Here is a 144,179-nt window from a genome sequence, read left to right on the forward strand (position 1 = left end):
ATGGGCTTGGGAGTTAGAGTCATGGGTTCTAATCTCAGCTCTGCCGCTTGCTAGCTGTGTGACTTTGGGCAAGTCACTTAACTTCTCTGTGACTCAGTTCCCTCATCTGTAAAATGAGGATTAAGACTATGAGTCCATATAAAGGGGAGCCCATTTAAAATATTTTTGAAATAGCATTTTTTTACCATGGCTTGAATAAGCAAGAGCTTTCCTCATTTACTTTTTCAGCCACTTTGTGGGACTGTTTATTGTCCTATTTTACAGCAGCAGTAATATGAGTAGTCATAGTATTTATTGAGCATTTATTCTAAGCCCTTTACCCGGTAGATTATGCTCTCCAGAGAGGGCCTTTTTGGTATAGGAAAGTAGTAGTAATAGTAGTAGTATTTATTATTAGTAGTTATTGTAGGAATAGTAGCAGTAGCATTTAATGAGCACCCTTTGGATACAATGCACTGTTCTGTGTCTAGGAAGTACAAAATGAACAAGTGACATATTCCCTGCCTACAAGGGTTTCACAAGCTAATAGGGAAGCCAATCATACAAGCATTTACATACTAATCAAAGTAAATAAATGTACAATTATATGTATACGTGTATATATATACATGCTGATGATAAGTAGACATAAATACCTAGAGGTGATTAGGAGATACTTGAACATGTTTGAAGGCAGAGGGAAGAAATGATCAGGGAATGATAAGTTGAAGATAGTGGTAAGGGAGGGTAGGAGGGTGAAAGCAATTGTTTGAAAGAGTGGAAAAAAGTTAAGATCAACTAGGAGACCTCTTCTTCAGAAACAGCTGGTGCAAATTCACTTATCCAGACAGGGCTCTTGGCTAGTGGCTCAAGGGGGTTTGCAATCTAAAAAAGGGAGGGGGAAAAGCCCCTTTCTTCAACCCTTGTTAAGCCACTCTATTATACTCAATGATGATTTCAAAGTGAGTGAAAGCATAGTAGTGTTTGCTGTTTTCAAGGTTTCAGACATAGAGTATTTTGTTTAATGACCACACTCTGCTCCCTTTCTCCATCTTAGTTGTCTCATAATGCATTCTGCTGAGCACAGGAAGACTGCATGAGAAAATGTGGATGGCTCAGTGTGAGCCTTTTTTTAAATGGTGTTTGTTAAGTGCTTACTATGTGCCAGACATTGTACTAAAACCTGGGTTAGATACTAGCTTATCAGGCTGGGCACAGTCCATATCCCATGTGTGTCATATAATCTTAATCCCCACTTTAGAGATGAAGTAACTGAGGCACAGAGAAGTTAACAGACTTGCCCAAGGGCACACAGCAGGCAAGTGGCAGAATCGGGATTAGAACACAGGTCCTGCTGACTCCCAGGCCCTTGCATTTTCCACTAGGTCTTGCTGCTCCTTTTCACCCCTTTCACAATATCTACTTTAATGCAAGACCTGCTTCAGGTAGTACATACCGTTGAACCACTGGTATCTGAGTAATAGCCACCTGCATGACAGCACTTACAAAATTACAAAATATCTGTAATTTTATTTATTTATATTTATGTCTGCCTACCCCCACTAGACTGTGAGCTCACTGTGGGCAGGGAATATCACTGTGTATTGCTGTATTGTACTTTCCCAAGTGCTTAGTACAGTGCTCTGCACATAGTAAGTGCTTAATAAATACAATTGAATGAATGAATGAATGAATGAATGAGGGCCAGAAAAGGCCTCTCTCTCTCAAAGAGACTCACACTTGTGTTTTCAGCCTCACTGGTGGCAGCATCATCTTCAAACTGAGGGACAATTCTACCTCATATTGTCAAATATTATAAAAATTGAAATCCTGTAATGCAGGCAGTTCTACTTCAAATGTTCTCTGGGTGGGCAATATGAGAATAACCTACAGATACCCAAATAGCTGCTGCATGATGAACTGAAATGGGAAATGATGAGCAGGGAGGACAGGAAAACTGCTTTAAATACTTATGTATTAAATTGAGGAGGCATAAGCATGGACAACTGGAAGACAGCAGCAGGAGCAGAAAGCCTGGCATATATCGACTGGAGATGGGGTGATTCTCTTAGAACAGAAGCATCACAACATAACAAGAAAATGGCACTGTAGGTAACAAATGTAACAGGACAGTAAGGGATGAACTTTAGTGCTCCCGGTGTAGAATAAATAGTCACACAGTCATATTCTCAGTCATATTCCCATACACTGATAAAAATCTACTTGACAGTTGCCTTATAATTGAATCAACAGGTTGGCTATCCACACATGAAGAAGTTCAAGAAGAGGCCAACAAAAGGGAAGGGAAGGAAGGGAAGCTGTATAGCTTAGTGAAAAGAGCATGCACGTGGGAGTCAGAGAACCTGAGTTCTAATCTTGACTCTGCCACTTTTCTGCTGTGTGACCTTGGGCAAGTCACTCAACTTCTCTGTGCCTCAGTTACTTCATCTGTAAAATGGGATTAAGACTGTGAGCCCTATGTGGGACATGGACTGTGTTCAATCTAATGAGCTCATATCTACCCTAGTGCTTATATAGTGCCTGGCACAAAATAAGTGCTTAACAAATACCATAAAACCCCACCAAAACAAAAACCAAAAGTGATCAGTGGCTCAGAAAGAGAAACCTGACAAAAAGGCTGAAAAACTGGCATTCATTTCATCCTAAATAAAGGGCTGAGTAATTTAGTGATTCTCTTAAAATAGATAAAAGGGGAAGATGGCTTACATCCTTATTCTCCCAGAGAGTGAACATAAATTTCAGAGGCAAAAGTTTAGAGTTAAAATAAGGAGGAATTTGGCTGACCAAGGTAGAGAAAAACTCACTGTCCTTTCCAGTTTGATTTCATGTGATGACATTATGTTGATGTTGCATACCCATTCATGTCATGGGAAAATTGTTTGGAACCCTCAAACCAATAATAGTTACCCAGGGACCCCTTATTAACCTTTACACTTTAAGGGTAACCTACCTTTGTTACTCCTGAACATTGAATTTCCCTCCCATATCCTCCTCATTATTAGAAGACTCAGGCTGGGTGCCCATAACTTTTTTAGCTATCCCCTTTTTTAGCAACCTGAGGCCATTGCTTGCCTCATGGGAACACCTGAAGCTGGTCCTGGATGGGCTTCATTACAGGGATAAGAACAAACTACAGATACAATGAAGGTCAATACCTGATTCTCCCATGGACAAACTCACATATCTCTCACCTATTCCCCAATTCTCTGTTATCTGTACCCACTCACCACCTCCGCCATCCACTATTTGGCTCGATAGTCCTTGCTCTTTTTCCCAAATCTTTTTGCCCCTCTGGTTCCTTACTCTCTGTGCCTCATTTTGAGACCTGTCCTAGCCTCCTTATCTTGAGTTATGATCCACTGTGCATTTTCTGCTGTCTGTTTCTTTCTCCTTTTTGTTCTGTCAGTCAACACTATTCTTATCACTTTTGTTTTGTTTTGCTTTTTCCTTTCTTTGTTTCTCTGTTCTCTCTCTCTCGTGCGTTTTTCCCATCCTTGTTCACCTCCTAATTTTTTTTCTTAATAATTGAGGTATTTGTTAAGCACTTTATATGTGGCAAGCACTGTACTAAATTCTGAGGTAGATACAGGATAATCCTCCCAACCTTAGTCCTCTGCCGGGTACCTGGGCCAAGCTCACATGAGCCTGGCTTCGCTCCGGGATCCAGATTCACCGCAGATGAAGCCTGACTGCTTCCCAGTGAACAGCCTGGAACCCTTGCTCTCCCTTTGGGCAGGGCATGTGACTGTCACGTTGTTGGATCGTGTGCTCCCAAGTACATAGTACAGTGCTCTGCACACAGTGAGTGTTCAGTAAATACCCTTGATTGGCAGACTAGTCAGGAGTCTCTGTCATGAGAATGTATCCTCTCCAATGGACTGTCTATATGAGGAGCAGTGTGGCTTAGTGGAAAGAGCCCAGGGTTGGGAGTCAGAGGTCGTGGGTTCTAATTCCGGCTCCGCCACTTGTCAGCTGTGTCACTTTGGGCAAGTCACTTAGCTTATCTGGGCCTCCGTTACCTGTAAAATGGACATGAACACGGTGAGCCCCACGTGGGACAACCTGATCACCTTGTATCTACCCCAGCGCTTAGAACAATGCTTGGCACCTAGTAAGCGCTTAACAAATACCATTATTATTACTATTATCTGGGGGATGACTTTCAGCGACGGCACCTTCACCGACCCTCAGTGAAAATGCCCACTCTCTCGAAGGAAGCAGTGCCCCTCAGACCCTGGTAGAGGGGTCCCCAAGGGGAAGAGGGTGTGGAGGGGAGCTCTTGCCGAACCTTGGTCTCCATGACGACTCCCTCCGCTGGCTCTCCTTGCTCCCTCCTTTCCAGTCAACCCCGGAGCCCTCGTATCCATTTCCAAACCATGCAGGCACCCTGTGTCTGAAAGACAGGATGTCTCCATCCCCTGGCCCCCTCCTCCCTCACCTCCCTTCTCTCCTTCTCTGGCCCAGTCCGCACATTCCGCTCCTCTGCCGCCGCTCACCTCCTCACTGGGTCTTGTTCCTGCCTGTCCTGCCACTGATCCCTGGCCCACGTCCTCCGCTGTCCTGGAATGCCCTGCCTCCTCACCTCTGCCAAACTAACTCTCTTCCCCTCTTCAGAGCCCTACTGAGAGCTCACCTCCTCCAGGAGACCTTCCCAGACTGAGCCCTCCCTTTCCCTCTGCTCCTCCTCCCCTCCCCATCGCCCCAACTCCCTCCCTTTGCTTTTCCCCCTTCCTCTCCCCACAGCATTTGTGTATATTTATATATATTATTTATTACTCTATTAATGATGTATATATATCTATGATGCTTTGTATCTATTTTGATAGGTTTGATGCCTGTCTACTGGTTTTGTTTTGCTGTCTGTCTCCCCCTTTTAGACTGTGAGCCCGTCGTTGGGCAGGGATTGTCTCTATCTATTGCCAAATTGTACATTCCAAGTGCTTAGTCCAGTGCTCTGCACACAGTAAGTACTCAATAACTACTTGAGTGAATGAATGACTGAATGCCCGCCGCCGGTGGCACCCGTCCTGATTTGATTGGCAGATGGGCAAACGCAGGCTGCCTCTACCACCTCCTTCTTCCTAAATGGAGGGTGTGGGCTTTCCGCCCACCCCGTTTAGATCAGCTTGTAAATTTCCCTGGGCGACTTCTCTTTCTGTAAGCGGATCTGATGACTGGGAGGACGGACGACTTTTTCTCTTCTCTAAGTTAAAGGGCATCGATAGCTGGGCAGCGGTTAGGCAACAAGGTCACGGGCCTGGCAGAAGGGTGCCCACTCCACCAGAATTCCCTGGATGGGTCTGGGAGGGGACGAGGAATGCCACCTCGCCTTGGGGGAAAACCAAGTTCTCCCGAGGGTAGAGCGGAGGAAAGTCAAGAACCAACTTCCTGTTGGCTGAGCGGGGTTGCCGGTTCGCTTCTCTGGGAGCCAGCCAGCGGAGATCTTCTTGCGTGTGGCCCATGGAAAGAACACGGGCTTGGGAGTCAGAGATCACGAGTTCTAATCCCGGCTCTGCCACTTGTCAGCTGTGTGACTTTGGGCAAGTCACTTCACTTCTCTGGGCCTCAGTGACCTCATCTGGAAAACGGGGATGAAGACTGTCAGCCCCACGTGGGACAACCTGATTACCTTGTATCGTCCCAGCGCTTAGAACAGTGCTTGGCACATAATAAGTGCTTAACAAATACCAAAATTATTATTGTTATTATTTATTTCTCTCTACCTGTGCTAGACGAGGGGTTAAAAGGAAGCTCCAGGGAGTTCAGCTGGTCATTCTCTTAATTCAGAGCCATGGTTAGCAGTGTGGCCTAGTGGAAGGAGCACAAGCCCTGAGAGTAGAACCCTGGGAGGATCTGGGTTCTAATTCCGCCCCACCGTTAGTCTGGTGGGTGACCATGGGCAAGATACCTGGACTCGTCTGTGCCCCGGGATTCGCACCCTTTCTTCACCCCTCCTTCAGCCCCACAGTGTTACGTACGCAGCCACAATTTAGTCAAGTTAACATCCGAATCTCCATCTCTAGATTCATCTTGGGCGGGAATGTGGATGCCAACTCTCCCAAGAGCGTACTGTACTCTCCCAAGAGCGTAGCACAGTGCTCTGCACACAGAAGGTGCTCAGTCTATGCTATCAATTGGTGGACTAAGTGAAAAGTCTTTATGTAATCATTGTGTTAAGTGCTTACTATATGCCAAGTACTGTGACTTAGTGGAAGGAGCCCAGGCTTGGGAGTGAGAGGTCATGGGTTCTAATGCCGGCTCCGCCACTTGTCAGCTGGGTGACTTTGGGCAAGGTACGGCACTTCTCTGTGCCTGAGTTACCACATCTGTAAAATGGGGATTAAGGCTGTGAGCCCCACGTGGGACAACCTGCCTACTTTGTATCTACCCCAGCGCTTAGAACAGTACTTGGTACATAGTAAGCGCTTAACAAATGCCATCATAATCGATTGTATTTATTGAGCGCTTACTATGTGCAGAGCACTATACTAAGCACTTGGAATGTACAATTCGTCGACAGATAGATACAATCCCTGCCCAACAATGGGCTCACAGTCTAAACAGGGGAATCAGACAACAAAACAAAACAAGTTGTCTGGCGTCAATATCTTCAAGATAAATAGTATCATAGATATATATATATATATCTACATCATTAACAAAATAAATATAGTAATAAATAATATATACAAATATGCACAAGTGCTATGGGGAAGGGAAGGGGGAAGAGCAGAGGGAGGGAGTAAGGGGAATGGGGAGAGGAGGAGGAGCAGAGGGAAAGGGAGGGCTCAGTCTGGGAAGGGAGGGCTCAGTCTCATCTCTCCCACCTCCCAACTCTTTCTTATGTGATTCCTCCTGCCTGGAACTTCCTGCCCTCTTCAAATCAGCCAGAACACAGATCTTTGCACCTTCAAAGCCCTTCTCAAATCCCACTTCCTTCATTATTAATTATGAATCTTCTTCCAGGAGGCCTTGACTGATTAATTTTTTTTCTCCCTGGGTTGTAACTTCTCAAAAATCATCTCATCATTTGTGGATCACTTCCAGACTTAGGCACATATAGCCAGTCACCTGTAGCACTTTCATAAGTATTGAGCTACATATTCCGTGTGGTGAACCCACAGCAAGATGATTTACTAGTACTGTGATCTCACGAACAACAATAGAGAAGAAGAAGAAATTTGGGAAAGAACTGGGCTGTTCTACTCCAGGACAAGTCGTTGCTGGTCTGTGGGGACAGAGCATGGAGAGAGATGTGGCCTTCTGTCCTTACTCTATCCAGTAATGGGCCTTGACCAATGAACAATTGCCCTGTAGAGCTGCTGCCGTGATGCCTAAGGCAGGTAAAAGGTGGTCCCTTCGAATTGCAAGCAGGGAAGCAGTGTTCAGGGGGAAGCAGCATGTGGAGGGGCCAACAGTGTCAGCGGTCCATGTTGCCAGGAACTTCTCCCAACCTTCCGCCGCGATATTGGCAGAACGGGCTCCCTTGACCAACAGACTGGTCCCAAGACCAAACCTTTGGTGGAGTGGGTATGTGCATGTGTTACTCCCTTGCATGTGGATAAATTTCTAAGTAAAGCTTTCCACAGTAACTTCAGTGGTTTAGTTTGACTCCGTTTGACTTTTTACTTGTCACAGAGCCTAACCCATTCCAGCAAAGTCCTGGTTGGTATATGATCCTCCACTAGTTAAGCACTCATCCTCATATCCATCGTTTTATTTTCTTCTTCAGATGATTTGGAATTTATTCTTGTGTGTCTCCCCTGATAGACTGTAACCTCCTTGATGGCATGGATTGGGTCTTACTTTACTTTTCCAAGCTCTTGGTAGAGCAGCAGAGAAGATTGGCAACAGTAGCCATAAAAACAATTGATCGATTAAATAATTTCTGGGTTAGATGTATTTAGTTTTTCCTCAAAAATGATTCTGGAATTATTAATAATAATAATGATAATAAAATAATGGTAAAAATCATTATAACAGTGTTATATAGTAAGTGCTTACTATGTGCCAAGCACTTTCCTGAGTGTTGGGGTAGATACAAGATCATCATGTTCCACATGGGTCTCACAGTCTAAGTAGGAGGGAGAACAGGTATTGAATCCCCACTTGGCAGATGAGGTAACTGAGGCACAGAGAAGTTAAGTTGACTTGCCCAAGGTCACACAGCATGTAAGTAGTGGAGCCAGGGTTAGAATCCAGGTCCTCTGACTCACAGTTCTATGCTTTTTCCAGTAAACCATGCTGCTTTTCATAGGTCCAAGACAGAGCCTGAGGATGGGTCAGATTTGTCAATAGGGTTGGCCCTGAAGATAAGCTTTTCAATCAATCAATAGTATTTATTAGGCACTTCCTGTGTTCAGAACACTACTAAAAGACCTCTCTTAACTTACCTGTTCCAAGTCTAACTGTTTGCTCTCCTCCTGTTGATTCTTCACCCCCTTTAGGCTTTAAGGTTGTTTTGGGCAGGGAATGTGTCTACCAACTCCATTGTATTGTACTCTCCCAAGTGCTTAGTACAGTGCTCTGCTCACAATAAGTGCTCAATAAGTACCTTTGATTTATTGTTTGATATGCTGACTACCGTGTTAGCCTCTGCACTGACCACTCTGCCTCCTGTCTCTTCTCATTCCACTTACTTCACTCTGCTGCCCAGATCATTTTTCTTAAAAACAGTTAGGCCACATCTCTCCATTCCAGTGGTTGCTCATCCACTTCTGCATCAAACAAAAACTCCTTACCATCAGCTTTAAAACCTCAAGTAGTTTACCCCCTCCTACCTTACCTCACTGATTCCCTACTATATCCTAGCACACTCACTTCACTCCTCTAGTGCCAATCTACTCACTGTACCTCAAACTTATCTATCTCGCTGCCAAGCCTTTGCCTATATCCTTCATCTGATCTGGAACTTTCTCCTTCATATGTAACAGATCAACACTTTCCCCACCTTCAGAGCCTTCTTAAAATCACATCTCCTCCAAGAGGTCTTCCTTAACTAAGCCCTCATTCTCCCCCTTCTGTGTCATCTATGCATTTGGATCTGTAAGCTTTAAGCTCTTGAAATTCACCACACTCTCAGCTCCACAACACAAGTATACAGCTGTAATTTATTTTATTATTTGCCTTCCCCTCTAGACTGTGAGCTCTTAATGGGTAGATGATGTGTCTACCAACTCTGTTGAAGTGCACTTTCCTAAGTGCTTAATACAGTGCTCTGCACAGAGTAAGTGCTCAATAAATACCATTGCTTAAATTTGATTGATCTATTGAGTACCTACTCTGTGCTTTTGCATTTTTCATTTTTCTCATTAAAAGATGTTCCTTGGGGTCCTGTCTGGTTTGTTCACATGCACATAAAAAAAGCCTTGGGCTTAGGAATTAGAACCTTAATTAGGGTTTCCTGATATTTTTGATAAAAACTTAGTTTAGAGTTTTTATGTTCTGGTCTCTCTCATCCCAGTGGAAACCTGACAGAAATATTTAAGGTCATAGATAAAGAGAAGGCTGTGTCTATATCACTAATACTATTGCTTCATAGTTCTACAGGGCAAAAATCTGGTCCATTATTACTGATAAAATCTGCATAGCCCATTTTATTTTATACTCCATTAATTAATTATTCATTTATTTAATGCAGTCTTTAATTTGGGACTTATTCTTTCCTGTGAAGGTGGAATCATTTAGTGGAGCATTAAAAAAATTAACAGAATGAAAGGGGTTATAATTGTGCTTTAATCTTAAATTAATATCCCTCCTGTTTGCAAGTTACCCGGACAATTATCCAGAACTGTACCAGAAGCAGGAAATTATGTATTGGCCTATATATGCCATTCCCTCCCGGAGAGCAAACAATTTATCACAGCCGTTTAATCTCTTCTGTGGAGAATGGAAGATAAAACATTTCAACGCTATTTCAGTGTTTGGAGAAGATTAAAGAACTGGCAAATGGTTTTGTTTGTTTGTTTCATAGTGTCCCTCAGAGGCATCAGAACTGGGTCAGAGTTTAGGTTGGGTTTGAATATGCAGTCAGAAGTGCTGATGTTTATGCAGAGACTGTGGGAACTTTTCCCAGTACACGAGTCTGAAAACGTGTCTGGAACAACTCCTAGCCATCTTGTTCCTGGTAATTCTTTCTTCCAGTACTGCCCCATTCCCACATCTGGTCCAAGCTAGAATTTGGCTGGGAAGCTTGTAATGTGAATGGGTCACACTTTTTAAAAGTTTTTCAGATCATTAAATACCCACAGAGCTTTGACACATCCTGCTGAGGGGAGGGGTGCCTTGTGATCCACTTCACTGAGCTGCCACCTCAGAGTCAGGAGATCTGGGGATCTTGAACTCAGTGCTCAAATCCAAGGCCAAATGACTTGAGGCATCCCCAGCTTCCTCAGTTGTAAAATGGGATAATTCCAACATGAATTTACTTCACCAAATGTGAGAATGAGGGCCAAGAGTGAAAGCAGCATTAGGTGTCACATAGACATCAGCAGAGCAGGGGACAAGCTTAGTAGGTTTGTATGTGTATGTGAGCATGTGAGTGTGTGTTGTGTGATGTTCCTGAGACCTACAGGTAAACTTCATCAATCAATCAGTGCTATTTATTAAGTGCTCACTTTGTGTAGAGCACTGCATTAAATACTTGGGAGAGTGCAACATAGTTGATAGACAACATCTCTGATCTCAAGGAACTTGCAGGCAAGTGAGGGAGACAGGTAAGGGAACCATTTGAATTTAAGAATATGTACAAAAGTGCTATGGGGCTGAGGAGGGGGGGTATGTCTAAATGCTTAGGAGGTGGAACTAAGTGCATGGATAAGACAGTAGGAAGGGAAAATAGGGTGGGGGGATGAGAGTGTAGTTAGGGAAGGCTTCCTGGAAAGAGATGATTCAGTAGGGCTCTGAATATGGGAAGAGTGAAGGCCTGTTGGATATTCAGGGGGAGGGAGTACCAGGCTGAAGGGAGGATGTGAGCATGGGATCCACGGTGGGTGAGGTGAGAGTGGCAGTGCATAGATTGATTAAAGAGAAGCAAAGTGTGTGGGCTGGGTTGCAGTGGAAGAGGAGCAGTGTGGTACGGGCTATCGTTATATCCCAGCTAGACTGCTGTGTCAGCCTTCTCTCTGACCTCCCTTCCTCCTCTCTCGCCCCACTCCAGTCTATTCTTCACTCCGCTGCCCGGCTCATCTTCCTGCAGAAACGATCTGGGCATGTCACTCCCCTTCTTAAACAACTCCAGTGGTTGCCTATCAACCTCTGCTCCAAACAAAAACTCACTCTAGGCTTCAAGGGTCTCCATCACCTTGCCCCTTCCTACCTCTCCTCCCTTCTCTCTTTCTACCGCCCACCCCGCATGCTCCGCTCCTCCGCCGCCCACCTCCTCACCGTCCCTCAGTCTCGTCTATCCCGCCGTCGACCCCTGGGCCACGTCCTCCCGCGGTCCTGGAATGCCCTTTCTCCTCAGCTCCGCCAAACTAATTCTCTTCCCCTCTTCAAAACCCTACTTAAAACTCACCTCCTCCAAGAGGCCTTCCCAGACTGAGCTCCTCTTCTCCCTCTACTCCCTCTACCATCCCCCCTTCACCTCCCCGCAGCTTAACCCTCTTTTCCCCCCATTTCCCTCTGCTCCTCCCCCTCTCCCTTCCCATCCCCTCAGCACTGTACTCGTCCACTCAACTGTATATATTTTCATTACCCTATTTATTTTGTTAATGAAATGTACATCGGCTTGATTCTATTTAGTTGCCATTGTTTTTACAGGATGTTCTTCCCCTCGACTCTATTTATTGCCATTGTTCTTGTCTGTCCGTCTCCCCTGATTAGACTGTAAGCCCGTCAAACGGCAGGGACTGTCTCTATCTGTTGCCGACTTGTTCATTCCAAGCGCTCTGCACATAGTAAGCGTTCAATAAATACTAATGAATGAATGAATGAAAGTAAGTTGGAGAGAGGTGATTGAGTACCTTGATTGCACTGGTGAGGAGTTTCTGCTTCATGCAGAAATGGATGGTGCAAGGGTCATCTAACTAGTTGGCATGCCAGAGTCTTGCTCATTATCAGAATTAATCAACGTCAGTGGTATTGTCTTCAAATATGAGGGACACTATGTATGCACATCACAGAAATGGGATGATGAGAAATGCTTGTTGAGGAGAGGCATCTACCCTCTGTTCCCTCCCTCATTCACAGGCAAATGGGCAGTTGGCTCCTTTACTCCTTCATCCACCTGTTAGTCCAGAGGAGATTGGGGAAAGGCCTGAAGGGAACCTTCTTTCCATTCCCATTAGGGTGGCTGGTGTGAGTGGGAGTGATGTCACATAATAATGTTGGAATTTGTAAAGTGCTTACTATGTGCAGAGCACTGTTCTAAACACTGGGGTTGATACTGGGTAATCGGGTTATCCCACGTGAGGCTGTGACATGGTATAGTAGCCAGTGGCCCTTGCTTCAAAACTGTAGGAATGGACGTATTTATGAAAGCTGAGCAAGTCTGTTTCCATGTTGTGCATTTAATGCACTTTCATAATCAATCAATGATATTTATTGAGCACTTTCTATGTGCAGAGTACTGTACTCAATGCTTGGGAAAGGCAATATAATTGAGTTAGTGAGAAGAATTGAGTTGAGAAGCAGCGTGGCTTAGTGGAAAGAGCACTGATGTGGGAATTAGAGTTCTTGGGTTCTAATCCCAGCCCTGTCACTTACCAGCTGTGTGACTTTGGGCAAGTCACTTAACTTCTCTGTGCCTGTTACCTCATCTGTAAAAGGGGATTAAGACTGTGAGCCCCACATGGGACAACCTGATTACCTTGTATCTACCCCAGCACTTAGAATAGAGCTTGGCACATAGTAAGCACTTAACAAATACCATAAGAATAAGGGAAAGAATCCAGGCTGTTTGCTAACTTGGCATTTGCAGATAGTAGGATCAAGTGCCACTCAACATGGATCTCATTTGCACTTTCCTGATTTCATTAGCTGAATGAACTCAGTTCCCTGCTGGTTTAAGGCTGGGGAAAAATGCACTGAACTGGCTAATCCCTTCCCCTGATTTCTCCTGGGCTCTTCATTTTGCTTCGTATGAGGCATTCTTCCTCATGATGGTGATTAGTTCTATCCCCCCTGCTGTTCTCCATTGCTTTTTCCCTTGTTTAGCAATAAAATAAAAAAACAAAAACATTTTTTTCAATGTTAAACTGGTCTTATTTTTCTCAAAATGTGGGCAGAGATGAGATCCTTTAATAAGAGGCAGTGTGAGTTGCCAGGTTAATAATAAAAGGACTAGTTACCAACAACCGCTCTGCTGCTCATTTGCTAAATCATCTTGAGCTCTTCCCTTGCTCTCAGGTTGCCTCAGCCTGAGGTTCCTCTCACTCAACTTCAAGGCTCTCAACAAAGTGACCCCATCTATTTTTGCCTCTTACCAGCTCACTTGCTTTGCTCCCCTCAAGCAAACCTTCTAACTGCATCCTGCTCTCACCTTTCCACATTTCCTCCCTTTTGCCCTCACTGTTCCTGCAGACTGGTACTCTCCTCCCTACCCAAATTCCAGTGACCAGGGTGCTCCCCACATTCAGTGCCCTTTTTAAAATCACTTCTCTTCCAATGTGTTCTCCCATTCATTCCCAAAACCCCAAAGCCATACAGATCCATCAACTATCTCCAACACTTATTTACTTATGTATACCCTTCATGAGCTCTGTTTGTAAATATTTTTATTTCTGCCTGCCCGACTAGAGATAAGCTCCATATGGGCAGGGACGAGTCATTTCAAAGTTTTAAATTTCTCAAGAACTTAGAACTGTAATAACTACTGTGGTATTTATTAACGATTTACTATGTACTAAACACTGTACTAGGAGCTGGGTAGATACAAGATAATCAATATTATCATTTTGTACTCTTGCAAGCATTCAGTACTGTGCTCTGCTTCCTGTTGCCAGTCCCTTTTCCCCCTTTTTATTTTTAGCTTGTGAGCTCCCAGAGAGACAGGGACAATGTCTAATTCCCACTTCTGGATTCTTCCCCAGCCCTTAGTATATTCATTCATTCATTCATTCATTCATTCATTCATTCATTCATTCATTCGTATTTACTGAGAACTTACTTTGTGCAGAGTCCTGTACTAAGTGATTGGAATGTACAATTCAGGAACAGATAGAGGCAATCCCTGCCCAACAACAGGCTCACAGTTTAAAAGGGGGAGACAGACAACAAAACAAAGCAAGTATAGTGTTCTGCACACAGTAAGTGCATAACAAATATAACTACTGCAACTACTACTACTACTACTACTACTATTACAACTACTACTCCTTTAAGCAGGGCATTGCAAACCATTGAGGGGAAAGGTCTGAAATCGGAAATTTGGAAGTCATCCACATGGAGGTGGTAGCTGAAATTATGTGAGTCAGTGAGCTCCCCAGGAAGAATGTAGAAGGAGAAGAGTAAAGAACCCAGAAGGAGCCTGGTGGAACACCCATGTTTGCAGAATGAGAAAAGGGTAAAGAGTCAGAAAAGGAAACAGAGACCAGATTGTTAGAGAAGTCAGAAGAGAACCAGGAGAGTAAACTGAGTTCCTCATCTTCCCTCCCAAGCCCAGTCCTCTCCCAGACTTCCCTATCACTGTGGATGGTACGACCATCCTTCCCGTCTCTCAGGCCCGCAACCTCGGTGTCATCTTCGACTCGTCTCTCTTGTTCACCCTACACATCCGATCCGTTACCAAGACCTGACGGTCTCATCTTTATAACATCTCCAAGATCCACCCTTTCCTCTCCACCCAAATGGCTATCTTACTGCTACAGGCTCTCGTAATATCCTGGCTAGACTACTGTGTCAGCCTGCTCTCTGATCTCCCTTCCTTCTGCCTCTCCCCGCTCCAGTCTATTCTTCACTCCGCTGCCCGGCTCATCTTCCTGCAGAAACGTTCTGGGCATGTCACTCCCCTTCTTAAAAACCTCCAGTGGTTGCCTATCAACCTCCGCTCAAAACAAAAACGTCTCACTCTAGGCTTCAAGGGTCTCCATCACCTTGCCCCTTCCTACCTCTCCTCCCTTCTCTCTTTCTACTGCACACCCCGCACACTCCGCTCCTCTGCCGCCCACCTCCTCACCGTCCCTCGGTCTCGCCTATCCCGCCATCGACCCCTGGACCACGTCCTCCCGCGGTCCTGGAATGCCCTCCCTCCTCACCTCCGACAGTCTAATTCTCTTCCACTCTTCAAATCCCTGCTTAAAGCTCACCTCCTCCAAGAGGCCTTCCCAAACTGAGTTCCCCCCTTTTCCCTCTGCTCCCTGTACCCTCCCTTCACCTCTCCGCAGCTAAGCCTTCTTCTCCCCCCTTTCCCTCTGCTCCTCCCTCTTTCCTGTCCCATCGCCTCAGCACTGTACTCATCTGCTCAACTGTATATATCTTCATCACCCTATTTATCTTGTTTATTGAGATGTACATCACCCTGATTCTATTTATTTACCACTGTTTTAATGAGATGTTATTCCCCTTGACTCTATTTATTGCCATTGTTCTTGTTTGCCTGTCTCCCCCGATTAGACTGTAAGCCCGTCAAAGGGCAGGGACTGTCTCTATCTGTTGCCGATTTGTACATTCCAAGTGCTTAATACAGTGCTCTGCACATAGTAAGTGCTCAATAAATACTATTGAATGAATGAAGAGCATTCCCAGACATGCTAACTCATTAGAGATGTTGCTTTTTAAGACAGGGATGGAGAAGGAGATGATCGAACTGAACCAGATGATTAGAGAACAGTATTTAATATGTGAATAGTAGCTAGATGACATATAGATTGGAGATTTATGGGGGCAGAATGAACTAAGGGGCATTATGAAACTAAATGAAACCCTTATTAATACCATGGACATCTGTTATATTGCCAGCCCAACCCCTTCTGAAAGTTCCACAGCATATTTGTTTTGAGGGATCAAAAGAAACTCCTGAGTTAATATTGGCATGGGATGGAGACTATGTTTCTGTAGGTTGCAACTGTCCAGGAACAGCTGTACAGCAGGTTTGTGGCATTCCCATGAACAGGGGAGAGCCAATGCTATTATTATTATTATTAATAATGATAAAAATAATTGTGGTAATACTAATTGTGGTATTTGTTAAGCACTTAGTGTGTGCCAGGCACTGTACTAAGTGCTGGGGTGTATTCAGGCAAATCAGGTTGGACACAGTCCTGTCCCACATGTAGCTCACGGTCTCATTCCCCATTTTATTACTTGGGTGGATGGGTGGGTGACAGTGGGGAGGGTTCTTAGACAAGCCTTTTTCACACGCGAGTGCCATTTCTCCAAAGAAGCTCAAAAGTCTTTTCAGAAGTTTCTTTGTTAATTTCTGTTTGGAAAACAGTTGGCAGATGTTATCACCCATTTTCTGCTAATGGGGAAACTCAGACGTGAGAAAATTTGGAGAAGTTTGCCTTACCTCAGCGGGCTCTGATTGGTGATCCAAGTCCCATTAGGGGTACTTCAGTGTGTATTAAGTGGTTGAGGATAGGAACCATGTCTTTTGTTTCTGGTATAGGCTCCCTAGTATTTAGTACAATGATCTGAGCACAGTAGTTGGTTGATAAATAATAATAATAATAATGTTGGCATTTGTTAAGCGCTTACTATGTGCAGAGCACTGTTCTAAGCACTGGCATACATACAGGGTAATCAGGTTGTCCCACATGAGGGGCACAGTCAATCCCCATTTTACAGATGAGGTAACTGAGGCACAGAGAAGTTAAGTGACTTGCCCACAGTCACACAGCTGACAAGTGGCAGAGTTGGGATTCGAACCCATGACTTCTGACTCCCAAGCCTGTGCTCTTTCCACTGAGCCAACGCTGCTTCTCACTGATGGGTGGCCATTATGGCAGGGATAGCATTGGCAGAGTTCCCTGATGAAGTGAGAACTCCCCAGAGCCCAGCAAGAAGTGGAGAAGCAGTAGGAGCAGGAGTAGGAGCAGGTGTTGCTTCTACCACTCTGGTTTTCCAGAGCCAGTGCCTTTGTTGGAAGCACAGCAAGAAGTATGCCTGCCATACGAAATAGGCATGGAGGAGGGACAAGCCTTGAGCTGTTGTGGGCGGCAGCAGCAAGGAACAGATTCTCTTCTCTCCTGGTCTGACAGCCACTGCTCTGTTCCCATGGGTCCAGTCAGTCGTCCTCTGTGAAGGTGAGTGGAAGCGTGGGTAAGTGGACTAAGGTGGGAAAGACTGAGCTTGAGGGAAGTGAGCATCTGAACCAAGGGGCTTCAGGTATAACCTCTGAGGTATGAGACCACAGGTAAACACTTTCTGAAGTAGGTTGAAAACCCTTGGACTAGACCACAGAGTGGGGAGTGAGATTGGGAAGAGAGTCAGGTACCTAATCTAACCATCATGTTGTTGTCTCCTTTCCCCAGGCTGCTATAGCACTCACTTCTCTTGAATTTTGACTGTTTTCCAAGGAACATTTACAGCAGGGTGGGAGATAAGAATATTAGCTTAAGTCCCTACCCCTGGGCCCAGGAGCCATATTCTCCTCCCACATCCCTACCTTCCATTTCCTTAGTTTTAAAAGATAAAGTAAGAAGCCCTGGGTTCAAAACCCGAGTTAATTAATATTTGTGGCATTTGTTAAGAGTTTACTATGTTCCAGGCACTGTTCTAAGCACTGGGGTAGATACGAGCTAATTGGGTTGAACACAATCCCTGTTCTGAATAGGGCTCAGTGCCTTAATCCCCATTTTACAGATGAGGGAAGTGAGGCATCAAGAAGTGAAGTGATTTGCCCAAAGTCACACAGCAGACAAGTGGTGGAGCCAGGGTCCTTCTGACTACCAGGCCCATCCTCTATTCACTAGTCCAAGTGTGGATGGTGGGTGAATGGGACTTCAGAAACTTTGGGATCCTGATGATTTGGGAGATGGTGGGAGGGTTGTAATGGGAGAGGTTTGTATTTCAGCACTGAATGGTCTTGATGGAGAGCAGTTGTTTGGAGTCTAAAATATTTAATGTTGAACTGTCAGTTGCTTCTTTGTTCATCTTCTAGGCACCTGCTCAATGGGAGCCAATTGTGGAATGAGCTAGAAGACTAACAGGTGCGCAATAAGTGATCATGATGACGCTGATCAGTCTTCAAATTGAGGGAAGGGGAGTCTGGGGTTGACTCCCACGTAGAAACCCCAGGAGACCCCAAAGGTTTTTTTTTTTCCCCTCAATACCTTGAGGTGATCTGTCTGGTCAGTAGTACCTGCTTACCTGTGGCTGCATCTTTACAGAAGACAAACATTTGTAGAAAACATTCTGCCATTTTGAATGATTCCTGGAAACTGGGGGGTTAAGCAACCAGGGTGAGAAGAAGAAAAGACAGCCTGTGCTGGCTGAAGGATTGTGAAAACTTTCGTTGTGTGTTCTCTGGGGAAAGACCAAGGAAATAGTTGGTGGGAAATCCTAGTTTTGTAATATGTTGATACTGTAATCAAATGAACTGGTCTGAATAACTTCACAGGGAATATTAAGGACAAAGAGCCCTTTTGTAATCCGAAATAGGCTTCTTTTGTCATAAGGTTTGGCATAATCCTTTATTATTCTGTGTTGTTGGAGTATTAGTGAGAAATGGTTTTTGGAAGGATTTCACAAGTTTTCCCAGCTAACCATATGCTGGGGCACCATGTTGAGAATGCTGAGTGTCCAAGAGGGTTTCCCTTAGCAAAGAACAATGCCCACCCCCACAAGAATCCCACTTGATACACAGGCATTCCTTTAGAGGGTTGCAACATTTAGTCCCAGCAATGTTATTTGTTCCTGTTCCAGGCAATAATCTTTTAATGTGAGGAATGTAAATTGGCCTAGCATCACCTGAAAGTGGGGCAGCCCCTCTATCTGTCAGCTTTGGTACCTGAATATGTCCTTGCTTCTGGGTGAAAACATCAATCCCTGACTCTTACTTATGCTGCAGTTATCACGTGAGAAACTTGGCCCTTTAACCAGTCCCTTCAATCAAACAATTAATCAGTGGTATTTATTGAGTACTTACTGTATGTAAAACACCGTACATGGCAGAGCACAGTAGACATGATCCCTGCCCTCAAAGAGTTAGTGGTCTAGTGTCTTGCTTGGAAGGGCTGGGGCCATCTGATTGTCTCTTGACCTCCCTGAGGGATCTGGGCCTTGGCAGCGGTGCTATCCTGAGGAGTTCAACAACAGTGCAGATGGCAAGGCACGAGAAGCAGCTTGGCCTAGTGGATAGAGCATGGGCCTGAGAGTCAGAAGGACCTGGATTCTAGTCTCAGTTCCATGACTTGTCTGCTGTGTGATCTTGCGCAAATCACTTCACTTTTCTGTGTCTCATTACTTCACCTGTAAAATGGGGATTAAGACTGTAAGTCTCATGTGGGATATGAATTGCGTTCAACTTCATTAGCTTGCATTGACCCCAGTGCTTAGTACAGTACCTGGCACATGGTAAATGCTTAACAAATACCATGAAAAGGATTAGCCATGATTGTTTCAACTGTCTGAATCCCTATCTAGTAAGTACAGCATTGCTAGAGAAGTTAACCTAATGGCAGTTTCTACATAGTAATAGTAATAGTACTCCTTCCCCCTTCACTGTTGCCCTTGCACTTGGATTTGTAAACATTATTATTATTAATAATAATAATTATGGTATTTGTTAAGCACTTACTGTGTGCTGAGCACTGTTCTAAGCACTGGGGTGGATACAAGGTAATTAGGTTGTCCCACTTGGGGCTCACAGTCTTAATCCACATTTTACAGATGAGGGAACTGAGGCCCAGAGAAGTGAAGTGACTTGCCCCAAAGTCACAACAGCTGACAAGTGGTGGAGGTGGGTTTCGAACCCATTACCTCTGTCTCCAGCTCATGCTCTTTCCACTAAGCCACACTGTTTCTCATGAAGCACTCCACCCTCAGGCTCCACAGCACTTATGTTCATACCCACAATTTATTTATTTTAGGTTTGTTTCCCCCTCTAAGACTGTAAACTCCTTGTGGGCAGGGAATGTGTCTACCAATTTTGTTGTACTGAATTTTGCACACAGTAAGCACACCTTTAAAAGATTGATTGATTAATAGTATTTATTAAGTATCTTACTTTGTTCAGAACATTGCACTAAGCCCTGGGGAAAAGTTCACAGATTAAAATTGGACAAAATCCCTGGCCTCCAAGGGGCTCACTCTGAGAATAAGTATGGGGACAAGGGATAGGCAGTAGATACACAAGGAATGTTGAAACAATAAAACCCCAAGAACAATATATAAGCCTTAGGGGCACAGGAAGATGTTTTTGTTGTTGAAGCCTCCATTTGTTACCCATTACTGCATGAAGCCAATGAAACAGGTTGTGCCCCATAACCCGACCCAGGAAGGCCCTGCCTGATTTAAGTTCTGGTTGTTGAGTGCTGATGTTCCCCCAGCCCTGCCCAGTTTCCCTTTTACACAGTTGCCATGCTAAAAAATAATATGGATCAAGACTTGTCCTTTTATGAGAGCACTGACTTTGCACCGTGCAGACTTGACCACTTTCTGAATGGTAATTATTCTTATTTGCAGGTTCATAATGATCCTGGCCACTTTATTTTTCTTTTTAATAGGACTGTGACCTAGGTCAGCAATGTGACAGAGCTACAAAAATAAAACAAAATGGGCTACTATTCATTTTTGTTGAGACTGGATTTTGGACAATATTTTGGTTTTGAGAAGATTTTCAGAGAAGCGATGGGTAAAGAGGGAATTGAATTGAACCAGATGGTTTCAGAATTTTCTATGCCATTAGCTAGCAAGATGAGGTATAGATCTGAGAGTTACTGGGGATAGGGAAAACAGAGGTAATTTGTTATATCAAACACAAGTCCTATTATCATTGTATGCACATGTATGTATGTTCAAAGAAAAAAAAGAACAACCTAATCCCTTTTGAAAGGATCAGAAAAAAATAATTTGTAAATATTGACATGGGTTACAGGGTCTCTTGCACTGGGTTGCAATTGTTCATCAAACAGCTTTGTGGAGGTTCCATGGACAGTGAGAAAAGTTATCTTTTCTCCAAGATATTAGTGCTACCACCTTATTATTCATATGAAGCTCAGCAAACCACAATTCTAGGGGGAACATATTTTATAAATGTACTTGTAGTATTTCGTAAGTACACTATATACTTTCAACATGGTTTACTGCATTGAAGACTGATGAATATCAGCTAATACAGAAGTGTTCAGAGTTTTTATCCTGAATCTGTCTCTAAAGGAATGATGACTTGGCCAAGCCTCTTTCTCCCTGCCCCTGGAGGTTTCCCGGCAGGGGAAGGTCTGTATATTTTGAGCCCCTGGCTGGAGTGCAATTCACATCATTGCCCTTCTTGGAAACTGGGTTAAAAATAAAAAGGGCTGTGGTTAAAATGCATTTTTTTTACAAAAGTAAAAGACCAAAAACCCCATCAACCTGTAAAAAAAATAGAGAGAATCAGCATTATCTAGTGGATAGAACATGAGCCTGGGAGTCAGAAGGATCTGGGTTCTAATCCCAGCTCCCCCACCTGTCTGCTGTGTGACTTTGGACAAGTCATTTAACTTCTCTGTGCTTCAGTTACCTCATCTGTAAAATGTGGGTTTAAGACTGTAAGGCCCATATGGGACATGGACTGTATCCAACCTTATTTGTTCATATCTACCCCAGAACTTAGTACAGTGCCTGGCACACAATAAGCACTTAACATATACCCTAAACAAAAAACAAATTGGCAAACATATGTATTCTATAGTGCTCAACTAACCATTCCAGGCACTTCCGAACTCTTGGGCTGCTATGTTACTTATACCTAGTGAGGTACAGTACCTCCTTGAGAAAATACCTACCTTCACCCCAGCTAAGTAGGCAGGATAAATCTTCCTTGTAAACTCTTTGAGGGCTGGGACTGTGTCTCCAACTTTACTGCAGTTTACTCTTCCAAGTGTTAAGTTCAGTGCTCTGCACAAGGTAAATACTTAATAAATTATATTGATTACTTTCAACCTTTAGGTTTTCTTTCCTATTATTGTATCTTGCTTACTTCCTAGCTCAGAACTCTTCTACTGCTTAGTAATTTTAAAAACTGTATGAGTGCCATTCCTAAACTTCCTTCTCTTGATCATCATTCATAGTAATTATTGGGCACCTCCTATATGCAAAGCACTGTACTAAGCATTTAGGAGAATACAAGTTTTTCAGAGCTAGCTGGCAGACACATTTTCTGCCCACAGCGAGCTCATGGCCTCGAGGCAAACATACAAATCCACATCATAAACCCTGTTCTTTCCACTGAACTCAACTCTTGTTGCATTCCTGTCCCTCTGCTGATCATGCCCCATCAACCCTCAACCTTCCTTTGCCTATGTGCATCATGAGGTGTAGAGCATTGTTGGGGGGAAATCCCGACACTAGGCTGACATTGTCCAACTCAAATCATCCTTGCCTGCATTATCTCTGCCCTCTCCTCTGCCTGGCAGCAATTGTCTCCATTCTTATTGAATCCCATGCTCATTGTCCACACCACCTATTTCATTCTTTTTGCTGCATCATCAAATGCCCAGCCCCCAGTATACCCATCTCTTGCCCTAAATTACCTTGCCAACTACTTTCATTGATAAAAAAATTGAAAACCAGCAGGTGTGGGTTCCTAAAACCTCCCCTGTACCTCTCCACTCCCTCCCTCCTCCTGCCCACTCCTTGACTATATTATCCTTCCCAACAGTATCTCAAGGGAGTTCTCCTATTGTCTTTCATAATCTACCCCCTTCACCTGCACATCTGATTCCTTCACCTTGCACCTTATTAAAATCCTCACCTGATTCCTTCCTTCCTGATTTCCATTTTCAATTGATCACTTTCCAGTGGTTCCTTCACCACCGCTTTCAAACATGTCCATATAACTCCAACCAAAAAATAAACCAAACCAAAACTCCTCTGACACTAAGGCACCCTTTAGTTATTACCCATCTCTTTATTACCATTCCCCTCCAAACTGCTATAGCTAGTTCTTTGCATCCACTGCCCCCACTTCCTCTCCTCCAATTCCCTTGACACTCTGTATTCTAGCTTTCACTTCACTCCTGACATTTCCCTCTCTAAGGTTACCAATATCCTACTTCTTGTCAAATACAATAATTTCTAAACATCTTCTACCTCTCATCAGCCTTCAACATTGTGAACCATCTTCTCCTGGGAACATGATCTAACCTTGGCTTCACTGACACAGTTTTCTCCGGGTTCACCTCTGATCTTGCTGACCTTTCCATCCCAGACTCTTTTTGCTGGCTCTTTCTCTACCACCCACCCACTAAATGTGGGAGTCCTTAAAGGCTCAGTTCTGGGTCCTCTTCTATTCACCATCTACACCCATTCCCTTGGAGAACTCATTCACTCCCATGACTTCAACTACCATCTCTCTGAAAATGATTCTCAAATCTCCATCTCCATCCTTGATCTCTCTCATTCTCTGCGGTTTCCTACTTCCTCCCTCCACCAGGACATTTCTATTAATCAATCAATCAATGGCATTTATAGACCCCTTACTGCGTGCAGAGCACTGCACTAAATACTTGGGAGAGTATAATATAATAGAGATGATAGGCACATTTCATGTCCACAAGGAACTTAGTTTAGAGGTCTGTACTGTCTTTACTTGGATTCCGGCTAGCATCTGAAACTTAACGTATCCAAAATAGATCTCCACATCTTCCTTCTCAAACCCTGTTCTCCCTGAAACTTCCCCATCACTGTAAACACCATGACAGTTCTCTCTGCCTCACATGCCTGCAACCTTGACATTACCCTCATCATCTCTCTCATTCAACTTCCATATTCAATGTCACAAAATCCGGTGGATTCTACTTTCACAACCACTCCAGAATCTCCCTTTCCCTCTCCCTCCAAGTTGTTACCCTGCTGGTCCAAGCATTTATCACTTCCCACCCTGACTACTACATCAGCCTCCTTACTGTCCTCTTTGACTTCTGCCTCTTGCACATGCCTCTCCAGTGCATACTTCACTCTGCTGCTCAGATCATTGTTCTAAAAAGCCATTCAGTCTCCTCTGTTGTTTCTCCTCTCCTCAAACCACCCCCAATTGATGTCCATTTACCTCCACATCAAGCAGAAACTCTTCACCATAGACTTTAAAGCATTCACCCAGTTCTCCTCCTCCTCCCTTACCTTGCTGATCTCCTACTACAACCCAACTGACACACTTCACTCTTAATGTTAACCCATTCACTGTACCTTGCCTCTTTTGGCTCACCATCGAGCCCTTGCCCAGATTATCCTTCTGGACTGGACTCATCCTTCCACAATATCAAACAGACCACCTCTCTCCTGTTCCTCAAAGCTTTTCCTGATTGGGCTCTCATTTCTCCTACTGTTCCTCCTTTTTCCACCACCTATAAACTTAGGGTCTGTGCCCCTTAAGCTAGTGATAGTCATTCCAACTTCAGCCCCACAGCACTTATGTTCATGTCCTTATACTCTCCCATTATCTGATTACTAATCTATTTTACTGTCTGCCTACCCGTCTAGATTGTGAGCTCATTGTCGACAAGACTATAAATTCTTTAACTTCTACTGTAATATTCTCTCCCAAGTACCTTGTAGAGTTCTTAGCACACAGGAAGTGCTCAATTAATACCTATGATTTCACTGATTGACTTATTGATCGTGGCAGTATAGAATATGTTATATATATATATATATTTAGAGGATGTGGATTTTTAGGGTTTTAGCTGATTTAATTTGGCTTCTAATCTCCAAATATTTATTTTAAATACAGTTATACTGTGTTACTCTTAAACAATTTAAGAATCATGGACAATTCAAGTGACATCATATTTTTGTGATGAATCATCAATATCTCCACCATGGACACCATATATTTGATGATATGATAGCTTTGAGGCTTGATCATTTAAAAAATGTCTTATATATATATATATGTATAGTTTTCTGGATGATTTGTTTTTACTCCACTCTTCTAGAGCTTGGAGTTTGTTTTGGTAGCTGGCTTATTACTTGAGTGTGTATCACCATTCTCACTCCAAATAGAGGCCAACTGTGAAAACTAAGGTTTGGATAGTACTAGATTTTGGACAAATGATAGGATCCATAGCTGATTATGGTTAAGGTTGCACTACTCTTGTTGCATATGCTGAAAGGTAGTTTTGATGTCTAAGCACTTGTTTAGCAATTGGGGTCATTTGTCATTATAGGTGATTTATAACAATGGAAGATAAAACATTGTGCCAAATTTTTTAAAAATCAACTTTTACCTGAACTTTGAAAAAATAAAAGTATCCCCTGAATTAAATATTTTTTTAAACCCTTGAAAAATAATTTCACAACTTAAATCCATCTTTCAGCACTCTGTGTTGCAGTCTGGTAGAGTGATTTTCAATTCATCACCCATAAATTTGATTTTCAGTAAAAACATAGGTTGTATTAGTGCTATGCCAAGAGAAGGTAGTAAAAATAGAGTTTGAAATAAGGCAGATGTCTAATCAAGCTGTAGTCTGGGTAGAGAGAATGAGGTGGTCAGTGATCAGAGGGAAATCAGAGATGGTGAGTTTGCCACAGACTCAGAAATCCAGACACACTCTTTGGTCAGTGATATTTACTGCACTGTTCCATTATGAAAAGTGGTTTTTCTCCCCGTTTTAGAGTGTAAACTCTTTGTGATCAGGGAACATGTCATTTCTTTATTCAGTACTTCCCAAGCTCCAAATAGGAGTTTAGTAAATGTTACTACTACTACTATTACTACCTCTACTATAATGATGGTATTTGTTAAGTGCTTTCTAGGTGCCTAGCACTGTTCTAAGCACCAGGGTAGATACAAGGTAATCAAGTTACGTGGGACTCACAGTCTTAATCCCCATTTTTACAGATGAGGTAACTGAGGCACAGAGAAGTTAAGTGGCTTGCCCAAGGTCACACAGCAGACAAGTGGTGGAGTAGGGATTATAACCCTATTAGTACTATTACTACTATCACCACCATTATTACAATCCCTATAACTGGTATCATGAAGAGTTCAAAGGAGGAAGTAGGTACTGTTGCCTCTAAAATATTCATATCCTATACAAACTCAGCCTGAAAGAGTAACCAACAAAAGTAAAAATGTCTAAAAGACACTCTAAAGGGCAAGACTCAGGAACAACTACCTGTAAATGCTTGAGGATAAAATGGTCAGGGTGACTGAACCGGTTGGGATGTGGGGTGAAGAATGTGAACAAAGGGCTTTAGGACAAGGATCAGTGGTTACCCTTCCCCGCCTTAGTGTCTGGATCAATCTTATCCATTTGTACTCTTCGATGCATTTTCTCCAGGAAATATCAAGCCGGAAACTAGATATTGTACTTTCAGGAAGCTTTGTTGCAATGTATCTTTAAGTAAATATTTGGCAGGAAATAGCTGGGCTTTATGGCCAGAGCACAATGTCTTTAAGTCTTAGCTCAGCCCCCTTGGATTTGTAAACCCCTCTACGAGAATTGCCAATCAATTTTACAATCTTGGTCAATTTCTTCTTTCCACATAGATTAGGAATTGGGAAATTCCCACTGAACAGTATAAAAAAGACTGTCTAGGCCTATGCAGAGTCACAGTCACTTCAACTAAGAGAGATGATGAAGGTCTCAATTCTTCTAATAGTGCTACTGCTGCTGCACAGCTCTAGTTTAATGGTGACAAGTGCAGCAAGTACCCCAGCTGCACATCAATTGACTACAAGTGCCTACACTTCAAATGAACTGCTCTCAACTACGCTGCCTCCAACAGCACTGACTTCTTCAGCACCGACTTCAAACCTGCCCCATCCTCAGGTAAGACTGCATGGTACATATCAGAATTCTGAACTCTTCTTCTTCCCTTCTGCTCTTGAAGCCCTTCAGTATTCCTTGAATTGTCCTGAATTGTTTTAATCCCCTAATGACTTAGCCATATGCTTTATTAATAAAATTGAAATCATCAGATGTGAGCTCCCTAAAATCTCCCCTGCTCTTAACCCTCCCTTCTCCTTCCCCTTCTTTGAATCTCCCATTTTTCACAGCAGTATCTCAAGAGATCTCCTGTTTTCTCTCAAAATCTGTGCCCCGCTACCTGTGCTTCCAACCCCATCTCTTTATGTCTTATCAAAAGACTTGCCTCCCCTTCTTCCCTCCCTTTCTGCTTTCTTTTCACTGTTCACTGGCCAGTGACATCTTCACCACAAGTTTCAAACATGGTCATATATCCCCAATCCTAAAAAAACTCTTCCTTGACTTCACAGCTCCCTCCAGTTATCATCCCATCTCCCTCCTTCCATTCCTCTCCAACCTCCTAAAGTGAGTTGTCTACACCCACTTTCTCCACTCCCTCTCCTCCAATTCTCTACCATACCCCTTTTGATATGGCTTCCACCCATATTTACTCCAGAGAAACTGCCCTCACTTAGGTCACCAATGATCTCCTTCTTGCCAAATCCATTGAGCTCTATTCCATCTTAATCCTCCTCGACCTCCTAGCTTCCTTGGACACTGTGGACAACTCCCTTCTCCTGCAAACATTATCTAGCCATGGCTTCACTGATACTGTCCTATCCTGGTTCTCCTCCAACCTCTTGGGGAACTCATTTTCAGTCTGTTTTGCTGGTTCTTCCTCTTCTTCACACCCCTTAACTGTGGGAGTTCCTAAAGGCTCAGTCCTGAAATCCCTTCTATTCTTCATCTATACCCACTCATTATGATAACTCAGATATCCCCATGGCTCCAAGTACTATCTCTGTGTGGCTGATTCCCAAATCTGCATCTCTAGTCCTGATCTTTTTCCTACTTTGCAGTCTTGTATTCTCTCCTGTCTTCAGTAGATCTCAACTTGGATGTCCCACTGACACCTCAAATTTAACATATCCGAAACAGAAATTCTCTTCTTCCTACCCAAAGCCTGTCCTCACCCTGACTTTCCTATCACTGTAGACAGTACCACCATCCTCTCTGTTTTATTAACTCATAACCATTGTAGTTTCCTTCTTTTTTATAGTATTTGTTAAGCACTTACTATGTGCCAGGCACTGTACTAAGGATTGGGGTTGAGACCAGCTAATCAGGTTGGACACAGTCCAAGTCCCACATGGGGCTCACAGTCAATCCCCATTTTACAGATGAGGTAACTGAGACACAGAGAAGTGAAGTGACTTATCCAAGATCACACAGCAGACAAGTGGCGGAGCCAGAATTAGAACCCAGGTCCTTCTGACTTCTAGGCCCGTGCTCCGTCTATCCACTAGACCGTGATTCATCTCTCTGATTCATCCCACATATTCAATCTGTCACTAAATCCTGTCAGTTTAACCTTCACAACATCACTAAAATCCACACTTTCCTCTCCATCCAAACAGCTACCACACTAATCCAAGCATTTATCCTATTCCACTTTGATTACTTCATCAGTTTCCTTGCTGACCTCCCTGACTCCTGTCTCTCTGCACTCCAGTCCATACTTCACTTTGCTGCCTGGATCAAATAAATGGGGAAAATTAAGCTGACTAAGGGGAAGAAATTTAACCGGATTCATCTCTCCTGTCCTAGGAAAAGTAGATGGCCTCGTGGAAAAAGTGTGGGCCTGACAGAGGACCTGGGTTGTATTCCTCTCTCTGTCACTTACTTACTGGGTGACCTTGAGTGACTTAACTCTTAAATTAAGAGTTAACTTAACTTACACTTAACTTCTTTTTACCTCAGTTCTCTATTCTGTAAAATGGAGATTCAACACTTCTTTCCTCCTACTTAGTCTGTGAACCCCATAAGGGACAGGGACAGTATCTAACCTAGTTATCTTGTATCTACCCCAGCACTTACTGCAGTGCTTGGTACATGGTAAGTGTTTAACAAATACTACAGTTATCATTATAATTGTTACTGTTGTGAGCCATGAGATCAATGAATTGAGAAGGAACCTTCTGTATGAGGTGAGAGGGGTTATCTGCAAGGCATGAAGTAATAATAATGATGGTACTTGTTAAGCACTTACTATGTGCCAGACACTGTACTAAGCACTGGGGTGGATACAAGCAAATTGAGTTGGACACAGTCCCTGTCCCATGTGAAGCTCATAGTTTCAACCCCATTAAATTATTATTATACAGATGAGGTAACTGAGGCTCAGAGAAATGAAGTGACTTGCCCAAGGTCACACAGCAGACAAATGGAGGAGCCGGGATTTTCAACCATGACCTTCTGACTCCCAGGCCTGGGCTCTATCCACTACTCCATGCTGCTTCTCATAATAATTGTGATATTTGTTTAGTGCTTACTGTGTGCCAGGCACTGTACTAAGCACCGGGATTGATAAGATCAGTATGAGGGGAATCTGGAGGAAACATAAAGGAAAGGGGTATGTAATTCAGACCATAAACCAGGCTCTGGGTTCAGGATTCACCAATTGCAACTGTGTGTTTAAAACTTTAAGGTTTTCAACAAGAAACACATATCACCATTGCCACTATATATACTGATAGATTTTGAAACTGCTTTGAAACCATTTCAAAAGGATTTCTTCTACTATTAAAAAAAAGTGCATCAGACTGTTAATTTGCATGTCCCCCTAGAGTAAATTAAAAAAAAGCTTAGTTCAACAGGCAAGAAAATTGGGTTTATAATGGAAGTGACATCCGCTCCTTAATAAAAGTGGCCTGAGTGTCCAAGAATTTGTATATTCAGGAGTGATAAACCATTTTATAAGTCTGGCTCTGTCTGAGGCTTTGAAGATAAAACTGTCTCATAAGTAAACCAGGAAAATAATATAAAATTGGTTATCTCAATTATATTATCTCCCCCAACTATACTATCTCCCCCAATCAGCATTCTGAATTATTTTACCCCTGATGCATGTTTTTATTTGCTGAAAGAATTGTCTTTTGAAGGACCCAAATATTTCCTGACTGACTTGTAAGAAGATTATTTTCTTTCCTGATGAATGATTCATGTTAATTTTCATTTAAAGAAAAATAATTATATTAATTCTATCCAAAAATATTTTCTAATTCATAGTGAGAATTCATAATTAGGAAGCAGCATGGCGTAGTGAATAGAGCATGGGCCTGGGAGTCAGAAGGTCATGGATTCTAATCCCAGCTCCGCCACTTGTCTGCTGTGTGACCTTGGTCAAGTCACTTCATTTCTCTGGGCCTCAGTTACCTCATCTGTAAAATAGGAATTAGGACTGTGAGCCCCACGTCGGACAACCTGACTACCTTGTATCTACCCCAGTGCTTAGAACTGTGCTTGGCATATAGTCAGTGCTTTAACAAATAACATAATTATTAGTTATGATACTTCCCTCATGAAGACCTTCTGTCTTCAATTAGTCAATGAATCAACCAATAGTATTTATTGATTGCTTATTCTGTGATTAGCACTATACTAAGCACTTGAGTATGAAATAGAATTGGAAGACATGATTCCCATCTTCAAGAGCTTACAGCCTAACAGAGGAGGCAGACACTAAAATAAATTAGGGGAAAGCAAGTGTTTAAAGATATGTACACACATTTTGCCAGCACAAGGGAAAGTAAGTACTCAAGTGCTTAGGTGATACTGAGTGGCCAGAAGAGGGGAAATAGGGCAGAGAACTGAGAGATTAGCCAAGGAAAGCCTCCTGAAGAATTTGCACTTTCATAAAAATTTCCGTGATGGGTAATCTGCCAGATGTGAAGAGTGAGGGACTTCCAGTGAGGAAAGAGTATGTGAGCAAGAATTTGGCCCCAGAGGGAACAGCAATGAGGCACGGTGAATAAATTGGCTTGAGGATAAAAGTATGTGAGTTAGGGTGAAATGAGAGAAAAGCACGGATAAGTAGAGGAGAGGAGGGGGAGAGATGATTGGGGGCCTTGAAGCTAATGATCAGAAATTTCTATCTGATGGAGAAAGGAATAGACAACCACCAGAGACTTTGATGTTTCACCTGTATTACAAATGCAAATAGTATCCTTTAACAGTATTACTCTCTGTGGTCACCAGCAGCATAGAAAGATATAAGATCTTTCAAAATATCTGGATGTGTCCTAATTGTTGTATCCACCTAGGTTCTGGATTTTACCCAATTTAAATTCTAACCCTCAAATCATTTTGTAAATTAGAATTCTTAAAATGTATTATATTTTCATTTGTAACTTCATTGCCGAAAATGAATTATGCCAGTTTAGGAAACAGTAATGAAAGTAACATTATTTTTTTAGAGCTTGGTATGTACCAAGCACTGTAATAGGTACAGGTTGAGATACAAAATAATCAAGTCAGACAGAGTCCCACATGAGGCTCCAGGTCTAAGTAGGAGGGAGAAGAGGTATTGAATCCCCATTTTACAGATAAGGGAACTGAGGCACAGATAAGTGACTTGCCCAAGGTCACACAGGCAAGTGGCTGAGTCACAATTAAAGCCCCTAGTCCAGTGTTCTTTCCATTTTTTTCAATGATATCTGTAAAGTGCTTACTCTGCCCCAGGCACTGTACTAAGCCCTGGGGTAGAAATGTGAGAATCAGGTTGAACACAGTCCCTGTCCCACATGGGGATCACAGTCTAAGGGGGAAAGAGAACAAGTATTGAATTCCCATTTTACAGATGAGGAAATTGAGACACAGAGAATCAGTCCATCAGTGGCATTTACTGAGTGCTTACTGTTGCAGAGCTCTGTACTAAGTAACTGGGAGAGCACAATACAAAAGAGTTGGTAGACACGTTTCCTGTCCACATGGAGTTTACAGTCTAGAGGGGGAGACAGACATTAAAATAAATTACAGATATGTATATAACTGCTGTGGGATTGAGGGAGGGGTAAATAATGATAATAATAATATTGGTATTTGTTAAATGCTTACTATGTGCAGAGCACTGTTCTAAGCGCTGGGGTAGATACAAGGTAATCAGGCTGTCCCAGGTGAGGCTCACATTTAATCCCCATTTTACAGATGAGGTAACTGAGGCACAGAGAAGTTAAGTGACTTGCCCACAGTCACACAGCTGACAAGTGGCAGTGCCGGGATTTGAACCCATGACCTCTAACTCCCAAGACCGGGCTCTTTCCACTGAGCCAAATAAAAGGTACTAATCCAAGTGCAAAGGTGGCTCAGAAGGGAGAGGGAGTAGAGGAAATGAGGGCTTAGTCGGGGACAGCCCCTTGAAGGAGATGTGATTTTAATAAGGCTTTGAAGATGATGAGAGCACTAGCATTACTAATATTTAGCATCCCAATATTTCTGCATCACCTAAGCACTTGTGTAACACCTGTGTCCATATCTTTAAACTCTATTGTTTTTCTCTACTTGTAATTTATTTAAACGTCTGTCTCCTCTGCTAGATTATAAGGTCCTCGAGGTCTAAATAAAAATTTAGAGGTCTTAAGGTCCTACTCACTCTAAATAAAAATAAAAATAATGGTATTTGTTAAGAGCTTACAATGTGCCTAGCACTGTTCTAAGCCCTGGGGTAGATATAAGATAATCATGTTGTTCCACGTGGGGTTTACAGTCTTAATCCCCATTTTACAGATGAGGTAACTGAAGCACAAAGAAATTAAGTGACTTGCCCAAGGTCACACAGCAGACAAGTGGTGGAGCCGGGAGAACGTACTCCCAAGCCTGTGCTGTTTCCACTAGGCCATGCTGCTTTGTCCCACTCACTCATTTTGTCCCATTTCATTCAATGATTCATTCATTGATTCATTCATTGATTCATTCATTCATTGATCGATTCATTCATTCATTCATTCATTCTTATTTACTGAATGCTTACTGTGTGCAGGCCACTGAACTAAGCACTTGGAATGTACAATTCGGCAAGAGATAGAGACAATCCCTGCCCAACAACGGGCTCACAGTCTAAAAGGGGAAGACAGACAACAAAACGAAACAAGCAATCAGGCATCAATACCATCAAAATAAATATAATCATAGATATATACACATCATTAATAAAATTAAGTAATAAATAATATATACAAATATGCACAAGTGCTGTGGGGAGGGGAAGGGGGAAGAGCAGAGGGTGGGAGAAGGGGGGATGGGGAGGGGAGTAGGGGCAGAGGGAAAGGGAGGGCTCAGACTGGGAAGGCCTCCTGGAGGAATTGAGTTCTCAGTAGGGCTCTGAAGAGGGGAAGAGAGTTAGTTTGGCAGATGTGAGGAGGGAAGGCATTCCAGGTCAGAGATAGGAACTGGGCCAGGGGTTGACGGCGGGACAGGAGAGAATGAGGCATAGTGTGGAGGTTAGCGGCAGAGGAGTGGAGTGTGTGGGCTGGGCTGTAGGAGAGAAGGGAGGTGAAGTAGGAGGGGGCCTCTCAATACTTAATACAGTCCTCTGTTCAGAGTAAATGCTCAACAAGTACTATTAACTGATTGATAGTTTTCAGTTCTGTATCAATCAATCAATTGTATTTACTGAGCATTCACTGTGTGCAGAGCACTGTACTAAGCACTTAGGAGAGTACAACATAAAAGAGTTGATAGACATGTTCCCTTTATTCTTGATGAAAAGCTTTATCAGTAGGTAGGGTTTCCCTGGGGCAGCCTGGTGTTGAGGAGTCCAATTTTTTACAGGACACTCTGATTTTCAGCTGGACTGCCCCCTGTCTGGGTGCTTTTATCCCATTAAATTTTTTTCTTTGCTTTGAGCCTTGGTGACTTCTGTTGCCAAATTCTGCTGCTCAGATACTGGGCCAGACTTCACACTGGCCTGGGAGGAAAGCACAAGGGCTCTGGAGCAAGTGAGGAGCTCAAGGGGTCCCCTGGAGAAGTATTCTGGGATCATGTGAAATTTACAAATTTCCAGAAAATGGGGCCTGCACTGTCATCAAGTTATGCTGTGTGGCCAGTGTCACACATAACATCACAAACATTTCCTTGTCCAGTATATGGGAGGGCTGTCAGTGGCCATCCTACTTGGTTTATAAGCTCCATTTTCTGTAAGTGCTATCAAGTCCATCACACTGAACCAGTTTTACAAAGCAATCCGTACATCATTCCTTACTTCTGTTCTTGATAGGCTCTTCAAGAGCCTAGCCAGAAGCCTTCCGATTGTTTGACATCTGCTGAGTTGTTTCCTCATAACTGAAGTGTTCGGTTAATAACTATGCTAGTGAAAACACTCCTTCAGTCTGTTCTCTATTTCCCACGTTTTTGACATATGAGAATTACATCACTTTCTTTTAAAATCGCTGTGGTCCATGTTACTTCTTGAGAAGTCTCTTATTCAGTGATATAATAATGTTGGTATTTGTTAAGCCCTTACTATGTGCAGAGCACTGTTCTAAGCACTGGGTAATCAGGTTGTCCCACGTGAGGCTCACAGTTAATCCCCATTTTACAGATGAGGTAATTGAGACACAGAGAAGTGAAGTGACTTGCCCACAGTCACACAGCTGACAAGTGGCAGAGCTGGGAGTCGAACCCATGACCTCTGACTCCGAAGCCCAGGCTTCCAAGCTTCCAAGTGCTTCCAAGCATTCAGTACAGTGTGCTGCACACAGGAGACACTCTTTAAATATAGTTGATTAAAATGATTATTAACCAGATATCGGTGCATTAAAAACCACAGGACCCTGCCATTTTTTGTGAAGTACACATCAGAAGTACTGGAGTAAAAAAATAAAATTAAAAAAAACCCTCGGTTCTCCTTATTAGGGAGGGCCCTGATGGAAGAGGTTACAGTATCTAGTTGCAGCAGATGTGGGTGTCAAGGAGATTGGCAGAAATTGAATGCACAGAGCATGTAATCTTTGCTGCGGCAAGCAGACCTCCCAAGATTTAAGTGGTGTGGAACAAGTCTCTTCAAACTTTGCAGATCACTGCTGCTTCCTTGCAACACTCACAGAGAGACCTTCAGTGCTGACATCTATTGCGAGGAGCTCTGGGCCAAGGGCCCCATGAAGCAGTCAGATGAAATAATCAAAAATGTATGATGAATGCTCAACTTGGAAATAGAGTTTCTAGGACTGGCTTTTTGTAACAATAATAAAAAAAATTGTTAATTGTAGTGGGATGCCCCCGGGGAAGAAAGATGGGGACAAAAAGAGATCAAGATCTTTCAAATCTGTCATTTTAAAATATGCAGCGTCACTGAAACATGAGCCTGAATATCTTAAAGGAACATCAAATATCTTAAAATGAGTTTTCTGGAAATGGGTGAACTATAAAACTTTTATTTCAAATAAGAAGGAAGAACTTTGAAGTTGGTTTTCCCACTCACGCATTGCACTATTTCTACCAAGTAGCATGTATGGTGGAAACCAGTAGTGCTACATGTTACTTGGATATAAAAGTCTTGGGCCGCTATTTGACCCTCCATCTCTATTTCTTTCTCTCTCTCTCCTTCCTATAGTGTGTTTATAGATTTGTGACTCCTGTCTGTGTAAGCATCTTAAGATCAGGGATTGGGCCTAGTGCAGTGCTTGCTACCAAATAGGCATTCAGTGCATGTTGTTTAACCTGATGACAATTAATTGTGATGGGAAAGACAGTGGGCTATTGGACCCCCTGGGTGACCTTAGTATTCAGTTTTCTCCAGTCTAGTCAGGTGTTTTTCCTGAGAAGGTGATCCACCCCTACTATGCTTCCCTTCCCCAGGTAGCTTTCTTTCCCATCATCCTCCTCTCCCATTCCATACAAAATTTTCACTCTTTTTTCATTTCACTCTCAATTTATCATTCATTCACTCATATTTACGGAGTGCTCACTGTTTGCAGAGCACTATACTATGCACTTGGAAGAGTACAGTTCAACAATAAACAGACAAAAACAGAATAAATAGTCCCTGCCCAAAATAAGTTCAATCAATGGTCTTTTATGAGTACTTACTATAGAGAAGCAGTGTGGCTTACTGGAAAGAGCACGGTCTTGGGAGTCAGAGGACATGGGTTCTAATCCCAGCTCTGCCACTTGTCTGCTGTGTGACCTTGGGCAAGTCACTTAACTTCTCTGTGCCTCAGTTACTTCTTATTTAAAATGGGGATTAAAAGTGTGAGCCCCAGGTGGGACAACATGATTATCCTGTATCTACCCCAGCGCTTTGAACAGTGCTTGGCACATAGTAAGCACTTAACAAATGCCATTATTATTATTATTATTCTTATGTGCAGAGCACTATGCTAAGCACTTGGGAGAGTACACTAGAAATAGCAAATACATTCCCTGCCCATAATGAGCTTACAAGTCTCATCACTTATGTACATATCTGTAATTTGTTTGTTTATATTAATGTCTGTCTCCCTCTGGACTGTAAGGTCCTTGTGGGAAGGGAAAATTCTGTTATATTACACTCTCCCAAGCACTAGCACAGTGCTCTGCACACAGGAAACACTCAGTAAATACCATTGATTGATTAAGTCATTGTCATTGATTGATTAATTGAGTCAATGTGACTGCTTCTCAGGGTAAAGAACCAGGCAGTGTCCTTAGTGTAGCTCTGACCTGGGTGAACATGGTAGTCATTATCTCTCTCTTTTAATCCTTTTCATTGCTTGAGTTTCACTTTTCAGCCCTTCATGAAAGATCTTCAGTGACTAGGTTCAGCTGGCAGCTTTTTCCTGGAACAATCTGGTTGTATATGAAAGTAATGGATCCTCCATGTATCACTTAGGTTGTAATGGATCCTCCATGTATCTCTTAGGTTCTTGTGTTCTTCATCTCATACCCTGACCTTATTTTTTTTCAGTTTGTGACCAACTTCACCGGCTCTGTGAATGATCATGGAACTTGCCAATGCTCTGTCTCCCTACCATACACTCCCTTCCCTGTTCAGAAGATGGAAAGCCTGGTATTAACCACTCATGAGCTCTCGGAGGAATTTTATAGAGAACTTACGAAAGTAAGTAGTCCTTTTCTTTTCTTTTTTCAAATAACATCCCAACATTTTTGGAAAATGAAGAAATAAGAAAACCTATAATCGTAGGCTAGTTAGAAGTCATGAATCTCCTTCCCTTCCTGTGAAGGTGAGGATATCAGCAGTATTCACAATATATACTGGTACAGCCCATTTTGACATAATGTGGATTTCATTACATATTTTGGTAGGAACACCATTGTGAAATTAGGGATTGTTCTTCTGATTGGTTATGACATGATGTGCTGTCAAAAGAAATAGTTTTGCACACATGTGGTGTCAGGCAAGAGATGAGCACAACAGCCTGTGTTAGCATGAATGCATGGTTCTTCAGAAACACAACCCCTGTGTTATGGGAGAAATGAATGTATTGGGTAAATGTGAATTATTTTGTTGCCCACTCTCAATTTTGCATTTATAAAAGGAAAAAGATGAGTTTATAAGGAAAATAAAGTCAGTACTCTAGCTTAGAAGCAGTGGCTTCATTAAACTCTGTAGTTAGGCAGAACATGTTTTTGTGGAAAGTCAGGGCAGAGAGTCAGAATTCCTCCCCAAGCTTGCATCCCTTCCCAGTCCCTCTTGTCCACTGTGAGAGCAAGGGGTAAAGAAAGACATTATGGGGTGAAAATTTCCCAGAATTCTGGGATGCCCCTACTATAAGCTCCTATCTACAGAGGATGCTGCAGATGAACCTAGAAAACTGAGCATTTAAAGTGAGCAAGAGAGATTGAAGGTTGACCAGAGATTATAGGCTGACCAGTTTATCTGATATGGTCTCACTTCTGGAACATTTACATATTTCCTTAAATTGGCATAAATGGGCTACATAACTCCAGGACTACCTAAACCCCTGTTTTTTGCCCTTTTCCTTTCTGCCCCTCATTCTTCTTTCCTTTCTCCTCCTGTTTCTTGCTGCCTCTTTTGAACTACTTTGGTACATCAGACCAAGAATACTTGGTTTTAAAAGAACTCCAAGGGAGTGACCTTGCTATTGGGAACCTGAGATATTTCCCTGTGGCAGCAGGCCCTCTCTGCCAATTTGAAGGACTCCTCCCATGTCTGGCTGTCTTCAAGTGACCAGGTTCACTTTAGCAGCAGATCAAAGCAGGGTGACACCCAAAAAAGGTAAGACCAGGAAAATGGATGGGGCCAGAGAGAGGGCTGAAAATAGGGAAAAGGACAACAAAGAAGGATAGAAGGATGATGTGGAAAAGAGGAGATGGAAAATGAAAAAAATGGGATGGGGAAAAGGGATGAGAGGATAAAAGGAGAAAGAGAAAAAGGGAAATAGGGAGGAGAAGGGAAGAGGGAAAAGGAAAGAAAGGGAGAGAGAGGAGAGATAGAGATGAAAGGTAGAGATGAAGAGAGAGGCAATGGAGATGAGGAGAAGTCCTTGTCTGCTTCATCTACTGTTGCCTCATCTGGTGTTCCCTCCTGGTGGCTCTGGTTTTGGTCTCTCCCCAGTGCAGAGGTGAAACCCAGTCCTGCACCTGCAGACCCTGGCTTGTTGGGTGACAAGTGGTATCTTCCCCCATCTCCCTCCCAGCTCCTATCTCCCTCCAATATGGCTGAGATGCAGATGCATCTCAGACCATTTTTTTTTGTTCCTGTGAGCTTTTTAGGACAGAGCTGGGCTCAAAGAACCTAAAATAGGAGGAGAGACAGATCGCCCAAATTTCAGGACTGTCCCATCTAAATTGGGTTGTCAGATCCCCTTCAGCTAGCTGGAGGAGGAAAAGGGAGGGAATACTGAAGAATACAAGGAAAAATATTGCCTAGGAAAAACTTAACAAAGTCCATATTTAGATATCTCCCACCTCCAGTCCTCACCCTCTTAGCAGATTTAAAATTAATGGGAAAAGTCTCCCATAAAGCATTCAGGTAAAAGAGATGATTGAATTTTGTATTCTGATTTAATCCATTTCCTTTTAATTTACAATCATCTAGGGGTTTTATGGCAGAATCAGAGATACATTATCAAACCAAATGCACATTTGGGCCAACTACCTCAATTTCAAATATAGTTATCCTCTCCAATGAAATTATTGTGTGGATGAGGCCCCGCTTTCAACTTGAGTTGGTAGATAAATATTCAGAGTTTAAATGAGGTGTCCAGGAAAATGTCTTCGACTGCTCCAGAGCGAAGCTTCTTAAGAAATAAAATGTCCTTGAATTAATCAGCCCAAAAAGCACAGCACTAAATTATAAATTCCATCTATTAATATTCATAACCTTTTCCCAGCATAATCAAGAGCAGATAAGAAGTTATGCGTAAAAACAGAAAAAAAAGTGGAGGAGAATTGTAGGTAAAGACTTTTTTTGGTTAAAATCACTTTCTTTGAAATAATCGAAGCTAATGACTTACATGTACTCACTTGCTGGAAAAAATCCGAAGGGCCTTTTTAATCTACATACTGCTTGAGGGTAACTGGGTAACTTAATAGATCTGTGAAAATGGGAGTTTTAATATGCTGTCGTTATGTAGGAGCTGGAAGCATCTGCTTGCTTTGTAACTAGCTGGGTCAAAAAGCAGATAGGTAAAGATTTAGATTGGAAGGGCAGCAGTGGGCACTTGAAAAAGTCCTGATTGAGCTACAGCAGAATCTCACTGTTGAGTGACAGGACAAATCAGTCACCTGGGACTGCAGAACAACAAACCTGACACGCATACACACAACCCTACCTCCCCCCTGCCCCGCACCTTGTAGTGTTGATAATTGGTTTCTACATGACTGCTGTTGTAGCAGGCACCCAAAATATACTGACTAAAGCCCTTTGCAAGAATTTATGTGTGTGACTAAAGTACTACTGCTACTACTACTAATAATACTAATATTGTTAGTAGTCTCTGTGAAGTGCTTACTCTGTGGCAAGCACAGTACTAAACCCTGGGGAAGAAACAAATAAACATGACCTAGTGGCAAGAGCATGGGTTTGGAAGTCAGAGGACATGGGTTCTAATTCCAGCTCTGTCACTTTTCTACTGTGTGACCTTTGGCAAGTCACTTAACTTCTCTGGGCCTCAGTTACCTCATCTGTAAAAGGGGGATTAAGACTATGAGCCTCACATGAGACAGGGATTGTACCCAACCTGATTACCTTGCATCTACCCCAGTGCTTGGCACATAGTAAGCATTTAACAAACACCATAATTATTAAATAACCAGTTGGACACAGTATCTGTCCCAGTAGGAGGCTCACAGTATAAGACAGAAAGTAATTATAACTCCGCATGTATATATGTGCATATGCAAATACATATATGTGTATATGTGTATGTATATACATGTGTAAATACATTAAATATGTTGCAAAGGATTTTGGAGCTGGTAGTAGATTTACAGGACTGACATTTTTGGTGCCTGCTGCAGTAGCCAAACCAGGAACATTCCAGTCCTCAACACCATTGTCTTGTGCCATTGAGTCATCTCAGACCCATAGTGACACTATGGACACATCTGTCCCATAACGCCCCATCTCCATCTGCACTTCTGGAAGTGTATCCACAGAGTTTCCTTGGTAAAAATATGGAAGTGGTTTACCATTGCCTCCTTCCGCACAGTAAACTTTAGTCTCCACCCTCAACTCTCTCCCATGCTGCTGCTGCCCAGCTCAGGTGAGTTTTGACTTGCAGCAGATTGCCCTTCACTCACTATTCATTCATTCAATCATATTTATTTAGTGCTTACTGTGTGCAGAGCACTGTACTAAGCACTTGGAAAGTACAATTCTGCAACAGATAGAGAAAATCCCTACCCAACAATGGGCTCGCAGTCTAGAAGAGGGGAGAGAGACAACAAAACAAAACAAATAGGCATCAATAGCATAAAATAGATAAATAAAATTATAGATATATACACATTAATAAAATAAATAGAATAATAAATATGTACAAATATACACAAGTGCTGTGGTGCAGGGAGGGGAGAAGAGCAGAGGGAGGGAGTACGGATGATGGGGAGGGGAGAAGCAGAGGAAAACGGGGGGAAGATCTCCTGGAGGAGGTGAGCTTTCAGAAGGGCTTTAAAGGGGGGAAGAGAGCTAGTTTGGCAGATGTGAGGAGGGAAGGCGTTCCAGGCCAGAGGTAGGACACGAGCCAGGGGTTGACAGGGCACTAGCCACTGCCCAAGACAGGAATAGATGTGCCTCTACTTGACTCTCCCTCCAACAGTTGAGACTGGTAAAGAACTGGAAGCTCTCCAGATGTGACCCTGAAAGGGGCCTCAACACTATGCAACTGCTAATAAAACATGGATAAAGCACCACCTGAAGCTACTCAACAAGGAGCACCCTCTCTGCGGCAAACAGTTGAAGTAGAAAGTCTCTACACTTTCTATAGGCTGCAAAAATGTTTGCTTTTGAGTCTCAAGACATTCAGTCAGGGTGAGGGAATGGTCTTAGTGGCCCTAAATTGTCCATGGTAGCTGGCGGAAGACAAACCTGACTTCACCCACTAATATCTGTCTCTGGTATTTTCTGTGGGTTGGTTTAAACCTGCGAAGATTTCCCCTCTAGAATTACTTGTTGGGGTGCTGGTGAGGGAGATTCTTGGTGGTGACCAATACTGGGACTCAGAGTAAAGGGAGAAAGGTCACAGGTATGTTCATCTCCTTTCCCACTCACTTCCTTGCTCCTTCACTGTCTCAAAAATTCCCTGTATTTTGAGTTAGCTATTTGGCAAAGACCTCAGTGTTTCTTGTGGGAGAAAATAGTAGTCTGCTCAATAGTGGAGCCTGAAGCTGACAGGGACATAGCATTGTCTCCTGCTGAAGAGGGTGCTTAGAGATATCTTGGTCCTCAGATTGCATCTTGTACCTCAAAGTGTGCTATTGTCTGCTGGGGTACCATCATCATCATTATCACCATCATCTGTGTTATTTATTGAGTACTTACTGTGTGCAGACCACTGTACTGAATGCTTGGGAGAGCATAACAGAGTTGGTATACATGCACCCTGCCCACAGTGACTTTACAATCTAGAAGGGGAGATATACCAGATGAGAGAATGTCAAGGACTCAGCACCCTTACCCCCTCATCATCACTACTAGAAAAAATAATCAAAACATGTCCTGCTGAAGATATCCCCAAATTATATGCAAATAGGTAGCCCAAGCTATTGAGAAATGCTAAATAGGTAGCAGCAATGACTAATAACATGCTGGATGCCCGAGTGACCATGTTAGGAATGGATTATTTTTACCCCAGAGGTCTTTCTTAATGGGGTTGCTACCTCTTCAGAACCAAGACAAGTCAAATATGTATGCAGACGTTAATTTTCAGAAGAGGGAGGTGAGATGGAAAGGGTCAAGTAGCCCCCCAGAAAGCACTCTGGTTACAGAAATAGAACAAGGCCAAATTCTAGTATAGAGAAAACCTCAGAGCCTGGCACTGGCACGAGAAGGATGTAGCATAAATAAAACAGAGCCCTGAAGGGGAATGCTGTTGGCATGACTGCTTAACACTAAACTGGCAACTAATGCTCAGGCCCCTGTTGATCTAGAAATATATGAGTGCTGTAATCTTCAGAGATATTATCTATGACTGCTCTCAGTGTGAGAAACAAGGAGTTTTTTTTAACAGTTTAAGTTAGTTGGCCTTAAAGATTTCTTCCACCAAGTTCACTACCCATCCTCAGTACTAGAGTCTATAAGGGTCTACATCTAATATAACATTCAATTATTTATTCTGCTTCCAAAAATTGTAAATAGTTTTATGTCTGTTCCCCCCAATAGAGGGTAAGTCCTTCTTGTATTTCTGTTGGTCTTTCCCAAGAGTTTAGTACAGTGTGTTGCCCACAGGGCAACTCAGCAACTCAGGGCTACTCAGTAAGCACCATTACCCTTGTCAAAGGTATTGCCTTGGTAAGAAAGGCTGCCTTTGAGAGTCTATTCTAGTACCTTTGGTTCAAACAAGCTGGAAATGTTTCCACTTTGGTTTTGTAGGCCCACTGTCATTAAGCTTTTAAAAACAATATCACCCCAGGTGGTATAGGCCAAAATTCCCATATTTTCTAAAGTTTCCAGGGACTCAAAGTTTGATTCCAAAGCAATGTGATTCAAAGTTTTCATCCTTTGGTAAGGACAAGCACAGCACACACAAATGATAAGTGGCATGATTCAGATGCCACCTAAATGGTCTCCAGACACATTCAATTGATCTTTTCCCTTAGCAAATGAGATTTCTGATTTACTTACTTCACAGCAAACAACTTTAAATTACTAGAGGAAAAGTATTCCAGGGGAGATTTGAAAACTAATACTGCATGGCTTCAGGTTGAATGAAATTTGGTCATCTTGCATAGAGATATTTGGTTTTAGATCTTTGTATGAGGTGGCAGCCTCGCAAGCAGGATCAACAAATGTCAACCTACAAATATATCACCAGCTCTGGCTCAGATTCCCAGCATTCTAATGTTTATAGTGACAGTGGGAAGTTCTAAACCAGTCAATCATGCTGAGCTTTCCTAAATAGCAAAATAACATTTATTTATAGTCTCTAACGGGGTGCATATAAGCCACTCTTAAGCAGTTCCTCGGCAGCTTTATGCTGCTCCCAATATGTCCTCTCTCTCTCTCTGGAACTTTCCTTCTGGATGGCATTTGCTATCCTAGAAGTGGTGAGCATCAGGAACCTGAAGGAATATAGAAGCACTACTATGGTCTGCATTTTCCATTTTTATTAAAATTCCTCTTTGCCTATAGCTTAATTTCTTTCAGTCCAGCAGCCTGTGAGTAAGCACCAATTTACACACCTGGATTCAGTATAATGATTTAGGGCAGAATTGTGACTTCAGTGTCATGCATATTGGACTCCCTCTGATGTCAGAGGAATCAAAAACCAAGCTTGGCATTGGATTCATAATAATTGTGTATTTGTGAAAGTACTTATTATGTACCAAACACTGTACCAAGCATTGAGATAGGTACAATTTAATCAGATTGAACACAGTTCATCTGGGGAATGGCTTCTGCACTATGACATTAGTGTTATTTTCACTGAAGTACAATCTAAAAACAAACAAAAAAAAAACAAAAAAAACCCCACAGTTGCTTTTAAATAAGCAGTAGAGTTTGGCTAATTAAATCCTTTAATTAAATCCATGACATTTCTTTAAAAGATCAGTCACAGAAAGAACCATTGAATGACTCTGCTTATAGGAATGTCCTCTTAGGGGTTTCAGTCATTAAATACACTAGGAGAATTTTTGGAAATATTTTAAACTTAAAGATCAGATACCCACCAAATGTGTAATTTGGAGCTCTGATTGTAAGAATCAGCTTTTAGAATAAATGTGGGTGTGTTCAATTATAGATACATTTGCCCATATATATTGTTTGCTGAGTTAGTGCCCTATACTATAATTAGCACCCGAAGGCACAAACTTCAGCCTATGCTCCAAAGAAACAACAGAAGTGAAAATTATCTTTCTCAACTTGAGTGAGAACCTGGCCATGATCAGCAGGAAGAGACCTTTTCAGAAGCTTCTATCCATTTGTTAACCATAGACCAGGGGTCTGCAAAGCCCTCTGACACAGCTGTGAAGTCTGAAGTGGCAATAAACACTATTTCCAAATTAGGCCACTGTAAAGTCAAGTAGCTTTTCTGCTGGATCACACATGCTTTTAGTTCATGCTGGGGTTGAGTGACCAAAAGGTGGAGCTTCTATTCAATTGATGGGCAGATAAAGGACATCAAGATGTGGAAAGACTGAAAAACAAACAGAAGTGGTATGTTGGGGAAGGAAGGTTCCGGATCCAAGGAGAATTTTAGCAAAAGCTCTTTCCTCATATGTCCTAGCCTGCAAAGCTTGACTGGGTTGAACACAGCTTCAGTTCTAGCAGATTGATATCATTTCAAGACTTTGATGTTGGTGATCCTGTTTTGTCTCCCTGATGCCAAGGGTGGTATGTAAGTGACACCAACTCACTGCTCTAGCTGGATATGGTGTTTGTGGTGGACCTGTATCTGAAAACCGTAGAGAAGTTTATACAGTACTGCAGATCTACAGACCTTCAGTGCGGCCTGAACCCTGACACCACACTAACTATACACTATCTTCTGGAAATAGTCTTTTCTCGACTGTAATATGATGTGATAAATTGACTTGAACTTAACTCTTTCAGATAAAAGAATATTCTGTACTCATTGAGAGGTATGAACAAAGGCTCCTAAACCTAACAATCCGAGTGGAGACCATGGAGAAGACCAGCATTTCCTACAATGAACTGGACTTTGAGTTACTCAAGCTGGAAGTCAAGGAGATGCAGAGACTGGTCAACCAGCTGAAAACCACTTTTGTTGGCAGCAGAGTAATTATTGATCAACTGGAAATAGAGGTAGGGCATTAACTGGTCTTGCTTCATTCAGCTCTTGGTTCCTGGAATGAGAAATGCGACTGCCACTTCTTTCCCATTGTGTTTGAAGATTTTATACAACTGCAACAATTGTGGTCACTTTCAATTTACAAAGTGACTGTTTAAAACAGCTTGGGCACCAGACCTTGTTTGCTCTCTTGATTCAACTGTACTCTGCCCAGTACTGTACGGTTTCCAATCCTGTTGCCCTCAACTATGATCTGGGATTGGCCTATAATGGCTTCGCTGTGTATATATGTGTGTTGCAGCCCATGCATGCTTTATTGAGAAGCAGCGTGGCTTGGTGGAAAGAGCACGGGCTTTGGAGTCAGAGGTCATGGGTTTGAATGCCGGCTCAACCACTTATCAGCTGTGTGACTTTGGGCAAGTCACTTAACTTCTCGGTGCCTCAGTTACCTCATCTGTAAAATGGGGATGAAGACTGTGAGCCCCACGTGGGACAACCTGATTCCCCTGTGTCTACCCCAGCGCTTAGAACAGTGCTCAGCACATAGTAAGCGCTTAACAAAAACCAACATTATTATTATTATTATTGTCACACACACACACACACACACACGCACATGCACACTTTATGAAATAAAAACCTGTCCTCAACCACAAATGACCCTAATGAGGGTTATGTTTGAGCTTAGTCTTTGAATTTTGACTTGGGGCTGAAATATTGAATGAACAACAAATTTGACCTAGGGGAATTAGAGGCCTGATAGAGGACCAGGTTTCTAATCCCAGATCCACCACTTTTTTATTATTGTATTTGTTAAGTACTTACTATGTACCAGGCACTGAATGAGTACTGAGATAGATTATAATCAGGTTGGACACAGTTCATATCCCACTTGAGGCTTGCAGCCTTAATCCCCATTTTACAAATTAGGTAACTGAGGCACAAAGAAGTTAAGGGACTTTCCCAAGGCCACACAGCAGGCAAGTGGTGGAGTTCAGATTAGAATCCAGGTCCTACTGACTTCCAAGCCCATGTGCCATTCACTATGCCACGTTCCTTCTCTGCCATGTGACTTGGGGCAAGCCACTTAGCTTCTTTGGACCTCAGAAACCTCATCTGTAAAATGGCAATTAAATCCTCTTCCTTCCAACAGACTGTGAGTACCATGTGGGCCAGGGACCGTGTCCAACCTGATTACCTCATATTTACCCCAGCACTTAGGACAGTGCCTAGCACATAGTAAGTGCTTGCTTAACAAGTATCATAAATAAAAAACCCAAAAAACCAAAAAGCAACCTATCTTGATCAAATGGGGCAGAAATGGCCAGCATTTGTCTTTCCAAGACTGAACAAAGGTAGACACTCAGGTACCTGACTAATTTGAGCTCCCAATCTTTAGGTTGCTTGGAAACATTTACTTGAAATTTGTGCCTCAGAATCCCTGGCTCTGTGCCCATTTTTAATTATGACTCTGCAGATGTCCCTTAGCCCTTGTATGTCTTAGAATGTCTACCCAAACGCCTATCTTACTCCTCAGAAGGATTGTTTTACAGTTTAATTTTCAAAGCTACTGGGTCTTTAGGTGAGCGATGCCACAATGTGCAATGTTCTCATCATTTATCTTAATAAAAAAGTTACTCCTGGAACTAATTTGTGAAGAGTTTCTAAAATTAATGGTAGCATTCATTAGTTACATGTTTACAATATAGACTTAGTATCCAAGAGTTTATTAGAAAAGGATTATTAAAAGTAAGCTCTAATGGGCATTTATGGATGATCTAAAGAATATATGATATGCTATTAAAACTGTTCACTTTTTCTGACATTTCTTTTGGGTGACACACACAGCTGTCTGAGATTTGACAGGTCTTCAAGGTAATCCATAACATTTATTCTTCCAAGTGAAACAGTTTCAAAAACCCCTGGTGTGTTCTCTGGCAGTTTCACTAAATGATAAATTCAGCTCCAGAATGTCTATGAAAGAAATTGCTCCATACCATAAAGTCACTCTGAGTTTTTATTTCCCTAGATCAAGAATATGACTCTCCTGGTGCAGGAGCTGGAGTCTCTAGACAAAAACAATATCCTTACAATTCGTCGGGAAATTGCAGCTCTAAAGAACAGACTGAAGGAATGTGAAGAATCTAATAAACAAAATGACTTAGTTCAAAATTTCCCACCAGGTAAGCATTCTTTTATTTATGTTGGTAATAATGATAGTTATTATTATTATTTTAATTGTGGTATTTGTTAAGCACTTATTGTATGCCAGGCACTGTATTGAGTCCTGGGATAGAAACAAGAAATCAGATGCCACTTGGGGCTCACATTGTTAGTAAGAGGGAGAATGAATCCCCATTTTGCAGATGAGGGAACTGAGACACAGAAAAATTAAGTGATTTGCTCAAGGTCACACAGCAGGTAAGTGATGGAGCTTGGATTAGAATCCAGGTCCTCTGACTCCCAGGCCCATGCTCTTTCCAATACGACACGCTGCTTCTCTATTCATCATTTGGATTAACTTGAAAGAAGTGTAGAAATGGGGGAAAATAACAGATTTCATTTAGTTACAGAAGTCACAAAGGCAAAATTAAATTGACTGGATTTGTTTATATCACTGGGAGCTGACCAAGTGGACTAGAGACCTGGGATAAGTTTGCTTTGCTGATGGCTGATGTGAAAACTGCTGGACTGTTCCCAGGTGCGGAGAGAAGAAGTCCATCCATTTCCAAGCAGACATTTAAGCAGCAGAGCTTCTTGAGTCTCTGCACACTGTGCTGACATAAGCACCTTTCTTGAGAAGATCTCTGTGATGGGGTAGAGCTAAGGGACAGAAGATAGAAAAAAAACTTTTATGGTATTTGTCTTTTGGAGAAAATGTCATTAATTCCCATGGTAGTGGTGGTTTTTGGAGATTGCACAGGAATAGCAGGGGTAGGACAGGGCCCATGACAGCAGCTGTTGCTCCAGGAAGACTGACTGAACTGGAAAGAACATAGACTCAAAGACGTGGCACCAAAAAGTGAAAGGACATGGCAAAGTCCACACTTCAGTGGAAGTTCTGGGAATCAAACCCAGTTCCAAGGACTCAGTTGCCAACAAGGTGTTTCATTCATACTTTCCATTCCTTGCAGTAACAAACCCTGAGTCATTCACACAGCAAGAGTGGAGTATCAAGGACATCTTAATTATCTTAGTTATCTTAAGTGTCAGTACTTAGTCTCCCTTGACCTTAGCTCCTATTGATGAGTTCAGTTTTTCTAATGTGGCATCCAAGTTTCCACAGACCTGGTTTAGACCTGGAACGACTGGGAAGTCAGCACACCCCAGAGAAACGTTCTAGATTTGGCCAATTTGACTCAAATTGGGCATATTTTGGCATAAATCTCAGCTACATGATGTCATCATATCATGCTGGGTGCTGTTTTAACAACTTGATATCGTATGCATCTTGGAGTCCAGATTTTTGGGATGCCAACGCTGGGCTCTCTAGAAGGGAATGATCCCAAGGTAGTCAGAAGAATTGCAAGCATTTCTACACTAAGAAGTATTTGTGATTTGGGCATTTTTGATGTGTCTTCATGTTCTCTGTGCATGTTGATTCAACATGTGCATAATGAAGGAGAAGTCCATATTTGATTTCTGGAAATGGCAAAGGTCGCTCTTTCCTCCAGAGAAACTTTTATCCTAGTATTGACTGTCCTGATAGTTTTTTTAAGCAAATACTATTATTGTTCCAGGGTGACTGAAAAGCCAGAGATGGGACAGAGAAAGGTGTTTCTTGAAAGTAGGAGTGAAATGAAATGAGCAATTTTTTTAAATTTTCTGGTAAGGTACTCCTGGGCTTTGAACACCACCCTAATCCTAGGTTGGTTGTTTAAACAAATTGGATCCAGATTTCCTCAAACAAATTGGACCCAGATTTACTTTCACTTTTCCAACAACCTTGGATGTACTTGAATTCTTGCCAAACCACTTGGTCCTTTTCCAGCTTGAGTTGATATTATATTTATGAGATTTATATTAAACTGACTTTTCATCATGTTTTTAAATCAATTTATCCCTCTCTATTTTTGCTTGGTTTGGTTGATAATGTAGACTTGAGAGAACTTGGAGCACCTCCAGAAAGCAAAAAAATAAAAATAAAAATAAGACTCTGTTGAGAGTTCACAGTTTGTCACTATTGCAGGACTATAAAAATCTATCTTGGATGCCTGGCTATTCCAGGAATGGCCAAAGAAACAGAGTCTGGGTCAAATTGTTTTTACATTAGTGGCTGGTTTCTACTTTGTCTATTTAGAGTTGCAATTCAGTAAGCATATTTTTAAGAAGCAGAGTGTCATTTGTTAATCCTGCAAATTTACAGTGTCCCCATTTTTAATTTATATTACATTTCCTAGAACTTCAAATGTAAAATAATCTGCCTCATTTCATTAAATTTTCACACCAACCAACTAGCCCTTCCTGGTGTGTAATTTAAGATGTATTTAATAATAATAGATCAGGAGCAGACACTGTCAATGCGTGTCAATTTAGAGGCCAATATATCCGATTGCTCTGCACCACGTTCTTAGTTGCTCAATACATTTTCTTGGATATTCATATACTTGAGAACTGGACTCCCTCTAGCCTTTTCCTAGCACTTTATACCAATTTAATTGATTCTCATAACCTCCTTGAATGATCATTTGCTACTTTATTTCCCGCTGGCCCAGAGGTAAGAAACTAGGTTCAGCAATCTGCCTGGTCCAGAAAATGAAGTTGTGGTAGAACCAGGGTTGATATTCTCAGGTGTTTGTTTTCACTTGTCTGCCAAAGTGGCTTTTTTGCAAAAACAGCCTTCCCAGTCAGGGTGGTGTTTCTGAAACGCACCATTAAATGGGGCTTCTGAGGACCTTGACAAGTGGGGAAGTGTTATCTTCATGATGCACAGATAAAGAGAACGTCAATGACTAAGAACAGGCTTGTGTGGAAAGATTTTGCACTCCAATGCATATAGTAGTCCCCTGCTTTTATTGCTCTAAAAAATTAATTTGGGTAAAAAGGCACTTTGGTGTTTTCTGCAGCTTTTTATTCCCCTACTACCTTACTCCAACTCTTCATCTGATCTAGGTAGCATAATAATATTAACAATAATCATGGTATTTGCTAAGAGCTGAACAAGCACATTTTGGGTTGTGTTAGGTAGGTATGACAGTGTGTTCCTGAAAAATAAAAAAAAGGAAGTACACAATTTCTACTTGTGTTGAAGACTACCAGGTGGCTTTTTTGCTACTGTGATACTAAAACAGCCCCTGACTGTGTGGGAGTGTTTGCTCAGGCAGTTGGGATATTTTCCAGGCATCACCATTATCCCCCCTGCATTGATTGAACCTCTTCTGTGTGCCAAGCACTGTCCTAGATTCTTGGAGAATATCCAATAAAAGATAAAAACACATACCCTGCCCTCAAGGAGTTTGCAATGAGATGGGGTAAACTGGAAGAGAAAAATGAAGAACATCAAAATGCCAGCAACAGCATAGTTTAGTGGAAAGGGCACATGCCTAGGAGTCAGAGAACCTGCATTCTAATCCTGGCTGTGCTCTGTGACCCTGGGCAAGTCACTTAACTTCTCTGTACCTCAGTTTCCTCATCTGTAAAATGAGAATTCTCTCCTACTAAGACTGTGAAGACATTCTCTGACTTCATTATCTTGAATCTACCCCAGCACTTAATATGGTGCTTGGTATATAGTAAGTTCTTAACAAATATTCTTATTCTTATTATTGCTATTATTATTGACTCCAGGAAATCCTGTTAGAGGTGTAGGGAAAGGGATTTGGAAAAGGAAATGTAGCTAAGGGACCACCAGGTGAGAGATGGGTGGGGGAGGGAAAAAGATGGCAAGTTGCACAGTGCATTTTCCAACTCATGCACATTACATTAGTTAACATTGCCTTGTACTCTATTTTCCCTATCTGTAATTGACCATAAATTTGTTGTGGGAAGGGATTATGTGTACTAGGTTTCTTATATTATTCTCTCCAAAGTGTTTAGTACAGTGCACTGCACACTGTAAGCACTCACTAAATACCATGTAATGTAAGATGTCAGAATGTGGTTGAACTGATTTTCAGTAGACATTTGGTCCCTTATTGCATGATTTTACTGCTGAGGGGAAAAACACAGTCTTTGACCTGAAACCTCATCATAATGTTTGTTTAAGTCACATGCATTAGAACTCATGAAATGACACAGCAATCTTTTCTTTCTTTCTTTTTTTGGAAATATTCTCTCCAAGGTTCAAATAAGAAGCCAGTGCAGGGTTAGATTAAGAAAACAACTGAGACTCCTTTGAACTGACAGGAAAGATAACTAACTTGTTACTACAGAGTAAAACAAAAATAAAAATCTTCAAAGTGATTTCAAAAGGAAAACCAAGTTTAAATCCTATGGAACCTCAAATAGTTTTGTTATCATTAAACTGAACACCAACTAACTTTATTTTAATAATTCATGCAAGTTTCATAAAAGCAAACAAGCATTCATCTGAGAGATCACTTTTAGGGAAGAAATAATAATTTATACATTTTTTTTGGTGAAGGCCATCTCTTGGCTGAACATACTTTTGTTTTTTATTCATGAACCAGTCCATGAATTATTGAGAGAAACCCAGGATTCTGTAGTTTAATCATATGCAAAATTATTTGAGGTTGGGTTCAGAGAAATTTCAATCCTCTTTACCTGCTGCAATAGCTGGAAGGTTTTGTTACTCAATTGAAAATTTAGAGGCAACATTAATAAATACATATTTAATCCTGAGGCTAAAACAGCAGAAATTTAAAAAATGAAGGGAAGACCCTTGGTAATAGTTCTATCTTAATATAAATGATCAAACACCAGAGCAATGATTTTTAAGCTGTGCTCGGCTCCTTGCAACAAACCCATTAGATTGTAAGCTTCTTCAGGGCACAGTCCCTGCCTTTTACTTTTATTATCTTTTACCAAGAGCCTAGTTCAGTGTTCTGGCAAGATATTTTGGGTGAAGACCTTCATTCATTCATTCAGTCAGTCACATTTATTGAGTGTTTACTATATATAGAGCACTGTACTAAGTGCTTGGGAGAGTACAATATAGCAATGAACAGATACATTCCCAGTCCACAATGATTTTACAGTCTAGAGGACTAGGGTTCACCATTTGGGTTTACACGTATATTATGTTTCCAAATTAACTTTGGTCTCAATCTTTCAGGATATTTCAAGTAAATGGGCTTTTTAGAGACTGTAGATGATTTACTTTTGTGTTATTTACAGATTTAGAATAGGGAGAGCATTTTAAGAAGACACTGTTGTTGAATGAATGAATGAATGAATGAATGAAGTGTTTGGGGCTTTGCTCTTGGCTTCTCTTTTCTTCATGCATCTATCCATCTTTCCATTTCTCTTTTCCTTCCTATCTGCAAATTATTCTGTGTCTATCTTCCCAGTTAGATTGTTAATCAGGAGAGAAGGGATTGTGTTTTATGCCTCCATTTGTACTCTCTGGAAAATTTAGTACTATGATCTGCACACAGTAGGTGCTGAATAAATACTACTGATTGATTTTTGATTGATTGAATCATGATCTCTTCAAGCTGCAATGTACAGTTCATTCATTCATTCAATCGTATTTATTGAGTGCTTATTGTGTGCAGAGCACTGTACTAAGTGCTTGGAAAGTACACTTTGGCATGCAATGTAAAAATAATAATAAATATGGTGGTATTTGTTAAGCACTTACTATGTGCCAAGCACTGTTCTAAGTGCTGGGATAGATACAAGGTTATCAGGTTGTCCCACGTGGGGCTCACAGTCTTAATCCCCATTTTACAGATGAGGTAACTGAGGCACAGAGACATTAAGTGACTTGCCCAAAGTCACACAGCTAAGTGGCGGAGCTGGGATTAGAACCCATGACCTCTATCTCCCAAGCCTATGCTCTTTCCACTAAGCCATGCTGCTTCTCATGTACTTACAGCTAATGTATAGTGTGACTGTTTCCCAAGCTCTGCACACAGTAAGCGCTCAGTAAAGCAGTGTGTCTCAGTGGAAAGAGCCCGGGTTTGGGAGTCAGTCATGGGTTCTAATCCTGACTCCGCCAATCGCCAGCTGTGTGACTTTGGGCCAGTGACTTCTCTGAGTCTGTTTCCTCATCTGTAAAATGGGGATTGAGACTGTGAGCCCCACATGGGACAGGGACTCTGTCTAACCTGATCTGATTGCATAATAATAATAATGTTGGTGTTGTTAAGTACTTATTATGTGCTGAGCATAACACTGTTCTGAGTGCTGGGGGAGATACAGGGTCATCAGATTGTCCCACAAGAGACTCACAGTCTTAATCCCCATTTAACAGACGAGGTCACTGAGGCACTTTGCTCGGCCTCAGTGACCTCATCTGTAAGAAGGGGATGAATAACAATAATAATAATGATGGTATTTGTTAAGCACTGATCCTCCTTGACCTCTCTGCTGCCTTTGACACTGTCGACCATCCCCTCCTCCTCCATACCTTATCTCACCTTGGCTTCACGGACTCTGTCCTCTCCTGGTTCTCCTCTTACCTCTCTGGCCGATCATTCTCGGTCTCCTTCGCTGGAGCCTCCTCCCCCTCCCATCCTTTAACTGTTGGAGTTCCTCAAGGGTCAGTTCTTGGCCCTCTTCTGTTCTCCATTTACACTCACTCCCTCGGTGAACTCATCCGCTCTCACGGCTTTGACTACCATCTCTACGCAGATGACACGCAGATCTACATCTCCGCCCCTGTCCTCTCCCCCTCCCTTCAGGCTCGCATCTCCTCCTGCCTCCGGGACGTCTCCACCTGGATGTCGGCCCGCCACCTAAAACTCAACATGAGCAAGACTGAGCTCCTCATCTTCCCTCCCAAACCCAGTCCGCTCCCAGACTTCTCTATCACCGTGGATGGCACGACCATCCTTCCCGTCCCGCAGGCCCGCAATCTCGGTGTCATCCTTGACTCGTCCCTCTCGTTCACCCCACACATCCTATCCGTTACCAAGACCTGCCGGTTTCACCTCTACAATATCGCCAAGATCCGCCCTTTCCTCTCCACCCAAACGGCTACCTTACTATTACGGGCTCTCGTTATATCCCGGCTAGACTACTGTGTCAGCCTTCTCTCTGACCTCCCTTCCTCCTCTCCCGCCCCGCTCCAGTCTATTCTTCACTCCGCTGCCCGGCTCATCTTCCTGCAGAAACGATCTGGGCATGTCACTCCCCTTCTTAAACAACTCCAGTGGTTGCCTATCGACCTCCGCTCCAAACAAAAACTCCTCACTCTAGGCTTCGAGGCTCTCCATCACCTTGCCCCTTCCTACCTCTCCTCCCTTCTCTCTTTCTACCACCCACCCCGCACGCTCCGCTCCTCTGCCGCCCACCTCCTCACCGTCCCTCGGTCTCGCCTATCCCGCCGTCGACCCCTGGGTCACGTCCTCCCACGGTCCTGGAACGCCCTCCCTCCTCACCTCCGCCAAACTGATTCTCTTTCCCTCTTCAAAACCTTACTTAAAAATCACCTCCTCCAAGAGGCGTTCCCAGACTGAGCTCCTCTTCCCCCTCTACTCCCTCTGCCATCCCCCCTTTACCTCTCCGCAGCTAAAGCCTCATTTTCCCCTTTTCCCTCTGCTCCTCCACCTCTCCCTTCCCATCCCCACAGCACTGTACTCGTCTGCTCAACTGTATATATTTTCGTTACCCTATTTATTTTGTTAATGAATTGTACATCGCCTTGATTCTATTTAGTTGCCATTGTTTTTACGAGATGTTCTTCCTCTTGACGCTGTTTAGTGCCATTGTTCTCGTCTGTCCGTCTCCCCGATTAGACTGTAAGCCCGTCAAACGGCAGGGACTGTCTCTATCTGTTGCCGACTTGTTCATCCCAAGCGCTTAGTACAGTGCTCTGCACATAGTAAGCGCTCAATAAATACTATTGAATGAATGAATGAATGAACTAGGGAAGCACTTTCTCCCTTTCCAATTTGCTTCAAGTGATGAAGATTACAAATGTTTTGCTAATTAGATTTGCTCTACTATGTACAAAGAGAAAGACTGAAATAGGTCTTGGACAGAAAATGGTTAGTAAATGGGCTATGTAGTTATAGGGAAAATAGCTGCATTCTATTTGCTAAAAGTCATGGACTCTAAGAACTGGAAGAGATTCAATTGTGAACAGAACTTTGAAGGCCACATGCTGTAGGAATATGCACATGACTATGGTCCTTCCGAAGTATCTTGGATCTTCCCTACCCGTTTTATGGAAGCTGACCTGAATTTCACCATCTAAGTCTACACCTACATATTATGTCCCTAAATTCACTTCGGTCTCAATCTTTCTGACCATTTCAAGTAAATGGGCTTTTTAGATCATATGAATCATTTGCTTTTGTTGGTCATTTCATGGGGCAGAGCAGAACGATTTTGTAAATAATAATACAGTTAGCTCTCCTATAACACAAGGGTTATGTTTGTCAGGATCCTCCTTTAAGGGAAACTCATGTTATAATAATCACAATTGACTGATGCCACATAGAAGAGCAAAACCATTTCATCCAACATCTCATCCAGTTCTAATCAAACAGACGTGTTGTTGGAAAAGTGTTCCCTAAAGATTTCATGTCATGTTCTACTTTGGGAAAACACATGCTATTAGGAGAACTAACCATTACTCATTTTTGGAAACCTAAGATCTGGTAGGTCCTGGAATGAGTTCTAGCTTTTGACTCAGTAAAATACCAATGGAAATGATGGCAGAATGTGAAGCACTTGGCTTGGAAGGACAAAAACAATGAATTGGAGAATAGTGGGTATGGAGAGCAGATAGATAAGATGGGGTGAATTAGTAGAGAGCCTTGAACTCAATTGTGAGTTTGTGTTAGATGTAGAGGGACACAGGGAGCCAGAGGAGAGTTTGAGGAGTGGAGAGAAATGTGGTTGAGAGTTGCTTCAATAAGATGATCAATACAGCAATTGAGAGAGAAGAGGCTGGAGACAGGAAGAACAACGAGGAGGTCAAAACAATAGTCTAGTTGTGATTATGACCAGGGCTTCTACCAGGGTAGTAGCTGTTTGGGTTGACCAAAAGTGAGGGATCCAGGAGTTGTGTAGGAAGACCTGATAGCATTTGGCAGTAGATCATTTGTGGCAGTTGGAGGACTGGAAGGGAAGAGTGGAGAAATAGTGAATTAAAACAACACTTAAAGCAATCTAGAAAACTTTAACTTTGAAAACAGTCCCTTTATATTATTAATAAGGTTCAATGGATATTGAAAGGCAACAAATGAGCAAATAGATCCCTTTCATCCTTTCTTAGTAAAGCATACAATACTGGCATTTCTCAAAGAGGCTCTGCTGGGCTGAGAAGAGTCAATAATTGTAGAACCACTGTTTGTATGACAGCACCTCCCATTAGAATAATGAGGTGAGGCTTGGCCCTGAGACTTTGGAACTAAGAACCTGCACAGAAATTATAGTGCTAATGGCTTGCTCGATGCTACTGATGATAATGATGATGATAATAATGATGGAATTTAAGTGCTTACTATATGCTATGCACTGTTCTAAGCTCTGGGGTAGTTACGGGGTAATAAAATTGTCCCATGTGGGGCTCACAGTCTTAATACACAATTTTACAGATGAGGTAACTGAGGCACAGAGACATTAAGTGACTTGCCCAAAGTCACACAGCTGACAAATGGTGGAGCTGGGATTAGAACCCATGACCTCCGACTCCCAAGCCCATACTCTTTCCAGTAAGGCATGCTGCTTCTGCTACTGGCACTCTCTTGTCTCATCCTGGACAGTCTTGTTCCACTGGGACCCAGAATACAACGAGGGAATAGGCAGGCAGAGATAAACACAATGTGAAGGACATCGGCAGTCTTCACTCACATAAGCCTGGGAGAACCAGAACTTGATCCCAGGTCTCCAAATCGCGCTGCCCTAGACCATCATTGTTATTAATACCTTTGCTGCTGGGAAACACTTTTGTGGTTTATACTGCTTCTTAGAATCTTATAACACTGGTACATTTTGATAATGCTTTCCTTTTTTTCACCTTACTTACAGGTAGCTGTAATCATAGTGGCGTGGTAAACATCAGCAAACCTTCCATAATTCAGTTGAACTGGAGAGGGTTTTCCTACAAGTATGGTGCCTGGGGCAAAGATTACTCTCCACTTACTCCAGAGAAAACTCTCTATTGGGTTGCCCCTTTGAACACGGATGCGAGGTACTTGGAGTATTACAGGCTTCACAACTCCAAGGATGATTTATTGTTGTTTAAAAATCCCCGAGATAACCGAATCACCTATGGAGAAGGCAGTGGCACAGCAGTGTACAAGAATTCCATGTATATCCACATGTACAGTTCAAGGGATATCGCCAAGGTCAACTTGACCACCAACACTGTGGTTGTTCGGAAGACGCTCCCAAATGCTGCCTATAACAACCGCTTTTCCTATGCTGGTGTCAATTGGGAAGATATAGACCTTGCAGTGGATGAAAGTGGATTGTGGGTGATTTATGCCACTGAAGCCAGTACTGGTAATATCGTGATTAGTAAACTCAATGACACCTCACTTGAGGTGTTGAACACCTGGCAGACTAAGCAGTACAAGCCATCTGTTTCCAATGCCTTCATTGTATGTGGGGTCCTGTATGCTACTCGTGCAGTCAACACCAGACAAGATGAAATTTTTTACACCTATGACACAAACACTGGGCAAGAGGGAAGAATGAGTATACTTATGGATAAAATGTTAGAAAAACTGACCGGTATCAACTACAACCCCCTAGACCACAAACTTTATGTCTACAATGAAGGTTATCTGATGACCTATGACCTTAGCTTTCAGACTACCTTACAGTGACAGTCTTAGGGACAAACCCATGAGAGATGTGAAATTTCTTTTGATAAGATGAATGGACCTCTACCTCTGAAATCTACTCACTTTTATAAGATACACAAGGTGGCCCTAGGGTTTATTGAATGGTAATATTTGGGTCAATTTTGATATTGGCAAAACTTTGGTAGCTCAGATTTAATATTTTTTTTCCACTGGTAAAATGACTGACGAAAGATTTCCATCAAATCATTAAGCTTTAACCCTAAATCCCACACAAAACTAGGTCAAGGAATTTAGCTCCAGAGAGTGCCCAGTCCTGATGCCAGAGTCCCAGTGTTGGTTATAAAATTAAGATGGAAACCTCCTCTCCATTTTCATGAAATAATCTTTTAGTTCCCTCTTTTGGTGTTTGGTCTAGACTTCTCCAGGCAAGTGACAATTTCTATACCTTAATTTCTCCACCTGAAAAATGGGGATGAATTAGCCCCTGCTAAGTTTGGACTGATACAAAGGGCAAACAGGAATGTTTGGTGGGCCTCACTGAGTGTGCTGTAGGATGATTCTTTGTGGTCTAAGGCCCCTTTCTACAGGCCCAAGTTATTATATTTTCCTTTCCTACTCTCTTCCTCAGGCAATGCCTTGATGCCTGGGACAAATAGGTAGATAAATAGCAGCAGATTTTAAGTTCTTAGAGTGTGAGAACATTTATATTTTCAAACCTGGTTCTCCCCTGTAAAATGGGAATGACCATGATAGCCTACCTTCTAGACTTGCCAATATGGCAGCTCTTTAGACAAGCACCCACATTTACAAGCTAATGACTCTTTTGTTTAACCTGGCTTCCTTCCCTGGGTGTACAGATAGTAAAATAAGTTAAATAAAATTAATTTCACTGGATAAGCATTCCTTTTTACTGCTCCTGGGTATTTTTAGCCTTAAAACACTCTATCAGCTCCCTCCCTCCTACTTATTAATCAATCAATCCATCAATTATCCACTCTCTCCTCCCATTTCACTCCAGCAGGCACTCTTTGTTCCTCTCCAAGTAACCTATGCTCAGGGTCCTGTTCTCATCTCTCTTGCCACATACTTATTGCTCTTGCCCACCCCCCCGTTTGAACACTCTCCCCTATCTAATCAGTCAGTTCTCCTGGCTTCCTATCTTCAAAGCCCTTATGAAATCATATCTCCTCTGGGAGGCCTTTCCTAGTTGATTTCTAATCTTCTTACTTGATATTCCCCAAAATGCCACTTAAGCACTTCCACAACACCTAATAATTTAAATACTCATAATCCCTTATGGGACTTATGTACACTTTTTACACACTTTCTTCTTCCTATCTGTAATTTATTTTAGAGTCTGTATCCTCTTCTAGATTGCAATCTCCTTGGAGGCAGAGATCCTGTATTCTTGTATAGTATTCTCCCAAGCACTTTGTATAGTGCTTAGCACACGGTAGGCACTCAACTAATCAATTAATCAATCAATCACACTTATTGAGCTGTTACTTCAGAGCACTGTACTAAGCACTTGAGAGAATACAAAACACCAGAACTGGTAGAAATGTTCTCTGCCCACGAAGAACTTACAGTTTAGATGGGGAGATAAATTTATTCATTGATTAATTTATTGGCAAAAGAGGAAACAGGCATGATAAAGTGATACTGATCCTGATAAATCATTTCTTCTTAGAGTCTATGATTTCTGATTTGAGGATCATCCTAGTACATCATTTTTAACTGTGGCATTTCTGTTCAAGATGTGATTAATGTTCGCAGTCTCTGGATATTTACTTTTTGGCTTTCCACAAATAGCTACCTGGACACTAATAAAAGTTCAGCAATTTTTAAGGACTCCAACTTCATCATGAGTAGGAAGTAGGGAAAAAATGAAGGCATGCATCCAATAAATGACAGAGGCTGTTTCCATGTCCTTTTGTATTTCTATACGTCTTTGTTATCTTGTGTATTTATCTCTGATTATTCTCAGTACTAGCAATTAGTGTAAGTATATTAAGTGCTCTTTTCTTTTGAATATTAAATGGCTCATTATTAAAGAAAGGTTTCTGGAGTTTTATTGATCAACTTCTGTGGAAAAGACCTTAGCCAAGGTACTTCATGCATCTAATTCAGTCTTGTAGATAGATTTAAAGAAATCTATAAACTCACAAAAAATATTGCAGCTCAACTCTTATTGAACACTGTCATTCCCTGTCATAAAGCAGAATTTATAATGTCCCACTGTATGCATAGCATGGTGCTGGGCATAGGTCGTTCTGATGAAACAATGTCCTGGCCCAGGGAGAGTTTTGCAGATTGTGCCCCATTGCAGAGCAGGACATAGGAAGGAGAATGGGTTGACCCCAGAAGCTCCTCATGATCTTTGCACTGCCTCCACCTCTTGCTACCTTCTCAGGGGAGGGCTGCTCAAGGCAAGCCCCTCTCAACTGCCCTAGGCCAGGTGCCCCTTTCACCCCATTCTGGTAATACCAGTAGGATCATGCATCTGATCAGAATGGAGCAGAACAACCTATGGATTGTTAGATCTGGGTTTTGTGTTTTCAGTTTTACTTCCAAATTTTTTTCTGCCTAGAGCTTGATTCTTTCTGTCCTGCCTTAATTTCTTTCCAGCTATGTGCTTGTGAGCTAATTTTCAGAGTTGACCTACTTATTGTAAATGGTAAAATATGTTTATGTGACTTGCTACCCTTTCCCAATTAGGGCTATTAAACCTAAAGTTATTAGATCGTATCTCCAAATAAGAGGGTTATGAAAGAGACGCAAGATACCAAAAGTAGGAAGGGGAAACATGGATTTATTTGAGAGACGTTACAAAGGGAAAGAAGTTATATGTTGTAGACAAAAAGAAAAAGTAGAGTGAAGAAGGTTGAAAGAAAAGACTTCAGATACATAATCTCAACTCAAATTCTCCAGCTCCAGGAAACAATATTTTCAAGATCTAATTATTTAATCCTCAACTCTTGCTCCAAGCTTATGTATTGTCACACAGTAGCAGCACTGAGCCAATATTTAGTTATTCTGTACTTTTTAAAATGGCATCTGTTAAGCACTTACTATGTGACAGGCTCTGTTCTAAGTGCTGAGGTAGATAAAAGCTAATCAAGTTGGACACAGTCCATATCCAACATTCATTCATTCATTCAATTGAATTTATTGAGTGCTTACCCTGTGCAGCACACTGCATTAAGCTCTTGGGAGAGTACAGCAGTAAACAGACACATTCCTTTCCCATAACTAGTTTATAGTCTAGAAGGGTGATCCCACACTGGGATCACCGTCTTAATCCCCATTTTACAGGTGAAGCAACTGAGGTACAGATAAGTTAAGTGACTTGCCTAAGGTCACAGAGCAGAAAAGTGGTGGAACTGGGACTAGAACCCAAGTCCTTCTGACTCCCAGGCCTGTGCTTTGTCCACTAGGCCACACTCCATGTGGGACTGTGTACAACCTGATTGATTTGTATCTACCCTATTTCTTAGAATAGTGCTTGACATATAGTAAATGCTTAACAGATACCATGAAAAAAAGGTGGCAGATCAGAATTAGAACCCAGGTCCTTCTGACTCCCATGCCTGTGCTTTATAATAATAACAATGATGGTATTTGTTAAGTGCCACTAGGTCACATTGCTTCTCCCATTTCCCAACCCGTTGCTCATCATGACCTCTGACTGTAACTCCTTCTTTCCTCAAATAAGCCAGATCACAGGGCTCTGAGTCCCTATCTTCAAAATCTTCAATTTGAGAAAACCACACACAAGCCCTCTCTCTGTGACTACAGATATTTTGGTGGTGGTGGTGATGGTGGTGTTGTTGGGGGGGATGGGTCCAATGGCTGCCTGGGCACTGCTTGCCCCCAGAGCTGGGGTCTGGGAGAGGCCGTTCCAGTGCAACATGAGGGTGGTAGGTAATGGTGGCAGTAGCAGCACCAAGGGCATGTTAAGCTATGGTTGATTCGTTCATTCATTCATTCGTATTTATTGAGCGCTGTGTGCAGAGCACTGTACTAAACACTTGGAAGGTACAATTTGCCAACAGATAGAGACAATTCCTGCCGAACAATGGGCTCACAGTCTAAAAGATGGTGGGAAGTGTAGGTGGGCAGTGTGGTAGTGGCACCACCCACAGTAAGACTTCTTAAATGAGGCCCTCTGGAGCCAGGGACCTAAACCCCATGGGCCTCTAGGATAATCCAATCCCAACTGGGCACATAGGTTCCACCCGTCCGTCTATCAATCAATCAATGAATTATCAATGATTACTGTGTGCATAGCTCTATACTCTGAACATAGTGGGGAACATTTCTACCAACTCTATTATATTGTTCTATTGTGCTCTCCCAAGCACTTAGTACAGTGCTCTTATACACAATAAAAGCTCAGTAAATACGATTGATTAATTTTACTTGGGAGAGTACAGTAGAGTAGGAAAACATGATTCATGTCCACAGAGAGCTCACAGAAAGCAGGGTGGGCAGGGGGATCAACATGAGGGCAGAATTCTTATTAAGGTATATTTTAGACCTGGACAAAGGAGGGTGTGGAGGCCACCATGAGTTTTGTGACTAAGTCATTTATAGGTGAATCTGGGAGTTCCTGGACTGAGTTCAGGGCATCAGTCTTGCCAGCCACTTGCCCCAGGGGTGATCAGGGACTCATGAAGGAGATCTGGCATGTCAGAGAACACCAGGATGACAGCCTGCTAAAACTCTCCCAATCTCCTTACACAAGCTGACCTGGATCTTCCCACATGAGTCATGATTCAAAGTCATCAGTTCAGTTGCCAGGCTCAACATCCAAAGCAGAGGGTCTGCCACTCTGTAATCCACGTTCGTTTCTGGACTTTGTCCAATGTAAATACACTTTGGACTCAAGGAGCATAGCAACCACTAAATCTCCCTCCCGTCGGTTCAAAGTAGAGGCCTGTTCTTGCCTGATATCAAAGCTGTAGCCCTGATAGTTCCCTCAGTGAGAGAGGGTGTCCTGACTCCCTCTCTGTTTTTCTCTGACTCGAATGAGTGAAGGATTTTGAATCAATTACATAATTGCCATGGGATTCAGTTTCCTCATGGCATGAACAAGACCTGTAGGACTATGTGCTAAAAAGTAACTCATAGGCCTACAGGAGGCACCATCTTAGCTCAGGTCCCACTAGATCTACCTTCCTGGTATCTGCTTAGAAATAGGCGTAAGTTGGCCCCAGTATTCAAGGTAAAGAGCATCACTAATTGCCTCAGCAGTTTCCATTTCGTGGGGGATTCTTTCTTTCTCACCTCCCAGGGGCCCCCACAATTAAATAGTTTGGTCCAATTTTATTCCAGAGAGCCCAGTTTTCATTCATTCAATCCTATTTATTGAGTGTTTACTGTGTGCTGAGCTCTGTACAATTTGGCAACAAATAGAGACAATCCCTACCCAACGGGCTACCCTTCCTCGTTCTGGTAGAGTTGTCTTTTAAGTTTGATATTTTATTTTAAACAAGCAACATCTCTCTTCCTGGGCTTCTATGGCCAATCTCTGTGGCTTGGAAGCAGAGCTCATGTTTACAGTGCCTGAGAAGGGGAATGCCATAGCCATGTAGAATAAAAACTTCATGAACTCTGCATTGTGTTTAAAAGAGTATGTCAGTGACAAGTTTATTACTACTAGTGTTTCATCCAGCACTAGTAGGGAGTAGCAGTTGAGCAGTAGAGAGTCCCCTTGTTAGTCAAGGCCAGATCGATTTTGAGTAAACTGAAGCTTCTTTTGTACAGTACAGCATCTAATTTAATCAAAGTACAATTCAGGATAAACACATTAGGATGGGCAGCAACACACCTTGAGTCGGGTTTTCTAACTTGTTCTCAAGGTGATTAAATGCACTCAACCCCACTAAAGGAGTAGTTTCATTTTATTTTCAGCTATTCCTACAGAAACCAAGTCAAGATGTGTCATGAACCAGATTACCTTGATAACCAGAGGCAGGCCTGCAGCTGAAATGGTTTGGAGAGAAGGGAAGGGACAAATTATGCTTCCACAGCCCCCAGACAAAGGAGAGGATCAGGGCCTGCTACCCTGCCACCTCCCAACTCCAAGTCATTGGCAACATACTTAAGTTCTGCAGATTTCTGGCCAAGAACCTTTTTGCCTGCCCTAATGCTAGGAAACACATGTCTGCTGCTTCCAGGTGGGTAAAGGGGCATCCAGGATTCTTTAGTGCTATCCATGGCAGGGATAGAGAAGTTAAGCAAAATGCCCAGAGGCCATGGGGTAGAGCCCAAGCAGTAGTACTTTAGCAGCCAGCCAGCTGTCCCTCAGTGAGCTACCAAGGGCAAAGCAGGAGGTTGAGACTGTGCCCTGGGGCTGGGAGAGAAGTAAGCCGACCCGTGTTCCTGCTGCTTCTGTTCTGTGGACCAACAGACTGTAGCCTCTGGCCTGGCCCAGAGCCTGTGGTGCATCACCCCTCCTTCATGTTACCACCACCCCAGTTTGAAATGACTAGTTCCTTCCTCCCCTCATTGCTTCCCTTCTCTCCCACTGCCTGGACAAACTGCTCAGCCTTCTCAGAATAGTCAGGAGCCTTTAAATCAATCAGTGATATTGTACCCTGACTGGTACTGCTAGAGTTGCTGTGTGCAGAACATGGTGCTGTGCACTTGGGAAAGTATGGTAGAACAGAGTTCCCTGCCCACAGCCAGTTTACAGCCTTTCTTTGGTCCCCAATCAGTCGCCACCTTACAGTGAACACCTACTGAGAGCTGGGGCTGGGCCCTATCGATCAGTTAATCAATGGTATTTACTGAGCACTTATGATGTACAGAGCACTGTACTAAGTGCTTCAGAGAGTACCGCAGCCCTGGATCTCTGCCTCTGTCTGCCTCCTTCGCTCTTATGCTCGAGCTGTTGAGCGCTCCTGGCAAAGGTCCAAGCACCAAGCCAATCTTATCCATCGAAAATTTATCCTTTCCCTTAACTCTGCCCTCTCCTCCGCCAGGCAAAACTACTTGTCTTCCCTCATTGACGCCCATGCCTGTCACTCCTGCCAATTGTTTCGGACTTTTAATTCTCTCCTCAGGCCCCTTGTTCCTCCCCCTCCCCCATCCCTCACCCCCAACGATCTGGCCTCCTTCTTCGTCACAAAAATTAACACAATCAGGTCTGAGCTCCCCAAGTCACCCCTCCCCCTTCTGCTTCCCTCTCACTCCCAACCCTCTCCCTTACCTTTCCATTCTTCCCTGCAGTATCCTCAGAGATCTCCTCCCTCCTCGCAAGTGCAACCCCCTCCACCTGTGCTTCGGACCCCATTCCTGCTCACCTTATAAAAACCATCCCCTTCCCGCCTCCCCTCCTTAACTTCCATCTTTAACCACTCACTCTCCAATGGCTTCCTGCCCTCTGCCTTTAAACATGCTCATGTCTCCCCCATCCTAAGAAAACCCTCTCTCGACCCCACTTCCCCTTCCAGTTATCACCCTATCTCCCTCCTACCCTTCCTTTTCAAACTCCTAGAATGAGTAGTCTACACTGGCTGCCTTGAATTCCTCAACTCCAACTCTCTCCTGGACACCCTCCAATCTGGCTTCTGTCTCCTCCACTCTACCGAGACTGCTCTCTCTAAGGTCACTCATGACCTCCTTCTTGCCAAATCCAATGGCTCTACTCTATCCTAATCCTCCTCGGCCTTTGACACTGTCGACCATCCCCTTCTCCTCCACACTTTATCTCACCTTGGCTTAACGGACTCTGTCCTCTCCTGGTTCTCCTTACCTTTCTGGCCGTTCATTCTCGGTCTCCTTCGCAGGGTCCTCCTCCCCCTCCCATCCTCTAACTGTAGGAGTTCCACAAGCATCCATTCTTGGCCTTCTTCTGTTCTCCATCTATACTCACTCCCTTGGTGAACTCATTCACTCCCACGGCTTCAGCTATCATTTCTGTGCAGATGACATCCAAATCTACATCTCCTCCCCTGTTCTCTCCCCCTCCCTTCTGGCTTTTATCTCCTCCTGCCTCCAGGACATCTCCACCTGGATGTCTGCCCACCACCTAAAACTCAACATGTCCAAAACTGAGCTCCTTATCTTCCCTCCCAAACCCTGTCCTCTTCCTGACTTCTCTGTCACTGTAGACGGTACCACCATCTTTCCCGTCTCTCAAGCTGCAACCTTGGTGTCATCCTTGACTCAGCTCTCTCTTTCACCCCACACATCCAATTCTTCACCAATGCCTGCCGGTCTCACTTTTACAGTATCGCCAAGATCCTCCCTTTCCTCTCCATCCAAACGGCTATCATACTGGTACAAGCTCTCATAATATCTTGGCTGGATTATTGTGTCAGCCTTCTCTCTGATCTCCATTCCTCCTGCCTCTCCCTGCTCCAGGCTATTCTTCATTCCGTTGCCCGGCTCATCTTCCTGCAGAAACAGTCTGCGCATGTCACTCCCCTTCTTAAAAACCTCCAGTGGTTGTCTATCAACCTCCGCATGAAACAAAAACTCCTCACTCTTGGCTGCAAGGCTCTCCATCACCTTGCCCCCTCCTATCTCACCTCCCTTCTGTCACCGCCCCCCATTCACGCCTATCCAGCTGTCGACCCCTGGCCCACGTCCTACCACTGTCCTGGAAAGCCGTCCCTCCTCAACTCCGCCAAACTAACTCTCGTCCCCTCTTCAAAGCCCTACTGAGAGCTCACCTTCTCCAAGAGGTCTTCCTAGACTGAACTTCCCTTATTCTCTCTGCTCCCTCTGCTCCCTCTCTGCTCCCCCTCTGCCCTCTGTTCCCTTCTCTTCCCCCTTCCCCCTTTCACCTCCCTTCAGCTAAGCCCCCTTTCCCTTTGCTCCTCCCCCTTTCCTTCCCCTCCCCTCAGCACTGTGCTCACTTGTATATATTTTTATTACCCTATTTATTTTGTTAATGAGGTGTACATACCCTTGATTCTATTTATCATGATTATGTTGTCTTGTTTTTGTCCATCAGTCTCCCCTGATTAGACTGTGAGTCTGCCATTGGGCAGGGATTGTCTCTATCTGTTGCCCAATTGTACATTCCAAGCGCTTAGTACAGTGCTCTGCACATAGTAAGCACTCAATAAATACTACTGAATGAATGAATACAATACAACAGAGTTGGTAGACATGTTCTCTGCCCACAGTGAGTAGATTGAGAATGTACTCCATGGACCCCCTCAGACTGAGAATGTACTTCATGGCTACTCCAAAGTCTAGATCCCGAGGAACCATCATGGTAAATAGATCTTGTACCAGCAGAAGGACACAGGGTTACATTGAGGAAAAAAGACAGTATCCTATTTCCTGGTGAGAAAAACATGCAGAGTATAGTTTTCCTCTTTCCCAGTAGAAATTTAACATATTCCTGGAGCAACAAATCATTTTTTTTCCTAGTGTGGTTTTAATAAAAATGATTGAGCCTTGTGGTTTGACCCCATATTCCTCTTTCTTTTGAATATTTATCAACCACCTATTGGGTGAATAATTAAACCCTATATCCTGTATCTGGAACACATTTTTATACCTTTTTATGGGGTAAGAGCCTAGGAAAAGAACAAATAGCAATAATAGTCCAGCTAATATGGCTGTTACACATCTGGTAGGTAGTTCTGCAGTGAAGCAGTGAATAGTGTCAGCTTTAAAGTGGCCCTTACTAGGCTTTGTATTTCACGCACCCCATTGAGATAGCCCAGGAAGGTCTCTCAGGTGCCATTGCTCCATACTGTCTGACTTTAGACTCAACCAGGCAGGAAAGAATTGGGTTGCATTGCCATATTCATGGCTTGAAAGGAAGGAAACTTTATTCTTTTCCAAATGAAGTCTGGATCCTAGAATACTCTTAGTATTCCTCAGGGATTCTTATCCCCAATCTGTTCTGTCTTTTGGTGTATGGGTGTACAGGTTTGGATCACTTCCCTGCTTATCATTCAGTTCCAGCATCTGGTGTTGGTTCCCTGTGTGCCATTAAAGCTGGAAACCAGCCGTTTCTGGGGGCTGCAGATCCACGTGTGCCCTTGTTTCACTTATACTCTTTGTAAAGTTTTGAAGATGGGTATTTTTTTTTTTAGTGAGGAAGCATAGCAATAGTGTAGGACTCCAGCCACTTCTCCCACACTTCTTCCATGCTACTGGGATTGGCCTTCATGGATTGTCTGCTCCCCCAGTGGCAGTGTTTCCTGGTCCCAAATAGCATCCAGAGTGAGAGTAGCAACACAAATGGCAAATTCTCCCAATAATAATGATGATAATAATAATGATATCTATTAAGTGTTTACTATGTATCAAGCACTGTAGTAGATAAACAGGACCAACACAGTTTCTGTCCCATATGGGGCTCACAGTCCAAGTAAGAGGGAGAACAGGTATTAAATCCACATTTTACAGTTGAGGAAATTGAAGTATTGGAAAGTTAAGTGACTTGCCTAAGGTCACACCGCAGACAAGTGGCAGAGGTGGGATTAGAAGCAGGGTCCTCTGATGCCAAGGCCAAGGCTCTTTCCACTAGGTCATGAACATACTCTTTATCATACAGGCTTCATGAACACTGTGTTAAGCAAATGCTCTCATTCATTATGCTCACACACATCATATATGGACATGCATATCATCATAGCTCCTATCTTCCCTCCCAAGCCCTGTCCTGTTCCTGACTTCCCTATCACTGTGGATGGTATGAGCATCCTTCCCGTCTCTCAAGCCCGCAATCTTGGTGTCATCCTTGACTTGGCTCTCTCATTAATCCCACACATCCAATCCGTCACCAAGACCTGCTGGTCTCACGTTTATAATATTGCCAAGATCCGCCCTTTCTTCTCCACCCAAACGGCTATCTTACTGGTACAGGCTCTCATACTATCCCGGCTGGATTACTGTGTCAGCCTTCTCTCTGATCTCCCTTCCTCCTGTCTCTCCCCGCTCCAGTCTTTTCTTCATTCCACTGCATCTTCCTGCAGAAACGCTCTGGGCTTGTCACTCCCCTTCTCAAAAACCTCCAGTGGTTGCCTATCAATTTCCGCATGAAATGAAAACTTCTCACCCTAGGCTTCAAGGCTCTCCATCACCTTGCCCCCTCCTACCTCTCCTCTCTTCTCTCTTTCTACTGCCCACCCTGTAGGCTCCGCTCCTCTGCCACCCACCTCCTCACTGTCCCCCATTCTCGCCTATCCCGCCATCGACCCCTGGCCCACATCCTCCTGCTATCCTGGAATGCCCTCCTCCTCACCTCTGCCAAACTAACTCTCTTCCTCTCTTCAAAGCCCTACTGAGAGCTCACCTCTTCCAAGAGGCCTTCGCAGACTGAGCTTCCCTTTTTCCCTCTGCTCCCTCTGCTGCCTCTCTGCCCCTCCCTTCACCTCCCCTCAGCTAAGCCCCCTTTCCCTCACTTTCCTTCTGCTCCTTCCCCTCTCCCTTTCCCTCCCCTCAGCACTGTGCTCGTCCGCTCATTTGTATATAGTTTTATTACCCTATTTTATTAATGAGATGTACATCCCCTTGATTCTATTTATTGCTATTGTTTTTGTATGTCTGTCTCCCCCGATTAGACTGTAAGTCCATCAATGGGCAGGGATTGTCTATCTGCTGCCGAACTGTACATTCCAAGCACTTAATACAGTGCTCTGTACATAGTAAGCGCTCAATAAATACTATTGAATGCATATCCATATATATTGTCCCTCACATGCTCACACACTCACAATCACATTTTCATTCAAGTCTCTTCCTGCCCTGCTTTGGTTCCCACCTGGCTTGGACATTCAATCAATCTATCAGTTGTATTGAGCACTGACTATGTGCAGAGCACTGTACTAAGTGCATGGGAGAGTACAACAGAATAAGCAGACATGTACCCTGCCCATATCAAACTCATTTTGAGCTCTTGTCCAGGAATGGTGGAAGGGCAGAGCAGTTTTGGGATATGAGGGTCAGAATAGCAGGACTGATATGTACACTTGTGCAAGAGAAAATAAGAGGAACTGTTTTCTAATTTAGGAGAATATTCTGAGCAACTTACAAGGTTTGTTCATGATGGGTTGCCCAGTGCCATAAATACCAGGTGACCAAGTCATTGGAAAGGACCCTGCACAGAATCCAATCCAGTCTGGTTCCAGACCCTTGGGCTGAAACCTGAATTAGACAAGACAGACAAGGATTCCATGAAAAATTCCCTCTGAAAGGAGATGGGCAATTCTCTGGTGAGAGATGGCGACAAAGAGGCTGAGCAGTCCTGTCCATACATATCTGTATCAGTGGGAAGAGAGAAGTTAACAGCAAACATGAGATAGAAAAATTGTTTTTTCTCTATTTTTGTTGTGACTGTGTTTAAGACTTAATTTACATGTATTTCAGGAAGTGAGCTGCATATCAATTGTCTCTGAGGGAAAGGCACATAGTAAACTTACAGCTTACTGGGTAAATCTTCTGTAGGAAAATTGTTTCATGCCAAAAGAGACCACTTTTTTCTTTAATTTCATACATTAAGGCCAGCAGCACCCAATAAATGACCCTCAAATCCCTTCAAGTGTCACTTAAAAAATACAAACAGGTATGTGATGTTCACTGTAGCCTGGGGTGGATGGTTGGTTTGAGTTTGGACAGACAAGGGTGGGAATTCCCCAGTTCCTCCACCTGCTCCCAAATCCCCCAACCAAGTGCTCATGACAAACAGTGATTTTGAACAAATATGCTGAATCAAGTCACACTGTGAGCCACAGATGGCTGGCGGCCAAGAAGGCCTCCCCTAGACAATCCAAGCAATACCTACAAGCCAACCAGCCTTGGGATGAGGATTAAAATCATCATCAGAAAAGGCTGTTTCTTAAAGAAGAAAAGTGAACTTGATTGCCAGGGAATAATATTTCCCCTTTTATCTTCATTCTAATGACCAAAAAGCAAATTTTGATTAGTTTTTAATTTACTTGCAAACTTTAATGACTACTTCTGATGCTATTTACTCAATGCAACTTAATTTACTTAATTAGCTAATTGCCAACAATTGAAGTTGTTTCCTTTGCAATATACTTTTTGTTTTCTTCCTTCTCTCTTGAGGAGTCTTCATGTCACTGGGATGGTAAAAATGTATTCTTATTTTTATTTTAGAAGTATCACCAAGTACCTGCCTAACTGGTAAAAAAAAAAACTACCCCATGTTGCCTTTCTTAAAGCTCATGGTGGAATGGAAGTCATATGTTAGCAGGGCGCAAGGCAGAGTCTCAGATCCAATATGTGTGTGGTTTGCATGGCCAAGTGATGGCTGCATTAATGGAATAAATATCCATTTCATAGCTTGGAACCACAGTAATGATGCCATTAACTTCATCCCCACAGCTTTTGCTGACAGAGTGGGTAGTCAGTGCTCACAAGCTTTGCCCTGGAAGTTGGAAAGGACTAACAGAGGAGGCGAGGTGATAAATCATTCAGTTTAGTCAATCAGTTGCATATATTTGGCACTTACTGCATGCAGTCTGTACCAAGCCCTTGGGAGAGTACAGTATAACAGAGATGGTAGATATGTTCCTGCCCACAAGTTTATAGTCTAGAGGAGGGACAGATATTAATATAAACAAATAAATTATGGCTATGTATATAAGTGCTTTGGGGCTGAGGGAGGGGTGAATAAAAGGTGAAAATCCAGGGTGGGGTGGCACACAGTGGAGCGGAAGAAGAGGAAATGAGGGCTTAGTCAGGGAAGCCCTCTTGGAGCAGATATGCTTTCAATAAGGCTTCAAAGGTGGGGAGAGTGACCATCTGTTGGTGATGAAGAGAGAGGGCCTTCCAGACCAGAGACAAGATGGGGGCAAGAGGTCAGTGGTGAGATAGATAATATAGAGGTATATAGAGGTTGGCATTAGAGGAGTGAAGTGTGTGAGCTGGGTTGTAGTAGGAAAGCATTGAGGTAGGAGGGGTCAAGGTGATTGAGTGCTTTAAAGCTGATATTAAGGAGTTTCTGTTTGATGTGAAGCTTTATGGGCAACCACTGGAGGTTCTTGAAGAGTGGGGAAATATAGCCTGAACATTTCTGTAGAAAAATGATCCATCCAGCAATGTGAAATATGGGCTGGAGTGGGGAGGGTTAAGGAGGTAGCTTGGTCAACAAAGGGGCTGATGCTACTGTTAAGGCAGGATAGGATAAGTGCTTGGCTTGGCTTAGTGGAAAGACCACAGGCTTGGGAATCAGAGGACTTGGGTTCTAATCCAGTCTCTGCCACTTATCAGCTGTGTGACTTGGGGCAAGTCAATTAAATCTCTGTGCCTCAGTTCCGTCATCTGGCTCTCGTAATATCTCGGCTAGACTACTGTGTCAGCCTTCTCTCTGATCTCCCTTCCTCCTCTCTCGCCCCGCTCCAGTCTATTCTTCACTCCGCTCTCCAGCTCATTTTCCTGCAGAACCGTTCGGGGCATGTCACTCCCCTTCTTAAAAACCTCCAGTGGTTGCCTATTGACCTCCGCTCAAAACAAAAACTTCTCACTCTAGGCTTCAAGACTCTCCATCACCTTGCCCCTTCCTATCTCTCCTCCCTTCTCTCTTTCTACTGCCCACTCCACATACTCCGCTCCTCTACCGCCCACCTCCTCACTGTCCCTCGGTCTCGTCTATCCCACCGTCGACCCCTGGGCCACATCCTCCCGCGGTCATGGAATGCCCTCCCTCTTCACCTTCGACAATCTAATTCTCTTCCCCTCTTCAAATCCCTACTTAAAGTTCACCTCCTCCAAGAGGCCTTCCCAGACTGAGCTCCCCCCTTTCTCCCTCCGCTCCCTCAACCCCCCCACCTCTCCTCAGCTAAACCCTCTTCTCCTCCCTTTCCCTCTCCTTCTCCCCCTCTCCCGTCCCACCCCCTCAGCACTGTACTCGTCTGCTCAACTGTATATATCTTCATCACCCTATTTATTTTGTTTAATGAGATGTACATCACCCTGATTCTATTTATTTGCCATTGTTTTTATGAGATGTTCTTCCCCCGATTCTGTTTATTGCCACTGTTCTTGTCTGTCTGTCTCCCCCGATTAGACTGTAAGCCCATCGAAGGGCAGGGACTGTCTCTATCTGTTGCTGATTTGTACATTCCAAGCGCTTAGTACAGTGCTCTGCACATAGTAAGCGCTCAATAAATATTATTGAATGAATGAATGAATGAAAATGGGGATTAAGACTGTGAGCCCCACGTGGGACAAACTGATTAGCTTGTATCTACCCCAGCACTTAGAACAGTGCTTGACACATAGTAAGTGCTTAACAAAATACCATCATCATTATTATTATTAACATGGTAGCAATTTGAAGGGAAAAGAAGAGGTAGAGTTTGGTGATGTTGTAAAGGTTGAACTGACAGGTTTTAGTGACAGACTGAATATGTGGGTTGAATGAGATGAGTCGAGGATAACACCAAGATTACATGCTTATGAGACAGGAAGGGTGGTGGTACTCTTTACAGTGATGGAAAAGTCATGGGGAGGACAGGGTTTGGGTGGGAAGATAAAGAGTTCTTTTTCGGACATGCTATAGTTGAGATGTTGGTGAGACATCAAGTAGGGATGTCCTGAAGGCAAGAGGAATTGTTAGACTGCAGAGAAGGAGAAAGATCAGGCCTGGAGATGTAGATTTGGGACTCATTCTCATAAAGTTGTAGTTGAAGCTAAGGGGGCAAATGAGTCATCCAAGGGAGTGGGTATAGATGGAGAAGAGAAGGGGATTTGAGACTTGAGGGACTTCCAAGTTTGGGAATGGGAGGCAAAGGAAGAGGTTGTGAGACTGAGACTGAGAAGCCAGAGAAATAGGAGGAGAACCAGGAGAGGATATTGTCAGTGAAGCCAAGGTGGGATATTTTTCCAGGAGGAAAAGGGGTGGTAGTGGTTAATCTTTTCCCTCCTTTTGGCATTCCTGTAGCTGCATTCCTGTTCTGGTAGTGTGTGTGAGTCTGGGCACAAGCAGGGGTCCTCTTTTCCCACTGGAACTCCATGGGGAGTAGTCATGTGCCACCTTGCCTCTGCCATATTGAGTGGCCTGGAACAATTTGGGATATAGTCAGTCATGCTCTGGATTTATTGCTGTGCTTGTTCCAAGGAATTAACTGTGAGAGTGCTGCCACTTTCAGATGAAGGTCTGCCTGTAGTGGTGACACAGCAGCAGTGACTGAAAAAGGTCTTTCCCATAATGCTACTCATGACATTATAGTGTTACTTTGCATGCAAACACTGCCTTCCATCTCAGAAGCTCCATGACCTAAGTGGAAGGAGCATAGACCCTGGGAGTCAGAGGACCTGGGTTCTAGTCTTATCTATGCCTCAGTTTCCTCTCCTGTGAAATGGGGATTCAATACATATTCTGTTTCCAATTCAACTGTGAGCCACATGTAGCACAGGAACTGTGTATGACCTGGTTATTGTGCATCTACCCCAGTGTTTGTTAGTAAGTACTTAATATTATAATAATTACATAATAATAATAATAATTTCCACTAATCGACAAAATGCCACATTTCAAAACCAGGGCAATTCAAGAATTGGGAGGTACTAAAATCCAAACTATTGATCCTTGAATACAAAAAACACCTCCAAATCATGATTTTGACACTAACCTTAACCCTAACCCTAAGCCTGATCTCAGCCTTCACCTTTCAGTGATGTTTCTCGACAGTTTTCTATAGTCAGTTTTTCACCACAGCCTGCTTTCTGTAGCTCCTAACTGCTGTTTCTCCATATGTTAGATTCCTTTAGTAATAATAATAATAATATTGGTATTTGTTAAGTGCTTACTATGTGCAGAGCACTGGTCTAAGGGTTGGGGTAGATACAGAGTAATCAGGTTGTCCCACGTGAGGCTCACAGTCTTCATCCCCATTTTACAGATGAGATAACTGAGGCACAGAGAAGTTAAGTGACTTGCCTACAGTCACATAGCTGACAAGTGACAGAGCTGTGATTCAAACCCATGACCTCTGACTCCCAAGCCCGTGTTCTTTCCACTGAGCCATGCTGCTTAGTAGTCTATTGCAAGGTTCAAAAAAGCTGCCCTACCAGGAAGTTCTTTCTTATACCTATCCTAAATGCTTCAACTCATCATTCAGACCCATTTCTTCTTGCTTTGTGGTTTTGAGCATCTAGTTATAATACCCCATTTGATACTCCTTACAGTGTTTGAAAGTTATTATAAAATCAGTCCTCAAGCTTTACTTCTCCACAATAAATAATCCCAAATCTTTCGCTCTTTCCTCCTAGGTCCCATTTTTATGATCTATTAATCATCTTTATGGTTCTCCTCTAAATGCCTTCCAAGAGTAGCTGGACCCACAGCTGCCTCTAGATTTATAATCTTGTGCTGGAGAGTCAATGAAGACTTTAGTCCGACGCTTGGGATAACTCAGCCAATGGCCAGTCTTCTGGCCCTTCAATTTGCCCTATTTGTATGAGGAAGAGAACTTGGCAATCCGTAGGAAAATGACTGCTGCAGCAAGTCAGCAAAAGCAACAATCCCATATTCCATCAGTCCTAGGGGAAGGGTAATGTTGATAAAGATGACAGGTCAAGAAGAGGGTCTATTTTCTAGCTGCTTGAGAGGGGATTCTTGTAAACACTTTCAAAATCTCCTTACTTAAAAAGTTAGAATTTAAGTTATCAGTAGTAATCATTAATGCTCTTTAAAGTAATAAAATTGATTTTTTCCTTTCCTAATTTAACTATCACTGAGCAAATATATAGACAGGTTATTACTACTTAGGTCTAATCAGACTTCACACAGAGCCAGAAGTGAGTGAATTTCAATAGCATGAAATTGTTCTTATTAATCAACCCATTCCTATCCCTATTCTGTAATGATTTATAAAGGAATTTTTTTCTGTATGGTATTTGATAAGCACTTAGTATATGTCAAGCACTGTTCTAAGCACTGGGGTAGATACAAGCTAATCAAGATGAACACGGTCCATGTCCCTCATGGGGCTCACAATCTAAGTAGGAAGGAGAACAGATATTCAATACCCATTTTACAGATGAAGAAATTGAAGCTCAGAGAAGTTAAATGACTTACTCAAGGACACACAGCAAGCAAAGTGACAGAGATTGGATTAGAACCCAGGTCCTCTGACTTTCAGGCACTTGCTTTTTTCACTAGCACCATGCTGCTTAAAGCCACTTGGTTCATCTGATCAGGTACTCCTCACCTGTGAGGTTGAGTACATACCTCAACAATGAGGTCCTAAGGATTGAAGAAATTCCTGACATAACCCGATTTTACTAGGCTGCTAGTGAGGATAATAATACATGCATCAGATACTTTTCTGAATGGCAAATTAAAATGAGGCAATCACACACAAGGAGCTTGGGAAACATGGAGAGGAGTTGAGGTCCTCTGGAAGCTTACAATTAAATGGGAAAGAGAAACAAATGTCAACTGATGACTATACAAAAGATACAAGAATTGGGCTGGCTCTATTTGAGAAATGGTAAAAAACATCTTCTAATGTGAAGGCAAAGTCAGAATCAGTAGTAAGCTCACAAATGGGTATACAATGGGGAAAGGACGTATCAATCTTTTCAGCCAACTTCTTTTCCCCTCCCCATCTTTTAACCCTATATAGCAGCTGTACTGATCTCAGGATTCAAAAATTCCAGATACTCATGAATACAAAGAAGAAAAACTTTAACTTGGACAATTGCATGTAATGTATCCTCTAGGATTTGGATAGCTGAATTCTTTTGGTTAAGAGCTATCCCCAGTTCTCAGTTTAGCAACTGATTTCCAAAGGGGAATCTCTCTATTAGCTTAATTGTCAATTAAAATAACAAATACTTAACATGAATAACAACTATTCTCTGTGTTGCCTAGAGGAAAGAGTGTGGAACTGAGAGGACCTGAGTTCTACTCCTGGCTAGGCCAGTTCTGCCACTTAGCTACTCTGTGCCTCAGAACAGATAAAATACCTATTCTCCCTATCTCTTAGCTTGTGACCCTTCTGCGTAGGGATTGTCTCTGTTGCCAAACTGTACTTCCCAAGTGCTTAGTACAGTGCTCTGCACACAGTAAGTGCTCAATAAATACGATTAAATGAAAGAATGATTGTGGGATAGGGACTGTGTCCAATTGGATTATCTTGAATTGGCCCCCCGAGGTGACACATAGTAAGATCGTTGTGGGCAGGGAATTGTCTGTTTATTGTTATATTGCACTCGCCTAAGCACTTAGTACAGGGCTTTGCACACAGTAAGTGCTCAATAAATACGATTGAATGAGTGAATGAAGTGCTTAATAAATACCAACATTATGATGAATATTTGCCTGTAGCACCTCTTCCTTTTTGAAGATGACAGTCCTAACAGTTGACATCTCATCTATGTGTGTAAATTTGTTGGAAAACATGGATGTGTGATTGTCTCTTCATTCCACAGTGGGTGGGGAAATTTGCTAATTTCTTTAAATATTTTCATTTGCCCTTCCTGGACTTGGGGGCCCTCTTTCAGCTCATCCTAGAGTAGCCACTTGGGAATCCTGCCCTCATCCTTTCTTCTCGCACATTCTACTCAGTAAACTGGTGTTGTGATGAGTGGGCCTTACTTTGATGCTGGTGAGCTGGCTGCATTCTAGAACCAACCTCATTGTTGGTGATCCTGTCCTGCCATTTGATGGTTAGTATGGTTCCTAGGTGGCCATGTGAAATTGTACTGGTGGTTAAATATATCTTCAGTGGTGGGTCTTGTAGTCACAGCAATGAAGAACTTTGGATACAAACCCTGTGGCCTCACAGCCCTTCGATTTGGTGAGAATCTTGATGCCTTATTGTTGCCAAAGCTCTCTTCAATTTCCTAAAAATTATGCTGGCTGTAGTTTTGTTTTCTAATTCTTGGTTTGTCCATACCACATTGCTCTCCCTTAGGGAGTAGAATTCAGTAACAGCAATAAGTTGCGGCATTGCCAATTTAAATCTTTGTTGTAGGATTTCCCAGTGTATGCTGTTCTATAACTGCTTTTCCTAAGGTTTACATTCCATATTTGTGTGCTGGCTCTGTAAAATTATTATAATAATCAGCATTCATTTTTATTCATGGGCCTCAAGAGCATAATCAACTGCATATAGCAATTCCTTGAACCCACCACTTGTCTGCTGGGTGACCTTGGGCAAGTCATTTAATTCCTCTGTGTCTCAGTTACCTTTTCTGTAAAATGGAGATTGAGACTGGGAGCCCCACGAGGTACATGGATTGTGTCCAACCTGATTAGCTTGTATCAACCCCAGAGCTTAGTACAGTGCCTGCCACATCGTAAGAGCTTAACAAATGCCAAAAAAAAAAAAGGAAAAAGGAGGAGGGTGAACAGGTATTGAATTCCCATTTTACGACTGAGGAAGCTGAGGCCCAGAGAAGTTAAGTGACTTACTCAAGGTCATTCTGCGAGCAAGTGGCAGAGTTAGGATTAGAACCCAGATCCTTTAACTCCAAGATCTGTGCTCTTTCCACTGGGCCTTGATGCTTCCCCTGGGAGAGTACTTGGGAGAATACAGCAGAAGCAGGACAAATATTCCCTATCCTTGAGAGGCCACAATCTAATTGGGAAGACAGATAAACAGCTTGTTTTACAAATTACATGTGTAGGAGATCATGACAGGAAATACATCAAGTTTATAAGGAGGAAATAGCAGAATAAGTAATTGAATTATGAATGACTATATTATTCTCCCCCTGTAGACTCTAAGCTCCTTGTGGGAAGATATCATGTTTACCCACTCAACTATGTTGCACTTTCCCAAACATGGAGTACAGTGCTCTGCATACAGTAAGCACTTAATAAATAGCATTGATTGACCAGAATAGATAAACTATACATATATGTATATAGATATGTAATATACATGTGCAGAGTGTAGACATAAAATGAAATACAGAACTGTTGAAGGTGGCTATTGCACTGACATTGTAAACTTATCGGGGAAGATGGGATGAGGGTTTGAGGAGTACTTAGAAGACAAGGAGAGTTGCGGTCTCCTGGATTGGTGGAGAGGAGGGTGCTCCAGACTGAATTTAGGACAGCCCGATCCGGGACAGGCAGAAATGAAGATGGAAACATATGTTCAGAAGGCTAATGTTCAACCTTCCTTGCTCTGCACCTCCAGGGCCTGCTGCTGGGAGTGAGGCTAACACCACAGAGGCTTCTGATATTTTGACCCCATACAATTTTCTCAAGTTATCATGCCCTCTTCCCTTGAGGACTAAATTGACACCCTCAACACTACCCTTTCTTCTGAACTCAACACACAAGCTCCCCTGTTCCTTCGTCATTCTCATACCCGCAACCCACAGCCCTGGATCACCTCCACAGTTCGCTTCCTTTGCTCCTGCGCACAAGCTGCAGAGCACTGTTGGCAGAAATCCAGGTATCAGGCTGACCCCATCCACTTACAGTTCATCCTTCTCTCCTTTAACTGCGCTCTCTCCTCTGCCTGGGAACATTATTTCTCCATCCTTATTGACTCCCATGTCCATTGCTCTCATCAGTTTCAAATGTTTAACTTCCTCCTCAAACCACCTGTTCCCTCAGCTCCCCCAATTCTTGTCCTGAGTGACCTGACCTCATACTTCATTGAGAAAAGTAAAACGATCAGGCGTGATCTCCCTAAAATCTCCCCTGCTCCTATCCAGTCCCTCCCTCCTCCTGCCCCTTCTTCAACTCTTCTTCTTTCCCAGTAGTATCACTTGCTTCCTCTAAAAAAAATCTACCCCCTCCTCCTATGCCTTCGACCCCATTCCTCTGCATGTATCAAAGTGATTCCCCCTCCCTTCTTTCTTCCCTGACCACCATCTTCAAAAGTTCACTTTCTAGCAGCTTTTTCCCGACTGCTTTCAAACGTGCTCACATGTCCCCTATCCTAAAAATACCCTCCCTTGACGCCATGTCTTTCTCCAGTTAACACTCCATTTCCCTCCTACCGTTACCCTCCATACTCCTTGAGCAAGTTGTCTACACACTGCTGTCTCAAGTTCCTCTTCCCCCGCTCTCTCCTCGATCCCCTCCAATCTGGCTTCTGCTCCTTTCACACAACACACTGCCCACTCAAAGGCCAACAGTCTCCTTCTTGCCAAATCCAACATTCTCTACTTAGTGTTATTCTTGCTCAACCTCTCAGCTGTTTTCATCACTGCTGACCACTCCCTTCTCCTGAAAACAATATCCAAGCTAGTCTTCACTGACACTGTCCTCTCCTGTTTCTCCTCCTATCATTTATTCAAATGTATTTATTGAGTGCTTACTGTGTGCAGATCATGGTACTAAGTACTTGGAAAGTACAATTTGGCAACAGATAGAGACAATCCCTACCCAATAATGGGCTCACAGTCTAGAAGGGGGAGACAGACAACAAAACCAAACAAGTAGACAGGCATCAATACCATCAAAATAGATAAATAGAAAATGCACATCATTTAAATAAATATCTCTCTGGCTGTTCATTCTTAGTCTCTTTCACAGGCTCCTCCTCTGTTTTCCACCTTTTAACTGTGTGCATCCCTCAAGGCTCAGTTCTGGGTCCTGTTCAATTCTTCATCTACACCCACTAAGATTTTCCAATCGGCAGTGGTCCCCTAGGTCCTTTTGTTAGGGCACTATGGTAAGCCCACAGCAAGCTGCCTTGTTAGTGACTGTAGTTAATAGACTGATGAGCTCTACTTGAGGGCAGGTGATTGCTGGCCCTGGGGGCGGAGCATGGAAGGAGGTATGGCTTTCTCTCCCTGTTCCACCCAGTAGCTGGTCTGGACCAATCACTGACTGCATGTAGAACAATAGCTGCGTTGCCTAAGGCAGATAAAAGGCAGTCACTTTAAATCATGAGAAAGCTCACACAGGCAGGCAAGAAGTATAGTAGAAGCAAGAACATGCAAGAGGGCTGCAGAGGCACAGGGGGAAGCCCCTGAACAGAAGCATGCAGACGAGTAGCAGGAAGGGAGCCCACAGAGGAGGAGAGCAGTAGGAAAGCAGCACTTGAAAGCTGGAGAAGGCAACAGCACTTGAAGCAGAAAGAAGCAGCATTGGCAGAATGGGCTCCTTTGACCAGCAGACTGGTATTGGACCCTTGGTGGAGTGAGTGTGTGTATGTGTCATTTCCTTGTATGTTGGTAAAACTAAGTAAAAAGCTTTCCCCAGTAATCTTGGTGATCAAAGGTGTGGTTTGACTTTACTACATGTCACCGAGGCTTCCCCGTTCAGAAGGTCCTGGTTGGTATGATCTGGGGGCAGTTTGTGACAGGCACCACTCTTTTTTTTAAAAAAAAATTAAAAAGATATTCTTGTTACTGAATTGCCTTATTCTGGGCCACAAAAGTAAATTCTTGATTTGGATCAATCATTTATTGAGTGCTTACTGTGTGCAGAGTACTACATCAAACACTTGGGAAAGAACAGTTTAACAGAGTTGAGAGTTACATTCCTTGCCCACAAGGAGTTCACAGTCTATGGGGGGAGTTCTGGATGTCCTGTTCAAAAACAAATTTTTATGGAAATTCCATGAGGAATGAGAAGGAAAGGCAGAGTAACTAGCCAATCTTTACTGAGTCTTGGGGTTAGTTTAGGATATAGGACAGTGCCCTGAGCATCAGGAGATTTGGGTCTAGTCTAATGCCTGCACCTGACTGAGTGAAGACCACATATGCACTTTTTAATATGCTTCACCCTTGTCTACCTTCTTCCTTGTTACACTCCAGGATCCAGGAGGATTATGCCTGTTTGGGAGGAGAGAGTACAAGTGGTACTGCTCAAATCACTAGCACTATCATCATTTTCTCTCCACAGATTCTTATTCCTGAAGTCTCAAAACTGAGGCTCATTCGTTTCCTGTTGTGAGATTCCTTTACCAGCATGGCTTCTTCTTTTCCCTTGAGAATATCTCTTCCCTGGCCTTTGACAAGGTCTTGATAACAGGATACCCACTTTTATCACAAACATCATAATATAGAAGTAGCTTTTGAGCTTGTCTTGGTGTACCTGTTCATATGAACATGGGCCCCATAGCACAGTACCTGATAAATGCAGTTGGCCTTAGTGTTTTATTTTAATGTTTGTGCACCTACAGCTGGGTTGCCTTTCTGCATTTTCTCCTTCCCCTTGGCCCAAATAATGATGATAATTGTGGTATTTGCTAAGGGCTTAGTATGTGCCAGATAATGCACTAAGTGCTGGGGTAGATAGAAGTTAATCATGTTGGATACAGTCCTTGTCCTGTATAGGGCTCACTGTCTTAATCCCTATTTTACAGATGAGGTAACGGAGGCCCAGGAAAGTTAAGCCACTTGTCTAAGGTCACACAGCAGACAAGTGGTAGAGCTGAGATTAGAACCCAAGTCCTTCTGGCTCCCAGATCCATGCTCTATTCACTAGGCCATACCGCCCTAGCCACAACAAAAACACATCCTCATGGCTTCAGAATAGAAACCTCCCTATGACACATGCACTCTTATTCTTTCCTCATTAGTGGATGGTCCCACAATTCCACCCCTCAGCTTTGGTCCTTTCTATAAACTAAGTTTGCCCTTGGCAAAAGGGGAAACCTGAAGCTAATTTGAGAGAGAGGAATTCAGGTAAAAAAAAAAAAAGGCAAACCTGAATTCAATCAACCTGCTAATTAATCACTGAGAACTCCCTTTATAGTGAGCAAGCCCTCAAGGTGATGGCCAGAGGTTTCAGTCTTTTCCAGTTCTTTCATTTTATGCACCTATGGCTATCATCACATGAGAAGCAGTGTGGCTCAGTGGAAAGAGCATGGGCTTAGGAGTCAGAGGTCATGGGTTCTAATGCTGGCTATGCCATCTGTCAGCTGTGACTTTGGTTGTCACTAAACTTTTTGGTGCCTCAGTTACCTCATCTGTAAATTGGGGATTAAGATTGTGAGCCTCACGTGGGACAACCTGATTACCTTGTATCTACCCCAGCGCTTAGAACAGTGCTTGGCACATGGTAAGCACTTAACAAATACCAACATTATTATTATTATTAGGAGAAGCAGCGTGGCTCAGTGGAAAGAGCACGGGCTTTGGAGTCAGGGCTCATGAGTTCGAATCCCAGCTCTGCCACTTGTTGGCTGTGTGACTGTGGGCAAGTCACTTAACTTCTCTGTGCCTCAGTTCCCTCATCTGTAAAATGGGGATTAAGACTGTGAGCCCCACGTGGGACAACCTGATTCCCTATGTCTACCCCAGCGCTTAGAACAGTGCTCGGCACATAGTAAGTGCTTAACAAATAACATTATTATTATTATTATTATTTGCTGCTTTTTCAGGGGAACTCTTAATGAAGCCATGAACCAGAGACACTTTATATTAAAAAGGGACAATTTACTGAGTGCATTTAATTCTCTGCACTTCCAAGCAACTATTACCAGTGTACTATGTCTCCTCCACTTTTGAGAAGAGGAACGGTGAATGGAAATTTAGAAGGTTTGTGTGATAGACACTTCTGACACTCTCTGCAGGGCTATTCTAGTGCTAGAAAGAAACACTCTTCTGCTTTTTGGGTGAAGGATATACATGTTGAGCTGATGACTTTCTATTTGCCTCCAGGGTGAAAAGAGAGCCATGGTGTATTGCAACATAGCATCAGGAAACAATTCTAGAAATAGGAATCCTATTGAAAAATCAGGCAGATACTCTCAAGAACCTCAGTCCTTATCTTGTGCTGAATTTATCTGTTTTCTTTGGTTGCTGTAACTTTAAATCTTCTCATCAAGCCAGAACTAATCACTACAAGTATATCTTACATCTGTTGGGATTCTTTTAAACTTTTTTTATTGTTGTACTACTTATACCTCAGGCTTACAGGACCTTTTCATCTCTTTCTGCCAAATCTCTTTAAATTTCTAAATAAAACCTCACTACATCTCCATGAGGAAGGAAAGGATCATTATCTTACTAGTGGCTAAAAAGAATCAAGTGACTTGCCCAAGGTCACAAGTTGGTCGATGATTGCTACAAAATGGAACCACAGTGTCCTTCCTTCATACCCATCCAAAAGTTAACCCGTGTGTGTATGCTCACCTGTGTACATTATGTATACTTTAGGCTAGAAGATGTTTCTAATGGTGAGATCTAGTTAATGTATTTGGATGTGGCTGATATATTCAAAGTGACTGACCATCCTTTCTGCATTTTGTACATGAAAGGATTGTTTCTTGGGCTGCATATTTTACCCCAAATACCTGCTGCTCTCTGCATCAGGATCATCCACATATTCAACCCACATATTAAACCCATCACTATCCTGTCGGTTCAATCTACACAGCACTGGTAAAACCCATTCTTTCCTCTCCATCCAAAGAGCTACCATGTTAATCCAATCATTTATCCTATCCCACTTTGATTACTCTATCAGCCTCCTTACTGACCTTCCTGTCTCTTGCCACTCCAGTCTATACTTCACATTGCTGCCTGATCATTTTTCTACAAAAAAGTTCAGACCATGTTTCCTCTCCTCAAATTCCAAACACAGAAGCCCATCCACTTCTATATCAAACAAATTCCTCACAGCGTGGTTCAATGGAAGGAGCACAGGTTTAGGAGTCAGAGGTTATGGGTTCTAATCCCACATCTGCCACTTGTCAGCTGTGTGACTTTGGGCAAGTCACAACTTTTTGAGGCCTCAGTTACCTCATCTGTAAAATGGGGATCAACCTGATTACTCTGTATCTACCCCAGTGCTTAGAACAGTGCTCAGCACATAGTAAGCACTTAAGAAATACCAACATTATTATTATTATTTTAAACACACAATCACGTTGTCCTCTCCTAACCCACTTCGCTACAACCCAGCCCGCACAATTCACTCTTCTAATGCTAACCTTCTCACTGTATCTTGATCTTGTTTATCTCACTGCTGATCTCTCACCCACATCCTGTCTCTGGTCTGGAATGCCCTCCTGCCTCAACTGACAGAAAATTATTTTCCCCACTTCAAAGCCTTATCAAAGGCACATCTCCAAGTGGCCTTCTCTGACTAAGCACTTGTGTCCTCTTCTCCCACTTCCTTCTTCATCATCCTGACTTGCTCCCTTTATTCATCCCTCTCCCAACCCCACAGCACTTATGAACATGCCTATAATTTATATTAACTAATAAATATTGTCTCCCCCTCTAGACTGTAAGCTCACTGTAGGCAGGGAATGTGTGTTTATTGTTACATTGTACTCTCCTAAGTACTTAGTACAGTGCTCTGCAAACAGTAACTGCTCAATAAATAAGACTGAATGAATGAATCTGCAAAGCACAAGTGCTCAATTAAAAAAAAAATATGGTATTTAAGTGCTTACTATGTGCCAAGCACTGTTCTAAGCACTGGGATAGAAGATCATTAGGTTGTCCCACATGGGACAGTTTTAATCCCCATTTTACAGATGAAGTAACTGAGGCACAGAGATGTTGTGGTTTGCCCAAGGTCAAGCAGCAGATAAGTGTAGGAGCTGGGATTAGAACTCATGATAAATATTGATTGACTGACTTCCCAAAGCCTCATCCTATTTCTGATTGCTGCCCACCAGACTGATATCTTTTATTCTGTATCCCAATTGCTTCACTGGTTCTTTAAAACATTTCTTCTCTTACTCATTTATGATTTCCCCATTTCAGCTCACCTTAGAGCAACTGTTTGAGTTCTCTGCTATTATCATTCTCCTCATACATCATACCTGATACAGGTATGATGGAGCAAACATTGTTTGACTGCTGCTGATCTGTCTGTTCCGGGACCATATTGTTTGCAATTCTGTTTTGCCACTAGGTGTGCGATATGGTCTAAATGTGACATTGATGCAACTGCTCTAGAAGTCAAACTGGTTAGCACTGTACTAACTATGATTGAACTTCAAGTGGCCAGACTTAAGTTCCCCTTGTTAGTAGAACAAAGCTAAAATGCTTGAAAGTTCATTCATTCATTCAATAGTATTTATTAAGTGCTTACTATGTGCAGAGCACTGTACTAAGCGCTTGGGATGAACAAGTCGGCAACAGATACAGTCCCTGCCGTCTGATGGGCATACAGTCTAATCGGGGGAGATGGACAGACAAGAACAGTGGCAATAAATAGAGTCAAGGGGAAGAACATCTCGTAAAAACAATGGCAACTAAATAGAATCAAGGCGATGTACATTTCATTAACAAAATAAATAGGGTAATGGAAATATATACAGTTAAGCGGACGAGTACAGTGCTGTGGGGATGGGAAGGGAGAGGTGGAGGAGCAGAGGGAAAAGGGGAAAAAGAGGGTTTAGCTGCGGAGAGGTAAAGGGGGGTGGCAGAGGGAGTAGAGGGAGAAGAGGAGCTCAGTCTGGGAAGGCCTCTTGGAGGAGGTGAATTTTAAGTAGGGTTTTGAAGAGGGGAAGACAATCAGTTTGGCGGAGGTGAGGAGGGAGGGCGTTCCAGGACCGCGGGACGACGTGGCCCAGGGGTCGACGGCGGGATAGGCGAGACCAAGGGACGGTGAGGAGGTGGGCGGCAGAGGAGCTGAACGTGCGGGGTGGGTGGTAGAAAGAGAGAAGGGAGGAGAGGTAGGAAGGGGCAAGGTGATGTAGAGCCTTGAAGCCTAGAGTGAGGAATTTTTGTTTGGAGTGGAGGTTGATAGGCAACCACTGGAGTTGTTTAAGAAGGGGAGTGACATGCCCAGATCGTTTTGAAAGTGTGATCTAGTGGAAAGACCACAGGACTGGGAGTCAGGAGACCTGAGTTTTAATTTGGATTCTGCCACCTGCTTTCTGTGTGACCTTAGGCAAGCCATTTGATTTTGCTGTGCTTCAGTTCCCTCATCTGCAAAATGGGTATTCGGTACTTGTTCTCCCATCCCCTTGAATTGAGAGCCCTGAATGGGGCAGGGACTGTGCACTTTTTTTAATGGTATTTGTTAAGGGTTTAATATGTGCTAGGCACTGTACTAAACTCTGGGGTAGATTCACATTAATCAGGTTGGACACAGTCCCTGTTCCACATAGGGGTCACAGTCTTCATCTCCATTTTACAGATGAGGTAGTTGATGTCCAGAGAAGTGAAGTGACTTGCCCAATGTCACACAGCAGGCAAATGGAAGAAAGTAATTAGAACCCAGGTTCTCCTGATTCCCAGGGTCGTACTCTATCTACCAGGGCACACTACTTCTCTGGCACTTAGTAAGCCTTACCAAATACCATAATAATAATAACTAATTCCCCAAAATGACTGAGGCCTCTTGCTTGCCTCTATCAGGGCTATACTTAAGCCTTTCTAGATGGATGGATGCTTTACCTTATTTTTAAAATTTCTTGAGGAAGGACTTTTAGGCAACATCACCTCTGGGACTGTAGCACATGCCAATGTATTAATAATGTTCCTCAGAACAAGCCATTTAAACAGGCCTTAAGCTACCCCATTGGAAAGGATGAATTAGCCTCAACTCACCCCATTTTTCAAAGAGAGAGAGACCCTATATCAGCACAAAGTGACATTATCCCTCTTCAGGAAACTTTTATATGAGAAGTCTGAATATTTTTCTGAAATATTTAATACTAGCCCAAGAGAACAATGTTTCTGAATCCTAAAAATGGATCATTATCCAAGCATTGACAGCTATGGCAGAAGAATAGATAAAGCTTCTAGGGTCCTTTTCTTAAAAGTATTGAAATTAAACTAATTAGATGGCACAGGGGTTTAGCTAGCACACTGACAAACAGGTGACAGAGATTAGAATGCTTAACTATGTCATAAGTCTCTTATAAGAACCTTAGAGCCTTTTGCAAACAGTCTAATCAATCTTCAGGATGTCCTTCCCCACAACCTCATGGCAAGTAAGATGTTACAAGAAAGAGAGATGTGGAGATGCAGAGCCAGTGATGGATATCCCCAGGACAGGCAGGATGATTTGAGGAGGATAATCACTCTTGTCGGGGTCCTGTCCCTCCACCTGATAGGCCTAAGGCTGGCCAGGTGGGACAGAAAAGTTTGGCTCCCAAGGAGATGATGGCAGCCGCAGCAGCGATTGTTTTGAATGAGGAAGAGTACTTTTCCAGTGGCTGTTATAGCAACCACTGCCATTGTTACCACTGCTATTTCTGCTGCCACTGGACCAATTCTTGCATCTGGGAAAAGGCCTTTTTGGAACAGTTGGATGGGGATATTTCTGCCAGCATGGGGATTCCTGGTCTTAAGGACCAGCTTTGGCTCAGGCTAGAGTCTGGGTGGCCAGATGCCTCCACTGTGCCCTGCTGTGCCCCACTGGCTATCACTGCTACTAACATTGGTATTTGCTGTGGGCTAAGCAATGAAGTAAATTCAATACAATCAGGTCAGACATAGTCCCTGTCCCACCTGGAGCTCATCATCTAAAGGGGAGGGAAACAGGTATTGGGATGGAAAACAGGTATTGGATCCTCATTTTACAGATGAGGAAACTGAGTCACAAATTAGTTAAATGATTTGCCCAAGGTCTCACAACAGGCAAGGTTGAAGTCAGGATTAAAACTCAGATCTACTGATCCCAGGCCTTTGCTCTTTCCACTAGAACATGCTGTTGCTTCTGCTGGTAAATATCACCAGCAGTGGCAGGGATCACTGGGAGGCAGAGATTGGATGAAAGTAGTAATGTATAAGTGCTTTGTTTTCCTCCCTTTACTTACTCTCCTTTTTCCCACTTTTTCTTAATGATGGGTTTGCAGCTTGTCAATCTATGACTCCCCTGACAAATGAAAGGCTTCTAGGAAATTGCTATGCTAATTTTTCCAATTAAATAATTAGTTATGATCTTCCCCTTCCACACCCTCCTCTTATACCTCCAGGCAGGATTTGATTGGTGGTTTGCCCGTTGAGTGTTCTCCACAATTGATTGGTCGGAAAAACTGCCTCATGAATCCTATTACCAAAGGTAAAATTCCCTCTGGTTAGAGAAGCAGCATGGAATAGTGGATAGAGCATGGACCTGAGAGTCAGAAGGTCACGGCTTCTAATCCTGGCTTTGCCACTTTCTTCTGTGGAAACTTGGGCAAGTTACTTAACTTCTCTGTACCTCAGTCACCTCATCTGTACAATGGGGATTGAGATTGTGAGTCCCATGTGGGACAAGGGACGGTGGCCAACCCAATTTGCTTGTATCCAGCCCAGCACCTAGTACAGTGCCTGGCACAGAGTAAGCACTTAAAAACAGCATGGCTCAGTGGAAAGAGCCCGGGTTTGGGAGTCAGAGGTCATGGGTTCTAATACTGGCCCCGCTGCTTGTCAGCTGTGTGACTTTGGGCAAGTCACTTAACTTCTCTGTGTCTCAGTTCCCTCATCTGTAAAATGGGGATGAAAACTGGGAGCCCCTCGTGGGCTTGTCACCTGATCACCTTGTATCTCCCCAGCGCCTAGAACAGTGCTTTGTATATAGTAAGCGCTTAACAAATACCATCATTATTATTACCATAATTGTTATTTTGAATTTAGGAGATAATGTCCACCATAGCCTGTTTATCAAGCCAGCAGACACTCTTTCCTAGGTTTCCTGATTACCAGTCTCATGCTCTTTCCAAAATCAGAAGAAACTACCTGAGGTGGGGAGGGGGACAGAGGAGCAGTTTGGATATGACCTTAGAGGATGTCTGAGCCATGTTATGTTTGCTGCCACTTGTCTTGAACAGGGGACCAGCTCTCTCTCCAGCCCCATGAGCAACAAGAAGAGAGGAGTGGCCCAGAACCTGGGTGGGGCTTCCCTCCATGTGAGGGTCTCTATGATGCTCCTCATGTGAGGAGAATCAAGTGCCCAGGCAAATGTATGGTGCACCTCTCTGAACCCCCAACCACCTGATCCCAGCCTGGCTTTGGAGGGGTCTCACCCTGTCTCCTACCCGCCCCCCCCCATCCTCTTCACTAGCAGTACCGAAACTAAGCCATAGTACACTTGCGAGAGAAGTCTCCCTGACAAGCCACATTGAAAATGCTCAATCTTTGTAGAATTAACCAAACAGGAAGATCTCTATCCATAGTCAAATTGATTGCGTAGTATTCTTTCTCTTTTCCCTTTTCCTCTCTCTCCTCTCTCATTTTTCCTATATTTCCACAGTGTCCCTCCTCTCCTGCTACCCTTTTTGTCCACCCTTTTAGGCCCCATCCCTTCTTGCTTTTAACTCTCTATTCTTGGGTCTCCTTAAGGATATCCAATTAGTATCTTTTTCTGGAGGGGAGGTATGATAGGCTGGAAATATTCAATGGAGAGACCAGCATGGGGTATAGAGTGTGATCACAGCAGTTTTCCTGGTCTATTACAGCACTGTAATGCCAAAGCCTTAGGGAGAAGAGGAGGCTTGTGCAGGCTGTCTTGGGGTAGGGCAAATTATTTTAGAAAGTGATTTTTTTTGTCCAAAGTCCCGCTCGGACTACAGGAAATATGTCTCCTTTGATTACACAGCATCTCCCCCAAGGCTTAGTATAGTACTTGGCACTCAAACTATATTATTATTATAGTAATAATAAAATAATATCAGTTTAGCCATTTCTGGGTTACTAAATCTGAGCTTTCAGAGTTGAAGATGAAAGCTCTCACTAGGTAACCCCAGAGTAAATTTGGAAGTTTATCCTGTTTGGTTAATTGTCCTTTCCACACTGAATATGCTCTGTGCATGCTCAGAAATGAAAATATGCCCACAAGGATTTCATTCTCTTTTTGCATTACCTCTTTCTGTTCCATACCTTTGGTGTTTCAGTACTAAAGAGTCTCCCTCTGATCCCACTTCTGGCTCGATCTGCTCTCTTTTGCCATCCCTTTCAGCCCTTTGCTTCTGGTCTCTCTCTGCTTTCTTCACTCTCTTCTCTTGGTGTCTATGTGTCTCTGGCTCCATGGATGTTTGTGGTGCCATCTGTCTGAAGTGTCTCGGCCTGAACATGGCTCTGACTTTCTCACTGTCCACAACACTTTGCCACTATTTTCCCACTCATCTTTCCAGAAGCCCCATCTCTGGGAATCCCACACTCCGTTAGTCTCTTCTCTCAAATTGACAAGTAGTTACTCCTATCAGAGACTTTATCTTGGCTTATTAAGAGTAAAATTATTTTTCATGGTTTCTTTGGATACTTTCTTCATCATCAATCATATTGAGTGTTTACTGTGTGCAGTGCATTCTACTAAGCACTTGGGAGAATACAGTTCAACAGATTTGGTAGACACAATCCCTGCTCACAGCAAGCTTTCTTCAAGTGGCCTGATGTGGACATTCCAGGGACTGGTGGAACTGGGAATTGATTCCCTCAGGATTAGTGAATATATGAGACAAGGAGAGCTGACATTGACAACAAGGGCATCAGATTTGAACTGAAAGGGTTTTCTCAGCAGTTGTTCTCTAGAAGCAATTCTCAGTTTAAGTAGGTTTAAACCAATCAGCAACACCTCCTGTCCTGCTTGATATGTGACACAGTGCACCTGTGGGTGGGTGCACTAATTGACAAGGATAGTGTTGGTTGAATCCTTGGCAGCACGAATCACTTTTATTGATTTTTCTCATTATTTTATTTATTTTTATTACTTTATTATTTCTTGTTTCTGCTGTCCACTTTGCCCCACTTCTACCCACCATGCCTAGCTGCTCTGTTATGTACAGGTTGGATAGCTTTGGGATGCACGAGGGCCTCAATATGCCAATAATATAATTTCCTGCCTCACAAAAGTTTTATGAGAAAATGTAAACTGTGGTATATTATACTCTAGGGTTCACACAGTAAGTGCTTAATAAATACCACTCATTGGAAACGCAGAGTACTCTATTAGCATGTGCGTGTGTCCTTTCCATAGAAAGAGGATATTTCTTTTGAGATTCTACCTGTTGTAGGCTAAGCAGATCTGTGTGTGGCCCACCCTCTGCTCCACACTTGCCGGCTCCCTTCTTCCCTCCCTGACCATCATCTTCAACTGTTTGCTCTCCAATGGCTTCTTTCCCACTGCTTTCACATGCTCATGTCTCCACTATCCTAAGAAAAAAACTCCCTTGACCACATGCCTCCCTCCAGTTATTGCCCCATCTCTCTCCTACCATTCCTCTCCAAACTCCTTGAGCAAGTTGTCTACACATACTGTCTCAAGTTCCTCTCCTCTAATTCTCTCCTTGACCCCTTCCAATCTGGTTTCCGCTCTTTCCACACCACAAACACCACCCTCTCAAAGGTCAACAATGGTCGTCTTCTTGCCATATCCAAAACCCTTTACTTAATGCTAATCCTCCTCAACCTCTCAGCTGCCTTCATCACTAGCAACTACCCCCTTCTCCTGGAAACATTATTCAACCTCAATGTCAGCTTCAATGACACCATCTTCTCCTGTTTCTCCTCCTATCTCTCTGGCCACTCATTCTCAGTCTTTCCCAAGCTCCTCCCCTGCTTCCTACCCCTTAACTGTGGGAATCCCTCAAGGCTCAGTTCTGGGTCCTCTTCAATTCTCCATCTTCACCTACTCCCTTGGAGAACTCATTTGTCCCATGGCTTCAATTACCACCTCTGTGGGAATGATTCCCAAATCTATATCTCCAGCCCTGATCTCTCTCCCTCTCTGCAGTGTCACATTTCCTCCTGCCTTCAAGACGTCTCTACTTGAATGCACTCCTGTAACCTCAAACTTAACATGTCCAAAACAGAACTCCTTATGTTCCTACCCAAACACTGTCCTCCCCTTGACTTTCCCATCACTGTGACTTGATTTATGGTTCCATAAGAACAAAACCTTGGGATTATCCTTGACTCCTCTTTCATTCAACCCAAATATTCAATCTATCACTAAATTATGTTGGTTCAAGCTTCACAACATCACTAAAATCGGCCCTTTCCTCTCCATCCAAAATGCTACCCCATTAATCAAAGCACTTATCTTATCCTGGCTTGATTGCTTTATCAGCCTCCTTGCTGATTTTCCTGAGTCCTGTCTCTGATTCATTCACTCATTCGATCATATTTGTTGATCACTTACTGTGTGTCAAGCACTGTACTAAGTGTTTGGGAGCATACAATATAACAATAAAAAGATGCATTCCCTGCCCACAAGGAGCTTACAATCTAGAGTGGAGATATACATTATACTTTGCTGCCCAGATCACTTTTACAAAAACCTTCAGTTCATAATTCCCCTCTCTTTAAGAAACTTCAGTGGTTGCCCCTCCACCTTTGCATCATATAGAAAATCCTTGCCATCTGCTATAAAGCACTCAATCACCTTGCCCCCATTATGCTCCTACTACAACCCAGCCCACATACTTCACTCTTCTAATGCCAACCTACTCAATGAACCTCGATCTTGTTTATCTCACTGCTGATCTCTTGCCCACATCCTACCTCTGACCTGGAATGCCCTCCCTCCTATCTGACAATTTCTCTCCGCATCTTCAAAGCCTTATCGAATGCTCATCTCCTCCAAGAGGCCTTCCCTGACTCATTATCTTTTCTCTCACTCCTTTCCATGTCAACCTGACTTTCATCCTTTATTCACTGCCCCCCCCCATAAACCCCACAGCACTTATGAACATATCTGTAATTTATTTATATTAACGTCTGTTTCCTCTTCTAGATTGTTAGCTTACTGTGGGCAGGGAATGTCTCTTATAGTCTTATAGTGTACTCTCTCAAGTGCTTAGTACAGTGTTCTGCACACAGTAAGTGCTCAATAAATACAATTGATTGTATGCATATACAGATTGTCTTTTGCTGTGTTAATGCATGGGTCACTTGGAGGGCTTGTCCTTGTGTTCACATTTACCTCTCCTTATCCTGGACTTCCTTGTCTCCTCTGGCAAAAGTGAGGTGGGAAGAGATTCACAGAGGGGCAAAGTGGATAGTTGTCACATAATGAGTGAGGAAGGGAATACAAGACTGCTATCTACTGTGAAATAGGAGAATGGTACTGTGCTTCTTGTTGAAAATGCTTTTAACCAAATGATCTGCTATAAATGTTTTTTTACTGCCTTAATTTCAAAGCCTTGCTTGAGATATAATCTATGACTCTTTCTGACTGTAACAGGAACCATGTAGCTAAATCTCTAGACGTGGTGGCCATTCTTTAGAGAGAAAAAAATGCATGACTTGACAGTGTGCTGCAGAGAAGTTTGAAGAGACATCGGAATGCCTCAAAATGACCGTATCTGCTCTCTAGGCTTAATGTTATTGTTCAGTTGATTTTCTCACAAGCTAATTGCCGGAGTAGATTTCATTCCTCTAAATGAGGGATTTAAGAGTTTATCTCTGCATGAAACATACCAAAATATCTTCAAGAGATAGCAAAACAGAGGAGATAGAAACATCAAAGCCTATTTAAAACACTGCTATGTAGACTGAAAACAAAATTGTGTCTCTTCTATCACTCCTGTTTGGATGTGGTGCCTGGGAAATTGAATCATTCAATTCCACTGTAAAGTCTGTTTTCACTACTTACTTTGGATAGACCGTGATGGCAGAATTGGAGAACATTCTTTTGAATAGAACACCGTATAGTGTTCAGAGAAGCAGTCGTGCAAATGCAGGTGGTGTCAGACACAGGGAGAATGCTACAATGCAAGATTTCCTAAATGCAGGATTCTGCAAGAATACATCTCTCATGTTACCGAGAACTGGATGTATTGGTTAGTATTTTAAAAACTGTAGGATGCTTGGAAGAGCCAAAAACTAATGCCTATTTTTCATGTAGCTACTTTTTTCACTTTAGGGTATATTTTACCTAAATACTTTATTTCATTTATTTTAACAACATCTGCAAGATGCACAAGGTTATTTGCTCTTATAATTCCTCCATGTTATTAATCAGTGCTGCAAGACTGCTGTGCTGTGCCTGACCTGATTATCTGGTATCTACTCCAAAGCTGCTTATAGTGCTCGGCACATAGTAATTGTTTAACAAATATTATTATTATTGCTAATAATGACAGAGATAAATAATTTACTCTTGAATTTACAGATGTCAGGTTTAGAATTAGGCATGTCAGTTGTATTTATTGAGCACTTACTGTGTGCAGATCACTGTACTAAGCTCTTGGAAGAGTACACTATAACAATAAACAGAGATTCTCTGCCCACATCGAGCTTACAGTCTAGGAGTGGGTAAGACAGACATTAATATAAATTACAGATATGTACATAAGTGCTATGGGGCTGGGAGGGGGGATGATTAAAGGGAACAAGTCAGGGTGATACAGAAGGTAGTTGAAGAAGAAAGGAGGGCTTAGTTAGAAAAGACCTTTTGGAGGAGATGTGCCTTTCATAAGGCTCTGAAGGCAGGGAGAGCATTCATTCATTGAATCATATTTAATGAGTGCTTACTCTATTCAGAGCATTGTACTAAGTGCTTGAAAAGTACAATTCAGCGATAGAGACAATCCCTGCCCACAACAGCTTACAGTCTAGAATGGGGAAGACAGACATCAAAACAAGTGAGCAGGCATCAGTATAAATAGAATTATAGATATGTACATATTTACACAAGTGCGGGGGATGGATGGGCAGAGCAAAGTGAGTGAGTTGGGGAGACTTGGAGGGGGAGCTGAGGAAAAGGGAAGCTTAGTCTGGGAAGGCCTCTTGGAGGAGGTGAGCCTTCAGCAGGGCTCTGAAGGGGGCGAGTGTGATTATTTGGCAGATTTGAAGAGAGAGGGTTTTCCAGGACAGAGGTAGGACGTGGACCAGGGGTCGACAGCAGGACAGGTGAGAATGAGGCACAGTGAGAAGGGTAACACCAAAGGAGTAATTGTCTGGAAGCAGATTATTTAAGTTTGGCTTCTGATTCTGGTATATATCCTGGCCAAGTTCAGGCAAGGTAGCCAATGCCTAGGTTGACTACATTATTTTCATTGAAAACTGGGACCCTGGGCTGTTACCCTCATCTTGAGAGTTTACCTTAAGATCTTATTTATTAAATTCGTCAAATGTTGGCTGTCTTCCATCTGGTTTATAGTAGCGAATATATCCTTCTCCAAGTGTACAAAGGTTCCATTTCAGCACTGTAAACTAAAAGGGGTGGGAAATGGGGGAGGAGGCAGGGTGTGACTCCCATCACAGCCAGGTCAGGAGTGGGCAGTAGAGGGTTTAGGGTAATGGCACACACTGTATTTCCTGAGGCATTCGTTTCTACTCTCCTCCATGGGGGTCCCCTTGGCTCTGGACCTGCTCCTCTCACCATCCCTGCCAGCCCCCAAGGCTCTGGAAACAGAGTCAGGCTCTGGCCAGGACAAACGTAAACAAACTTAACTCAGCTCAAACACCCTCCTGATAATAATGATGGTATTTGTTAAGCACTTACTATATGCCAAGCACTGTTCTAAGCGCTGGGGGTGGGGGGGGAATACAAGGTAATCAGGTTGTCCCACGTGGGGCTCACAGTCTTAATCTCCATTTTACAGATGAGGTAACTGGGCAAGTCATTTAACTTCTCTGTGCCTCAAAGTCACACTGCTGACAAGTGGCAGAGCTGAGATTAGAACCCTTGACCTCTGACTCCCAAGCCTGTGCTCTTTCCACTGAGCCACTCGGCTTCTCTGATTGCACCCAAACTGCCCTCCCCCTGACTCCCACACTATATGGTTTTGTTATGGAAAGGGCATGGGGCAGATAGGAGACCTGGGAACCAGACTGCTTGATGTACTTTTCCCAGAGATTCTGCTTTTGCTATGAAAAGAGCTCCTGGGCTGTCCAAAGTTGTGTCACTGTTGCTTCTAAACTGTTCCCACCTACTCACCAACACAGAGAACCCAGTTTGCCCATCATTCAGAGCCTGCCTTGTGAGAACCAATCAGAAGAGGTGGCTCAAACAACAATTTTTAAACTGGTGGAATCTGAAAAGCAGAGGTTGTCTTGAAGCTACCATTTACTTCGGGAGTGGTGCTGTATCAAGCTGCTAACCTTTCATATTACTGGGAAGAGCAGTGAGTAGTGTGGAGGGGTGGGGGCAGGGCATGGAGGCAAATTTTCCATCTTGAATGCTCTTCTAGAATCCTACCTCCACTGGAAAGCGTTTCCTGATTAAATCCCAATACTCTAAGTCAAATCAACCTTACAACTAATGTGAGCATTTACGTATTTATGCCCTTCAGCACTGCTGGAGTAGATACAAGATTATTAGATTAGAGCTCACAACCAGTCTCATCCCCATTTTGCAGATGGGGAAAGTGGGGCCTAGACAGGCTTGCCCCAGTGACTTACCCCAAATCATACAGAAAACCAGTAGGGAAGCTGGGATTAGAATCTTTGTCTTTCTCCTAGTTCTATGCTCTTTCTGGGCCATGCTATCTCCCCATAATACTGGATTTATTCTGGTTTATGAAAATGAATGACATCTCACTGAGACACTAAGCTCAAGGAGCTTGGGGAAATTATGAAGTGAAAATATATTTCTATAAAAAGAAGCAGCATGGCTCAGTGGAAAGAGCACGGGTTTAGGAGTCAGAGATCATGAGTTCTAATCCCGACTCCACCACTTATCAGCTTTGTGACTTTGGGCAAGTCACTTAACTTCTTGGTGCCTCAGTTACCTCATCTGTAAAAAGGGAAGTAAGACTGTGAGCCTCAAGTGGGATAACATGATTACCCTGTATCTATCCCAGTGCTTAGAACAGTGCCCTGCACATAGTAAGTGCTTAACAAATACCAACTTTTTAAAAAATAATAATTACAGTATTTTAAGTGCTTACTATGTGCCAAGCATTGTTCTAAGCACTAGAGACCAAGAAGCTAAGTGCCTAAGCACCCCGTGTCCCTCCAGTAGCACATCTGTACATATTCTTATGCTGTATTGCTTCATCCTATCTGTCACTTATTTTAGTGTCTGTTTTCCCTTTTAGGTCATAAGCTACTTGAGGGCAGAGATCGTTTGTAAATTCTTTTCACTCCCTCAGGCACTTAGTACAGTGAACTGCAAACCTTAGGTTTTCAGTGAATTCTATTGATCAATCAATTGAAGAAGTCTGCTTTTACGCTTGAACTATATTAAGGGGAAGCAAGTGTTGCCCTAGATGATCAGAATGTAATCTAAGAGAAGAAGTAGGTCCAGAAAGGATGAGGTTTGGGGAGGGGATAAAGAAAGGACGGAGAGGACAACAAGGAAGGAGCACAGGCTAAGAAGGAGATAGGGGCCGAAGTTGAAAAAGAAAGAAGGGAGGTCAAACATAAGTAAATTGATGTAAATAAACAGATAAACATTTGAGTCCTGAGGTGACTGATAGATGACACAACTAGAATGGTGGGAGTGTAATCAGGAATGCCTCCTGGAGCACTGCACATAATAAGCACTCAATAAATATGATTGAATGAATGAATAAGCTTTGTAAGATGTGGGAGGGACATGATTGGGTAAAACACGCCACAACCAAGCACAGGTTGGTGGACTCTAGACCAAGACTGTTTCAGTGGATAACATCCCTTCTCCTTGATTCAGAGTTCTCTTCACTTGGAAGGAGGACATTGTCATGGATTGCTCCAATAACCTGATCTGCTTTGTGGAAACCTATGATTTGAACTTGTGGATGTTAATTTCTTTATGACTTATTATTCTCACTTAAAGAGGGAAAGGAAGGAAAAGAGAGAAGAGGCCTCAGCCCCTAGACTGCATTCAGAGATGTGGATGGTCTGCTTTATTCTTCTGACTTCCCTTGCAGAGTAATGGGTCCTAGAATGGCCTACCCTGTGACATACAAGGTGCCTGGGACTCTTCCTTTTTCTGGGCACTTGAGCAGATTGAAGACTGCTGCTCCCTATGTACCATGGGGAAAGAGTGGAGCATGAGCCCAGGTTGAAGACAATCACTGTCCTAAGTAGAAGCATTTTCATGCCTTCCTTCCTTAGCTGGAGGCTCCAGGGTGGAACTGGAGCCACCTGTCAGTACTCTTGGTGGTATCAGGGAGTTAAAGATAATGTATTTTTATTCACTGCCCCAGCAAAACAAAACAAGTAGTCAGGCAACAATACCATCAAAATAGATAAATGCAATCATAGATATATACATAGATTAATCTGGTCCAGTGAGCAGGACTTGGCTGTTAGGGATAATCACTGGATCACTGGAGTCAGAGGCTAATATGTTCTTAGCTGACCCCAGCACACTCATGGGGTATGTGGATGTCATGTGCCTGATTAAAATTGTGCTACTGTGCACACAGAACCTTTCTCTCTCCCCACCTCATCTCTCTGCTCTTCCCCCTGCTTTTTAATGGAATTTTTTAAGTGGTATCTGGCAGGCATTGTAGTCAACACTGGGGTAGATACAAGCTAATCAGGTTGGACACAATTCATGATCCATATAACAATAATTGTGGAATTTAAGTGCTTACTATGATCAAGCACTGTACTAAGCTCTGGGGTGAATAAAAGCAAAACAGGTTAGACATAATTTCTGTCCCATGTGGGGCTCACAATTTCAATCCCCATTTTACAAATGAGGTTACTGACCCCCAGAGAAGTTCCTACAGCAGACAAATGGTGGAGCTGGGATTAGAACCCAGGTCCTCTGACTCCCAGATCTATGCTTAATTACTAGGCCACATTGTTTCCCATCTTCTAATTCTCCCCCGATTAGACTGTAAGCCCGTCAAAGGGCAGGGACTGTCTCTATCTGTTGCTGATTTGTACATTCCAAGTGCTTAGTACAGTGCTCAGCACATAGTAAGTGCTCAATAAATACTATTGAATGAATGAACTATATGACTGCTACTTTGGGCCATCACCCCCAACACCAGCTGCCACCATTTAAGTCCCTCAGGGCACAGGACTGAGAAAGAGGCATATCTTTTGGGTTGCCAAGAAAACTGAAAAAAGCCTTTGACAGTCGCTTGAGCATTTTGCTGGAGAATATCTAATGTACAGATTTTTTCAATTGCAGTTATAATTTAGAGTAGGCTGCACTGCATACTCACTTGTTAATAACCTTTATGACCTTTAACAAGGGAAAAGTCATTAGATTATTGTTATACCCTGTTTCTTGTAAAAACCTTTCTGTCCCACCACCAAATTTATAGCTGTATTTCAATCTGTCCTATTTACCTTTTACAATATACTTCAGATTTTAGAAACACATTTCTTCCTCTGAACCAAGTGGCAATATGGACTAGTCTTGGAAAACAGATTGCTCACCCTATACGAATAACTTCAAGAAACTGCTCCCTTTTTCTGAAGTTAGAAAAGATCACTCTTGCCCAAGTACTGGATTAGATTGAGTTCTGTGGGAAGCTAGGGCCATTCTCTGATTCAGCCTTGGCGGGCAACCAAGAGCAAAAGTTTTTCACACTTGCTTCTTTGATGAAAAACCATTTTGAGTTTCTATCCACCCTTCCCCCAGAAACTCATGCTGCTTCATGGATTTAATCAGTTCAAGGTTCAGCCAGCATCCTGGGGTAAAGAATTTCTTTCATTTTGGCTCACTGGGAAAGCACAGTCTCTTTCAGCTTCTGAACAGATCTCATCAGTGTCCGTTGAACCTGACTATTTCCAGGGGAATTTTTTTGAACACTTCTTTCATATTTCAGTGTCCGATACACTCTGAAACTTCTGGAGACTCTCAAAGACATTCAGGAAGTCTCTTTTCCTTTTATGTTTAGAATCAGACTAAGATTAGTTGCACTGCTGAGAAAACGTTTTTTAGGCTTTCTAAATCTCGCTACTGCCTGGAAGAATAAAAGGAAGGATTTCTCTATCTCTTTGGTTCTAATAGCATTTCCCTGCTAAAGGGAACTGAGGCACCATGAGAAATGAGGATCTTATTCTAAAAGGACTCATTTGTCCATAACAAACCCAGAGTACAAAAGCAAATTAAAAACAATAACCCTATGCTTAGCGAGACCATTAGGGGCAATTTGACATTTATTGAACAACAGATGGAGATTAAAAACATAAAATTTAAATTGCCTTGCTAAAAGTAAAGGGTAGTTGTATTGAAAACTTCTAACGTTTCAATTAGAATACCTCTTGCTGAGAATTAAATCATATGAAGATAAGGCTTAAAATGTTTCCTGGATGCACTATAATCAATAGTGCATTTAAAGGCTGTATTAAGGAACTTACAAGTTTTTCTTCAACAGTGAACTAACAGATCAGTCAAAACTTCAAGAAATCATATCTTTTCAAAGACAGTTCAGAGGGAAATCATATAACTGATGGTCATCATACATTTATATTAATCTGGTATATTTTAACAAGGGAAACTGTTGCTTTTCTTTTTCCATCTTGTGCCAATCCTAGCCCAGTTTTCAATGTAGGTATCAGATTACACTAATAGGAGTGAAAAAGCAAGAGTCTGATTTATACTGCTAAATTGCCATTTGGATCTCTGAGAAATAGTTATTTCTACAATAAAAATTAGCCCCAAACCTCCGTCCTTCCACACAGAATTGTGTGCCTCTTGTAGTGAAGAACAGTTTTTTTTAACTTCAACAAAAAATAATTGCCTGCCTCAATTTGATGCCTCAAACCTAGTGACATCAAGGTATTTTCTATAATGCAGAAACATGAGATGATTATTTATACTCCCTGTTGTTTCCTCAAGAATGGAGAGGTAGATTGAAGCATGATACCACCGGAAGTAGAGTCCTGAATATTGGGTAATGTGGAATGAACCTTCAGTTAACCTTTATGCTGAACAAATAAGCCAGATATTCATATTTAATTTCTCCCTCCCTGCTTCTTGTTCCCTCCCCCTCCCCACACTGAATTGATTTGCATAGTCTCTGGGTTCCCTTTCATTGTTCATGTTTGTATTTTACTGACTAATCATTTAGCACGAGGAAGGTTATTGAAGTAGTAGTAACAATATTTATTAAGCACTTCTTATGTGTAGAGCACTCTATTCAACACTGGGAAAGGGTAAACACTGGTGTGAACTGCTTAAACTGTACCTGATTGGATTATGATCATTGTAATGCCCCATCTGATGTTCCTTCATTCAGTTGAAGTAGTTGCTTTATGACACGGTTATGAGCCACATCTTCCTACTGGTCCCTGCCAACAGGATCTGAAATTTTATTAGAAGTTTATTTGAAAAAGTGTTCCCACGTAACAGTGAGATCGTAATGGGAAATGGAGAGATAGGGAGAATGACTTAAAATCAAAATCATTATCTTTTCCCACCCCCAAACTCACTGCCCCTGCTGCGGGTGGGGTTTGGAGTCTGCTTGGAGTGCAGACCCACAGAGGGGGATAAAAAGTAGGGGGAGGAGGAGACCTGAGACAGAAGTCAGGTTTACCAAATGTCCTACTGGAGAATGGGCTTGTCTGCAGCTGTTCTAGCTCCTTGGGGTGCAGGATCATGGATGGGTGAAAAAAGAAAGGAGATGGAGGAGCAGCGCAGGATGTTAAGAAGTTGGGTTCCGCACTACCAGGGAATTTGTTTCTGACTTATTTTTAAATAAAAAGAATGTCCTCCGACTCCCCTGGTCAGTCAGTCAGGGAAGCAGCATGGCGTAGTGGATAAATCACGGACCCGGGAATCAGATGGTTGTGCGTTCTAATCCTGACTCCACCACTTGTCTGCTGTGTGACCTTGGACAAGTCACTTCTCTTCTCTGGGCCTCAGTTACCTCATCTGTAAAAATGGGGATTGAGATGGTGAGCCCCAAGTGGGACAGGGACTATGTCCAACTTGATTTGCTTGTATCCATCCCAGTGCTTAGTACAGTGCCTCACACATAGTAAGTGCTTAATACACACCATAATAATTATCATATACATATATTTTGATGCTATTGATGCCTGTCTACTTGTTTTGCTTTATCTGTCTTCCCCTTCTAGATTGTGAGCACACTGGTTAGGGATTGTTTCTTTCTGTTCCTGAATTATACTTTCCAAGTGCTCAGTACAGTGCTCTCTTTGTAGTAAGCACTCAATAAATACAACTGAATGAATGAATATCCACAGACTGGGGAGCCACAGAGCCACAAGGATTTATTTTTTATTTATTTTTAAAAAGAAAGAATACCCTCTGCTGCCTTCCCTGATCAGACAGAGGAGCTCCAATCCTGGGGGATTTATTTTTTTTATTTAGGGCAGCAATACTCGACAGCATAAGACAAGACAAATGGCAGCTCTCCAGCTTCCTTGCCTCCCCTCCTTCAGCCCGGAGAGCAGCAGTGGGGGCAGGAGCAGCAGCTCTCCAAAACCAGCTTTCTGGGAGACCAGGTTTGCCCACACATCCTTCAGTTTTGGAGGAAACCGTGCTTGCACTTGTGATCATCCTTCATTCCTTCCTCTCCAGCTTCATGGAAAGTCCCACCTCTCTCTTCCCAGGCTTCTCCCCCATTCACCAGATTGGGGAAATCTAGTAATCCAAACTGAGACAGCCACACAGACTTTTAAGAATGCCATTTGAAACATCATTTTGAAGGATATCACCTCAATAACATGCCATAGCAAAAAATATGCCATTCCATCCTGGGAAAGAATGCACAAGTGAGAATTAGATACAGTTCTTGACCCTCAAAGAGCTCACAATCTATGAATATGGGTGGGAGATAGGGGATTCGAGACAGACGCATTAGGAGCGATGAAACTAAAATCAGTAAGTCAATAGCATTTATTTAGTACTTACTATGCACAGAGCACTACACTAAGCTCATGGGAGAATGCAATATAACAGATTTGGTGCACCCGTTCTTCTAGCTTCCAGTTTAGAGAGAGCTTGTAGTCTAAAAAAGCAAGAAAGACAGGGACACATGCACAATGTGTCTCGTTATATCCCGGCTAGACTACTGTGTCAGCCTTCTCTCTGACCTCCCTTCCTCCTCTCCCGCCCCGCTCCAGTCTATTCTTCACTCCGCTGCCCGGCTCATCTTCCTGCAGAAACGATCTGGGCATGTCACTCCCCTTCTTAAACAACTCCAGTGGTTGCCTATCGACCTCCGCTCCAAACAAAAACTCCTCACTCTAGGCTTCAAGGCTCTCCATCACCTTGCCCCTTCCTACCTCTCCTCCCTTCTCTCTTTCTACCACCCACCCCGCACGCTCTGCTCCTCTGCCGCCCACCTCCTCACCGTCCCTCGGTCTCGCCTATCCCGCCGTCGACCCCTGGGTCACGTCCTCCCGCGGTCCTGGAACGCCCTCCCTCCTCACCTCCGCCAAACTGATTCTCTTTCCCTCTTCAAAACCCTACTTAAAACTCACCTCCTCCAAGAGGCCTTCCCAGACTGAGCTCCTCTTCTCCCTCTACTCCCTCTACCACCCCCCCCTTCACCTCTCCGCAGCTAAACCCTCTTTTTCCCCTTTTCCCTCTGCTCCTCCACCTCTCCCTTCCCATCCCCACAGCACTGTACTCGTCCGCTCAACTGTATATATTTTCATTACCCTATTTATTTTGTTAATGAATTGTACATCGCCTTGATTCTATTTAGTTGCCATTGTTTTTACGACATGTTCTTCCCCTTGACTCTATTGCCATTGTTCTTGTCTGTCCATCTCCCCCGATTAGACTGTAAGCCCGTCAAACGGCAGGGACTGTCTCTATCTGTTGCCGACTTGTTCATCCCAAGCGCTTAGTACAGTGCTCTGCACATAGTAAGCGCTCAATAAATACTATTGAATGAATGAATGTACAAAAAACAAAAATAAAAAAAATCAAGTGGCCTGGGGGTTTAGAGTCTGAAGCACAGATGGTATAAGCGCTTAGTACAGAGCTCTGCACACAGTAAGTGCTTAATAAATATGATTGAATGAATGAATACAGCAGTTGCCCCTGAGTCTTCCTGAGATTTTGTGGAGGCCCCATGCTGTAGGTGTTCTTCCCTTTTCTGCTGTGGTGGTGGAAGGCAGGACAGGATGGCAACTCCTCGATGGCATGCACGAGAGCAGGGCCCAGCTCCTGGTGAGGCAGTCTGGTTGCTTGGTGAGGGGGCCACCGAGAGCATAATGCAGCAGCAATGATCCTCTAGCTCAGAGGGCACAGGGCACATCGGGAGTAGGGGCCCTTGGCAGTGAAAGGGGAGTCCAAAGTTACTGTTTGCTTCGCTGGGTTGTGGTGGAAAGGAACCAGGAGCACTTAGCAGCAGCTTTTGGTTTAGGGATAGCCACTGGCTAAAGGAGGGAGACAGCAAAGCAGTACAGTAGATTCATGTGGTCTGGTCTCTGGTCTGCCACTGACTAACTCTAGGACCTTGGGTCTCAGTTTACCTATTTGTTCCACCATGTTTTCTGTGAAACATAGATTAAAATAGCATTATTATTCAATGTGCCTAATGCTACTGGAGAAGGAGGAAGAGGGACAAGTGGAGTACATTGTTGTCAAAATAAGTCACTTGGATAAGGTAAATTATATAAGTATTTCTAAGTATAGTTTAGTGGCAGAATTATTCCCAGTTAGGATCCTAGAGGCTTGGAGGAACTAATTTATTTCATATGAGTCAGTTCTTCACCCCCCTCCAAGTAAAATTGATTTATCTTAGACACTATAAGATGAAAAATTCCATTAAAATTAGGACATGAAAAAAAACCTAGGGATAAGATACAAGATAATAGGGATAGTTAAAATTTATAGTTTGAATGCTTTTAACAAGTCTATATGATTTTATTGTTTTCTTATCCAGATTTCAGGAAGAAAAGCAGAAAACTCAGATTTTTCTCTTCAGAAATTCTTATGGGAATATTTTTCACAGATATTGCAATACTTAGTATTTTATAAAGAATATCTTCTACAAAGAGTAGAATGAACAGCTAGACAAATTTAACATTTCAAATGAACATCTTTAGTTTTTTTTACAGAGTGATTTTGTCAGTTAATTTCTGGTTCAAATATATATTCAGTCTCCTTCGCTGGCTCCTCCTCCCCCTCCCAACCCCTAACTGTAAGGGTTCCTCAAGGGTCAGTTCTTGATCCCCATTTATTCTCCATCTACACTCATTCCCTTGGTGAACTCATTTGCTTCCATGGCTTCAACTATCATCTCTATCTGGATGATACTCAAATCTACAACTCTTCCCCTGTTCACTCTCCCTCCCTCCAGGCTCGCAACTCTTCCTGCCTTCAGGACATCTCTACTTGGGTGTCCTTGTGCTACCTCAAACTCAACATGTCCAAGACAGAGCTCCTTATCTTCCCAAATGCTGTCCTCTCCCTGACTTTCCCATCACTTTAGACTACACCACCATCTTTCCATCTCACAAGCCTGCAACCTTGGCATCATTCTTGATTCCTCTCTCTTTCACCCCACATATCCAATCTGTCACCAAAGCCTGCTAGTTTCACCTTCACAACACCTCCAAGATCTGCCCTTTCGTCTCCATCCAAACCACTAACATGTTAGGAGAATCACTCATCCTATCCTGACTGGATTACTGCATTAGCATCCATTCTGACTTCCCAACATCCTGTATCTCCCACTTCAGTCTATACTTCACTCTACTGCCCAGATTATCTTTCTACAGAAATGTTCTGGGCACATCACCCCCACCGCCCCCCCCAAAACTCCTCACTATTGGCTTCAAAGCTCTCCATCACCTTGCACCCTCCTACCTTACTTCCCTTCTCTCCTTATACATCCCAGCTCTCACTCCTCTCCTCTAGTACTAACCTTCTCACTGGGCCTCGTTCTTACTTGTCCCACCATTGACCCCTGGCCCACGTCCTACCTCTGGTCTAGGACACCCTCTCTCCTCAAACCTGCCAATCACACTTCCCCTTTTCTAAGCCCTACTGAAGGCTCACCTCCTCCAAGAGGCCTTCCCAGACTAAGCCCTCCTTTTCCTCAGCCCCCCCCCCCCCCGCATCACCCCAACTTGCCTTTTGCTCTACCCCAACTCACCACCGCACAACACTTGTGTATATATGTACATGCCTGTAATTCTATTTATTTCTTGTTTTGATGTGTATATATCTATAATTCTATTTATATTGATGCTATTGATGCCTATTCACTTGCTTTGATGTTTGTCTACCTCCTTCTAGACTGTAAGCCCAAGTGGGCAGGGATAGTCTCTCTTTATTGCTGAATTATACTTTCCAAGCACTTATTACAGAGTCCTGAACACAATTTAAGTCTCAATAAATATAATTGAATGAATGAATGAATATTTTGGTTGAGAAGAACAAATCTGGGGATTAATTGAAAGGAATTCCTTGTACATGACATTCCTAAAAATATATGTGAATGAAAAAGTCCTTGAATGAGATTGACATATAATTAGCAGATTAATTAAAGATGTTTGCTAATTATCTGTCAATAGGCTTGAATTATGCATCAATCAGTATACTAGGTAAGCATCTAGTTTCATGCTTTGCAGAAGTACCCAGGAAAATAATTTAGTAGTGGATATAGTTCATCAGAAGTTGGACTTTCCCATTCTTTAATATTTAGAAAAATGCATTTTAACTAATGCATGAATTATTTTTCCTTTATGTCTGTTGTGAAAATGAATAGTTCTTGGATTCTTGACTATTCCTTCATAGCTTTTTTTTTCACCTTTCAATCTCTGATAAAATGGAATTAGAACTATATCAAACAAAATCATCCATCTGAATTCTGAGGCATAGTTCTTGAATTATTTTGATAGTTATTTAGTATTCTATTCTCCTTCTCATGTCATGCAGAACATTCATATAAATACTCTAATTTTATTAAACGTTCTTTCTTTTCCTGTTTGTGAGCCAACCCATAATCCTCATTTTTAAAAAATTCCTCCCCAAACTGCAGTACTTGGAGAAAGAGACAAAGCCTGTCTAGAACTGTTGAAGTTCTCAGGGTTGGACCCAGGGGCAGGAGGGGAAGGAAGGGAATGTGGGGCGGGGGTCTCAGGAATAAGGACAGTGAAGAGAGAGGGAACTGATCCTCTTGCCACCCAGATCAGCTCAAGGAGTCTCCAGAGAAGAAATATATTGATTAGGAAAAGCCTCTTCTAGGTTCTGTTGGACACAGTGGGGACCTCTACATTCATTTAGTTATTCCCAAACATTTCTATCTCTTTTCCAAAGCATGCTGGGTAGAACAACAAAGGGAATGGAAAAACACTTTGAGTCAAATAATGCTGCAGGATTGGGCACACTTTCCTCAGAGACACACAAGCCTGCTGACCTCTTAAACATGGTCATACTTGCTGGAGGTAATTTTCAGTGGATACAGTGCTTTAGGGGGATGAGATTATTGTTCTAGACAACTCTCTCAAAAAGCTTCATATCCAGAAAGAAAAACAACTGAATAAGCACAGTAAACAACCTTTAAATAGATATAAAAATTATGGCATTTATTAACTGCTCACTATGTACTAAATGTTGGAATAGAAATGAGATTACAAATGCTTGCAACAGTGCCTATTACACATCAGGATCACAATCTCCTTCATCTCCATTTTACAAATTAGGAAACTGAGGCCCCAAAATACAAAGCAGACCAGTGGCAGAACAGGGACTAGAACCCAGGTCTCCTGACTTCCAGACTCATGCTGTTTCCAAAAGTTAAATATTAAATTTGGCCTTTTCATGGGTGGCATGTAATCAAAATCTTTGAGCAGTATTTGCATATATGCAAGTACTTTTGATGGTTTTTGCACCATTAAAATGGGCAGATTGTATTTTCCTTTTTAAGAATAAGAAGCAAATTGTCTTCTAAGATAAGTAAGACAAATTTAAAGCCAAAACAATTTCTAAGATGGAAACAATTGAAAATTAAGGTTATCAGTGAAAATGCTGATGTGACAGTGCCCTAGCAGAGTAAGAATCATAACTGAATCAGGTGCAGATGTGGCAGTTAGCAGAGCAGATAGGAAAGAAGAAATATGGCATGTGACATTAAAGTGATAAAATCTTCAGCAGACTTTGGTTTTAAAAATTAAGGGAAGAATCTAGTAAAAGATTTTTCCTTAAGTATCAAAAGAGCCTTCAAAGCTCTAAAGTTTGTTCCAAACCTCCAATATAGGTTTCAACTTTTCTTTTTCTTGATGGTAAGATTACTGAACTAAAACAGTGGCAAGAAATGTCAGAAAAATGGTTATTTTGAGTACTGTTAGGTGCTTTTGCAGGAGAAAGATCAGAGATTTTTCCAGTTCTTGGCATTGGAATTTAAATAAAATACTAAGACAAAGTAATTATAAGATAAAATCCTAATATGGAGAATATCTCACTTCAGAAACTTTATGGCTTGAAAATTTTAAGATATAATTTTATTTTAATGAGTCTCTTGTTTTAGCAGAATCACAAATCTGGCTACAATTCAATGCTAAACTAAGCTCAGCAAATATAATGGCAACATCGAGCTATGATTTGTCACAAAATTCTGTTATCTAGATGGCACATTGGCCAAAGATCCAACAAAAGATGAGCAAAAAGCAATGTGGACTAATGGAAAGGGCATGGACCTGGGGGTCACCATTTGCCTACTGTGTGAGCTTAGGCAAGTTAGTTAACTTCTCTGTGCCTCAGATTACTTAACTGTAAATGGAGACTCAGTTCTAGCTCGCTCTCAGACTGTGAGCCCCGTTTGGGACAGAGACTGTGTCTGATCTGCTTATGTTGTATCTACTCCTGCACTTTGTATAAAGCTTAATGCATAGTAAGTACTCAACAAAAACCACTGTTATTATTATTACTGTTACTATTAAGGTAGAAAATCAAATCAAACACATCCTTTGGCAGACATTTGAATAGTGTGGCAACAGCTTGATATCAGTCTCTAGCCCAAACTAAAGGTCTACAGAGCAGAAGTGCCGTCATGCCTTCTCTACAACTATGAAACCTGTACCCCACACAGAAGTGAAATTCTTTTTTTAAATTTTGCTAGTTAGGCACTTACTATGTGCCAGGCACTGTACTAAGTGCTGAGGTAGATATAAGATATTCAGTTTGGACACAGTCCTTGTCCCATATGGAGCTCACCGTCCCAGTAGGCGGGAGAAAAGGTACTGAATCCACATTTTACATGTTGGGTAACTGAAGCACAGAGAAGTGACTTATCCTAGGTCACAGAGCAGAAAATGGTAGAGCCAGGATTAGAAGGCATGTCTCCTGACTCCTAGGCTCGGTCTCTTTCCATTAGACCTCATTAGTTCCCACAGCTCCTTGTTCAACTCCTTGAGCTGTTCCATCAGTGTCACTTTTCGTTGTACTTGATATAAGTAGAAGATCACAAAAAACCCTCTACCTGGAATTTATTTTAGTGTTTGTCTTCCTCTTCGGATTCTAAGCTCCATGAGGGCAGGCACTGTGACTACCAGCTCCCTTGAACTCTCCTGAGTGCTTTAGTATAGTGCTCTGCATGGAATAAGTGCTCAATAGATCCTGTTAATTGATTGAAAATTAATTGAAGCTCTGCTCGCTATTACACAACTGTGCTGGATGCCAAATGCAAGGAGAACGAACAACGGCAGGATGCCCAAGCAGCTTCTACATGATGTGCTGAAATTAGGAGAACAAAAACAAGTAGGTCAGAGGAAACAATTTAAGGATACAATAGTAGTGACAATAATGGTATTTATTAAGCACCTGCTGTGTGCAGATCACTATAAAAAATTTACAGATATGAGAATTAGACTAGGCTCCTGGACCCCCAGGGGCCACAAAGTCTAAGACTAGGGTGAGAAGGTTTGGAACTAGACACAAAAGGAAAAAAAAGAAAGAATAAAAACACAAAAATTATAAAAGAGAAAGACAATGTTAAATACAATAGAATAGAAGCTCAGGCAATGCTGCATCCCAACTGAAAACTGGGAGTCAGGTGCTGTGGATAGACCAGCATAGTGGAGAATAATCAAGAATGGAGCAGCTCTATTTGAGCAGAAGTTTGGTAATAAGAATGGGACTAGAAGGTAGGAGTGAAAACAGAGCTAGGTGCTACAGTTGTGACAGCACAGCAAGGGGCAGTCTTTGGTTGTATCCTTTGAGATTGGGGCTGATGGTTTGTGCTGGACCTTTTAGTTACACCCATTCATTCACCACTGGGCCATCTTTGAGTGTGAAGAACAGCGCTCTCTCTCTCTCTCTCTCTCTCTCTCTCACTCACTCACACAAACACACACACACCCATTTGTTTAGCTATCCTTTGGGCTCTAAAGGTGGTACTAAGGATGGAATTTGTATCAGTATGTGAGCCAGGCAGGGGATAACCTGGAAAGCCAGTTGTGCAGATACTATATTGGCTAAATGAAAATCTTGGGTTAGTGGCTTTACAGATAATCACTGTATTTTTTTTAAAAAATCTAACTGTAAAAATTACTCACTAGTTTATAAAGTGTTGGAAATGGCTCTTTAAAAGAAGTTGTAGAAATTAGAATTAATGCAGTAGACTTTTTTGGGTACAAAATATAACATAAGAGATTTAATTTTCAAACACATTGATGCATGCCACAGAAATGGCTTGGAGGAAATTCTTCTATTTTATTATTTTATTATGCCTTTCATGAGAGGCTATGTAGGGGTTGTTTATTAATATTAGTACTGGTTGCTGGGAGCAATACTGTATTTTAAGAGGATTTAGATAGGTGTGACCTTGAGATACTGCTTCTCAATCAGAGAAGGAAACTAAGGAATTCCTTGAATATTTATAGAATAACACATTCTCAAAGGTGCCATGATCAGATACTTTTATGCAATATCCAACTATAATTCACCAGCTTTGGATTAATTGAGAACTTCTCTCCTTACTGTGATCTACTAAATCCAATTTTAATATATATAATCAGTGGATAATAAGACATGGATGGAAAGTTTTAGGACATAAACTATCCTGAAAGGGCTATAAAACTATACATATTTGGCAATATTGACTGTACATAGCCTTAAGAAAAATGTGCCCCACTTTGGAAAGGTGATAGAACTTTTGAAAGACTATAATTCTGTCAAGGAAGCCTTCTCCTGTGGATACAATTCTCTTTAGGAGACTAAAGACTTTATAGTTTTTATTGTTGAGCCTACACATCTATTGCAGGATGAAAGACATGAGGCTAAACTCAGTCACCCAGAGGCACTGGACTTTTGAAATAATGCTGTTAATCCATAAGAAATGTCCCTGAAAATAAATAAGCAAACAGCGGAGCCAATGGTATTTCATGCCCCGAGGGCACTTCATTCATATTTTAATCTAATACCTTGATTTACTAAGAGATGATTCTTTAAATAATAGATTCAATTCAGTAAAAGAAGTAATATATTATGTGGATTTTATCCTTGATAGGCATATCTCTTTATTTCTCTCCCAGATAAAAAAAATAAAGTACTTCTCTCTTAAGGGATGGGTAGCTTTAAATTTAACTTACATCAGTGTAGAGGTAGGTTATTACAAGACTCCCACTATTCAGGATTTCTATGTTTAAAGCTCCATGGCTTGGTTTTTTTTTTATTACAGATAAAAGGAAAGTGTTGATGAAAGCCTCCCCCACCTTCTTTTTCCTTTTCAGTTTCTTAGTGTGGCACATTTATGATTTAGCTTTTAACGAACATAGGGCAGAGTTTCCTTTTCTGAAGAGAGAATTCAAAATAATAGCATCCTTACAGAAAATGGCACCTCAAATTATGAACTGAAAATCTTAAAAATGATCTGCCTGGACTTTTGTATTGCAACTCTTGTGCTGTATAAGTGAGTGAAACTCCTGTAGGAGGGAGAAAATAATGATTAGTTTTAACTATAGCTGGTTGCTGCTAACACTCCATCACTGGAGATGCTGAAAATAAGGTCCTTGTTTTCTTAATATATGAGGAGTGGAACAACATCTAGGATAAGGAATTCATAGCATTGCAGATAGAGGATTGATCCTTGTTCTGCTGATGGATATAGCTCATTTTCTCTAAGTTCGCAATTTCAAATTGTTTGCTGGGCCCAGACCTTTCAGGGCAATTTTACAAAAAGGACAGAAATGTTGTTTCTTCCTGGGAGTTTGACAGAGATTACTGGAGATGTTGGAAGAAATGTGTTCTTTTGACCTCCTCCATACTTTACAGTTTTGAAAATAACAAAAACAAAAAAAGCTTAGCACTATGATTCACTATTAATGTGATTGCTTACGCTTAAAATATGATTATTGGTTCTTTTTAAATGATCAAAGATGCTAGCTATGTTTCTGCCAACCCACATGCCCCCATTAGCTCCTACTGAAGCATTTTTCCTCAAATGCACCAGAAAATGATGCAGTTCCAAACCACTGCAGAGCTTTGCAGTGTCCAAGAAGTGAGGTGTGACCTCCCTCCCGCCCCGCACCCCTCCCCCCCCAAAAAAACTGTGGCTCTGTGGTTGGCTGATCTCCCGCTTGTATTCTGCTAATCCCTTTTAGGAGCTCTGCATCAGGGCAGTAAATAATAATAATAATAATAATGATGGTATTCGTTAAGTGCTTACTATGTGTCAAGCACTGTTCTAACCACTGGGGTAGATACAAGGTAATCAGGTTGTCACTTGTGGGGCTCGCAACCTTGTGGGGCTCGCATTCTTAATCCCCATTTTATAGATGAGGTAACTGAGGCACAGAGAGGTTAAGTGACTTGCCCAAAGTCACTCAGATGATAACCGGCAGAGCTGGGACTAGAACCCACAACCTCTGACTCCCAAGCCCATGCTCTTTCCACTAAGGCACACTGTTTCTCTGTCAGCCACGGTGAGTACGTTGGCCTTAGGGTTCCATGGAGAAACAAGGATCCTTATCTCCTGCACATGAACAAGGAACTGGGCAGGTTTTCTTCATGGCAGAGTCAAAATCGGGCAAAGAATCAGTAGACTGGAACCGCCTTGGGATTTTCACATAAATTTCAGGCAGGAAGACTCTGAGACCTTCTTAGAAATGTACTTTCCTCTCTTGGACCCTATTACAATGATATTGGGACCCACTGGGATGATTGGTGGGAGGAAGTTCCTGAATTTGGAGGGGGCTGGATGACAAGAAGATTTCTACAGAAAGGAAAGCTAATGAAGTCTTTGGCAGCTCAAATCTCAAGAAACTGGAATATACCTTGGGGAATAACCCTATGGTTTAAATAATGATGAAGTTACCCATTGGAATCAATAGATGAGCCTTGATCCTCAATTTCAAGATGGAGAATGTCTTCGGAGGAATTAATTGAAGTGATAATGGTTTGCAATCCCTAACCCCAACTCACACTTTCTTGTCCCTGTCAGTCACATTCTTACTGGGGCACCGAAGACAAGGAGCAAGAAGGCAGATAGGAGCACAGTACATTGTGAGGTGGGTGAGGTTCATAGAGAGATTTTTTTTCATATACAGGACTCATTTAAGACAGAAATGACAGTAGCACAATGTCAAAGCAATGCTGTAGCACCATGATCTGACAGTTAATAGCTCTGGTAGCTGCTACCAGTCTGCACCATCCATTTTTTTAATGGTATTTGGTAAACACTATGTGCCAGGCACTATTCTAAGCGCTGGGGTAGATAATCATCATCCTTATCAATGGTATTTATTGAGCACTTACTATGAGCAGAGAGCTCTGAAGAAAGCATTTGGGAGAGTTAAAATACAACAGAGTTGGGAAGATATAACTATTCAGGTTGCACATGGTCCATGTCCCACATGGGACTCCCAGTCCCAATTCTCATTTTACAGCTGAAGTAACTGAGGCACAGAGAAATAAAGTGATTTGCCCAAGGTTCCACAGCAGATAAGTGGTGAAGCTGGTATTAGAACCCAGCTCCTCTGACTCTCAGGCCCATTCTCTGTCCACTAGGTCACCCTGTTTCTCATGTTGCTCCTGTGTTGTTTTTCAGGATTGTTGTTCAGCCTGTCCACCTTGCCGAATGTCTTGCAAGATTCTTTGTTCAGAACATTTTATCACTGGTGACATACTTCCAGCGGCATAACTAAGACTAAAACACAGAACTTCCAATTCCCAGAGCAGTATTCTGTATGAGGGAGACCAACAGAAGGGCTACACAGAAAGGAAAACTGAGTAACAGAATGGTTATCTGACTAGCCCAAAGTCTGTCGAAAGTCAGTGGCAGAGGTGGAATTGGATCCCGGGTTTTCCTGGCTAAGACCTGGGCTCTTTCTAATAGGAAACGCTGCCTCTATTGTATCCCACTGCCTAGTGTAGTCAGACAGAGAAGAACAAATTAGGACCAGTGAACAGACTACAGTCTGCAACCTGATTCCAGTGGCTTCTTTCTGAAGAGTGATTTTAAAGGTGGAACTTCTGAAATGGCAATTAGTAATCAATTTGTAGTATTTATTAAGCTTTTACAGTGTGTATAGCGCTGTACTAACTGCTAAGGAGAGTAAAACCAACAGAGTAGGTGGACATATTTCCTGCCCACAAAGTTTATCCATTCATCTCACCCCACCCTGATCTCCTTGGATTGTAGACAGCAGTCTGCTGTTCACAATTGTTTCTTTATCCTGGCTTCAAAACATGAAATGTGGAAGAGAAATCTGTGGAACAAAGAAGATTATTGGATCCTTTTTTTTAAATGGTGTTTTTTAGCCACTTTGTTCCAAACACTGTACTAAGCATTGTAGATACAAGCTAATCAGGTTGGACAGAGTCCTTGTCTCACACGGGGCTCATAGTATTAATCTCCATTTTACAGATGAAGTAACTGGGACACAGAGAAGTGACTTGCCCATGGCCACATGGCAGATAAGTGATGGAGGCTTTTGGGCTGTCCCAGTCTCGTCTCCCTTGTGTTACTGCCAGTCTTATCTATTCCATTCCTAACAGCAGCATTCTGTTCTATTTTAAAAGATTTCTATAGAGGGAGATGCTGGGTCTTCCCTAGGTAACACTTTTCAGGGTTTAATATCCCTGTGGAGAAATTCCTCCTTAAACTCCACCTGCTGCAATGCTAGTCCATATGTCCTCATTCTTCATTGTGAAGATAGAACTAGTTGGCATCCTCTCTTAACAGAGGCTTTCAAGAACAGGAACATAGTTATTAAAATATCTTCCCCTGGATGAACAATCCCAGGTCCTTTAACTTTTTAATTAATTTATTCATTGTCAGTCATTTTTATTGAGCACTTACTGTGTGCAAAGCACTGTACTAAGCACTTAGAAAGTACACTTCAGTAACAGAGACAATCACTACTCTACAACTGGCTCACAGTCTAGAAGGGGGAGACGGTCAACAAAACAAAACAAGTAGACAGGCATCAATACCATCCAAATAGATAAATAGAATTATAGATATATACACATCATTAATAACATAAATAGAAAAATATGTACAAATATACACAAGTGCTGTGGGGTGGGGAAGGGGGTAGAGCAGAGGGAGGGAATAGGGGTGATGGGGAGGTGAGGAGGAGAAGAGGAAAAGGGGAGCTCAGTCTGGGAAGGCCTTCTGGAGGTGAGCTCTCAGTAGGGCTTTAAGGGGGAAAGAGAGCTAGTTTGGCATATATGAGGAGGGAGGGCATTCCAGGCCAGTGGTAGGATGTGGGCCAGGGGCCAATGGCAGGACAGACAAGAGAGAGGCTCAGTGAGGAGGTTAGTGGCAGAGGAGTGGAGTGTGCGGGCTGGGTTGTAAAAGGAGAGAAGGGAGGTGAGGTAGGAGGGTGCAAGGTGATGGAGAGCTTTGAAGCCAACAGTGAGGAGTATTTACTTCATGAGGAGGTGGATAGGCAACCATTAGAGATTTTTGAGGAGGGGGATGAATGCTCAGAGCGTTTCTGCAGGAGGATAATCTGGGCAGCAGAGTGAAGAATAGACTGAAGTGGAGAGAAACAGGAGGATGGGAAATTAGAGAGGAGGCTGATGCAATAATCCAGTCAGGAAATGATGAGAGATTGTACCAACAAGGTAGCGGTTTGGATGGAGGAAAGGGCAGATCTTAGCGATGCCGTGAAGGTGAGGTGGGCAGGTGTTGGTGATAGGCAGTGATGAGGATAATAATAATAATAATGATAATTATGTGCCAAGCACTGTTCTAAGCACTGTGGTAGAACCAAGGTAGTGAGGTTGCCCCACATAGGGCTCACAGTCTTAATCCCCATTTTACAGATGAGGTAACTGAGGCACAGAGAAGTTAAGTGACTTGCGCATGGTCACACAGCTGACAATCGGCAGAGCCGGAATTAGAACCCATGACCTCTGACTCCCAAGCCCGGGCTCTTTCCACTAAGCCACTGGGAAGGAGGGTTAGGAAAAGCCTTGGGGTATCATTCTGCCACTTTGGTCTGATTATGTCCTCTCTTCCATCGTATGTATCATCGATAATATTGTTAATCCATAGGCCCTTGACCAATTCCCATAGGTTAATAATAATGTTGGTATTTGTTAAGCGCTTACTATGTGCCGAGCACTGTTCTAAGCGCTGGGGTAGACATAGGGGAATCAGGTTGTCCCACATGGGGCTCACAGTCTTAATCCCCATTTTACAGATGAGGGAACTGAGGCACAGAGAAGTTAAGTGACTTGCCCACAGTCACACAGCCGACAAGTGGCAGAGCTGGGATTCGAACTCACGAGCTCTGACTCCAAAGCCCGTGCTCTTTCCACTGAGCCACGCTGCTTCTCCCCTGGAAACTCTATACTAGCTAGGGTCCTATGCAGTAAAGGATCCTACCCAACATAAGCTAATCTCAGGGGACCATGAGTATGTGAGGAAAGGGGAAATAGGTGTTTGTGGCAGGTTCACGCCTCTAATGCCAACATACTCATGTATCTTGAGCTTATCTATCTCGCTGCTGACCTCTTGTCCTCTTCCTGCCTCTGGGATGGAACACCCTTTCTCTTCAGATTTGGCAGACAATCACTCTCCCTGCCTTCAAAACCTTACTGAAGGTACGTCTCCTCTAAGAGGCCTTCCCCGTCTCATTCATTTCCTCTTCTCCCACTTCCTTCTGTGTCACCCTTATATTTGGATTTGCACCCTTTATTCATCCCTCCCTTAGCCCACAGCATTTATGTATATATCCATTATTTATACTAATGCCTGTCTCACCTCCCTAGACTTTAAGCTTTCTGTGGGCAGGGAATAGGTATACCAATTCTGTTATATTCCCCCAAGTGCTTAGAATAGTGCTCTGTACATTGTAAATGCTCAATAAATATGACTGATTGATTTATTGGACGAAGACGTGGTGCTAGAATTACAGAGCTGAAAACTAGAATGAGTTTGCAATCAATTTTATACACTGGTATAAAAAAGATCTTATTCATATCCAGTATGTCTCCAGTGCTCAACATCAATCAACTGTAATTATTGAGCATTTACTGTTTTCAGAGCACTGTACAAAGTTCTTGGGAGAGTACAGTACAAACAGATTTGGTAGGAACATTCCCTACCCACTAGGAGTGCAGTGTAGAGAAGACAGACATTAAATAAATTATGGATATGTACCAAAGTGTTGTGAGACTGAAGGTGGTGTGAATATCAAGTACTTAAAGGTTATAAATCCAAGTGCAAGGGTGATACAGAAGGGAGGAGTAACAGGGGAAATGGCTTAGTCAGGGATGGCCTTTCAAAGGAAATGTGAGTTTAATAAGGCTTTAAAGGTAGGGAGAATGATGGTCTGTCAGATATAATGGTAGAAGGAGTTCCAGGCCAGAGGCAGGATTTGAGCAAAGGGTCAGCAATGAGATAGACGAGATTGAGCTACAGTGAGAAGGTTGGCGTTAGAGGAGTGAAGGGAGATTCTGGATTGCAGTTGTCTCCTGGCTCTGCCACTTGTTTCCCAGCTACATCTCTTGTCTGCTGTGTGACCTTGGGCAAGTCACTTAACTTCTCTGTGCCTCAGTTACTTCATTTGTAAAATGGGATTGAGACCGTGAGCCCCATGTGGGACAACCTGATTACCTTGTATTTACCCCAGTGCTTAGAACAGTGTTTGGTACATAGTAAGTGCTTAACAAATATCATTATTATTATTATTGTTATAGGAGGGTGAAAGGTTCATTCATTCATTCAATAGTATTTATTGAGCGCTTACTATGTGCAGAGCACTGTACTAAGCACTTGGAATGTACAAATTGGTAACAGAGACAGTCCCTGCCCTTTGATGGGCTTACAGTCCAATGAGGGGAGACAGACAAGAACAATAGCAATAAATAGAATCAAGGAGATGAACATCTCATTAAAACAATAGCAAATAAATAGAATCAAGGTGATGTACATCTCATTAACAAAATAAATAGGGTAATGAAAATATATACAGTTGAGTGGACGAGTACAGTGCTGAAGGGATGGGACGGGAGAGGGGGAGGAGCAGAGGGAAAGGGGGGAAAAGAGGGTTTAGCTGCGGAGAGGTGAAGCGGCGGGGTAGAGGGAGCAGAAGGAAAAGAGGAGCTCAGTCTGGGAAGGCCTCTTGGAGGAGGTGAGCTTTAAGTAGGGTTTTGAAGAGGGAAAGAGAATTCGTTTGGCGGAGGTGAGGAGGGAGGGCATTCCAGGACCGCTGGAGGATGTGGCCCAAGGGTCGACGGCAGGATAGGTGGGAACGGGGGACGGTGAGGAAGTGGGCGGCAGAGGAGCGGAGCTTGTGTGGTGGGCAGTAGAAAGAGAGAAGGGAGGAGAGGTAGGAGAGGGCAAGGTGGTGGAGAGCCTTTAAGCTAGAGTGAGAAGTTTCTGTTTTGTGCGGAGGTTGATGGGCAACCACTGGAGGTTTTTAAGAAGGGGAGTGACATGCACAGAGCATTTCTGCAGGAAGATGAGCAGAGCAGTGGAGTGAAGAATAGACTGGAGTGGGGAGAGAGAGGAGGAAGAGAGAACAGAGAGCAGGCTGACACAGTAATCTAGCCGGGATATTATGAGAGCCTGTAACAGTAAGATGGCCATTAACGTGGAGAGGAAAGGGCGGATCTTGGCGATATTATACAGGTGAGACCGGCAGGTTTTGGTGACGGATTGGATGTGTGGAGTGAACGAGAGAGCCGAGTCAAAGATGACACCGAGGTTGCAGGCCTGAGAGACGGGAAGGATGGTCGTAGCATCCACAGTGAAAGGGAAGTCAGGGAGAGGACAGGGGTTGGGAGGGAAGATGAGGAGCTCAGTTTTGGTCATGTTGAGTTTTAGGTGGTGGGCAGACATCCAGGTAGAGACGTCTTGGAGGCAGGAGGAGATACGAGCCTGAAGGGATGGGAAGAGGACAGGGGCAGAGATCTGTGTGTTATCTGCACTGAGATGATAGTTGAAGCCGTGAGAGTGAATGCGTTCACCGAGGGAGTGAGTGTAAATGGAGAACAGAAGAGGGCCAAGAACTGACCCTTGGGGAACCCCAACAGTTAGAGGATGGGAGGGGGAAGAGGAGCCTGCAAAGGAGACCGAGAATGACAGGCCAGAGAGATAAGAGGGGAAATAGGAGAGGACGGAGTCCGTGAAGCCAAGGTGAGATAAGGTGTGGAGGAGAAGGGGATGGTCGACAGTGTCAAAGGCAGCTGAGAGGTCAAGGAGGATTAGAATAGAGTAGGAGCCATTGGATTTGGCAAGAAGGAGGTCATGGGTGACCTTAGAGACAGCAGTCTCGGTAGAGTGGAGGGGACGGAAGCCAGATTGGAGGGGGTCCAGGAAAGAATGGGAGTTAAGGAATTCTAAGCAGCGCATGTAGATGACTCGTTCTAGGATCTTGGAAAGGAAGGATAGTAGGGAGATAGGGCAATAACTGGAAGGGGAAGTGGGGTCGAGAGAGGGTTTTTTTAGGATGGGGGAGACATGGGCATGTTGGAAGGCAGAGGGGAAAAAGCCATTGGAAAGTGAGTGGTTAAAGATAGAAGTTAAGGAGGGGAGGAGGGCAGGGGCGATGGTTTTTATAAGGTGAGTGGGAATGGGGTCCGAGGCACAGGTGGAGGGGGTGGCACTTGCAAGGAGGGAGGAGATCTCCTCTGAGGATACTGCAGGGAAGGATGGGAAAGTAGGGGAGAGAGTTGGGGAGGGGAAGGCAGGAGGGGAGGGATAACTTTGGAGAGTTCAGACCTAATTGTGTTAATTTTTGTGATGAGGTAGGTGGCCAGATCATTGAGGGTGAGGGATGGGGGAGGGGGAGGAACAGGGGGCCTAAGGAGAGAGTTAAAGGTCCGGAACAATTGGCGGGGGTGACGGGCGTGGGTGTCAATGAGGGAGGAGAAGAAGTTTTGCCTGGTGGAGGAGAGGGCAGAGTTAAGGCAGGAAAGGATAAATTTACAATGGATAAGGTCGGCTTGGTGCTTGGACCTTCGCCAGCAGCGCTCGGCAGCTCGAGCATAGGAGTGTAGGAGGTGGACAGAGGCAGTGACCCAGAGCTGTGGGTTAGTGGAGTGAGAGTGGTGGAGGGAAAGGGGGGCAAGAGAGTTGAGATGAGTAGAGAGGGTGGAGTTGAGCGCGGTGACCTCATCATCAAGAGTGGGAAGAGACGATGGGGGGGAAAGGTGGGGAGAGATGCTTTTGGAGAGATGGATGGGATCAAGAGAGTGGAGGTCTCTGTGGGGGAGTAGCAAAGATTTGCAGGGGGAGGGAATGTGAGAGATGAAGCAGGTGAGAAGGTTATGGTCTGAGAGAGGGATTTCAGAGTGGGTGAGGGAGGATATAGTGCAGTGGTAGGAGATGATGAGATAGAGGGTGTGACCGAGTCGGTGAGTGGGCAAGGTATGGTGGAGCAGGAGGTCGGCAGAGTCGAGGAGCGATAGCAGGCGGGTGGCAGAGGAGTCACCGGGTACATCCATGTGGATGTTGGAGTCTCCGAGGATCACAGTAGGCAGAGAGAAGGAGAGAAGAAAGGTGAGAAAGGGGTCTAGGTGGTTGAAGAAGTCGGAGGTGGGATCAGGAGGGCGGTAGATGACAGCTACAAATATCTGGAGGGGGTGGTAGAGGCGAATGATATGGGCTTCAAAGGAGAGGAAGGAGAGGGAAGGGGGAGGAGGGATAGTGTGGAAGCGGCAACGGGGTGAGAGGAGGAAACCGACTCCTCCTCCCTTACCGGTGAGTCTTGGGGAGTGGGCGAAGGAGAGGCCACCGCCGGAGAGAGCAGTGGCGGAGACCGTGTAATCAGGAATGAGCCAGGTTTCCGTAAGGGCGAGGAGGAGGAGAGAGCGGGAAAGGAAAAGGTCATGGATGAAAGGTAGTTTACCTGTGATGGAGCGGGGGTTCCAGAGGCCACACTTGAAAGTAGCTGTGGGTGCCGGAGGGAAGGGGGGAGAGCAGGGGGAGGGGAGGGTTTGGATGGGAAGGAGGTGGCGGGGCCCTGGACGGGGAGAGGGGGAAGAGAGGTGGCGGTGGGACAGGAGGACTGGGATGGGGCATGGGTGGGAAAGAGGGAAGGGGGGAGGGTGGGAGGAGGGGGTTTGGTGGGGAGGAGAGTGGGGGGGAAGAGGGGTGGCGCTGGTAAAGTGGGGTTCAGGGGCGGGGGAGAGGACGGGGGAGGAGGCAGAGGAGAGAGCAGAAAAGAACTGGGCGAGAGAGGGGAAGGGGAAGAAGAGGATTGGGAGGGGCAGGTGGGAAGGAGGGGTGGAAGGACATGATGAGGCCGGAGAGGTGGGTGGCAGCACTGACAACAATTAACAATAACGTAAAATCGGTAATATAGTAGCATGATACAATATGATACAATAAAATAGTATTAATAAGCAGGTGATGACCAGGGTCGGGCATCGACTTGACTAAGGGTCGACCTGATCAAAATCAAAGTCAAAAGGCTAGCGGCAAGGAGAGTCCTGGGGCTCATGTCATAAAGTCTGTGAGGCTGCTGTGGAACCCCTGAGGATGTCCGGGGTGGGCTGACGACATAGGCGGTGGCTAAGGTAAGGTAACACAGTGAGAACAAGAACATCGTCGCCTGGGGTCGGGGAGATCAATCACCTCATGGGGGAAGAGGGGGTGAGGGCTTCCCAAAATGGCCACTTTGGGCTTAGCTGGGGAAGGGCGGTTGGGGAGCGCAATATTCCCGGACCCGAGAAGGGTGACACACTGTCCCCAGGGCCGAGCAGGGGAGCGCAATATCCTCGGGCCCGAGCAGGGGAGCGCTATGTCCCCAGGCCCGAGCAGGAGATAACAGTGTCCCCAGGGTCAAGCAGGGGAGCACAATATCCCCGGGGACCGAGCAGGGGAGCACAATGTCCCCGGGCCCGAGCAGGGGACCACGATTTCCCCAGGGACGAGCAGGGGAGCACAATGTCCCCTGGGTCGAGCAGGGGAATGCAGTGTCCCCGGGCCCGAGCAGGGGAGCACGATGTCTGCAGGGCTGAGCAGGGGAGCACGATGTCCCCAGGGCCGAGCAGGGGAGCACAGTGTCCCTGGGCCCCAGTAGGGGAGCACAATGTCCCCGGGCCCGAGCAGGGGAGCACGATGTCACTGGGGGCCGAAAAGGGGAGCACAGTGTCCCCGGGCCCAAGCAGGGGAGCGCAGTGTCCCCAGGGCCGAACAGGTGAACACGATGTCCCCGAGGACCAAGAAGGGGAGCAGGATGTCCCCGGCCCGGGCAGGGGAGCACAATGTCCCCAGGGCCGAGCAGGGGAGCACAGTGTCCCCGGACCCCAGTAGGGGAGCACAATGTCCCCGGTCCCGAGCAGGGGAGCACAATGTCCCAGGGCCCGAGCAGGGGAGTACAATGTCCCCAGGGCCGAGCAGGAGAGCACAATGTCCCCAGGGCCGAGCAGCGGAGCACAATGTCCCCGGGGCCCAAGCAGGGGCACACAATGTCCCCAAGCCCGAGCAGGGGAGCACAATGTCCCCGGACCCGAGCAGGGGAGCACAATGTCCCCAGGGCCGAGGAGGGGAGCTCAGTGTCTCCAGGGCTGAGGAGGGGATCACAGTGTCCCCGGGCCCGAGCAGGGGAGCACAGTGTCCCCGGGCCCGAGCAGGGGAGCACAATGTCCCCAGGGCCGAGCAGGGGAGCACAATGTCCCCGGGCCTGAGCAGGGGAGCACAATGTCCCTGGGCCCGAGCAGGGGAACACATTGTCCCCTGGCCCGAGCAGGAGAGTGCAATGTCCCTGGACCCGAGAAGGGGAGCACAGTGTCCCTAGGGCTGAACAGGGGAGCGCAATATCCCCACGGCTGAGCAAGGGAGGACAATGTCCCCAGGGCCGAGCAGGGGAGCACAATGTCCCCGGGCCCGAGCAAGGGAGCACAATGTCCCCAGGGCCGAGCAGGGGAGCACAATGTCCCCAGGGCCGAGCAGGGGAGCACAATGTTCCCAGTGCTGAGCACGGGAGCACAATATCCCCAGGGCCGAGCAGGGGAGCACAATGGGAGCTGATGGCTGGGGGTATGCGGGGGCGGGGGGATGGGTCAGGGTTCGTTAATGTAGGAATCCTTGAGCGGGGGTGCAGAGGTCCGGGTTGCCGGGGTTCGGATGGGCATGGGGCCGGGCGGTCCATGGCGCAGCTCCCCGGGAGAGGCAGTGGCTGTGCGGATGAGTCGGCGAGCGGCAGGCAATGGTCTTGCCGGGAATAGGGGCCGGACGGTCCAAGGGTCCGCTGCAAGGGAGCTCCGGAGTCCATGTGGTGGCCAATTCAGTGGGGAATCAGGGGACTGGCGGTCCAGAGCTCATCTCCAAGGGAGCAGAGATTCCGAGCCCATGTGGCAATGGATCCAGGGACCAGACACTTTAATACCAATGGTAAAGAGTTTCTGCTTTATGCAGAGGAGGATAGGTAACCACCAGAGATTCTTTAGGAGAGATAAAACATGGACCAAATTTTTTATAGAAAAATGATTCAGGCAGCAGAGTGGAAAATTAATTGGTATAGTGAGACACAGGAAGCAGGGAGATCAGCAAGGACTCTGATGCTTCATCACCAAAATGAGGATCCTCTACAGTCATGAGGTTCCAGCATTCACTGTACCTTTTCACATGTCTCAGGATAGAAAGAAGGAGTGTGGCCTAATGGAAAGAGCCCAGGCCTGGGAGTCAGTGGACCTGAACTCATCATCTAGACCAAGCTTGTTGTGGGTTGGTAATGTGTCTACCAACTCTGTTGTATTATACTCTCCCAAGTGCTTAATACAGTGCTCTGCAAACAGTAAGTGCTCAATAAATACTATTAACTGATTGATTGATTCTAAACCCAGCTCTGCCACTTGGCTGCTATGTGACCTTGGGTAAGTCACTTAAGCTTCTCTGGGCTTCAGTTTCCTCTTCTATAAAATGGGAATTCATTACCTCTTCTCCTTCCCACTTAGATTGAAAGCCTGATGTAGGGCAGGGACCATACCTGGCTTGATAATCTTGCATCTAACCCAGTGTTTAGTATAGTGCTTAGTACAAAGTAAGCACTTCACAACGCCACATTATTATTACAAGGATCAACCTGTGCTAGCAACATCGGTGTATGATCTATCATTTAGAGCTCATTGGGTTCCTTATCAGAGGGACAAAAGCCACTTCTTTTAAAATTCAGATGGACTCTTTGTTGAATTTGACTCTTAAGTTGTCTTGCCCCATCCTTCCTATCAATCAGTCAATTATATTTATTGAGTGTTCACTGTAATACTAATGATAGTATTTGTTAAGCGCTTACTATATGGAAAGCACTGTTCTAAGTGCTGGGGGGATACAAGGTGATCAGGTTGTCACACGAGGGGCTCACAGTAATAATAATAATAATAATGTTGGTATTTGTTAAGCGCTTACTATGTGCAGAGCACTGTTCTAAGCCCTGGGGTAGACACAGGGGAATCAGGTTGTCCCACGTGGGGCTCACAGTCAATCCCCATTTTACAGATGAGGTAACTGAGGCACAGAGAAGTTAAGTGACTTGCCCACAGTCACACAGCTGACAAGTGGCAGAGCCGGGATTCGAACTCATGACCTCTGACTCCAAAGCCCGTGCTCTTTCCACTGAGCCACGCTGCTTCTCCACTTCTTCTTCTTCACAGTCTTAATCCCCATTTTACAGATGAGGTAACTGAGGCACAGAGACATGAAGTGACTTGCCCAAAGTCATACAGCTGACAAATAGCACAGTCAGGATTAGAACCTGTTACCTCCGACTCCCAAGCCTGGGCTCTTTACACTGAGTCATGCTGTATGCAGAATACTGCTGTAAGTGCTTGGGAGGGTAGAGTATAACAGAGCTGATAGACATGTTTCCTTCCCACAACAAGCTTACAGTCAAAAGGGGGAGGTAGCCAGCAGGTAACATTTCCCTAGCCCAGAAGGTAACATTTTTTATAGGTTTCCTGGACCCTCCCCTTAGGCCAGGATTTTGGAGAGAAGTCATCATATTCTTTTTCCTTTGGAGGTTACATTCACATCAGAGCCTGAATTATTGCTGGGAGAGTATGGGGGAGGTGAAATTGGAAAGGACATGGGCAAGTTTGAGGTACAGATATCTGGGGACCTCATGGTAAGACAGGGAAGCAGTGTGGCCTAATGGAAAGAAAAAGGGCCAGGGAGTCAGAGGATGTGGGTTCTAATTCTGGCTCTGCCACGTGTCTTCTCTGATCTTGGGCAAATCACTTCACTTCTCTGTGCTCAGTTACTTCATCTGTAAAATGGGAATAAAGGCTGTTAGCTTCAACACCTGTGAAATGTGAGCAAAATGTAAGCCCATGTGGGTCAGGGACTTTGTCCAACCTGATAAACTTGTATCTACCCCAGAGCTTACAACAATGCTTGGCACACATTAAGTGATAAACAAATACCACAATTATTATTATTATTATTAAGGGGAGGAGACAGCTCTCTAGACAGTGAACTCGTTGTGGGCAGGAATGTGTCTGTTGTTATTCTGTACTCTTCCAAGCACTTAGTACAGTGCTTTGCACACAGTAAGCACTTCAAATACGATTGTATGATTGAGTGAATGACTGAGAATGATTCAAAGACAAAACTATGGAGATTCCTAAGGCAGGGCAAGTGAATCCTCTCACAGATAACTGCCAGTTAGCTTCACAAACATAAGAACAAGGGGTGTAGAGGGTTGTGGTCAGCTCACACAATAAGAGAAGGTTGGATGTGTCTGTGTCATGTCATGTGTTTGTGTGTGGGTCTATTGAAGGAGGAGATCCAAAACCTTAGCCCCAAACTGACCATCCTGGGAGGCCTTTGACATTATTCTTATCTACCTCCTACCTCTGGAAGTCTAGGATCAATCAAATGACTGATCGATCTATGGCATTTATTCATTCATTCATTGAACCGTATTTATTGAGTGCTTACTGTGTGCAAAGCACTTTACTAAGCGTTTGGGAGAATAGAGTACAACAGAGTTGGTAGATAGGTTCCCAGTCAACAGTGAGCTTACAGTCTACAGGGAGAGACAGATGTGAATATAAATAAATAATTTACTGCTATGTACAAAATGAGATAGGTGCTCCCTACCTCCTGCTCACTCTCCACTCCAGTGGAGTCATAAATTCTAAGCTGCAAAGACTGGTGGCATGGTTGAGGAGTTCTAGGGATCAGACCCCACTCTGCCTAAGTGACTTGGCTGGAATGTTGGCAGAGTTTAAGTCTATTCCTCTTAGAGAATGTAAAATGTAAAGTCTTCATCCTATAAGAGTGATCTTATTCTGTTAATTCTGTTAATGTTGTTCTGTTAATAATAATAATAATTTTGGTATTTGTTAAGCACTTACTATGTGCAGAGCACTGTTCTAAGCGCTGGGGTAGATACAGGGTAATCAGATTGTCCCACATGAGGCTCACAGTTAATCCCCATTTGACAGATGAGGTAACTGAGGCACAGAGAAGTTAAGTGACTTGCCCACAGTCACACAGCTGACAAGTAGCAGAGCGGGGATTTGAACGCATGACCTCTTACTCCCAAGCCCGTGCTCTTTCCACTGAGCCACACTGCTTCTCTTATATTATTATTATAATATGATAATCTTAGTCTGTTTGGAGCTAAATAGTGTAAATACTTTATTCATACCCACACGGAATGCAGAGCTGTAACCGAAATAGGAGAAAACTATTCTAGTATCCCATTCCTAATTGGAGACCACTTTACTGAAGGGCAACACTTGCCAGAATCATTTGGAAATTGGAACCTTCTGGAAGAGGTTAGCAGGCCTTCTGGATCAGGCCAATAGGAGTCAATAATTCAGACAGAGCTTTTCAATATCAAGAGAGACAGTCTCTCTCTCTTTTTCTCTCTCTACTTCCTTGCCCCAGAATGCTACTCTGCTTCCTCCTAACTACTGACTTGTAAGTATATAAATCCTTGTACTTATGCTCTGACAAAAAACTGTATTTAGTTTATTGAATTGCAGAAGCATGGGTTTAATTTGTCACTTTTTCTCCAAATTCAGTTAAAATTCCAGGGTCTGTGACTACTATGGAATAATTGAAAATATCTTCCTTTGACAAAATGCTACCTCAATTGTAGTCATTACCCATATGGAGTTAGGACCAATGAGATTTCAAAAATATTTCTGGTGTAGACCAGGAGACTCTTGCAGCCCTCAGGAATCTTGTTAGTGGAGGAAAGGAAAGAGTTTCTGGTATAGGCTTTTAGATGATGGTCCCAAGTGCTGATGAACTGTGTGATGTGGAAGAGGTTTCAGGATGTCTTTTCAGTAAGAGGCTCGATTCATTCATTCATTCAATCATATTTATTGAGCGCTTACTGTGTGCAGAGCACTGTACTAAGAGCTTGGAATGTACAATTTGGCAACAGACAGAGACAATCCCTACCCAACAACGGGTTCACAGCCTAAAAGGGGATTATGATTTCAAAACCCCGATGTAATATCTTCCCCCTTGGAAAACAGGAAGAAGATGGGAAAGAGCTTAAAATTTCAATTTAGAAAGCTAAAGAATTTTTTAGGAATCCCTCATACCAAGATGAGAGTAAGCAAATAGCTCTGAGTTTGAATACTGTCCTGGTTACTGACCCCCTGCTCCATGTCCCCATGAGGCATATTATTATCTTGGAATTTTCTGAAGCTGATCCTGCTAGGCTACACTTCAGATTCCATCTCTGGCCATGTCAGTTGATAGGTGCCTATCTGTGGTATCCTGTTGGAGCTATTTCAGGAGTTGACTGCTTCCAAAACAGCTACTAGTGATGTGCTGAGAATTCATTCATTCATTCAATAGTATTTATTGAGCACTTACTATGTGCAGAGCACTGTACTAAGCGCTTGGGATGAACAAGTCGGCAACAGATAGAGACAGTCCCTGCCGTTTGACGGGCTTACAGTCTAATCGGGGGAGACGGACAGACGAGAACAATGGCAATAGACAGAGTCAAGGGGAAGAACATCTCGTAAAAACAATGGCAACTAAATAGAATCAAGGCGATGTACAATTCATTAACAAAATAAATAGGGTAACGAAAATATATACAGTTGAGCGGACGAGTACAGTGCTGTGGGGATGGGAAGGGAGAGGTGGAGGAGCAGAGGGAAAAGGGGAAAATGAGGGGAAGGGGTTCCAGTCCCGGGATTCTCTCCCTAGACTCCAGCGATTATGAAAACTGATGGCTAATTAGGTAGTGGAAGATTCTCTATGGCTAGATAGAGATGATGATGATGAGGGGATGATGAGCAAATGGAATTGGCTTTGGCCATGATTTTTTGCTGCCAGTTGATTAGATGGAAAAATATCAATTCTGGATATCCCTCCCTTGCCAACCTTTTGAGAAGGGGGAGGGTAAGAAACAGAGTCAGAAGGATGAAATCCTTTAAAATGAAAAATATTTTTGATTAGGTTCTCTCTTTCATGCATTCCCAGAACCTAGGAATTAGGTCATTTTATCCAGTATTTAGAGCACCAACTGTCCAGGAGATATAAACTTCTTGAAGGCAGTGATGGCTTTTTTATGGCAGTTGTTAAGCACTTACTAGGTGCCAGGCACTGGACTATGTGCTGGAGTACATACAAGTTAATTAAGTTGGACACAGTCCATGTCCCTTGTGGGGCTCACAGTCTTAATCTCCATTTTACAGATGAAGTAACTGAGCCACAGAAAAGTTAAGTGACTTGCCCAAGGTCACACAGCAGACAAGTGGCAGAGCCAAAACTAGACCTCAGGTCCTCTGATTCACAGGCCTGTGCTCTTTCCACTAGGCTACGCTGCTTCTTTTGTTTATAGAATGCTCAAAGTTGCATAGTACAGTGCCTAGTCCAGACCTCTGACACAGCAGGAACAAGATAAATTGCTGGTGAATGAAGAATGTTGAAAAAACAGTGAAAAGATACGAAAGGGAATTTTGGTTTTCAGTTCTAACAGGTCTGAGCTTCAGTCCTGTTGCTCAGTGTGTGGAGCATACCTCCTCCCACTGGCTGTTGGTTGGCAAAACAAGAAACAGGCAGCCTGGTCTTTAGCCCAGGTTCATTATGGGTCTGAGCTTAGCTCTTGGAAGAATGGCTTTTGGATTTAAATTGGTGCTCACCTGAACAAGCAGCAGATGTTGATGAATATTAATCTGCAGTTAGATTAATGCTTCCAAGTGTCAATTTAATTTCTCTGGAACCATTTAGCCACTGATTGTAACAAGGTACTTTAGAAGGAGGGAAATTTGCACTTGGCACAGGGGCCTGGATGGCTTCAAGGAGGCTGGTGGGCCAACAGGCTTTGCAACTCCAAGTCAAAATTGAAAATCTAGTCCAGCCAGCTGTACACTGGACTATGTGCTGAGCTGGCCGGCTCTTAGGGAAATGCCCCTCAGCAATTTCAGGAGTAGGGCCAAGAATGGAAAGTAAGGAAGGACTTTCCCCCATTGTGGACAAAGAGAGTAGCACTATAATAATGATGGAGTTTGTTAAGCACTTACTATGTGCCAGGCACTGTTAAGCACTGGGATGGATACAAGCAAATCGATTGGACACAGTCCCTTTCCCTCATGGGGCTCACAGTCTCAATCCCCATTTTACAGATGAGGTAACTGAGGCACAGAGAAGTGAAGTGACTTGCCCAAGGTCACACAGCAGACAAGTGGCAGAGCTGAGATTAGCATAGTAAGCACTCAGTAAATACTATTGAATTGAATGAATCCAGTTCCTCTGACTCCTAGGCCCATGCTCTGTCCACTATACCATGCTGCTTATGGCTATGCTTCCCCAGCTGCACCCTTAGGGACTCAGTCAACCCACCCCCATTCACTTGCCCTTCATTTCCAGCAACTGGCTTTAATACATTGTTAATCACTTAAAAAGTCACTTCACATTCACTCAGTTGATATTAGTCTTAAAAAATACAGACTAACCATTTATTTTTCCATGCACACATTTCTCTTATTTCACCCCTCTGGTTTCTTTTCAACTTGTGATGAAAGCATCAAGTCAGAGGGGTGGAAGAATCGGAGTTCTTCTAGGCAATCCTTCATGCAGGCTTGTACTTGAATGACCCTGATGGACAATTTTCAAGTTTATTCCAAAAGAAGAAGATTCTACACCCTCGATTGGTAACTCATTGCACTGTTAAATCACCCTCGCTCTGAGGGAAGTCTTAAGTCTAAGATGAATATCTCATGCTGCTGCTTTGGCTTCCTTCCTCAGGTCTTGGAGGATGATGGGTTTCAGTCAGTCAGCAGAGCTGATTGAGCATGTGGTATGCTGAGCATTCCCCTAAATATGATAAATCACAAAGGGAAAGCTTAGGCACAGTCCCCGAAATCAGGCCTGGTTGGCCCCACATTGGGGTTATGGCCTCTTTAGGGATGTAGGATACACAAATAAGGCATCAGTCAAATAAACAAAATAGTCACCTATGGTGAAATAGAGTGAGAAGAGCAAGGACAGAATCCTTAATGCGGATTGGTTGGCTGCAGTCACTGGAAGACTCAACCAAGTGGGGTTAATCAGAAAGCACTATGTCAGAGACTTTGTATCTTTTCATTTTGTGTATCTTATATCTTACTCAGACTGTAAGCCCCATGTGAAACAGGAAATATGTCTGACTTGATTTACCTACCCCAGTGCTTAGTGCAGAGGTTGGTATATAGTAAGCACTTAACAAATACTATTAGTATTATTATTGTACCTGCAGCATCCTACAGAACTCTGAAACCCCTCAGGGAGGGTCAGATATATTACCCGTATGAAATCTGCCTCTCCTGGAGTTGCATTAGATAGTGGGAGGTGGGAGTCATTTTATTTAATAATAGCTAGTAGGTAGTGAAACACACTAAGACAGCTAAAATCGACCCAATTTACACCCAGCTATGTGTCTGCAGCAGTACTAGAGTTCACTGTGACATTTCAAAAATCTAAGAAAAAGTACATGGAATGGTTGCATAAATGTGGTACTGTCTTTCCCTTCAGTTTTCTCTTCTGTAATTTGAAAAATCAGTCATCAGCCATTTCTTGTAGGAATTATTTTGCCATTCTTTCCCCACCCTATAGTTCTCCTTTTGGACCTGTCCAAGTTCCCCCAATGCTCTTTAGTTCTAAGGCTCAAAACCAGTTACAGTTTGATCTGCTTTGGAAGAAATGGAAAGATGACTTCATAGTTCTTATGTACCATATTCACAAACATTAGAAAAATTCACTCACACCACGGAACATTATGAAGTACATAAAAAGGAACAGATTGTCTTTTTAGTCCCTCTTAGTACTTCTTGTGTATCAGGTTTATTAATTCCACCTATTCATTTTCTGGTCAGTTTGTTATATTGTTCCCATTATATCTGTACTATTTGTGTTTGTATGTTTCCCTCATAAAGAATATAAGATCCTTGAGATTGAGTATTTTTAAACTACACCAATTACTCAACAATGGGGTAGACACAAAGTTATCAGTTCAGACACCATCCTTGTCCCCCAGGAGGCATACAATCTATTTTATCCCCATTTTGAGATGAAGAAACTGAGACCCAGAGAGGTTAAGTGACTTGCTCAAGGTCACACAGCAAGCAAGTAGCAGAGCTGGGACATAAGAACCAGGGTTACCTAATTCCCACTGTCATGCTTTTTACCCAAAGCCATGCTGTCCTCTATTTTTATTGCATGCTCTCAAACCCCTAGTGCAGTGCTCAAAACAGAGTAGGTAAACAACAAATTCTGATGAGTTTAGAGAAACAGTGTGGCCTAGTGGAAAGATCATGGGCCTGGGAGTAGAGGACCTATGTTTTAATCTTGGCTCTGCCACTTTCCTGTTGTGTGACCTTGGGCAAGTCACATAATTTCTCTGTGCTTCAGTTCCCTCATCTGCAAAATGGGGATTCAATACCAATTCTCCCTCCTACTTGGACTGTGGGTTCAAGTAGGTCCACATGGGATCTGATTATTTTGTATCTACCCCAGAGCTTAGTCCAATTGTTGGCACATAGTAAGTGCTTAACAAGTACCACACATTATTATTGGTGTGGATAAGTAATTCACCAAGAAGGATGGCACTTATTGTGCACATATTAGCAAATCAATCAGTGGTATTTATTGAGCACATACTTTGTGCTGGGAACAGTACTAAATGCTTGGAGAGTACAAACAACAGATCATGGAAATGCAATGTAGAAATGAACAAAACTAAGCTACCCACTGAAGTGCAGCTCCCAGAATCAACTTCTTCTACAGAGGGCTCTCCTGTTACGAACGACCTGTGTGTTTGCTTATTAATTTATGGTCTCCCTATTCTGCTCAGAGGAAATGACTGATCAACTTGAATGAATGAATGAATAAACTTAATCCCATGCCCGCCTCTAAAGAAAATTGCTTTGTGCTTATTGTCAGTATGTTCATCCTAACAGTGACAGATACTGAGAAGAAAGAAAAATCCTAAATGTTCAGGATAGACATGACACTGAATACCGAATAATAGTTACTGCGGCATTTGTTAAGTGCTTAGCATGTGTGCCAAGCACTGGGGTCGATACAAGATAATCAAGTTCCCCCATGGGACTCTGTCTAGGAGGGAGAACAGGTATTCAATCCACATTTTGCAGATGAGGTTAACTGAGGCACAGAGAACTTAAGTGAGTTGCCCAAGGTCATATAGCAGACAGGTGGCGGAGCTGGAATTAGAACCCAGTTCCTCTGACTCTCAGGTCCATGCTCGTTCCACTAGGCCATACTGCCTCTCCTAAGCTGAGCTAACAAAAAAAATCAGTGTACCAAAAAATCGTCATCCAAGCCACTGAGATGACTAAACAAGAAGTTACTGGAGAATATGGAAATCTTCAAGTCAATCTGTAACAATAACTCAGCAGCTCTTTTGGCATACAGATCTCTAGTAGTGCTATATCCAACAGGTGCTGCACTTCACTCTTGGAAAGCATGCTTTTGTTCCCCCACTGATGTTCCGTAATGCAATAGATGTTTGCTTAATGCTCTATCTTCTAAAACATTCTACACCCCAAGAGTAAATCTCATCATTTGGGGCCTTCTGATGAACCTACTTTGAGTGAGAATGGCAATTTTTTGGGACAACGTTTCTTGATCCCTTTCCAATTTGAGAAAAACAGAGCATTCCTAAACAGTGCTGCTCACCTAGGGAGTTGCAATGGTGGGGCTGCTTTTTTAGTGACCAGGCAACAGTGCTGAAATTGGAAAAAAAATGCAAACCACAAGGCTGTTGGGTCCTGCTGCCCCAACTGTCTCTGTATCTCCAAGGCCCCCTCACCACCTAAGGGACATGTGGGCTTCCCAGGAAGAGTGTTGGCCAGCCTGTCAGATACAGAAGCCAGGGCTTCTGGGATAAATTAAATGGATAAGGTGAGGCTGCCATCCACCAGAGCGATGGTAGACAACAGGGCCTGGAGAGGTGAGGATGAGAGTGGGGTTGGGAGATGCCATTTCTCTCCAGCCAGGCTCTGTGGGGAGCACTGATGCCACTTGCCAAATTTCTGACTGCCACTCCTGTTCTGGCAAGGTCAGACAACGAACATTATTTCCATGGAACTTTTATTTAGGGTAGAGTAAGGATATTCCAATCAATAAGACATGGCCTTGCGTTATTTTTCCAGTTGTGGTGATGGATTGTGCAGAGCCAATCAATCAATGATATTTTGTAAGTGTGAACTGTGTGTGCAGAGCACTGTATGAAGCGCTTAACCTGTTCCCCTGTGTGGAATACAAACCTGTCCACTTAGTTGAACGACAGGGGTTCTGGTGACCTGCCCATCACCAAATTTACAAGATCAGTAGAGATGTTTTAAATATGATTTAAAACCCTTTCTACTAGTTTAGCAATTCTTATGTCATTGTTGCCCTTTCTCTTTATATCAGGTGAACTTTATTCTTATTTTAGCAGAACAAGCTACTGCTCCTACCCCATCCTATCAATAATGAAGCAAAATAAAAAGTGCTCTGGGGCCAAATGCTGAAAGGTGTTGTATAAACACAAGGGCAATTACAAGTTCAACTCTATTACATTAATATGACTATTTTGCATAGAACCTATTTTGATGAGAACCAGGCTTTTAACATTTTCTGAATTTCAATGCCTTCATTAGAAGGAATATGATTGCTGAAGGAAACAATTGTCTCTTGGATTGGAAAATATTTCTGAATGGTATACCATTCTGATTAAGGACAGACACAATGAAGTTAAAAGAACTAAGTGGTTGTTTCTCAAATTGACAGACTCTTCTGTGAGTAAAAGATTTTGGTTTTCCTGACATTCTTTAGAGCTGTCCTTTGATTCTAAGATGGTGAGATGTACCCATGGGTGTGAAGGTCACATTGAAATTTTTTTGTACACTGTGTTCATAAAACTTCAATCGTGCACTTTTCTGGCCCTCTGCCATTCAGGGTGAGTGTTGCTAGGACTTCAGTGGTTGAGAAGGGAAAATGATGTCCTGCCACCAATAGGATATCCACTAGAATTATTTTTGCAGGACAGATATCATCTTGGCTGAGGCATCATTGTTCTACCATTCAACCGCCTTGAATCCAGCAGCAACATTGCAGGGTAGTTGGCCAGGGGGATGGATCAAGTTCATGGTCGCAGAACTAAATCACAATCATATTTAGTGAGTTCTTTTTATGTGCAGACCACTTTACTGAGAACTTGGGAGAGTACACTATTACAGAGTTGGTAGAGATGTTCTCTGCCCACAAGAAGTCTCCAGTCTAGAGGAATAGCTCTATACTGCTACAGTTGTTTACATTTAAGTGGGCAGTGAATAAAACTCTCTCTAATGTCCTTTAAATAAACCACAACCTGATAATTGTCTTATTTTTCTTACATTTTTCTCTGTTTTTCCTTGCTTTGTGAATATACATAACCATATTTGTATGGTTAACAATCATTATTGCATTTATTAAGCTCTTTACATGCACTAAACTCTGGGATAGATACAAGATAATTAGATTGAACAAAGTCCCTGTCTCACATGGTGCTCACAGTCTGAGAGGGGGAGAATAGTAATTTTATCCTCATTTTACAGAAGAGGAATCAAGACACAGGAGGCAGATAGTGAAGTTGGGACCCAGATCTCATGTCTCCCAGTCCCCTGCTCTTTTATCAGGCCATGCTACCAATATCCACTATGAATATAAGCATTTATTCTTTAGCCATTACCCTCAAATTATTTCATGCAAATATCTTATTGCTTTAATCCTCTTTGTTGTAATTTCTAAATATATAAACCAACATGTTCTGTGGAAGTATGCAGCATATTTTTATCAATTTAAGCCTGATTCTCCTTTACTTACTTTTTTCTGGTATTTGTTAAGCATTTACTACATGCCAGGCACTGTACTAAGCACTGGAGTAGATACAAGTTAATCAGGTTGAACTCAGTCCATGTCCCATATGGGGCTCACAAGTCATCCTCATTTTATAGATGAGGTAATTGAGGCCCAGATAAGTTAAGTGACTTGTCCAAGGTCACACAGCAGGCATGTGGCAGAGTAGGGATTAGAATCCGGTCCTTCTGCCTCCTAGGCCGTTGCTCTAGCCACAGTCCACTTTATTTGAAGACAATACAAAATTGAAACAGAACACAGGGTTTTTATTTCATTACAGGTCTTATGGATGGCTCTGACTTGGTTCCAGCTCAGAATGTCTTTTAGGATATAAAATGATCTCTCCGGGGAGCTTGAAGCACTTTTCATCAGAAGAATTAAGAACCTTGAACTAACGTGCCTGCAATGTGAATGTAACCAATTTAAGCTTCTGGAAAATACTAGGTACTTTCTTCTATCCTCTTCCTTAACTCCTTCCCTCTTCCAGGCCACCCCCTCCCCCACCCCTTTCCTTTTCCCCTTTAAATTCAGCATGCAGTCAGTATCCTGCCTTCAAGACATCTCTACTTGGATGTCCTCCTATCATCTCAAACTTAACATGTCCAAAAAGTTTATCTTCCCACCCAAACCCTGTCCTCCCCCTGAATTCCCATCACTCTAGATGGCACCACCATTCTTCCTGTCTCACAAGCCCATAACCTTGGTGTTATCCTTGACTCCTCTCTGTTATTCAACTCACATATTCAATCCATCATTAAATCTTGTCAGTCCCATCCTCACAACATCTGCTAAAATCCGCCCTTTCCTCTCCACCCAAACTGCTGCCATGTTAATACGACCATTTATCCTGGATTACTGAATCAGCCTCCTTGCTGACCTCCCAAACTCCTATCTTTCCCTACTCCAGTCAATATTTCATTTTGCTGCCTGGATCATTTTTCTACAAAAACATTCAGGACATGTCTCCCCCTTCTCAAAAAACTCCAATGATTGCCCATCCACCTCCATATTAAGCAAAACCTCCTCACCATTGATTTTAAAGCACTCCATCACCTTGTCTCCTCCTACCTCACATCGCTTCTCTCCCTCTACCACCCAGCCCTCACACTTTGCTGCTCTAGAACTAATCTTCTCACTGTACCTCTTGCTTGTCTCACTGCTGATCCCTAGCCTGCTACTGGCCTGGAATGCCCTCCCTTCTCAGATCCAATAGATAACTCCTCTCCCCTGCTTCAAAGCCTTACTGAAGGCACAACTCCTCCAAGAGGCCTTTCCAGACTAAGCCCCACTTTTCCGCATCTCCCACTCCCTTCTGCGTCTCCCTGACTCGTTCCCTTTGCTCTTCCCCACTCCCAGGCCCACAGTACTTATTTATTATTTTATTTATTTGAATCGATGTCTGCTTCCCCCTTCTAGACTCTAAACTCATTGTGGGTCGGTAATATAACTGTTTATTGTTATAGTGTGCTCTCCCAAGCACTTATTACAGTGTTCTACACACAGTAAGCACTCAATAAATATGATTGATTGAATGAATGAATAAATGAGAAACCACAGAGTGACTTTCATTCACTTTGCTAGACTCCAGGGACGTTTATTGAGATCTACTGCCACCAGGACCATGCATCAGTCAGTCTATATTTATCAAGCACTTACAGTGTGCAGAACACTGTATTAAGCACTTGGGAGAATACAATATAACAGTGTAAAAGAGTTGGTAGAAACTTTCCCTGTCCTCAGTGAACTGTTTTCTGCTAATCCACGGAGATTCTAGAACTCAAGCAGAAACTTTCTGCCAGTGGATGCTTTGGATTGAGGCCAGGACTAGACAAAGGATGCATAGTGCCATATGTGCAAAATGTCACCCTTTCTGGGCTATGAAAAAGCAACCCCATATAGGGATTTATTGGAATATCCTCTCCCATCCTGTTCACCCCACCTGGATGGCTTGGACAGTCTGGATTAAGTGAGTAAACTCTTGGGAAGTCTAATATCTGTCACTAGTTATTTAATGCTAGTTATTTAGTTATTTACTAGTTATTTAATTTTTGCTGTGTCAGAGAGTAGGCTGTGATTAACCTATATGGAAAAGTTCCTCAAAAAACTACATAGTGGGAGGCGAAAACTGTGAGAAGCAGCGTATCCCATGAGAAGTACTGTGGCCTCACAAGAAGTAGCAAGGTCTAGTGAAAAGAGTACAGGCCTCTAAATCAGAGAACCTGGGTTCTAATCCCAGTATTGCCACTAATCTGCCATGTGACCTTGGGCACTTAACATCTTTTTGCCTCAGTTACCTCATCTTTAAAGTGTGGATTAAGACTATGAGCTCTACGTGGGGTAGGGACTGTCTCCAACCTGATTAACTTGTATTTACCCCAGTTCTTAGTATAGTTCCTGGCACATGGTACATGCTTAACAAATACCATTAATAAATAATAATAATATAATAATGATGTTAATAATCTTCTTCCTTCCCAGTCTTATGATTAAATTCAGACCATTAGGTAACATTTCTACCTGTCATGCAGACCTTGGTGCCAGCAGGCAGTTTGGGCTATTGATAAAACACAGGATGGGGAGGGCTGGTGGCTGTGCATGATCTTATGACACCTTCCCTCCATACATGCTTGAGAGACACAGAGAAACTGCATTGCACTTAGTTACTTAAGTATGAATCCATAATTTATTTATGTGAATGTCTATCTCCCCTTCTAGAATGTAAATGTCTTGTGGACAAGGAACATATCTAAAAACTCTGTTGTGTTATACTCTCCCAAGTGCTTAGTGATCTTAGTGCACATAGTTAGCACTTAAGTATCATTGATTGAGTAATGGATTGTTGGTAGCCCATAAAGACTACTACCAGTGCTCAGAGAGTGAATTGGTTATCACCTAGTTTCAGTAGCAAACTGATTGATTTCAGGATCTATTTATCTAAAAGAGAAGGAATACCTAAAGACTAGGGCACTTAATTAAAGATCTTATTCAAGGTCAGGTTCAATTTTTCCCTACCTTCCCAAGAGAGGGCAGGTAACTCTACTACTCTTCCAGTCTTCATCTGTATCTGTACCCAGAGATAATGGGTCCATAGGCCAGGCAATGCCTAAAGCCATCCTCCCATATAACTGTCTCATAAGAGAAGAATTTGGGTGACCAGTACCTAAAGATGATTTGGGTTAGGTCTCCCTTTCGGGTCGAGGAGGAAGCTAGCAGGGTGACCACTTAGGCTATGGAAGGGGGAGGAGTCTCTCTCCAGTGCCCACCCTGATGCGTCACATGCCAATATCGCCCTTTAGTAGTGGTTAAAAAAGGTTCCTAGAATGTGTGGATTTCTAGGGAGTAACCAAGATGGTGGGCTACGTGTTTAGAGCTAAGATGCATGCTAGCAGAATTGCTTAGGCAGAACAAACACTACCTAGCCCTACTTCTCCCTATCTCTAGCCACTTATTTTTCTGAGGTCAGAAGGCTTGGTACTGCCCAATCACTCAATAACTCATATTTATTGAGTGCTTACTATGTGCCGAGCAATGGACTAAGCACTTGGGAGAGTACACTACAACAACAAACACACACATTCCCTGCCCACAGAAAGCTCACAGTCTAGAGAGGGAGACACATTAATATACATAAAGTATAGATATATCCACATGTGCTGTGGGAACGGGAGGGAGGATGAATGAAAGGAGCAAGTCAGGATGACACAAAAGAGAGTGGGAGAAGAGGGGAGAAGGGCTTAGTCAGAGAAGGCTTCTTGGAGGAGTTGTGCCTTCAATAAGACTTTGAAGTGGGAGAGGGCAATTATCTGTCTGATATGAGGAGGTAGGGTGTTCCAGGTCAGAGGTAGGATGTGCCAGAGGTAGGGAGATAGACATTCTTATGAGTAAATAATATATATGATTTCAAGTTATGTATATAAGTGCTGTGGTGTCACGGGTGGGAAGAATAACAAGTGTCCAAAGGTCACAGATTAAAGTGCATAAATGGGTGTAGAAAGGAGAAAGAGCCAGGAAAAGAGGGCTTAATCAGGGAAGGCCTTTTGGAGGAGTTGTCACCTTAGTGATGCTTTGAAGGTGGAGAGAGTGGTAGTTTGATGTATATGGAGGAAGAGGGGGTTTTAGGTAAGGATGGGTGACATGGAAAGAGGTCAGAGGTGAAATTGATGAGATTGGGGCTTTGAAGGTGGACAAAGTGGTGAACTGGTACATATGGAGAGGGAATTCTAGACAAGGTGGGGTGACATGGAAAGGGGTCAGCAGTGAAATAGATGGGTTCAGGGCACTGTGATTAAGCTGGTACTAGAGGAGCAGAGTGTATGGGCTGGGCCGTAGTAAGAGATTAGTGAGGTGAGGTAGGATGTGGAAAGCTGATTAAGTGCTTTAAAACTGGTAAGGAGTTTCTCTTAGATGCAGAGGAGGATGAGCAGCCATTGGAGGTTCTTGAGGAGTGGAGAGACATGTACTGATCATTTTTGTTGATAATTTATTCATGCAGCAGAGTGAACTATGGATTGTGGTGGGGACAGACAGGAGGCTGGGAGATCAGTGAGGAGGCAGATGCCGTAGTCAAGGTGGCATAGGATAAATGTTTGGCTCAGCATGGTAGCAGTTTGGATGTAGAGGAAAGGTCAGATTTTAGCAATGTTGTGAAGGTAGAATGGACAGGATTTGGTGACAGAATGAATATGTGGGTGGAATGAAAGAGATGAGTCAAGGACAATGCTAAGGTTATGGGCTTGTGAGGTAGGGAGGATAGTGGTGATGGGAAAGATAGGGGAGCACAGAGCTTGGGTGAATAGACAAGGAGTTCAGTTTTGGACATGTTTAATTTGAGGTGTTGGTGGGACATCCAAGTAGATAAATCTTGAAGAAGGAGGATATATGAGATTGCAGAGAATGAGAAAGGTCAGGGCTGTAGACATAGATTTAGGAATCATCTGCTTAGAGATGGTAATTGAAGCTATGGAAGAAAATGAGTTCTTCAAGGGAATGGGTGTAAAGGGAGAATAAAAGAGGACCCAGAACTGAGCCTTGAGGGACCCTTACTGTCAGAGGGTGGGAGGCAGAGGAGGAGCAAAAGAACCCGAAAAGAAGTAGTCAGAGAGATAGGAGGAAAACCAAGAGAGGACAGTATCAGTGACTCCAAGGTTGGTTAAAGTTTGAAGGAGAAGGGGCTGGTCTATAGTGGTCACAGGCAGCTGAGAGTTCTAGGAGGATTAGGATGGAGTAGAAGCCATCAGATTTGGTGAGAAAATCATTGATTACATTGGCACTTACATTGGCACCCAGTATCACTCTTTCCTATTGTTTGGAGAGGAGAGAATCTGACTCACTGAAATCTGACTTGAAATTAATTCAAGCACATGTAATCTGGGCTCCAATTTCAGACAACTAGGTTCCAAACCCTATGGCACTTTAGAGCCTATTTTTCCAGACACAAATGCATTATACCACTTCAGATTCAAACTTTATTTCACTAAACATAGAAACACTTGTTTTTAAAGGGAAAAAAGATCCTTTGCATTCCAGTGATCAGAACATTAAGCAATGAGACTGACTCGAAGTTTATCGTACTTCACACCTTTCATAAGGGATGCATCTGGATGCTATCACAACTTGGTAAAATAAAATGCCTAAATTACAAATTCTCAGAATGCTGTGCATTAGGCACTCTTGTCTATCCCTGAAATTGCTTTAAAGATATAAAAGAGCTTGATTGTAATAACTCCCTTAATGTTATCATTCTTCCTTTCCCTTCTGCAAGAGAAGATAGCAGGAAATGGTATCACCATGAGGGCTTGTGCTAGAAAAAGGGGGAGATAATCCTTATATATTTATGGCCTGTATTTCAAATAATCACTGAGCCACTTGAAGAAGGATTATTAGTAATCTTTCCCTCTTTCTCCTCTCTCTCTCTCAGTCTCTTTCTCTCCCCTCTTTCCTTCTCTCACACAAGCACACACGCACACACTGTTGCCTTTTAGCTGAAATAAATGTTGAGTAAGATAAGAAAACTTTCAAATACTCCAGCTTGGCTGGCCCTGGGTCAGAAAGAATTTATTATTGATTTCTCACAATTCTGCTCTCCAGCGATAAGGATGGAAAGTTGGCATGCCAGTTTACTATTGTTGAGCAGGTGAAATGGCTGCTTCATTTTAAATCAGGAACTCTTAGCCTGACTGATAAATCTGAAGAGTAGTGCTCAGTATTTGTTGAAATGGAGTCCTCAGGATGCCTGAGATAAACTAACAAAGACACAACCACCTAGAAATGATATTCACTGTGCTTCAAGAAGAAAGGGGAGAGGACCATGGAAATGATGGCCGGAACCCATAGCTTTCTAAAACTGGCATGATCTTAGTCAGAATATTTTTAAGACACCTACTGAAGAATAGGAACATTAGCTTTGTTTCTGGTGTACTCCCAAATGTTAGCACAAGGTGTTGCACTCAATTGGTTCTTAATAATATGGTGCTAAGTGCTTAGTACAGTGCTCTGCACACAGTAAGTACTCAACAAATGCTATTGATGATTAAATGATCCTAATGGGAAATTCAATTCAGCAGACATAGGGCATTATGAAAGATCCTTAAATCACTCAAGAAACAGCTTTTTTCTCCCTGATGACTGTGCTCCAAAAGCATGCACCAAAGAAGAGCTGCAGGTAATTACAAACAATTCAGTGGAATCAGCCAAGCACTATGGATTGACAATTCATCTTAAGAAGACTGTATTTGACAAACATTACATACAATCAAGAATCAGTGAGGCACCAATATCTGTTACCTGGGTAGCACATTGTGTAGTGATGCATGGGTAGATGAGGAACTAGAAAATTGGATCAAGACATTATTGTATCCTTAATCCAAGAAAGGATGTGACATGAATTATGACCAAATTGAAAGTTGACAGAGTAACTGCATGGTCCAACCTTCTTTATGGCTGTGTGATCTCATCCTATCACAGACAATGTATTCAACTTCTGTACCTCTCATCTCTCTCCCTTGGATGTCACCTAAGCACTTGAGTCCATATCCCTCCTAAAACCTTTGATACCCTACTCACTCCAGCCCCAACAGCACTCATGTATATATCCTTATTCTCTGCTGCTTCCCCAATCTACGTCTACTTTAAGGTCTGTCTCCTTCACCAGATTTTAATTTATTTGAGGCCAGGATCATTTCTTTCAACTCTGTTGTATTGTACTCTCCCAAGTGCTTAGTACAAGAGGGATACTCCTAAGAGGGATACTTTAGTGGGAGGGCAGGCTTATGAACAATGAAGGCCTCAAATTCAATCAATTCATCAATACAGAGGCAATGTTCATCATCACATCTCACCTTCCCTGGGCAGGACAGCAAAGGAGAATTGATTACCAGACAATACCCAAGCAATCACACTATAGTTTGGAAAAGGACTGCATGATGGACTAAAGCAAATTTTAAGGACACAATGAAGCACAACTTCAAATGATGCACTCCAGCACTGGACACTGTGGGATGGTGCAGCAGTCAGAAATGAGCTGACTGTCTTGGAGGATGGAGGAGGGAAAATTGTGACACCAAGAGGAAGAAACGCAAATAGCACCAGGCACTTGGGATAACAAAGGTAACAGTGTCAGAAAAGAAGGTCTTTCCCTGCGCATGATATGGAAAATGTTGCCTGTTGTGCATTGGTCTAATCAACACCCATTTGCATTGAGAAAATCTGTCTGCCAGTAGCATCAGTTTTGAATCTGAAGGGTAGATTATACATTATTAATCATAAAATTGTTTTGAGAAAAATTACTGCAATATAAAAAAAATA

General features: G+C 43.1%; 1 protein-coding gene across 1 annotated transcript; it reads left to right on the forward strand.

The window, feature by feature from the left end:
* Window positions 1–20,655: 20,655 nt before the first annotated feature.
* Window positions 20,656–58,983, forward strand: OLFM4 (olfactomedin 4). The gene is made up of 6 exons (XM_039914602.1): window positions 20,656–20,801; window positions 34,843–34,954; window positions 36,712–36,864; window positions 45,004–45,216; window positions 47,232–47,385; window positions 57,308–58,983. Exons 1-6 carry the CDS (start codon window positions 20,656–20,658, stop codon window positions 58,108–58,110), a joined length of 1,581 nt encoding a protein of 526 aa, XP_039770536.1. The 3' UTR covers window positions 58,111–58,983.
* Window positions 58,984–144,179: the final 85,196 nt, after the last annotated feature.

This window comes from Ornithorhynchus anatinus, chromosome 2 (assembly GCF_004115215.2).
Source record: "Ornithorhynchus anatinus isolate Pmale09 chromosome 2, mOrnAna1.pri.v4, whole genome shotgun sequence".
NCBI classification, from domain to species: domain Eukaryota; kingdom Metazoa; phylum Chordata; class Mammalia; order Monotremata; family Ornithorhynchidae; genus Ornithorhynchus; species Ornithorhynchus anatinus.

What these genes read in the sequence shown, in the direction of transcription:
- OLFM4 (XM_039914602.1), top strand. Translation starts at nt 20,656, where the DNA reads ATGGGCTACTATTCATTTTTGTTGAGACTGGATTTTGGACAATATTTT. An exon ending in CCATTAGCTAGCAAGATGAG is followed by an intron (nt 20,802 to 34,842) that starts GTATAGATCTGA and finishes CAAACTTTGCAG; the next exon opens with ATCACTGCTGCTTCCTTGCA. An exon ending in TTTATAGAGAACTTACGAAA is followed by an intron (nt 36,865 to 45,003) that starts GTAAGTAGTCCT and finishes TAACTCTTTCAG; the next exon opens with ATAAAAGAATATTCTGTACT.